At 42.8% G+C, this 144,179-nt stretch overlaps 2 protein-coding genes across 3 annotated transcripts; one reads left to right on the top strand and one right to left on the bottom strand.

The window, feature by feature from the left end:
* The first annotated feature begins 32,373 nt into the window (after nt 1–32,373).
* Nucleotides 32,374–76,252, top strand: TM6SF1 (transmembrane 6 superfamily member 1). The gene is made up of 10 exons (XM_075273411.1): nt 32,374–32,631; nt 45,716–45,819; nt 54,617–54,714; nt 61,406–61,509; nt 62,181–62,263; nt 65,571–65,692; nt 69,229–69,333; nt 72,397–72,489; nt 73,539–73,658; nt 75,750–76,252. Exons 1-10 carry the CDS (start codon nt 32,540–32,542, stop codon nt 75,939–75,941), a joined length of 1,113 nt encoding a protein of 370 aa, XP_075129512.1. The 5' UTR covers nt 32,374–32,539; the 3' UTR covers nt 75,942–76,252.
* A 1,612-nt stretch (nt 76,253–77,864) lies between these two features.
* Nucleotides 77,865–124,233, bottom strand: HDGFL3 (HDGF like 3). Of its 2 annotated transcripts, XM_075273418.1 has the most exons (8): nt 123,971–124,233; nt 109,349–109,425; nt 107,010–107,148; nt 105,551–105,562; nt 100,511–100,669; nt 97,550–97,693; nt 85,008–85,094; nt 77,865–81,162 (listed from the first exon to the last, which is right to left on the bottom strand). In XM_075273418.1, exons 1-7 carry the CDS (start codon nt 124,052–124,054, stop codon nt 85,035–85,037), a joined length of 675 nt encoding a protein of 224 aa, XP_075129519.1. In that variant the 5' UTR covers nt 124,055–124,233; the 3' UTR covers nt 77,865–81,162; nt 85,008–85,034. The 2 variants fall into 2 exon arrangements, with proteins under 2 accessions (XP_075129519.1, XP_075129520.1); XM_075273419.1 differs by lacking the exon at nt 105,551–105,562.
* Nucleotides 124,234–144,179: the final 19,946 nt, after the last annotated feature.

The following is a 144,179-nucleotide window of genomic DNA, read 5'->3' as shown; positions in this document are numbered from 1 at the left end:
CCTCAGCAGAAAAGTGACATTAATATTTAGTAGATCCTCCTTTTGCAAAGATAACAGCCTCTAGTCGCTTCCTGTAGCTTTTAATCAGTCCCTGGATCCTGGATGAAGGTATTTTGGACCATTCCTCTTTACAAAACAATTCAAGTTCAGTTAAGTTTGATGGTCGCCGAGCATGGACAGCCCGCTCTCAAATGATCTGAAAACAAAGATTGTTCAACATAGTTGTTCAGGGGAAGGATACAAAAAGTTGTCTCAGAGATTTAAGCTGTCAGTTTCCACTGTGAGGACCATAGTAAGGAAATGGAAGACCACAGGGACAGTTGTTGTTAAGCCCAGAAGTGGCAGGCCAAGAAAAATATCAGAAAGGCAGAGAAGAAGAATGGTGAGAACAGCCAAGGACAATCCACAGACCACCTCCAAAGAGCTGCAGCATCATCTTGCTGCAGATGGTGTCACTGTGCATCGGTCAACAATACAGTGCACTTTGCATAAGGAAAAGCTGTATGGGAGAGTGATGAGAAAGAAGCCGTTTCTGCAAGCACGCCACAAACAGAGTCGCCTGAGGTATGCAAAAGCACATTTGGACAAGCCAGCTTCATTTTGGAAGAAGGTCCTGTGGACTGATGAAACAAAGATTGAGTTGTTTGGTCATACAAAAAGGCATTATGCATAGCGTCCAAAAAAACAGCATTCCAAGAAAAACACTTGCTACCCACTGTAAAATTTGGTGGAGGTTCCATCATGCTTTGGGGCTGTGTGGCCAATGCCAGCACCGGGAATCTTGTTAAAGTTGAGGGTCGCATGGATTCCACTTAGCATCAGCAGATTCTTGAGAATAATGTTCAAGAATCAGTGACGAAGTTGAAGTTACGCCGGGGATGGATATTTCAGCAAGACAATGATCCAAAACACTGCTCCAAATTGACTCAGGCATTCATGCAGAGGAACAATTACAATGTTCTGGAATGGCCATCCCAGTCCCCAGACCTGAATATCATTGAACATCTGTGGGATGATTTGAAGCGGGTTGTCCATGCTCGGCGACCATCAAACTTAACTGAACTTGAATTGTTTTGTAAAGAGGAATGGTCCAAAATACCTTCATCCAGGATCCAGGAACTGATTAAAAGCTACAGGAAGCGACTAGAGGCTGTTATCTTTGCAAAAGGAGGATCTACTAAATATTAATGTCACTTTTCTGTTGAGGTGCCCATACTTTTGCACCGGTCAAATTTTGGTTTAATGCATATTGCACATTTTCTGTTAGTACAATAAACCTCATTTCAATCCTGAAATATTACTGTGTCCATCAGTTATTAGATATATCAAACTGAAATGGCTGTTGCAAACACCAAAATATTTAGAACTAAAAATGATTAAGATTAGAGATGAGCGAACAGTGTTCTATCGAACTCATGTTCGATCGGATATTAGGCTGTTCGGCATGTTCGAATCGAATCGAACACCGCGTGGTAAAGTGCGCCATTACTCGATTCCCCTCCCACCTTCCCTGGCGCCTTTTTTGCTCCAATAACAGCACAGGGTAGGTGGGACAGGAACTACGACACCGGTGACGTTGAAAAAAGTAGGCAAAACCCATTGGCTGCCGAAAACATGTGACCTCTAATTTAAAAGAACAGCGCCGCCCAGCTTCGCGTCATTCTGAGCTTGCAATTCACCGAGGACGGAGGTTTCCGTCCAGTTAGCTAGGGGTTAGATTCTGGGTAGGCAGGGACAGGCTAGGATAGGAAGGAGAAGACAACCAACAGCTCTTATAAGAGCTAAATTCCAGGGAGAAGCTTGTCAGTGTAACGTGGCACTGACGGGCTCAATCGCCGCAACCCAGCTTTCCCAGGATCCTGAATGGAATACACTGTCAGTGTATTCCCGTATACCCGATATATACCCCCGATACCCGTTCCAACGGTGTGCCCCCCCACCTTCACCCCAGAAATACCCTGCAAGTCCCCTAGCAATAGGATTGGGGCTATATACACCCACTATTTTTGCTACTGCCATATAGTGCCATTGTCTCACTGGGAATTCAAAGAATATATTGGGCTTACATATAACTTCAATTCCAGGGAAAAGCTTGTCAGTGTAACGTGGCACTGACGGGCTCAATCGCCGCAACCCAGCTTTCCCAGGATCCTGAATGGAACACACTGACAGTGTATTCCCGTATACCCCATATATACACCCCAAATCCCCGTTCCAACGGTGTGCCCCCCCACCTTCACCTCAGAAATACCCTGCAAGTCCCCTAGCAATAGAATTGGGGCTATATACACCCACAATTTTTGCTACTGGTATATAGTGCCATTGTCTGACTGGGAATTCAAAGAATATATTGGGGTGACGTGCACCCACAATTTTTGCTACTGCTATACAGTGCCATTGTCTCACTGGGAATTCAAAGAATATATGGGGGTTATGTGCACCCACAATTTTTAATACTGGTATACAGTGCCATTGTCTCACTGGGAATTCAAAGAATATATGGGGGTTACGTGCACCCACAATTTTTAATACTGGTATATAGTGCCATTGTCTGACTGGGAATTCAAAGAATATATGGGGGTTACGTGCACCCACAATTTTTAATACTGCTATACAGTTCCTTTGTCTCACTGGGAATTCAAAGAATATATGGGGGTTATGTGCACCCACAATTTTTAATACTGGTATACAGTGCCATTGTCTGACTGGGAATTCAAAGAATATATGGGGGTTATGTGCACCCACAATTTTTACTACTGGTATACAGTGCCATTGTCTGACTGGGAATTCAAAGAATATATGGGGGTTATGTGCACCCACAATTTTTAATACTGGTATATAGTGCCATTGTCTGACTGGGAATTCAAAGAATATATGGGGGTTACGTGCACCCACAATTTTTACTACTGGTATACAGTGCCATTGTCTGACTGGGAATTCAAAGAATATATGGGGGTTATGTGCACCCACAATTTTTACTACTGGTATACAGTGCCATTGTCTGACTGAGAATTCAAAGAATATATGGGGGTTACGTGCACCCACAATTTTTAATACTGCTATACAGTTCCATTGTCTCACTGGGAATTCAAAGAATATATGGGGGTTATGTGCACCCACAATTTTTAATACTGGTATACAGTGCCATTGTCTGACTGGGAATTCAAAGAATATATGGGGGTTACGTGCACCCACAATTTTTAATACTGCTATACAGTTCCATTGTCTCACTGGGAATTCAAAGAATATATGGGGGTTATGTGCACCCACAATTTTTAATACTGGTATATAGTGCCATTGTCTGACTGGGAATTCAAAGAATATATGGGGGTTACGTGCACCCACAATTTTTGCTACTGCTATACAGTTCCATTGTCTCACTGGGAATTCAAAGAATATATGGGGGTTATGTGCACCCACAATTTTTAATACTGGTATACAGTGCCATTGTCTGACTGGGAATTCAAAGAATATATGGGGGTTACGTGCACCCACAATTTTTAATACTGCTATACAGTTCCTTTGTCTCACTGGGAATTCAAAGAATATATGGGGGTTATGTGCACCCACAATTTTTAATACTGGTATACAGTGCCATTGTCTGACTGGGAATTCAAAGAATATATGGGGGTTACGTGCACCCACAATTTTTAATACTGCTATACAGTTCCTTTGTCTCACTGGGAATTCAAAGAATATATGGGGGTTATGTGCACCCACAATTTTTAATACTGGTATACAGTGCCATTGTCTGACTGGGAATTCAAAGAATATATGGGGGTTATGTGCACCCACAATTTTTAATACTGGTATACAGTGCCATTGTCTGACTGGGAATTCAAAGAATATATGGGGGTTATGTGCACCCACAATTTTTACTACTGGTATACAGTGCCATTGTCTGACTGGGAATTCAAAGAATATATTGGGGTGACGTGCACCCACAATTTTTAATACTGGTATACAGTGCCATTGTCTGACTGGGAATTCAAAGAATATATGGGGGTTACGTGCACCCACAATTTTTAATACTGGTATACAGTTCCTTTGTCTCACTGGGAATTCAAAGAATATATGGGGGTTATGTGCACCCACAATTTTTAATACTGGTATACAGTGCCATTGTCTGACTGGGAATTCAAAGAATATATGGGGGTTACGTGCACCCACAATTTTTAATACTGCTATACAGTTCCTTTGTCTCACTGGGAATTCAAAGAATATATGGGGGTTATGTGCACCCACAATTTTTAATACTGGTATACAGTGCCATTGTCTGACTGGGAATTCAAAGAATATATGGGGGTTACGTGCACCCACAATTTTTAATACTGCTATACAGTTCCTTTGTCTCACTGGGAATTCAAAGAATATATGGGGGTTATGTGCACCCACAATTTTTAATACTGGTATACAGTGCCATTGTCTGACTGGGAATTCAAAGAATATATGGGGGTTATGTGCACCCACAATTTTTAATACTGGTATACAGTGCCATTGTCTGACTGGGAATTCAAAGAATATATGGGGGTTATGTGCACCCACAATTTTTACTACTGGTATACAGTGCCATTGTCTGACTGGGAATTCAAAGAATATATTGGGGTGACGTGCACCCACAATTTTTAATACTGGTATACAGTGCCATTGTCTGACTGGGAATTCAAAGAATATATGGGGGTTACGTGCACCCACAATTTTTAATACTGCTATACAGTTCCTTTGTCTCACTGGGAATTCAAAGAATATATGGGGGTTATGTGCACCCACAATTTTTAATACTGGTATACAGTGCCATTGTCTGACTGGGAATTCAAAGAATATATGGGGGTTACGTGCACCCACAATTTTTAATACTGCTATACAGTTCCTTTGTCTCACTGGGAATTCAAAGAATATATGGGGGTTATGTGCACCCACAATTTTTAATACTGGTATACAGTGCCATTGTCTGACTGGGAATTCAAAGAATATATGGGGGTTATGTGCACCCACAATTTTTAATACTGGTATACAGTGCCATTGTCTGACTGGGAATTCAAAGAATATATGGGGGTTATGTGCACCCACAATTTTTACTACTGGTATACAGTGCCATTGTCTGACTGGGAATTCAAAGAATATATTGGGGTGACGTGCACCCACAATTTTTAATACTGGTATACAGTGCCATTGTCTGACTGGGAATTCAAAGAATATATGGGGGTTACGTGCACCCACAATTTTTAATACTGCTATACAGTTCCTTTGTCTCACTGGGAATTCAAAGAATATATGGGGGTTATGTGCACCCACAATTTTTAATACTGGTATACAGTGCCATTGTCTGACTGGGAATTCAAAGAATATATTGGGGTTATGTGCACCCACAATTTTTAATACTGGTATACAGTGCCATTGTCTGACTGGGAATTCAAAGAATATATGGGGGTTACGTGCACCCACAATTTTTAATACTGCTATACAGTTCCTTTGTCTCACTGGGAATTCAAAGAATATATGGGGGTTATGTGCACCCACAATTTTTAATACTGGTATACAGTGCCATTGTCTGACTGGGAATTCAAAGAATATATGGGGGTTATGTGCACCCACAATTTTTAATACTGGTATACAGTGCCATTGTCTGACTGGGAATTCAAAGAATATATGGGGGTTATGTGCACCCACAATTTTTAATACTGGTATACAGTGCCATTGTCTGACTGGGAATTCAAAGAATATATTGGGGTTATGTGCACCCACAATTTTTACTACTGGTATATAGTGCCATTGTCTGACTGGGAATTCAAAGAATATATGGGGGTTATGTGCACCCACAATTTTTAATACTGGTATACAGTGCCATTGTCTGACTGGGAATTCAAAGAATATATTGGGGTTATGTGCACCCACAATTTTTACTACTGGTATATAGTGCCATTGTCTGACTGGGAATTCAAAGAATATATGGGGGTTATGTGCACCCACAATTTTTAATACTGGTATACAGTGCCATTGTCTGACTGGGAATTCAAAGAATATATTGGGGTTATGTGCACCCACAATTTTTACTACTGGTATATAGTGCCATTGTCTGACTGGGAATTCAAAGAATATATGGGGGTTATGTGCACCCACAATTTTTAATACTGGTATACAGTGCCATTGTCTGACTGGGAATTCAAAGAATATATGGGGGTTACATGCACCCACAATTTTTAATACTGCTATACAGTTCCTTTGTCTCACTGGGAATTCAAAGAATATATGGGGGTTATGTGCACCCACAATTTTTACTACTGGTATACAGTGCCATTGTCTGACTGGGAATTCAAAGAATATATTGGGGTTATGTGCACCCACAATTTTTACTACTGGTATATAGTGCCATTGTCTGACTGGGAATTCAAAGAATATATGGGGGTTATGTGCACCCACAATTTTTACTACTGGTATACAGTGCCATTGTCTGACTGGGAATTCAAAGAATATATGGGGGTTACGTGCACCCACAATTTTTAATACTGCTATACAGTTCCTTTGTCTCACTGGGAATTCAAAGAATATATGGGGGTTATGTGCACCCACAATTTTTAATACTGGTATACAGTGCCATTGTCTGACTGGGAATTCAAAGAATATATGGGGGTTATGTGCACCCACAATTTTTAATACTGGTATACAGTGCCATTGTCTGACTGGGAATTCAAAGAATATATGGGGGTTATGTGCACCCACAATTTTTAATACTGGTATACAGTGCCATTGTCTGACTGGGAATTCAAAGAATATATTGGGGTTATGTGCACCCACAATTTTTACTACTGGTATATAGTGCCATTGTCTGACTGGGAATTCAAAGAATATATGGGGGTTATGTGCACCCACAATTTTTACTACTGGTATACAGTGCCATTGTCTGACTGGGAATTCAAAGAATATATTGGGGTTATGTGCACCCACAATTTTTACTACTGGTATATAGTGCCATTGTCTGACTGGGAATTCAAAGAATATATGGGGGTTATGTGCACCCACAATTTTTAATACTGGTATACAGTGCCATTGTCTGACTGGGAATTCAAAGAATATATTGGGGTTATGTGCACCCACAATTTTTAATACTGGTATACAGTGCCATTGTCTGACTGGGAATTCAAAGAATATATGGGGGTTACGTGCACCCACAATTTTTAATACTGCTATACAGTTCCTTTGTCTCACTGGGAATTCAAAGAATATATGGGGGTTATGTGCACCCACAATTTTTACTACTGGTATACAGTGCCATTGTCTGACTGGGAATTCAAAGAATATATTGGGGTTATGTGCACCCACAATTTTTACTACTGGTATATAGTGCCATTGTCTGACTGGGAATTCAAAGAATATATGGGGGTTATGTGCACCCACAATTTTTACTACTGGTATACAGTGCCATTGTCTGACTGGGAATTCAAAGAATATATGGGGGTTACGTGCACCCACAATTTTTAATACTGCTATACAGTTCCTTTGTCTCACTGGGAATTCAAAGAATATATGGGGGTTATGTGCACCCACAATTTTTAATACTGGTATACAGTGCCATTGTCTGACTGGGAATTCAAAGAATATATGGGGGTTATGTGCACCCACAATTTTTAATACTGGTATACAGTGCCATTGTCTGACTGGGAATTCAAAGAATATATTGGGGTTATGTGCACCCACAATTTTTAATACTGGTATACAGTGCCATTGTCTGACTGGGAATTCAAAGAATATATTGGGGTTATGTGCACCCACAATTTTTAATACTGGTATACAGTGCCATTGTCTGACTGGGAATTCAAAGAATATATTGGGGTTATGTGCACCCACAATTTTTAATACTGGTATACAGTGCCATTGTCTGACTGGGAATTCAAAGAATATATGGGGGTTATGTGCACCCACAATTTTTAATACTGGTATACAGTGCCATTGTCTGACTGGGAATTCAAAGAATATATGGGGGTTACGTGCACCCACAATTTTTAATACTGCTATACAGTTCCTTTGTCTCACTGGGAATTCAAAGAATATATGGGGGTTACGTGCACCCACAATTTTTAATACTGCTATACAGTGCCATTGTCTGACTGGGAATTCAAAGAATATATGGGGGTTATGTGCACCCACAATTTTTACTACTGGTATACAGTGCCATTGTCTGACTGGGAATTCAAAGAATATATGGGGGTTATGTGCACCCACAATTTTTACTACTGGTATACAGTGCCATTGTCTGACTGGGAATTCAAAGAATAGATGGGGGTTACGTGCACCCACAATTTTTAATACTGCTATACAGTTCCTTTGTCTCACTGGGAATTCAAAGAATATATGGGGGTTACGTGCACCCACAATTTTTAATACTGCTATACAGTTCCTTTGTCTCACTGGGAATTCAAAGAATATATGGGGGTTATGTGCACCCACAATTTTTACTACTGGTATACAGTGCCATTGTCTGACTGGGAATTCAAAGAATATATGGGGGTTATGTGCACCCACAATTTTTACTACTGGTATACAGTGCCATTGTCTGACTGGGAATTCAAAGAATATATTGGGGTTATGTGCACCCACAATTTTTACTACTGGTATACAGTGCCATTGTCTGACTGGGAATTCAAAGAATATATGGGGGTTATGTGCACCCACAATTTTTAATACTGGTATACAGTGCCATTGTCTGACTGGGAATTCAAAGAATATATTGGGGTTATGTGCACCCACAATTTTTACTACTGGTATACAGTGCCATTGTCTGACTGGGAATTCAAAGAATATATGGGGGTTATGTGCACCCACAATTTTTAATACTGGTATACAGTGCCATTGTCTGACTGGGAATTCAAAGAATATATGGGGGTTACGTGCACCCACAATTTTTAATACTGCTATACAGTTCCTTTGTCTCACTGGGAATTCAAAGAATATATGGGGGTTACGTGCACCCACAATTTTTAATACTGCTATACAGTGCCATTGTCTGATTGGGAAGTCAAAGAATATATGGGGGTTATGTGCACCCACAATTTTTACTACTGGTATACAGTGCCATTGTCTGACTGGGAATTCAAAGAATATATGGGGGTTATGTGCACCCACAATTTTTACTACTGGTATACAGTGCCATTGTCTGACTGGGAATTCAAAGAATATATGGGGGTTACGTGCACCCACAATTTTTAATACTGCTATACAGTTCCTTTGTCTCACTGGGAATTCAAAGAATATATGGGGGTTACGTGCACCCACAATTTTTAATACTGCTATACAGTTCCTTTGTCTCACTGGGAATTCAAAGAATATATGGGGGTTATGTGCACCCACAATTTTTACTACTGGTATACAGTGCCATTGTCTGACTGGGAATTCAAAGAATATATGGGGGTTACGTGCACCCACAATTTTTAATACTGGTATACAGTGCCATTGTCTGACTGGGAATTCAAAGAATATATTGGGGTTATGTGCACCCACAATTTTTACTACTGGTATACAGTGCCATTGTCTGACTGGGAATTCAAAGAATATATGGGGGTTATGTGCACCCACAATTTTTACTACTGGTATACAGTGGCATTGTCTGACTGGGAATTCAAAGAATATATTGGGGTTATGTGCACCCACAATTTTTACTACTGGTATACAGTGCCATTGTCTGACTGGGAATTCAAAGAATATATGGGGGTTATGTGCACCCACAATTTTTAATACTGGTATACAGTGCCATTGTCTGACTGGGAATTCAAAGAATATATTGGGGTTATGTGCACCCACAATTTTTACTACTGGTATACAGTGCCATTGTCTGACTGGGAATTCAAAGAATATATGGGGGTTATGTGCACCCACAATTTTTAATACTGGTATACAGTGCCATTGTCTGACTGGGAATTCAAAGAATATATGGGGGTTACGTGCACCCACAATTTTTAATACTGCTATACAGTTCCTTTGTCTCACTGGGAATTCAAAGAATATATGGGGGTTACGTGCACCCACAATTTTTAATACTGCTATACAGTGCCATTGTCTGACTGGGAATTCAAAGAATATATGGGGGTTATGTGCACCCACAATTTTTACTACTGGTATACAGTGCCATTGTCTGACTGGGAATTCAAAGAATATATGGGGGTTACGTGCACCCACAATTTTTAATACTGGTATACAGTGCCATTGTCTGACTGGGAATTCAAAGAATATATTGGGGTTATGTGCACCCACAATTTTTACTACTGGTATACAGTGCCATTGTCTGACTGGGAATTCAAAGAATATATGGGGGTTATGTGCACCCACAATTTTTACTACTGGTATACAGTGCCATTGTCTGACTGGGAATTCAAAGAATATATTGGGGTTATGTGCACCCACAATTTTTAATACTGCTATACAGTTCCTTTGTCTCACTGGGAATTCAAAGAATATATGGGGGTTATGTGCACCCACAATTTTTACTACTGGTATACAGTGCCATTGTCTGACTGGGAATTCAAAGAATATATTGGGGTTATGTGCACCCACAATTTTTACTACTGGTATACAGTGCCATTGTCTGACTGGGAATTCAAAGAATATATGGGGGTTACGTGCACCCACAATTTTTAATACTGCTATACAGTTCCTTTGTCTCACTGGGAATTCAAAGAATATATGGGGGTTATGTGCACCCACAATTTTTAATACTGGTATACAGTGCCATTGTCTGACTGGGAATTCAAAGAATATATTGGGGTTATGTGCACCCACAATTTTTACTACTGGTATACAGTGCCATTGTCTGACTGGGAATTCAAAGAATATATGGGGGTTACGTGCACCCACAATTTTTAATACTGCTATACAGTTCCTTTGTCTCACTGGGAATTCAAAGAATATATGGGGGTTATGTGCACCCACAATTTTTAATACTGGTATACAGTGCCATTGTCTGACTGGGAATTCAAAGAATATATTGGGGTTATGTGCACCCACAATTTTTAATACTGCTATACAGTTCCTTTGTCTCACTGGGAATTCAAAGAATATATGGGGGTTATGTGCACCCACAATTTTTAATACTGGTATACAGTGCCATTGTCTGACTGGGAATTCAAAGAATATATGGGGGTTATGTGCACCCACAATTTTTAATACTGGTATACAGTGCCATTGTCTCACTGGGAATTCCACAAATAATTTGGGGATTCATTCACCCTACATCTCAGGCTCTTGCCATATTCACCCAGGTTGTCAGTGCTGCACCAGCTCGTTCCCAGACAGCTCGGCCCGAAAAACACGTTACCTATATAGAGGATTTGGACAATGAAGACAACATGTTCTAAATCTAATGTCTGCACCTTCTCCAGAATTAAAATAAAGGCAGCGTTTAACTTTCAAATAACACTGCACAAAGGAAGAGCTTATCAGCTTGTCTCATGACATGCTACTGAAAAGTTTCATTTGTGTATCTTAATGTAAATATAGTTGTATAAGCTTTTTGGGTTTTAGGCACTGCCAAGTTATTTATTACCACCCGCTCCCTTATAATGATGATGACGCCAAAGTCACTGTGGGTGTTCAGAGCTCACAGCTTTGGGTGACATTTGTCTTGCTCTCTGTCGGTACCAGCTGTCTTTTTGGATACCGTAAAGTTATGTTGACTTTATTAACAGCTATAGAAGCTTTAGCCAGGTTGTGACGGTGTGTAACCCTAACAACACTAAGTGGGATACACATTAATAGTCAGTCTATGTACGCTAAACGTATCACTGAAGTAATTTTTTTTCCCTCTCCCCTAATATAAGAAAGGAACAGACATTAGACCTAGACCGGGGTTCGAGGCTTGAAAAAATCCAGTATTATTTGTTCTTCATGATGTGAAATATGTGTTGAAAAGCAACCCAAGATGAAGTCAGCCATGTGTGCCAGTGTGTTACTTGGCATGCCTTTGCTGGCCCCAACTGTAAGGGTCACTCTCCATTTCCTCCATTTTCCACTCCCCTTCACACCATTTGTGGTGAAGCAATGGGATGCACTGAAGTGCACCCTCTAGCCTCGTGTGGGATAGGGACATCAGATGCCACTCCAACCCCCTCGTCTTCCTCCGCCAGCCAACGGTGCGAAGATGAGAGGAGTGTGCTCTGAATGTTTTCTGCCTAGCAGAGGCTAGTTCTCACTTACGAAAATGGCCCCACTTTGACCTGTATATCAGGCACAATGGTGTAGGTTTCAAAGAAACATGGCACCAACAAGTTGGAAAACGTGGGCCATGCGTGGACCGTGTTTGAGTCTGGCAAGCTCCAGATCTGCTACCAGGTTCCAGCCATTATCACAGGCGCAAAAATGCCAGGCCCCAGGTGTAGCAGGGAAAAAAAAATGCCATCTCAGCCAGGATGGCATCCCTGACCTCGGAGGCACTGTGCTGTCTGTCCCCCAAGCTGATCAGTTTCAGCACGGCCTACTGACATCTCCCCATGCCAGTGTTACAGTGTTTTCCGCTAGTAGCTGGGGTGGAGGTTGCAGCTTCGTAGGGTTTCAGTCTACTCCTGCCATGAATTTTGGCCTGGGAGAGGAGATAGGCCACCCCAGTTTGCACCCGGGGAACAGACTCCACCACATTCACCCTGCCTGTCATTAAAGATAAGCACTGCAGCATCCCTGACCACAGGCGCTTGTCCATGTGTCGGTGGTCAAGTGGACCTTGCAGCAAAGCGCAGAGCTCTGGGCCCGACTGATGTTATGGGACACATGCAGGCGCAAGGCAGAGACAGCACACCAAGAGAAGTAGTAACGGCTAGGCCCAGCATAGGGAGGTGCCCCAGCTGCCATCTGCTGACGGAAGGCCTGGGTCTCCAGAAGCATAAACAAACACCAACATCTCCAGGGCCAGCAGTTTATCGATGAGGCTGTTACAGGCTTGGGCATGGGGGTGGGTTGTATTGTACTTCTGCCTGCAATGAAAAGCTTGGGAAATGTGGAGTGGCTGGGAAGAGGCGCATGATGGTGCAGGCCAAAAGGGCGCATGAGGGTGAACTCCCCAATGTGTCAGAGATAGGTGTGTAGGTGTCCTTGCATCATATACTTGCACCATATTTGGCTTTGGAAGTTAATTTTGTGCCAAAAAGTGGTTAAGACAGCGATCCCTCAGCTACTCCCGTTACACTGTCTATTGAAGTTACCATCTGTGGAAGTGGACCACCATTTCTAAGATCCCAAAGGAAGCAGGCAAGAGATGTGCAGTTCAGAAAAAAAGATGAGAAAATAAGTTTAGGCTGTAGAGCACAGAGGGATCGGAGAGGACAGAGCTGGTGTCGGCCAGGTATTCCCACAACATGCGCCTATACTTGTCCCTCCTGGTGACACTAGGCCCCTGAGTGGCAGTAATTTGTCCAGGGGGGCCATTAACGTGTTCCAGACCTAGGAATAAGTCTTCCAACAGGGTAGAGTTTTGCATGCCTTTGCTTCTACCCACTGTTTTTGCTGCTTAGCTTCCCTCCACATCTACTCTGCTTTCACCCCTAAACATCACCCCAGTTTATGCCTTTGCTTCTACCCAGGTTTTTTGTTGATTTAGCTTCCCTCTACATCTACACTGCTTTAGCCCCTAGACATCACCCCTGTCCATGTGGGGTCGGTGGCCTCGTCATCCACCAACTCCTCTTCCAATTGCGCACTGCCCCCTTACTGCAAACCGCACATGACCACAGCTTGCCTTGATGGCAACTGTGTCTCATGATCCCCACTTAGGTCCAGACAAGTCGGTGGCGGGTCCAAAACCCCAAAATTGGAAGGAAATGGCAGATGCTGCAGTATTTCTAACACCTGTTCCTGGTGCTCGGGCCTGGTCTGTGTTGTACCCTGCACCCTGCTTAACGCATCTGCCATATCCGAAGTTGTGCTGAGCGCATGCTAATGTTTCGTGTCCAGTGCAATGGATGGGATGGGATTTCACATAAGTCTGCCACCCATGGCCACTCATGGTTGAGCAACTGAGGGAGTTGACTTTGACGAACCCGAGGGTTTTGGAGTTGGAACTACATCAAAGGTCTGTGCTGCTCACACACTCTGCTCAACACAGGATATGTTTAGTGCCAGCAGTGTGGAGACGTCGCACAACAGCCGTTGTTCCAGCAGGTACAGGCGTTGTAGGAGTGCATAGAGGCTAGCAGCGGCAACTATACACTTTAAAAACTATCCGCACAAGCGCCACACTTTCACCAGTAGCTCAGGAACATTGGGGTACCTTTTTCAAAAGATTAGCAGCAATGAGTTAAAAACGTGGCCCAGGCATGGAATATGTTGCAGGCTGCCAAGCTACAGAGCCAATCCCAGGTTACGGCCATTATCACACATGACAACATGCCTGGGCCCAGGTGCAGTGGCAAAAACCACATTGCCGTCTCATCGAGGATGGCATGACTCACTTTGTAGGCAGTGTGCTGTCTGGCCCCCAAGCTGATGAGCTTCAGCACGGCCCGCTGACGTCTCCCCACACCAGTGTTGCAGCGTTTCCAGCTCGTAGCTGGGGTCAATTTAACAGCGGAGGAGGGTGGTGTTTCAGCCCTCCTCCCAGGAATGTTGTGTGGGGAGACAAGTCAGGCCACCACATTTTGCGACCCGGTCCACGCCTCAACTACATTCAACCACTGTGCCCAAATTGAAAGGTAGCGTCCCTGTCCGCATGCACTTGTCCATTCGTAACTGGTCACATGGAACTTTAGGGCTAAGCGCTGAATTTAGGGACCGCCTCATGTTTGGGGGAAAGTGCTGGTGTGGACGGCACAGTGCGGTGGCGCAGTAGACACTCTGCCCAAAAAGGGCAGAGTGTCCCCCAGCCGGGATTCCAACATCTCCTGGGCCAGATTTCTTGAGATGAGGCCGTTGAAGCCTTGGGCATGTGGGTGGGTTGCGCTGTACTTTAGCATGAAATGAAAGGCTTGGGAGATGGGGAGTTGCTGGGAAGAGGCGCATGATGGCGCGGGCAAAAGGAGAAATGGCAGGAAAAGGTGAGGATAAGGGTGAACTCCCCAAAGTGTCAGAGGCAGATGTGGAGGTGTCCTGGCTCCTGGTCTGGACTGCAGCGCCAGCCCTGTCAACAGTGGAAGAGGCAGTGGCCGCCAGGCCAAACGACGATTATCCTGCGCTTGCTCTCACCCACTGAGCCTAGGGCTTGCCTTCCAAATGATGGCACCCGCAAGAGGTGGTGAGATTCCTCTCCGCAGATCTCCAAACCATCTTGGACTTGCAAATTGCACTAAATTTGTCATGTAACTGACATGTATATGATGAGTCTATCCATTGTCTGTTCATTTTGGTGAAAGTCAGCCTGTCAGCTGACAGACAGCTGTGCTTGTCAGCTGACAGACAGCTGTGCTTGTCAGTGATGATGTCACCGGCTGCTTGTACCCCCAGTTTTTGCTGCTTAGCTTGCCTCCACATCCACACTGCTTTTGCCCCTACACATCACCCCTATCCATGCCTGTGCCTCTAGCCATAAGTCTGCCACCCATGGAAACTCATGGTGCAGAAAGTGAGGGAGCTGACTCTGAGGAACCCTTGGGTTTTGTAGCTGGTACTCCATCAAAGGTCTCTGCTGCTCACACACCCTGCTGAACATACGGTATCTAGGGTTAGAGCGTGTGGTGACCTCACACAACAGTAGGTGCTTCAGGCAGATGTAGGCCTTGCTGGAGTGTATTGCGGCTAGCTCCAGGTACTGTAGACTTGGGAAAGTGGGTGTCCAAGTGCCGCACTTTCACCCTTAGCTCAGCTAATTTGGGGTATGTTTTTAAAAATCATTGCACCACTACATTGAACATGTGGGCCAGGCATGGAACGTGTTGGAGGCTGGCAAGCTCCAGAGCCCTCCAACAAGCTAAAAAACCTGGCCCCAGGGGCAGCGGGGATAAACAAATTGCCATCTCATCCAGGATGGCATCCCTGACCTCAGAGGCAGTGTGCTGTCCGTCTCCCAAGCTGATGAGCTTCAGCCCAGCCTGCTGACGTCTCCCCACACCAGTGTTGCAGCGTTTTCAGCTCGTAGCTGGGGTAAATCTAACAGCGGAGGAGGAGGAGGGTGGTGTTTCAGCCCTCCTCCCAGGAATGTTTTGTGGGGAAACAAGTCAGGAAAATTCTTGAAACGGGAGAGTTTTGCATCTTTGCCCTTGCTGCCTATGGACATCCCTTTGCCTCTAGCCACCATTTTCCCTGCTTTGCTTGCCTCCACATCCACACTGCTTTTGCCCCTAGACATCACCCCAGTCCATGCCTTAGCTTGTACCCCCAGTTTTTCCTGCTTAGCTTGCCTCCACATCCACACTGCTTTTGCCCCTAGACATCACCCCAGTCCATGCCTTAGCTTGTACCCCCAGTTTTTCCTGCTTAGCTTGCCTCCACATCCACACTGCTTTTGCCCCTAGACATCACCCCAGTCCATGCCTTAGCTTGTATCCCCAGTTTTTCCTGCTTAGCTTGCCTCCACATCCACACTGCTTTTGCCCCTAGACATCACCCCAGTCCATGCCTTAGCTTGTACCCCCAGTTTTTCCTGCTTAGCTTGCCTCCACATCCACACTGCTTTTGCCCCTAGACATCACCCCAGTCCATGCCTTAGCTTGTATCCCCAGTTTTTCCTGCTTAGCTTGCCTCCACATCCACACTGCTTTTGCCCCTAGACATCACCCCAGTCCATGCCTTAGCTTGTACCCCCAGTTTTTCCTGCTTAGCTTGCCTCCACATCCACACTGCTTTTGCCCCTAGACATCATCCCTATCCATGCCTCTTCCCCTAGCCATAACTCTGCCACCCCTGGAAACTCATGGTGCAGAAACTTTGGTTGCTGACTTTGAGGAACCCTTGGGTTTTGTAGATGGAACTCCATCAAAGGTCTGTGCAGCTCACACACCCTGCTCAAGATATGGTATTGTAGGGTTTCAGCGTGTGTGAATGACGGACAACAGCCTGTGTTTGGACAGATGTAGGCCTTGCTAGAGTGTTTTTAGGCTAGCAGCGACTCCTGTGCACTTGCAAAAGTGGGCGCACAAGCGCCGCATTTTCAACAGTAGCTTCGGTACATTTGGGTATGTTTTTAAAAAACTTTGCACCACTAGGTTAGACGTGGGCCAAACATGGAACGTGTTGGAGGCTGGCAAGCTCCAGAGCCGCTACCAGGTTCCAGCCATTATCACAGGCGTAAAAATGCCAGGCCCCAGGTGTAGCAGGGAAAAAAAAATGCCATCTCAGCCAGGATGGCATCCCTGACCTCGGAGGCACTGTGCTGTCTGTCCCCCAAGCTGATGAGCTTCAGCACCGCCTGCTGACGTCTCCCCACACCAGTGTTTTAGCGTTTGCCGCTAGTAGCTGTGGTGGAGGTTGCAGCGTCGTAGGGTTTCAGTCTACTCCTGCCATGAATTTTGGCCTGGGAGAGGAGATAGGCCACCCCAGTTTGCACCCGGGGAACAGACTCCACCACATTCACCCTGCCTGTCATTAAAGATAAGCACTGCAGCATCCCTGACCACAGGCGCTTGTCCAAGTGTCGGTGGTCAAGTGGACCTTGCAGCAAAGCGCGGAACTAAGGGCCCACCTGATGTTGAGTGACACGTGCTGGTGCAAGGCGGGGACGCCACACTGGGAGAAGTTGAGACGGCTAGGGACGGCATAGTGAGGTGCCACAGTTGCCATCAGGTCCGGGAAGGCGGGAGTTTCAACAAGCCGGAACGCCAACCTCTCCTGGGCCAGCAGTTTAGCGATGTTGGCGTTCTAGGCTTGCGTGGGTGGGTGGTTAGCGGTGTATTTCTGCCGGCGCTCCAATGTCTGAGAGATGGTGGGTTGTTGTAAAGAAGCGCCTGATGGTGCCTTTGATGGTGCAGGAGAAGGAGATAAGACAGAAACAGGGGAGGATGAGGGAGAAGTCAACAAAGTGGCGGAGGCAGATGAAGTGATGTCCTGGCTCGTCCTCTGGAGTGCATCGCCAGCACTGTGAGCAGAGGCAGTGGCATGAACGGCGGGCGACGTTTGTCCTGCCGTTGCTGCCTGCCACTGATTCCATTGCTTGGATTCCAAATGACGGTGCATTGAAGTGGTGGACAGGTTGCTCTTCTCAGGGCCCCTACTCGATTTCGAGAGGCAAATTGTGTAGACGACACTATATCTGTCCTCGGCGCATTCCTTGAAAAAACTCTACACCTTCAAGAAACGTGCCCTCGATGGGGGAGTTTTTCTGGGCTGGGTACAAAAGGGAACATCTTCGGACATTCCGGGTCTGGCCTGGCTTCGGCAAAGCAGCTGACCTCTGCCTCTGGACATGTCTCTGCCTCTAGCTACCCTTTTTGGTGCTGCACCTGCCTCAACATCCACACTACTTTCCCAGCTTGACATCTGCCTTGTCCAGGTGGGGTCGGTGTCCTCGTCGTCCACCACCTCCTCTTCCAACTCCTGTCTCGCCTCCTCCTCCTGCACAATGCGCATGTCAACTGGCTGCCCTGACAGCAACTGCGTCTCATCGTCGTCGATGAGGGTGGGTTGCTGGTCATCCGCCACCAAATCGACCGGAGATGGAATGGAGGAGACTCTAGTGTTTGAGCATCTGGACACAGATACTCGTCTGTTAGGTCCGTGGAATCGCGAAATGGAGGGGCAGGTTGCGGTACAGTCAAAGGAAGGGAGAACAGCTCTGGGGAGCAGGGACAGTTGGGGTTATTGTTCTGAGAAGATTGGGAATTTTGGGTGGAAGGAGGACAAGACTGTTGGGTAAGAGGAGGTAGAGGCTGACTGGCTGGTGGACAATGTGCTTTAAGCGTTATCCGACAGCCATTGCAAGACCTGTTCCTGGTTCTCGGGCCTACTAATCTTTGTACCATTCAGCCTAGTTAATGTGGAACTTTTGTGCAAAGCGCAGAACTTAGGGCCCGCCTGATGTTAAGGGACACACGCTGGTACAAGGCTCAACTCACCCTAAGTGCCAAAAACACTGCTGGTGCAAGGCTCTACTCATGCCAAGGGCCTCAATCTCTGCTGGTAGCTCAGCTTAAGGTCATGTAACTTTGTTTGGAAGGGCTCATGTTAAGGGCTAGAAAAGTGAATTTTGGAAGGTCTTACCACATCACACACACACACACACACACACACACACACACACACACACACACTCAAAATGACAGTTAAGGGTGAGGGCTTTTGGAATTCCCATTGCCTATTCCATTTGTGGTTGTCATGGGGAACGTGATTTAAAGGGGTGGTTGTTACTGTTTGTTGAGCTTAAATTGGGGTTTGTGTCCATCCATTTGGGGAGTAAAGAAGGTTTCCAGGTATTTTCCCACTTTGATAGAGGTTTTTTTGAATGTGGAAAGTGTGTAGTTGTTAGGCAGTGATGTTGGGGTAATAGAGGGTCTTTGGTGTGTTAGATGCCCCCAGGCATGCTTCCCCTGCTGTCCCAGTGTCATTCCAGAGGTGTTGGCATCATTTCCTGGGGTGTCATAGTGGACTTGGTGACCCTCCAGACACGGATTTGGGTTTCCCCCTTAACGAGTATCTGTTCCCCATAGACTATAATGGGGTTCGAAACCCGTTCGAACACACGAACATTGAGCGGCTGTTCGAATCGAATTTCGAACCTCGAACATTTTAGTGTTCGCTCATCTCTAATTAAGATTAATAGGGGTGCCCAAACTTTTTCATAGGACTGTATATCATGCTGCAACCTTTGGTGATGGTATAATCTGACCAGTTTGACCCCTGAACAAGAGAAAGTTGTGCACCCCTGACTTACAGCCTGTCCTATGTCTGCCACATTTGTAGTGTTTCTGCTTTCTAGCAGTAGGAGCACACCTTGGATATCTCATCTAATGACAACCTAAGACAGGCCAGTTATTACCGATCACTCATTTGTGACCGATCGTAACGCTTATTGCCCAGTGAGAATGCAGGAAAGGTAAACAATAAAACTATTCATGTATGGTTGACCTAGATCGATCATGCTGGCGTAATAATGATTGTTACTGGCAGGACAATCTGTACCTTAATACAACAAAATTTACATTTACAAAAGTCATTGCTGCATGGCTCCCGCAAGAATTGTTATCTGGGGCCACACGGTGGCTCACTGGTTAGCACTGCAGCCAGTGGACCCCATTATAGTTTATGGGGTCAGCGTGTTTTCCCAGGTAACCGCTCTTTTATGCCTATAGGTTTCCATTTGGGAGTCCCCAAGCGGACTCCTCAAACGGAATACCGATCGCAGATGTGAACCGGGTCTTGGGTAAAAAGTACATAGAAGGATGGAAGAGCACTTCAAATTTGATGAAGTTTTTTCATAATGACTTTATTTCAGTGGACACATCCAATTAGTGACAAATTTGTTATCAAGAATAGCACCACTCAATAATTATGTGTCATATCATAAATAATATGCAACATTTCGCGAGTTCTCCTTTCGGGCATAGCTGAATAAGGCGAAACCAAAGGGCTACAACAGGCAGGACAGGAGTAGTCCATCAAGCTTCTAAAGCCAGAACTGGTCAGACCGGGATAGAAGAGCACTCTTGGTTTTTGCCTTATTCAGATAAGCCTGATGAAGGGAGAATTCCCAAAACGTTGCATGTATCTATTGAAATAGTCAATACAAAAATACTTCAAGTTTGGAGTGCTATTCCATCTTTCTATGTATTAATAAATAATGGTAATGTGAACCTAGAGTTAAAGGAGTTGTCCAGTTTTAGGAAATTGGAGAGTCCATGATCATGTGATATACAGTCCATGGTTATTAAGCCCTTCCCGCCGCTGACATTTTTTGATTTTCTTTATTGACTCCCCACCTCACAAACCCCATAACTTTTTTATTTTTCTGTTCGCAGAGCCATATTAGGGCTTAGTGTTTGTGGGACAAATCGTTCTTCATAATAGTACCATTCATTATTATGTACAATGTACTGGGAAGCTGGAAAAAATTTCAGAATTGGAGTAAAAGTGCAATTGTGTCGACTTTCTTGCGGGCTTCATTTTTAAGGTGTGCACTCTGCAGCCAAAATGACATGTCATCTGTATTCTATGTTTTGTTTTGTTTTTTTCTAGGAATACCAACCTTAACAAAAATCCAAAACTTTGCCCAAAAATGTTTTTTTTCCTTAAAATCACCATATTCTGACACCCATAACTTGTTTAGATTTCCATGTGCAGGGATGCATAGGGCGGGGTTAGGTGTACTTTTCTTTTCTACCATCTTGGGGAATATTTATTGCTTTAATCACTTTTTATTAAAATTTTATCAGAGGCAAAACAGTGAAAAAATAGCAGTTTGGCACTTTTGATTTTTTTATCCCACTAAGGCAGGAAAATATTTTTTGTAGGTTTGTAGACCGGGCATTTTCAGACACAGAGATACCTAACTTTTATGTGTTTCCCGGTATTTGTGTGCTTTTATATGTGTTCTAGGGAATGGGGGATGATTTGAATTTTTTATATTTTTAATTTTCCTTATATTTTTTTACTTGTTTTTTAAAATTCTTTTATTGCACTTACTAGACCTACTAGGGGTTTTGAGCCCCAGGGGGTCTGATCCCTAATGCAATACATTACAATGCTAATGCATTGAATATCGGCATTTGTATGACAGGCTGCATAAAACAACCTGTCATACAAATGAGTGGAAGACAAGCCTGGGAGCCTTTAATAGCCTCCTCGCTGTCATGCCGATGGGACGCCAGCCCCAGATCTCTCTCCGGGTGCCGGCAATCCCCAGCAAAATGGCAGCTCGGTCAGCTTTGCCCAATGTGTCGGAGAGGCTAATACCTGTAATCATCGTGGGAACTGATCATGGGCATTAGCGCCAGGTCTCATCTGTAAATGAGATAGTTGCAGATGGTCAGTAAATGGCCGACATTTACTGAACTGCTGCGGCTCGAAAGTGGCCAAAAATACACCTTAATTTGGGGCATTTTTGGGACACTGTGGCGCATCATAGCCACTACACCTTGCTTGCCAATTTTTTAGACTGTTAGCGGGTTGGAATCTAGGTGGGTCAGGGTAGAGATAACTAGCATGAATTATGTCAAGAATCTACACCAGTCTCTGATCTTCATTGTATAAGGTGTAAATTTGCTAAGGTCAAATTTGCTACAAATCATAGGCTGTCCAGTTAAAATAACAATAATATATATATATGCATAAATATTAGCCCTATTAGGGAAATCTTAGGGGGTTCTCTGCTCAGAATCCTCAACTTATTTGTCTCACTTTCTAGAGTACTTGTCATATCCTACATTAGATAGACTACTGATCTAAGTATAATCCATAGTGGAAAGGCCCTTTATCTTTACCTACAAGTATAGTGTGCACCCTGTATAAAAAAAAAACAGTTAAATAAAATAATGGCTTGGAGCAACCAATAAAAGTAATAATTTTTATATATCAGGCTTCCTATGTGTGTGTGTATGTATGTGTATTACAGGAGAACATGTGGCTTAAGTCTTATTTATAGCCTCGTAAGCAGGCGGCCAGTTCACATAGCTCTTGGCAACAGACAGGAATAATAACTACTACCAAACATGTCCAGAAATAAACCGCACATTTCTCCTCCTTGGCTATGCGGCCATTTTGTCACATGTTCATCACATACATTCTATTACAATGGCAATAACCTTGTTGCAACCATCAACAGTAAACCAATGTGAGAGCACTGGGTGAGATAATGAGCCCTAGTGCATTTAAACACAGCAAAAAGAGGGAGATTGCTTTACCCCATGTGTTTTGTGAAGGTCGGCCAGCCTTGCTGACACAAACAGAAAAAAACAGTACACTGAAGGGTCAAAAGTGATACGCATCCACAGCCCGGCTTCTTTAAAATTTAACTTTTAATTCATGAAAAAATTAAAAAATACAAATAGTGTGCAAAAGTAGGAAAAAACATAGTGAAAAAATGGTTAAAAACCGCAAATTACGCGTTTCGGGATATTCAATCCCTTAATCATAGCATGATCAGTGAAAAAATGCGTATCCCTTTTGACCCTTCAGTGTATTCATTTGGCTTTGTCAAGTCCCAAAGCACATATCGTACCCCCCAAAGACTTTTTTCATAAGATGGTGAGTTGCAGCTAAAAATATTATTCTATTGCCAGAAAAAACAGTAATCTACATAGCCAGTACAAAGCAGTGAAGCAAAGTAGTTGTAGTTACTACAAGGGGCAAAATTTGAAGCTCATGGGCCCCAATGCAAAATCAGTAAATGGGCAACTATCTACACTTTACCATTTAAAATAGTCATATATTTTATGTGACAGAGGGACCTTTGGCTGACTCGATCCCATACTTGTGAGATAATTTGTTAAAATCTATGGGTTCACACTTATATATTGCTACATTAAAGGGGCTCTATCACTGGGAAAAGTCATTTTTAACTAATCACATCCTTGCATAGGCTTTAGAAAGGTTATTCCACACTTACCTTTAGTATGCAGATTACTTCAGTGGTTTCTGAATAAGTCCGTTTTTATTCATATACTAATGAGCTTCCAGCCAGCACAGGAAGTTCCCAGCAGCACTCGTCTCTCCTTTTATCTCCTATGTGTGTGCAAACAGGAAGCTGAGTCATCATCATCAGCAGCAGCAGCAACCAGTGCTGTATGCACCCATAGGAAACAATAGGAGAGGAGTGCACAATGTATCGTGCACCAGTCTAATTACCATATGAATAAAAATGGACTTATTCAGACACCACTCAGGCAATCTACATACTAAATGTAGGTGTGGAATACCCTTTCTAAAGCCTATGCAAGGATGTGATTAGTTAAAAATGACTTTTCCTAGTGATAGAGCCCGTTTAAATGATAAATGAAAATAGTAAAAAAAAAAAAAATCATAATACATAATATACACATATACAGTATATCACAAATACGTAACCTAAACGCCCTACAGAAACAGGGTCTCATAACAACTCAATTAACTTATTGGGTTGTTCCCATTTATGGCATATGTACACGCTCCATGTAAGCATGGCTACTTGCATATTTATTTCCATGGGAAAAAAGCTGGTGGCTGCTTTAAATAGACAAACAGGGCTGAGGAGACCCCTCTTCTTCCCATAGGTGACCAAAAGAAGAGACTTCTGTCAGCTGCGACTGATTTATCACCACGGATTAATCTATTCTGGACCAGTCAAATTTTATGGTGACCTTTACATTTACAGGTATTGAGATAAAGACAAAGAGGAAACAACCACAAATGTCGCTCCGCAAACAGGTTTGACCTTAACCCTGTCTGTTGCCTTAGCTGGAAAATACAGTATTAAAACTTATGTGGAACCAGAGTGTCCAAAACAAGAATCAGATGCCACTGCCATACCATAAAGATCCATGGATTAGCACCATTACACAGCAATGCATGACACATAATGTCTGCAAAGCCTCAGTGCTAACGTACATAACATAACTGGAATCGTGAGATACAGTAAGATGAGTTTAACTGAAGGATTTGATGACTGACCCAGATAAGTGGAAGGGCCACAAATACCTCAGCTGGGATAGTGGCATTTCACAGGTGACAGGTCATATGCTGTAGTGTCACAGCATTGTGCGCTCTATTTTGTATATATAACAATGATGACTAAGCTGGAGTGAATGTCACACGAGTCACAAACCTTTATTTTAGTTTCAGTTTATGAGCTATAAGGCAGGTTCACACAGGGCAGTAGTGCTGCACTATTTAATCTACTAATGTCGCTACATTAAATCTCAATACTGTGCATTGTGGCATGTCGGTTTTCCCAAATACTTTCTTTATAAAATAACAATTCTGAAACATTATTCTGAGAACAATGGGGGGAATTTATTAGGACCGATGTTCTGTATGCTAGTCTTAAATTCTCCTGCTGTCACTAAATGCAATGGAATTATTTATAGGCTTTATAGATCAAAGAGTAGATCATAAAGAAAGAGTGAGTGTATAGGAAAGATTTAATTTTCTTGATGTTTAGACTGTTTTTGTTGGAATAAAAAGACACGTGAAAGCCCCCTAACCGGATAGTAACACTAATGTTAGAAGATCTAGGTATATAATAGGAAGGACAGGCATCAGTTCTTGGTATCGTATGGGTCATCCTCTGCACTCTCTTTAGTTTGGTTATGTCCTTCTTGAATGCTGGAGTCCAAAATTGTATGCAGTAGTCTGTGTGTGTGTTTGTACTAGTGATTTGTATAGAGGCATAACTATGGTCTTGTTGTATGTTCAGTGTCTATGCCTCTTTTCATGCTTCCCATTTTATTTGGCTTGGCACCAGTCACTAAAGGCAAGCTTGCTGTCCACCAAAAGTCTTTTTCAGTGGTAGTCTTACACAGTAATTTACTATTAAGTACATCATACATTTTATTTCTTTGGCCAATCTGCATAACCTTACATTTATCTATATTAAACTTCATTTGCCAAGTCTCTGCCAGTGCTTCCAACTTCCCTACACCCCCCTAGGCCTCCTCTTGTGTTGAGGCCTGTGCCCCAAACCTTTCATAGTTTGGGGCACAGGCAGTTCCATATACTGCTGGAAAGCCGACAGTGTGCTGAATTCAGCGCACTTTTCCCAATCCGTGCCCTGGGTAAAGAGCTTTCGGTCCCGGTACCGAAGCTCTTTACAGTCAGAAGGGTGTTCCTGACAGTCAGTCAGGTACGTCCTTCTTCACAGCAGCGCCTATTGCGCTGTACAGTGTGAGCGGGGAGGAATGCCCCCTCCCTCTGCTCACAGTGCTCGTCCATAGACGAGTATTATCAGGAGGGGAGGGGGCATTCCTCCCTGCTCACACTGTACAGCGCGATAGGCGCTGCTGTGAAGAAGGGCGTACCTGACTGACTGTCAGGAACGCCCTTCTGACTGTAAAGAGCTACAGTACCGGGACCGATAGCTCTTCACCCGGGGCACAGATCAGGAAAGCCGACAGTGCGCTGAATTCATGCGCACTGTTGGCTTTTCAGCAGTATATACTGCCTGTGCCCCGAACCATGAAAGGTCCTCTTTATTGACAAAAACCTACCGGTATTACCTTTGTTAGACTTGCAGGTTTCTTTTTTCCCAATTTATATCATGGAAGTTCCCCATAATAATTACCTCATTATTTTTAGCTGACTCCTCTATTTGGTCCATTAGTAACCGTCCCCCTTCCCTCTATATACTTGTTGACTTATAATAGACTCCTATTAGTATTTTATTTCTCCCTCTCCTTATTTCCTCCCATAGGGACTCTACGTGTTTGTTTTCCTCACAGATGTATTCCTGTTGTGCAGGCTTAAGGCAGGATTTTATACACTGCTCAAAAAAATAAAGAGAACACTCAAATAACACGTCCTAGATCTGAATGAATGAAATATGTTCATTGAATACTTTGTTCTGTACAAAGTTGAATGTGATGAAAACAAAATCACACAAAAATCATCCATGGAAATCAAATTTATTAACCAATGGAGGCCTGGATTTGGAATCCCCCACACAATTAAAATGGAAAAAACACACTACAGGCTGATCCAACTTTGATGTAATGTCCTTAAAACATGTCAATATGAGGCTCAGTAGTGTGTGTGACCTCCACGTAGCTGTATGACCTCCCTACAATGCCTGGGCATGCTCCTGATGAGGTTGTGGATGGTCTTCTGAGGGATCTCCTCCTAGACCTGGACTAAAGCATCTGCCAGCTCCTGGACAGTCTGTGGTGCAACGTGACACACTGAAGGCGCTATCAGGAGTCAGGCCAGTACACCAGGAGACATGGAGGGGGCCATAGGAGGGCAACAACCTAGCAGCAGGACCGCTACCTCCACCTTTGTGCAAGGAGGAACAGGAGGAGCACTGCGAGAGCCCTGCAAAATGACCTCCAGCAGGCCACAATTGTGCATGTGTCTGCACAAACAGTTACAAACCGACTCCATGAGGATGGTATGAGATCCCGACATCCACAGATCGGGGTTGTGCTCACAGCCCAACACCGTGCAGGACGCTTGGTATTTGCCACAGAACGCCAGAATTGCAACTTCGCAACTGCCGCCCTGTGCTCTTCACAGATGAAAGCAGGTTCACACTGAGCACATGTGACAGATGTGACAGAGTCTGGAGATGCTGAGGAGAGCGATCTGCTGCCTGAAACATTCTTCAGCATGACCGGTTTGGCAGAGCGTTCTTAATGGTGGCATTTCTTTAGAGAGCTGCACAGCCCTCCATATGCTCACCAGAGGTAGCCTGACTGCAATTAGGTACAAAGATGAGATCCTCAGACCCCTTGTGAGACCATATGATGGTGCGGTTGGCCCTGGGTTCCTCCTAATGCAGGACAATGCCAGACCTCATGTGGCTGGAGTATGTCAGCAGTTCCTGCAAGATGAAGACATTGAAGCTATGGACTGGCCCGCCTGTTCCCCAGACCTGAATCCGATTGAACACATCTGGGATATCTTGTCTCACTTCATCCACCAATGTCACATTGCACTTCAGACTGTCCAGGAGTTGGCAGATGCTTTAGTCCAGGTCTGGGAGGAGATCCCTCAGGAGACCATCCACAACCTCATCAGGAGCATGCCTAGGCATTGTAGGGAGGTCATACAGGCATGTGGAGGCCACACACACTACTGAGCCTCATTTTGACATGTTTTAAGGACATTACATCAAAGTTGGATCAGCCTGTAGTGTGTTTTTCCACTTTAATTTTGGGGGTGACTCCAAATCCAGGCCTTAATAAATTTGATTTCCATTGATAATTTTTTGTATGATTTTGTTGTCATCACATTCAACTTTGTACAGAACAAAGTATTCAATGAGAATATTTCATTCATTCAGATCTAGGATGTGTTATTTGAGTGTTCCCTTTTTTTTATGCAGTGTATATATAAGCATACCCCTCCCCTATCTTATTTATCCAATCTTTTCTGAATAGACTGTACCCCCATATATTTACAGCCCAGTCATAGCTGTCATCCAGCCATGTCTAACTTACCCCCACTACGTCATATCTTCCATTACTGCTTCTAAATCCTCCATCTTGTCTGGAGGACAAGACTGCTTGCTTAGTGTACATGGACTTTAGCTGTTTTACTTTATCCCTATTCTACATTTTCTCTGTTAGCACAAACCCTGCTGAATATTGCAGCTGGTAAGGCTGGTGGACCCCTTGCAACGCACCTTTACCTATTCAGACTCTCTTGATGTTAATGCAGGAGCATATACCAGTCCGCTGAAATATATTAAAATCCCAGCAGTTGTGACATGTGCTAAGAAGTATGCCACTTATTCAGTGATGATTCTGATTTAGAACACTGTTGCTGATAATATTCACCTTGGGAGACATTTTGTTTCTATTATTACCCCACAGCTTAGTGGCACAGCTGTCTTGTGCAGTCTGTCACTACACTTTGTGAATGGCCTCACCTCTGCTGACACACAGACAATTGCTGTTAAGGGGGATACTTGCTGGTTCCCCACTGCTAGATGATGCTTCATATCATCACAATTCCTGCATGGAGCATAGCTTTCCAAAGTTAATATGGCACAAAATACAAAGCCAGGAGAGATGCCAACCACAATACTTTCCCAAAGACAGCTGCCTTATCACGCTTTATTTAGTGTCAGCAGTGCGGGCATACAACAAACACCCTGCCAGACTTGTCTTCTCCTCTGTATATTTTTATCACATCATTCTCTTATCTTTTGTCAGCAGGGACCGTTAAGAGAAACAAGATTCCAAATATGCAAGTCACTAGTATGTACTGGAAGTACCTAAAACTAGAATTTTGTTATCAAATAAGTAAGTAATGTCACACGTCAAACAGAAGTGGGAATCGGGACTTATCCAAATATAGCTGGCTAGTGTGTATTTTTGTGTTGGATTAGGGGATGTAAAGGGGTTATCCACGTTCTAAAAATGGTGACCTATTCTTAGGATATTAAATCTGTGCAGGTCCGACAGCCAGGACCCTTGCAGATCAGTTGTCCCAGGATAGCTCAGCTTTTGGTAATGTTTACTTAGGCGTCAATGAGACAGCCCTGCAGGAACTAAAACTGCCACTATATGCACAGCAAGTGAACAGTGCGGCTCACGCCATGCGTCGTCAAAACATCGATTTGTAGGGTTACCAGGTGTTGGACTCTCACAGATCTAATGTTGGTAACTTGTCCTAAGAACAGGCTATCAATATGAAGTATATAAGTGGATAACCTCTTTAAGGGGCAGTAGCTGTCGGCCAAAAGTTTATACTCCCAGCTTGCCATGCACATACTTGGACAAACATTTTCATTCATATATGTCAGGTCAGTTTCGCCCGTTCGCTCATATGTGCATGGGCGTCTTTAGAATATGAGCCTCATTGGAGGCCGGCACTGATCTGACTGACGTAGATCCCTCCATAGATTTAGTGGGTCATACATCATTTAGTGAAATATACAAAGTAATTTGAAGCTACATCTGTGCATGTATGAAACCCACAATCTTGTTTTGAACCAGTTTTTATAATGGGGCAGTGAAAAAGTGACAAAAATTCCAATAATTTTTTTCAGATTTTCAGATATTATAAATATCACATAATAACATCACATAATACGTGCTATTTTAGATTGTGAATACCAAATTACTTAACATAACAAGTCTAACGGGATATCTGATAGTGGTTCAGCTTTCTACCCCTACACAGCTGTACCATGTGTAAAAATAACACCTTTTGCAATATGCTCGTGGCCTATGGCATCCTTGCCCCTCCTATGTTATGACAGTAACATGATGACATGGCATTCAAAGTGATGTCATGTGACATAGAAATATTGGTCAACTCACTGTCACAACATGTGAGTAAGCACACATGAGCAAATGTAAAAAAAAACATTGTGGAAACAAGACAACATTTTGCAGGTACAGAGGATTCCGACAAATGCTTGTATCTTGTGATGTTCTTCTAGTCTGCTACCATTGTGGTTTGCTGCAGCTTTCACACTAAATCTCTTCTCTTCCACTTCATTTTGAAAGGCACAGAGGAAACATTTTAATCACAAATTAACTTTTATTTATTAATAGGGAAGCAGCTTATAGCAGAAAATGTGGACACCAGTAAGCTTCGTGCCAGCGTGTGACCTTTGTCCTATTTTTCCACTGTTGTTTTTGGGCACATAATCCTCTGATTAACAAAATAGTCATGCCTATTTGTAAGGAATACATGTACCCAAAGTTGTGGCACATATAAATAGCGTCATTCCAAACAAGATGAATGGCATCATGTCTGCTGTAAGCTTGTTCCAGCGCTGGAAAAAGGGCAAGTACTTATAAAGACTAGATCTCGTCTCTAGCTTTTACAACTCATTTATATTGCAAAAACTATATGTAGTCCCTAGTTAGGTATATAGGTGTCATACAAGTGTCCTTCCTCACATCTTACCTATGATTTCAGACTCACATAATCCAAACTGGCCATTTCCATCTTTTCTCGAGTTGCAGCAGTTGTCTAGAATTCACTAACCTCAGTTGTAAAGGGAGTCTGTCATTGGTGTCAGTGGTTTTGAGATAAAGACTTGCCTGGATAGCCTTTAAAAAGGCTAATTTACTACTACCTTCTTTTTTTTCAATTCTCCCCGCCGTTCTGTTGTAATCCTGGTTAATATTAAATGAGCCCATTGAGCACCCTGGGCATTCCTCAGGGCCTCCGAGCACCCCCCCCCCCCCCCCATCATACCTTTAGTCACGCTCCTCACGCCTGAGCAGTATGCTTAGTTCTTTAGAGAACTACATCAAAATGACGCTTGGACGTGCGCAGTACCGTTCTGAACAGAGCGGAACTGAACATGCCCGAGAATTCAAATGCAGCAGCGCAATCTGGCCGGAAGAACATTCAGGGAGGATGGAGGCAGAAGGAGCACAAGCAATGGAGGGGCGTGAATAAAGGTATGGTGGAGGGGATGCTCAGAGGCCCTGGGGCATGCCCAGGCTGCTTGGTGGGCTCAGTTACATAAAGTAATTAACCAGGATTACATTGGAACGGCGGGGAGAATCTAAAAAAAGAAGGTAGTAGTAGAATAGCCTTTTTAAAGGCTATCCAGGCATGTCTATCTCAAAACCACTGACACCAATGATAGAATCCCTTTAATTCTCAAAATCGACAGTTTCAAGCATGCCTTAAAATACATCTTTTTCAGCAGGCCCATCCATTCTCTAATCTATCTCTTATCAGTTTCACCTCTATATTCCTCAGAAATGGATCCCCTTTTTCCAACAGTATTTCTTGCACTCACACACTTGTATCTACTTTATAGTTGTACATACACATGTACAGCTTTATGTACAGTGATGTGTTAGGCACATGTGGAATAAATGCTGCAAAGTAAGAATGCTTTAAAAAATTAAACTTAATTTATTTTTGTCAATTAACAAAATTAAATGAATGAACAAAAGGGAAGTCACATCAATATTTAATGTTACTGTCCCTTGCCTTCAAAACAGCATCAACTCTTCTTGCACAGAGTTTCTGAAGGAACCCAACAGGGAGGTTGTTCCAAACATCTTGGAGAACTCAGCACGGATCTTCTGTGGATGTAGGCTTGCTCGAATCCTTCTGACTCTTCAAGAAATCCCAGACAGGCTGGATAATCTTGAGATCAGGGCTCTGTGGGGGCCATATCTTCACTTCTTGGACTCCTCCTCTAAAGGGTGGTTAAACCAAATATTGATGTGATTTAGATTTTGCTTTTGTTCGTTCACTTCATATTCCTAATTGACAAAAATAAACTATTATTTTTCCGCATCTACCTAAAACTTTTGCACAGTACTGTATACTGACCCATTTATTATAAAATCTAGCTGGACCGTTGTACAAACACATTGACGCTTGTAAACTCTTGCATCCACGGCTCTCACTCATTTCATTTCAATTGTTTAGACTGTTGTTCTGAGATGTTTCATTTGGTTTGTACATTTACCCTACGTAAAGTGCGTTATTCATGTTTGCAGTACAGACAGGGTCTCCTAGTATCACAGATGACTACAATGATAGGAGTCTGGATTGAAGCTCAGCGTTCAGTCTGGGAATTATGGCCAACATTCAGTCCATATTTCCTAGAATTGATATGCCCATGTAAATTTGTCTTTAGGGTAATGACACATTTTCAGGTTTTATTGATGCAGTTTTTGTGGCTCTTATAGGGTGAGAACCTAGAAAGGGCAGATGGTACTTCCCTTCCTTCAATCCACTCCTAGCTCCTGACTTCAGAGTCAATGAAGTCAGGTAACTTTTCACTGACTTTGCACAGCCAATGAGTTCAGGCAGTCACTCACTGTAGGAATCTGAAGCAGCCAATGTTCTGAAAACAGCAGTCAGCTGTGTGACTGCACAGAACAAGGGGAGGCTCCAGTGTCTTGTGTGTAACCTTGTGTGAGCTGAGCCGCCAGCACTGGATCAGCAGGAGAATTGGGAACTTTAGCATGCACAGTGTTTGACAAGTCTCACATGGCCAGCACCAGAGTATAAACTGCGCCTTGAATGCAGATGGACAAGGAGATGGTGGTCATATTGTGAAGACAATTGACATTCTATAATAATGAGCGCCCCTGCAGCTACAAGAGTTTTCATATTGTCCCTTACAGCCATTCCTGTCACATACCTCTTCAACTATGTTTCTACAGTCCACAGGTAAGTGACTAGACAATGTCGTGTGCTACATGTCACTGATCTGCTGTATATTTCCAAAAATGTTCTATATGATCATTGCTAAATGAATGTAACACATGTAGAATATAAAGCATACATTTATAACAAGTATCATTTTGTCACCTCTTTCTATGGTAAAATAACATGCAGGATGTGTCACATTAAGAAAAGTGTATGTACATTTGGGAAAGTTTTGGCCTTTAAAAAAAAAAAAGAACAAAAACCCTTCAATAGTCAATGACAGGTCTAAGCTGTCATATATAACATCTACAACGGTATTCTTTTCACAAACTGTCAGATTGGATTCACTTGTGGTGTGACTGGTGTTAGAAATTCACACCATCTAAACCTCAGACATGTGCCGAGGGCTGAAACTATGTCCACACTGTGTTTGTGGGGTATGTTTGCCAAGCCTTAAGACATACAGTATAAATCCAAAGATATCCATAGTCTATAATAAGCCAGACTCTAAGAGCTGCCGTACTTTTTTATTCTATTATTAAGCATAGTGGAGAGACTTTTTTTTTAATACTAAGGCTACTGTCATATGGTGTACCTGATGTGGCTACTGTCATATGGTGTACCTGATGTGGCTACAGTCATAGTCATTCCTTAGGGAAACTGAACCAATGTTTTTACTTCTCAGTAAATGAAAAGACAATTCATTTTAGCTGTATCTCATTACTGACTGCACGGTGAGGATTGTGTCACATGAAGTACCTAATGTGGTTAGGGTGGTGTCACATGATGTATTAATGTGGTTAGGGTGTTGTCACATGATGTACCTGATGTGGTTACAGTGGTGGCACATGATGTACTATTTTGCTTATAGTGGTGTCACATGATGTACTGATGCATTTAGGGTGGCCCCAATGATACACCTCGTATGTGCCTCATGGTGTACCCAATGCTCTTAGGGTGGTGACACACTATGTACCTGGAATTGCAATTAGTGCTGTGGCTACGAGGTACTAATAAGTAAGGCCTGGTTCACATCTGCATTTGGTATTCCATTCAGGGAGTCTGCTTGGGGACCCCCTGAAGAGAATGCAGAATGCATTAAAAAGTGGTGAACAATGAAAGCACATGGACCCCATTGACTATAATGAGGTCCGTGTGTTTTCTGCACGGTGTCTGGACGTATCATGTGGAGGGAACTCCACATGATTTGTGTGGACACCACTGGAAAACACACGGACCCCGTTATAGTCATAGGGGGCCATGTGCTTTCATTGTTCACCAATTTTTAATGCATTCCGTATTCCGTTCGGGGGGTCCCCAAGCAGATGTGAACCAGGCCTAAGTGACACACTCATTAATTCCAGACTATTTCTCATTAATGAATATGCAGTTTTTTTGCTAATGAGGCCAGTAATAAGAAGTAACCTGGAATTAAAGGGATTATCCAGTTCCTGCTATTGATGGTCTATCCAATATTAGATCTATGGGGGTCCAACACCTGCAACCTCCGCAGCTGTACCATGGTGGTGCAACTATCAGTATTGTTTACATGCTGGAAGCTGCCTGCTCACTCTCCCGATTGAACCCTCTGGGCCAGTGTTGCAGTATCTATACCTGTTATGGATTGTATACCAGTCATGGATGTGGATTTTCCAAATCCTCAAATATGAGTTTCCTTGAGTGTCACTATGGAATAGATCTGGAGAATGTGGACCAAATAACACCATTTTTTTTGATACTTCTAAAATAAATAGAGATTCTGTCAGTATAACCAAGCTGAGATAGGCAGCAATAGTCTAATGAATACAGCGCTGTCCAGCTAATGTCTGGTATTGGAGGGAAAATGCATTGTATATGTTGGATTTCAACATGCCTGTTCTGTTGCCCCCTATGGAAAGTAGCAGATGTGCTGGTGACTTTTCGCCCAATCATTATTGTTATAAACATGCATGTATGACTAATTTGAGCATGTTTATAGGCAAATGGGGTGATATAACTGGCAGCTGAAAAGGCACGTTGTGCTGACAGCTATCTCATGTGTATGGTTGACTTTTAGAGTCTGTGAACTTATTTGCCAAGTAAACAGATTGACAGGACCTGTCCTGAAAAGTTGAAGGATTCCAGAGATGACAGCTCAGGGGCACATGAGTTAAATGGCACTAATATTAATCTAGCACATGACTATATATTTGAAATAATCCTATTAATATTATAAATGTGAAAGTTTGTGAGTTTGGATGTTTGTGGGTTTGGATGTTCGGATGTTTGTTAGTCAATCACGCAAAACCCGCTCGACCGATTTGGCTGAAAGTTTCCACAAACATAGTTAATACACCCCATTGCGCAATAGGCTACTTTTCGTCACAATAGCGCACATACGTTTGTGCCAGGACCCCCACAAAACCCAAACTCACACCACCATCTCTGCAATCTCACACACTTTGGACCATAGCAAACCACAAAATTCATATTGCCCTCTACAGCCTCGCCCCTAACCCCACACAATCACATATACATATACTTTACCACTTTGCCCCTCCCCTTAACGATACTCCAGGAGGTTCTCTTTAACGCTCCGGAGCAGCCATGTTTGCCGACCCCCACCGCTCTGACAATCCGCGACACCGCCCACCCATGTCAATACCCCTAGGCGGTCTAATAAATGCAAAAAAAAAGTTTAAAAAAAGTAAAAAAAAATATAAAAACAAATAAAAAGGATTAAAAATTCAAATCCCCCCCCTTTCCCTACAACACATATAAAAGTAGTTAAAAACTGTGACACCCCTACATGTTAGGTATCCCCGCGTCCAAAATTGCCCGCTCTACAAAACTATACAAATATTTTTCCTGTTTGGTAAACGCCGTAGCGGGAAAAATGGTCAAAAGTGCCAAACCGCCGTTTTTTTCACTGTTTTGATTCTGATAAAAATTTGAAAAAAAAGTGATCAAAGCAATAACATTTCACGAAAATGGTAGAACTACAAAGTACACCCGACCCCACAAAAAAAGACGCCCTATACATCCCCGTGCACGCACGTATAAAAAAAGTTACGGCTGTCGGAATATGACGACTTTTCAAAAAAAAAAATTTTAACACAGTTTTGGATTTTTTTAAGGGGCCAAAATGTAAATAAAACCATATAAATTTGGTATCCCCGGGATCGTAACGAAACACAGAATACAGGGGACATGTCATTTTGGTTGCACAGTGAACGCCGTAAAACCAAAGCCTGTAAGAAAGTCGCAGAAATGCATTTTTTCATGAAATCCTCCCCATTCAGAATTTTTTCCCTGCTTCCCAGTACATTATATAGAATAAATAATGGCGGCATCATGAAGAAAAATTTGTCCCAGGAAAAATTAAGACCTCATATGACTCTGGGAGCGGAGAAATAAAAAAGTTATGGGGTTTAGAAGGAGGGGAGTCAAAAACGAAAATCAAAAAATGCCATCGGCGGGAAAGGGTTAACTTCAAATCCCTCTGTCCCAAAGTCACTATGTAAAGTTTCTCACAACACCTTATATATAGCAGCTCTAATACAAAGTAACTTCAACACAAAAGTCTCACGTATTCTCTGAATTACAGCAAAAACAAGATACAAACTTACATTTCATATCCCATACCTTATACACACTACGAAAACCTTACCCGCGCCTGTATATACCCACTGCTACAATCACCGCAGACGAAGTCGCGGGTACCAGCTAGTATAGTATATTTTATCTAATTTTATTTCATTTTAATTAATATGTGATAGAAAAGGTAAAACTGTAAAATGAGTCTGACACTATCTGCTTAATAGTCTGACATTCAGTCTGTACAGTGTATGGTACACCCATATTTCACACATAAAAGGGTTTCTTAGTGATATATACAGTAAGGACACAGTGTATGCATATTTTATACATTGCACAGGTTCAGAGGACAGTGTGTAGATAGAGCTAAAGTGCAGTAGAAATATATTTTTAATATTGTACATTAGCCGCACTCCTAATAGCTAAAGGGACTTACTACAAAATTCACAGACAACCTGAAAAATTGGAAGTCCAGTTTATAAAAACCCATTTCTATATTTGTTATTAGGGAATTCTGCGCTAATAGAGGATGGCCATCTGTTCATCTTAGAAGCAGACACAAAGAGAATCTCATCTTATGCCAATTTTAGTATTTTTTATTCCTCATAAGGGCTAGTTCACACGTGGGCAAAGGGGAGGTTTTTGACAGCGGAATTCGCTTCAAAAACCTCTCCTTTAACATGGTGGTCTATGTAGACCACTAGCTTTTTTTTTCCTCCTAGCGTTTTCCGCCTGAAGAAGCGACATGACCTTTCTTCAGGCGGAAAACGCCTGAAGAATTGCATAGAAGTGAATGGGAGGCGAAAACCGCGCGGTAAAAAACCGCGCGGTTTTTTGCACACAAAACCGCGCGTTTTTTTGCAAAAAACGGCGCGGTTTTCGCCTACAGTTTCTATAGCACATATAGGAAAAAAAAACCCTAGCGAAAACCGCTAGCGAAAACCGCGTCAAAAACCTCGTCAAAAACCGCGTGGAATGCAAAAAACAGCGTCAAAAAAACTCCTCGAGGTTTTTTACCTCGCACAAATAAGCTAGGCGGTTTTCACGTGTGAACTGACCCGAACTTAAAGTCTTCCATTCCCAGAGCTGTATGAGGACTTATTTTTGTGGGACAGGTTCTACTTCATAGTGTTACCATTTAATAATCCATATAATGTACTAGGAATCTTCAACAAAATTCAAAATGGAGGAGATTTACAAAAAAAAATTAATTTGTGGCATATTCTTATGGGTTTGTTACCTGAACTCTTTTATATTTCGTAATATGAGGCTGCAAGTGGCGTCTTTTTTGCAGGGTCAGATGCACTTTTTATTAATAACATTTTAGGTAATGAATATGTTTTGATCACTTTTTATTCACTTTTATGTGAAGGCAAAATGTCACAAATATGTAGATTCAGCCATTTTGGGTTCACCATATGGGAAGAATATTTTTATATATTTGTAGCTTGGACATTTTTGGATATGAGGATGTAATATATGTTTGTGTTTGTTTATATTTATTTGGCATCTAGGGAACGTGGGTTTATTTGAACTTTTGTATTGCCTGTGCCATAGACTGCTCTACAATTGCTTTGTAGTCCATGGTAAAATGCCTAGGTACAGTCCTATGAAAAAGTTTGGGCACCCCTATTAATCTTAATCATTTTTAGTTCTAAATATTTTGGTGTTTGCAACAGCCATTTCAGTTTGATATATCTAATAACTGATGGACACAGTAATATTTCAGGATTGAAATGAGGTTTATTGTACTAACAGAAAATGCGCAATATGCATTAAACCAAAATTTGACCGGTGCAAAAATATGGGCACCTCAACAGAAAAGTGACATTAATATTTAGTAGATCCTCCTTTTGCAAAGATAACAGCCTCTAGTCGCTTCCTGTAGCTTTTAATCAGTTCCTGGATCCTGGATAAAGGTATTTTGGACCATTTCTTTCTACAAAACAATTCAAGTTCAGTTAAGTTAGATGGTCGCCGAACATGGACAGCCCGCTCTCAAATGATCTGAAAACAAAGATTGTTCAACATAGTTGTTCAGGGGAAGGATACAAAACGTTGTCTCAGAGATTTAACCTGTCAGTTTCCACTGTGAGGAACATAGTAAGGAAATGGAAGACCACAGGGACAGTTCTTGTTAAGCCCAGAAGTGGCAGGCCAAGAAAAATATCAGAAAGGCAGAGAAGAAGAATGGTGAGAACAGCCAAGGACAATCCACAGACCACCTCCAAAGAGCTGCAGCATCATCTTGCTGCAGATGGTGTCACTGTGCATCGGTAACAATACAGCGCACTTTGCACAAATAGAAGCTGTATGGGAGAGTGATGAGAAAGAAGCCGTTTCTGCACGTACGCCACAAATAGAGTTGCCTGAGGTATGAAAAAGCACATTTGGACAAGGCAGCTTCATTTTGGAAACAAAAATTGAGTTGTTTGGTTATAAAAAAAAAGGCGTTATGCATGGCGTCCAAAAAGAAACAGCATTCCAAGAAAAACACTTGCTACCCACTGTAAAATTTGGTGGAGGTTCCATCATGCTTTGGGGCTGTGTGGCCAATGCCGGCACCGGGAATCTTGTTAAAGTTGAGGGTCGCATGGATTCCACTCAGTATCAGCAGATTCTTGAGAATAATGTTCAAGAATCAGTGACGAAGTTGAAGTTACGCCGGGGATGGATATTTCAGCAAGACAATGATCCAAAACACCGCTCCAAATCAACTCAGGCATTCATGCAGAGGAACAATTACAATGTTCTGGAATGGCCATCCCAGTCCCCAGACCTGAATATCATTGAACATCTGTGGGATGATTTGAAGCGGGCTGTCCATGCTCGGCGACCATCTAACTTAACTGAACTTGAATTGTTTGTCCAAAATACCTTCATCCAGGATCCAGGAACTGATTAAAAGCTACAGGAAGCGACTAGAGACTGTTATCTTTGCAAAAGGAGGATCTACTAAATATTAATGTCACTTTTCTGTTGAGGTGCCCATACTTTTGCACCGGTCAAATTTTGGTTTAATGCATATTGCACATTTTCTGTTAGTACAATAAACCTCATTTCAATCCTGAAATATTACTGTGTCCATCAGTTATTAGATATATCAAACTGAAATGGCTGCTGCAAACACCAAAATATTTAGAACTAAAAATGATTAAGATTAATAGGGGTGCCCAAACTTTTTCATAGGACTGTATCTATTGAGGCTACAAGCAAGCCTTGATAAATACATTACTTTGACAGGCTGGGGAGCCTTCACACGGTTTACGGCTGTCATAGAGGTAGGACGGCTTCTGAGATCTCGCCATACGTGTCTTGTCCTATAAAGTGGATGTGCAAGGGCAGCGAGGGACAGCACCAGAAGGAGAAAATTGAGTTATTGGGAGATATGTATGAAACAGCGGAGACTACTTGGTTATGGTACCTGATTTGCTTTTGAGAAGGCACCATATTTAAAGACCTGACATCCACCATACTAGTACAGTGAATGTTAGGAAGGGGTTAAAAGCAAAGACAAACAGCTGGAATTTCTATACCTATGTCATGGCAATATGTCATCTACATTGCCAAAATTGTACATGAAAAAGTGTTTTCCACATGACGTAAACTTGAAGGAACAAAGGTTACTTTATTACAAGCACGTGCTGAGATTTGTTTTTCATCTTAAGTATGTGTTAAGACAGGTTTGTGGCTTTATAATTCCATTCATTAAATGTATCTTCCTATATAATAGAATACTTCTTTATATGGACATAAAGAGCCTGCATTTGTATATCTGTATATAAAGAACCTACACAGTATTCATGCACCAATGATTTCATCATTAGCATGCCTGAACCTATACTTATTTGGTATCATTGAATTCCTCTTTCTGCCTACATGTTCTAAAAATCATTGCATTTGGGATAAGTACCACTACTACTAGAGATGAGCGAACAGTGTTCTATCGAACACATGTTCGATCGGATATCAGGGTGTTCGCCATGTTCGAATCGAATCGAACACCACGTGGTAAAGTGCGCCAAAATTCGATTCCCCTCCCACCTTCCCTGGCGCCTTTTTTGCACCAATAACAGCGCAGGGGAGGTGGGACAGGAACTACGACACTGGGGGCATTGAAAAAAATTGGAAAAAGTCATTGGCTGCCGAAATCAGGTGACCTCCATTTTAGACGAATAGTGGATTTCAAATCCGGGTCATATGAGAATGTGAACTTTGTGACTATGAGACAGGGATAGCTGTACAGGCAGGGATAGCTAGGGATAACCTTTATTTAGGGGGGAATGTTATTAAAAATAACTTTTTGGGGCTCTATCGGGTGTGTAATTGTGATTTTTGTGAGATAAACTTTTTCCCATAGGGATGCATTGGCCAGCGCTGATTGGCCGAATTCCGTACTCTGGCCAATCAGTGCTGGCCAATGCATTCTATTAGCTTGATGAAGCAGAGTGTGCACAAGGGTTCAAGCGCACCCTCGGCTCTGATGTAGCAGAGCCGAGGCTGCACAAGGGTTCAAGTTCACCCTCGGCTCTGCTACATCAGAGCCGAGGGTGCGCTTGAACCCTTGTGCACACTCTGCTTCATCAAGCTAATAGAATGCATTGGCCAGCGCTGATTGGCCAATGTATTCTATTAGCCTGATGAAGTAGAGCTGAATGTGTGTGCTAAGCACACACATTCAGCTCTACTTCATCGGGCTAATAGAATGCATTGGCCAGCGCTGATTGGCCAGAGTACGGAACTCGACCAATCAGCGCTGGCTCTGCTGGAGGAGGCGGAGTCTAAGATCGCTCCACACCAGTCTCCATTCAGGTCCGACCTTAGACTCCGCCTCCTCCGGCAGAGCCAGCGCTGATTGGCCGAAGGCTGGCCAATGCATTCCTATGCGAATGCAGAGACTTAGCAGTGCTGAGTCAGTTTTGCTCAACTACACATCTGATGCACACTCGGCACTGCTACATCAGATGTAGCAATCTGATGTAGCAGAGCCGAGGGTGCACTAGAACCCCTGTGCAAACTCAGTTCACGCTAATAGAATGCATTGGCCAGCGCTGATTGGCCAATGCATTCTATTAGCCCGATGAAGTAGAGCTGAATGTGTGTGCTAAGCACACACATTCAGCACTGCTTCATCACGCCAATACAATGCATTAGCCAGTGCTGATTGGCCAGAGTACGGAATTCGGCCAATCAGCGCTGGCTCTGCTGGAGGAGGCGGAGTCTAAGATCGCTCCACACCAGTCTCCATTCAGGTCCGACCTTAGACTCCGCCTCCTCCAGCAGAGCCAGCGCTGATTGGCCGAATTCCGTACTCTGGCCAATCAGCACTGGCTAATGCATTGTATTGGCTTGATGAAGCAGTGCTGAATGTGTGTGCTTAGCACACACATTCAGCTCTACTTCATCGGGCTAATAGAATGCATTGGCCAGCGCTGATTGGCCGAATTCCGTACTCTGGCCAATCAGCACTGGCTAATGCATTGTATTGGCTTGATGAAGCAGTGCTGAATGTGTGTGCTTAGCACACACATTCAGCTCTACTTCATCGGGCTAATAGAATGCATTGGCCAATCAGCGCTGGCCAATGCATTCTATTAGCGTGAACTGAGTTTGCACAGGGGTTCTAGTGCACCCTCGGCTCTGCTACATCAGATTGCTACATCTGATGTAGCAGTGCCGAGTGTGCATCAGATGTGTAGTTGAGCAAAACTGACTCAGCACTGCTAAGTCTGCATTCGCATAGGAATGCATTGGCCAGCCTTCGGCCAATCAGCGCTGGCTCTGCCGGAGGAGGCGGAGTCTAAGGTCGGACCTGAATGGAGACTGGTGTGGAGCGATCTTAGACTCCGCCTCCTCCAGCAGAGCCAGCGCTGATTGGCCGAATTCCGTACTCTGGCCAATCAGCACTGGCTAATGCATTGTATTGGCTTGATGAAGCAGTGCTGAATGTGTGTGCTTAGCACACACATTCAGCTCTACTTCATCGGGCTAATAGAATGCATTGGCCAGCGCTGATTGGCCGAATTCCGTACTCTGGCCAATCAGCACTGGCTAATGCATTGTATTGGCTTGATGAAGCAGTGCTGAATGTGTGTGCTTAGCACACACATTCAGCTCTACTTCATCGGGCTAATAGAATGCATTGGCCAATCAGCGCTGGCCAATGCATTCTATTAGCGTGAACTGAGTTTGCACAGGGGTTCTAGTGCACCCTCGGCTCTGCTACATCAGATTGCTACATCTGATGTAGCAGTGCCGAGTGTGCATCAGATGTGTAGTTGAGCAAAACTGACTCAGCACTGCTAAGTCTGCATTCGCATAGGAATGCATTGGCCAGCCTTCGGCCAATCAGCGCTGGCTCTGCCGGAGGAGGCGGAGTCTAAGGTCGGACCTGAATGGAGACTGGTGTGGAGCGATCTTAGACTCCGCCTCCTCCAGCAGAGCCAGCGCTGATTGGCCGAATTCCGTACTCTGGCCAATCAGCACTGGCTAATGCATTGTATTGGCTTGATGAAGCAGTGCTGAATGTGTGTGCTTAGCACACACATTCAGCTCTACTTCATCGGGCTAATAGAATGCATTGGCCAATCAGCGCTGGCCAATGCATTCTATTAGCGTGAACTGAGTTTGCACAGGGGTTCTAGTGCACCCTCGGCTCTGCTACATCAGATTGCTACATCTGATGTAGCAGTGCCGAGTGTGCATCAGATGTGTAGTTGAGCAAAACTGACTCAGCACTGCTAAGTCTGCATTCGCATAGGAATGCATTGGCCAGCCTTCGGCCAATCAGCGCTGGCTCTGCCGGAGGAGGCGGAGTCTAAGGTCGGACCTGAATGGAGACTGGTGTGGAGCGATCTTAGACTCCGCCTCCTCCAGCAGAGCCAGCGCTGATTGGCCGAGTTCCGTACTCTGGCCAATCAGCACTGGCTAATGCATTGTATTGGCTTGATGAAGCAGTGCTGAATGTGTGTGCTTAGCACACACATTCAGCTCTACTTCATCGGGCTAATAGAATGCATTGGCCAGCGCTGATTGGCCGAATTCCGTACTCTGGCCAATCAGCACTGGCTAATGCATTGTATTGGCTTGATGAAGCAGTGCTGAATGTGTGTGCTTAGCACACACATTCAGCTCTACTTCATCGGGCTAATAGAATGCATTGGCCAATCAGCGCTGGCCAATGCATTCTATTAGCGTGAACTGAGTTTGCACAGGGGTTCTAGTGCACCCTCGGCTCTGCTACATCAGATTGCTACATCTGATGTAGCAGTGCCGAGTGTGCATCAGATGTGTAGTTGAGCAAAACTGACTCAGCACTGCTAAGTCTGCATTCGCATAGGAATGCATTGGCCAGCCTTCGGCCAATCAGCGCTGGCTCTGCCGGAGGAGGCGGAGTCTAAGGTCGGACCTGAATGGAGACTGGTGTGGAGCGATCTTAGACTCCGCCTCCTCCAGCAGAGCCAGCGCTGATTGGCCGAATTCCGTACTCTGGCCAATCAGCACTGGCTAATGCATTGTATTGGCTTGATGAAGCAGTGCTGAATGTGTGTGCTTAGCACACACATTCAGCTCTACTTCATCGGGCTAATAGAATGCATTGGCCAATCAGCGCTGGCCAATGCATTCTATTAGCGTGAACTGAGTTTGCACAGGGGTTCTAGTGCACCCTCGGCTCTGCTACATCAGATTGCTACATCTGATGTAGCAGTGCCGAGTGTGCATCAGATGTGTAGTTGAGCAAAACTGACTCAGCATTGCTAAGTCTGCATTCGCATAGGAATGCATTGGCCAGCCTTCGGCCAATCAGCGCTGGCTCTGCCGGAGGAGGCGGAGTCTAAGGTCGGACCTGAATGGAGACTGGTGTGGAGCTATCTTAGACTCCGCCTCCTCCAGCAGAGCCAGCGCTGATTGGTCGAGTTCCGTACTCTGGCCAATCAGCACTGGCCAATGCATTTCTATGGGGAAAAGTTAGCTTGCGAAAATCGCAAACTGACAGGGATTTCCATGAAATAAAGTGACTTTTATGCCCCCAGACATGCTTCCCCTGCTGTCCCAGTGTCATTCCAGGGTGTTGGTATCATTTCCTGGGGTGTCATAGTGGACTTGGTGACCCTCCAGACACGAATTTGGGTTTCCCCCTTAACGAGTTTATGTTCCCCATAGACTATAATGGGGTTCGAAACCCATTCGAACACTCGAACAGTGAGCGGCTGTTCGAATCGAATTTCGAACCTCGAACATTTTAGTGTTCGCTCATCTCTAACTACTACTACTAAAAGTCATGCAAGCTCAAGACCAGTTTTCCCATAGCCTTGTATATTCTACACTACTTAGAATACTGAAGACTGTATGGTGCAATTATTGTTCTTTAGGGAGTTTGTATGACAAACATCTGGTCACTCGTGTATACGCGTAAGTATTTATGTATAGACAATAAAGAGACAAATAACAGCTGTTTGTACAGTATGCTTCCATATACATATTCTACACCTGGAAGTTTTATTTTGAGTAATATTTTGCACTAACCTAGGTCTAGGAAAGATGCTGCGGCCATAATGCCTTGCAAGTTTTGTTTGGTTATTTCCATTCCAGTCCAGTATTGCTGGGAAAGCAGTAACACGTGTACAATGTATCATATACCTCAAATTCATTTAAGCTGAAATGGTGAGTGAACTTTGCAAAAGTTAATAGTACAAACAAATATAAGAAACTTTGCAATATATCTAACATGAGAATGCAAGAATTTCTCCACTTATCAGACTTTATTCCTCCTCTTGCTTGATAAACTGCTCACTAACTTTGAATTCACTGCTAAGTCTGTCTTGATAGAAAAGACAGATTTCAGGTAAATGAGTGATCATGTTGTATGCTGCTGATCAGAGGCGTAACTTGAAGCTCCTGGCCCAATGCAAAATCTCTAATGGAGCCCCTACCTACCTTGCGTCATTATAGAATACTGTCATATTTCATGGGGAAGAGGCACATTAGGGATACCACAGGTCCAGGGTCCTGTAGCAACCGTTACCTCCACATCCCTATAGTTATACCCCTGCTGTTCTTAGAAGTCTATAGAGAGGAAGGGTCACAGATGCAGATTCTGCTTTTAATGAGTGCTGTATCTCACCACGGCACTGAGTTCACAACTCTACTGGTCGATGCTTTTCTACAATATCCTCCATACTGCTGCTACCACTGATTTTCCTTGTATGGTTGACATCAAGGCAGGGAGCACAATCTTCTCTTCTCCACCAACTAGCTCAGGAAAACTGAGGATTAGAGACAGAGTGTGCATAGTGGAAAATGCCACATACAAGTCATATATAATTGCCAGAAATAATGCTACTCCCATGTATACCCATGGCAGCTTATTCTGCAAAGTATTTAATAAAAATGTGTGTGTATATATATATATATATATATATATATATATATATATATATATATATACTGTATATATATATATATATATATATATATATATATATATATATATATATGTAATTTATTTTTTTTGCTTTCTGTTTTTCAGTTCTTGGCCTGTCGCCGGTGCTAGTGGCATGGTCTTGGTGCTGATAATTATATTTTCTCGTCTGCTGGTAATTCATAAACCACCAAGAGATCCTTTGTTTTATGGTATGTATATATTTGGATATTTTTCATGCGTCCTTTATGCTCAGTATATTTACAATCTAGTAGATCTATATCTTCTAACTGGTATATTAGGTGGTAATATAAAAGGGCAACCTGTATAATGTAAGATAATGAAATCACTAAAGCTTCCAGCAAATGTCAAAGTATCACACTACAAATGATAATACAATGATAATACCCAAGTTGGCACAAGTCCAATGAAGCTGCTAAACAACATCAGAAGAGAGTCCCATTGTATTGTTTGCTATGAAATTCAGTCAGGCAAATTTGCCCAATAAGGCATATGGAGAAATGGACATATATGCACAAAGGATATAGGTATAACAAGTTAATAAAATGATCAGCTAGTGTAGTGAGTATCCCATGTATACATATCAGAGCATACTTACTCCAAATGGTATTCACCTGAATAACAGACAACAGCCCATTCAACTGCAACATTGGCGTAGCTAGCAGAGGGGTAGAGGGGGTGCACTGACTCTGGTGCATCAAAATCCGGACCATTTTACTCCATGTGAACTAGCCTTACAGAGGAACTTTGCACATGTATAATTACTTGAATAGAGCTTAATCTACAACTAGACATTCTACTGTATTTTATCTGGTGGCAAGTCAGGGCAGGCTTTTCTCCAGTTATCAATAGCATTTTTGCATACTTTTAAAATATTTATGTGTAATCCAAAAAAGTATGTCATAACACACATAGGGCAGCTTTATGAAACTGTCTAAAAGAAAAACTGAATAACGACTTGGATTAACTAGAAGTAACCACTTGGTTTATTTTATGTTTATAACTACTACTATGCCTGTATTATACACCGCTCAAAAAAATAAAGGGAACGCTTAAGCAACACAATATAACTCCAAGCAACACTGACTGACAATCAATTTCACCTGCTGATGTGCAAATGGAATAGACAACAGATGGAAATTATTGGCAATTATCAAGACACACTCACCGTATATACTCGAGTATAAGCCGACCCGAATATAAGCCGACCCCCCCTAATTATAGAACAAAAAACTGGGAAATCTTATTGACTCGAGTATAAGCCTAGGGGGGAATGCAGCAGCTACTGGAAAATTTCCAAAATTAAAATAGATAACAATACAATTACATTAACTGAGACATTAGTAGGTTAAATGTTATATATATATATATATATATATATATATATATATATATATTTATTTCTTAGACCCCCTAGGGGTCTTGAAACCTAGGGGATCTGATCACGGGCACCGATGGGATGGGTAGGGTGGCCGGAGTTTTTGGTTGCTGGGGAAGGAAGAGGGGGTGTTTTGGTTGTCTGTCTGCCCCTTCCCTGAGCTTGAGGACTGGACTTTTTTTTTCCCCCACTTGGAATTCAGCCTGGATGAATATAGGTGATCTGCAGTGCTCCTATTAACCCCTTCCTTACGGAATAGGAGTACTGCAGATCCCCTATATTCAGCCTGGCTGTAGTCAGGCTGAATGCCAATTGGGGAGAAGAAAAAAAAACAGTCTCAGGAAAGGGGTAGTTAGCAAACCCCACCCCCCAAACCAACCTACCCCCCCAACACATACTGCACCCCAAAACCCCATCAACTTTTTTTTTTTCATTTTTCAAAAAGGAGAAGCGTGACGGTACTTACCGTTACTTCTCCTATCCGTCCAGTCAGTACAGTAACCCAAGCAACCACAAGCTCCTCCCACGCTTGGATGGGATCCTATCAGCGTGCGAGGGGTGTGGTTGCCTAGGTTGCACTGTCGACCAGTGGCAGTCTGGAGCCGGCGGTGAGCGGAGGAGGAGCCAAGCAGCGGGCCAGGTAAGCCTGCATTCCCCACCCCCCCCCCCTCTCCCCCGTACACAGCTTACCGGTATGTATTCCGTCCGGGGGAGTCTGCATGAGGACCCCCCCGGACGGAACACAATTGCAGCGCTGCTTTAAAGCACACGCATCTCATAGACACTTAAAGTCTATGGGGTCTTTATGTGCTTTAACAGAACTGCGCGTGCAGCTGCCATTTCAGAGCAGCACGCGCAGTGAGTTGAAGCGGGCAGTGCGCTGCAAGCACAACGGGACCAGGTAAGCCTGCAATCCCCCCCCTTCCCCGCACACAGCTTACCGGTATGTATTCCGTCCGGGGGAGTCCGCATGAGGACCCCCCCCCCGGACGGAACACAATTGCAGCGCTGCTTTAAAGCACACAGACCTCATAGACACTTATAGTCATTGCCATTTTAGAGCAGCACGCACACTGAGCTGAAGCGGGCTGTGCGCTGCAAGCACAACAGACCCCATTATAGTCTATGGGGTCCGTGAGCTTTAACTAAACAGCACGTCTGAAGTCACGGAGCCATGTAGACACCACTTGGCGGCCCGGGAGACAGTCTCTCCTTGACTCCATGACTCCTGCTCCCTGACTCCTGCTCCTTGACCCGAGTATAAGCCGAGGTGGACTTTTTCAGCTCAAAAACCGGACTGAAAAACTCGGCTTATACTCGAGTATATACGGTAATAAAGGAGTGGTTCTGAAGGTGGGGACCACAGACCACATCTCAGTACCAGCGCTTTCTGGCTGATGTTTTGGTCACATTCACACTGGTGGTAGCAGGAGATGGTATCTACAACCCACACGAGTGGCTCAGGTAGTGCAGCTCATCCAGGATGGCAAATGAATGCGAGCTGTGGCAAGAAGGTTTGCTGTGTCTGTCAGTGTAGTGTCCAGAGGATGGAGGTGCTACCAGGAGACAGGCCAGTACACCAGGAGACATGGAGGGGGCCGTAGGAGGGCAACAAACCAGCAGCAGGACGGCTACCTCCGCTACCTCAGGAGAAGCACTGCCAGAGCCCTGCAAAATGACCTCCAGCAGTCCACAAATGTGCATGTGTCTGCACAAACGGTTACAAACCGACTCCATGAGGATGGTATGACGGCCCGACATCCACAGATGAGGGTTGTGCTCACAGCCCAACACCGTGCAGGACACTTGGCATTTCCCACCGAACACCAGGATTGGCAACTTCGCCACTGGCACCCTGTGCTCTTCACAGATGAAAGCAGGTTCACACTGAGCACATGTGACAGACGTGACAGAGTCTGGAGATGCCGTAGAGAGCGATCTGCTGCCTGCAACATCCTTCAGCAAGACCGGTTTGGCAGTGGATCAGTAATGGTGTGGGGTGGCATTTCTTTGAAGGGCTGCACAGCCCTCCATGTGCTCGGCAGAGGTAGCCTGACGGCCATTAGGTACCGAGATCCTCAGGCACCTTGTGAGACCATATGCTGGTGCGGTTGGCCCTGGGTTCCTCCTAATGCAGGACAATGTCAGACCTCATGAGGCTGGAGTGTGTCAGCAGTTCCTGCAAGATGAAGGCATTGAAGCTATGGACTGGCCCGCCTGTTCCCCAGACCTGAATTTGATTGAGCACATCTGGGATATCTTGTCTCACTTCATCCACCAACATCACATTGCACCACAGACTGTCCAGGATTTGGCAGATGATTTAATCCAGGTCTGGGAGGAGATCCCTCAGGAGACCATCTGCAACCTCATCAGGAGCATGCCCAGGTGATGTAGGGAGGTCATACAGGCATGTGGAGGCCACACACACTACTGAGCCTCATTTTGACATGTTTTAAGGACATTACATCAAAGTTGGATCAGCCTGTAGTGTGTTTTTTTTCTACTTTAACCGGTTAAGGACCAGGCCCAAAAGTATGTTAAAGACCAGGCCTTTTTTTTCAAAACTGACATGTGTCACTTTAAATGGCAATAACTTTGAGACGGTTTAACTTACACAAGTGGTTTTGAGATTGTTTTTTTCGTAACACATTATACTTCATGTTAGTGGTAAATATTAATCAATATTTGTGTATTTATTTATAAAAAAACTAGGAAATTTGATGGAAATTTGGAAAAAATTGCAATTTTCAAAATGTGAAATTCTCTGCTTTTCAGGCAGATAGTCATACCACCCAAATACATAAATAAATATTATCTCCCATATCTCTGCTTTATATCGGCATCATCTTTTGATTGTCTTTTAATTTATTTTGGACGTTACAAGGCTTACAAGTGTAACAGCGATTTTCTAGATTTGCAAGAAAATTCCCCAAACCAATTTTTTAGGGACCGCTTCAGTTCTGTAAGGAATTATAAAGGCCTGTATAATAGAAACCCCCATAAATCACCCCATTTTCAAAACTACACCCCTCAAATTATTCAAAACAGCATTTGGGATGTTTGTTAACCCTTTAAGTTTTTCATAAGAATAAAAATAATATGGCAGTGAAATTTAGACATTTTATTTTTTTTCATTAATACATTCATTTAGACCTAAAATTAACACATTCACAAAGGGTTAAAGGAGAAAATGCATCTCACATTTTGTTATGCAATTTCTCCCGTGCACAGAAATACCCCACATGTGGGCGTAAACTGATTTTTGGGTACACAGCAGTGCATGGAAGGGAAGGAGCGACACTGGGTGTGTGAACAGCAGATTTTACTGGAATAATTTTCAGGCACCATGCCTCATTTGCAGAGCCCCTAGAGTACCAAAACAATGGAAACCCCCCAAAAGTGACCCCATTTTAGAATCTACACCCCTCACAGAATTCATCAAGGGGTATAGTCAGCATTTTGACCCTACAGTTGTTTCACAGATTTTACTAACATTGGGATGTGTAAATGAAAAATTACTAAAATGTCACTTTATCCCCAAAGTTTTAATTTTCACAAGGGGATAAAGGACTAAAAGCCCCCCACAGTTTGTTACACAATTTCTCCTGAACACGGCAATACCCCATGTGTGGCCATATTCTGCTGTATGGGTACATGGCGGGGCTTGGAATGGAAAGAGCGCTATTTGGCTTTTGGATGGCAGATTTTGCTGGAATAATTTTAGGTGCCATGTCTCATTTGCAGAGCCCCTAGAGTACCAATACAGTGGAAACCCCCTAAAAGTGACCCCATTTTGGAAACTACACCCCCCACAGAACATATTAAAGGGTAGAGTGAGCATTTTGACCCTACAGCTGTTTCACAGATTTTATTAACATTGGGGCATGAAAATGAAAAATTACTTTTTTTCCAATAAACTTTCAATTTAGCCCCAAATTTTTCATTTTCACAAGAGGATAAAGGGGAAAAAGCTCCATAAAGTTTGTTAAACAATTTCTCCTGAACACAGAAATGCCCCATATGTGGCCATAATCTGCTGTATGGGAACATGGTGGGGCTCAGAATGGAAAGAGAGCTATTTGGCTTTTGAAGGACAGATTTTGCTGGAATATTTTTCAAGTCCCATGTCGCATTTGCAGAGCCCCTAAAGTACCAATACAGTGGAAACCCCCTAAAAGTGACCCCATTTTGGAAACTACACCACTCATAGAATTTATCTAGGGGTATACTGAGCATTTTGGCCTCACAGCTGTTTCACAGATTTTATTAACATTGGGATGTAAAAATGAAAAATTACTTTTTTTCACAATGTATCGTCCATTTAGCGCCATATTTTTAATTTTGCAAGTAGTTAAAGAATTAAAAGCCTCCCACAGTTTGTTACAAAATTTCTCCTGAACACGGCAATACCCCATATGTGGCCATAATCTGCTGTATGGGTACATGGTGGGGCTCAGAATGGAAAGAGAGCTATTTGGATTTTGGAGGGCAGATGTGGCTGGAATAGTTTTCAGGTGCCATGTCGCATTTGCTGAGCCCCTAAAGTATCAATACAATGGAAACCCCCCATTGTGACCCCATTTTAGAAGCTACACCTGTCAAGGAATGAATCAAGGGGTATTATCATTTTGTGCCTAAAATGCTTCCAAAAAATGAATGTCCAAAATGAAAATTTTAATTTTGAAAGAAATATGCCATTTCGGTGCCCCATACATTGCACCCACTTTGTGTTGTCAGAGACCTGCACTCCTAAAACTATTAAGGGGCCATCCCGAGGGGCAAAAAATATATATATGTGGGTGTAAACTGCTGCTTGGGCACACAGCAGGGCTCAGAAGGGAAGGAGCACTGCGCTTTTTAGCTTTTGGGGTACAGATTTAGAGGGACTTTCTGGGGGCCATGTTCCTTTTGGAGAGACCTGGAGGTAACTGTAAACCCCATTTTGTAGGGGCAAGTTTAGGGTCTCTGCAAAAGTGTCATGGCATCCAAAAACCAAACCGTCTGCGCTCCAAAAACCCAATAACCCTTCTTCCCTTCTGTGTCCGGCTGTGCCCTAATATCAGTTTATACCCACATATGACATTACGTCCGTTATCCCGGGTACACCAGTGTCATACATGTGTCATACATGTGGCATAAACTGCAGTTTGGGCGCACAGCAGGGCGCAGAAGGGAAGGAGCGCGATGAGGCTTTTGGAGTACAGATTCAGATGTTTGGTATCTGGACGCCATGCCATGTTTGTAGAGCCTGAAAGGTACCAGAAAAGTGGATTCCCCAAAGGAGTGACCCCATTTTGAAAACTGCACCCCTCAAAGAATTTCTCAGGGGGTGTAGTGAGTATTAGTATCCCGGACATGACTGCACAGCGGATGGCGAAGAGGGAATGTGTAAGCGGTGCGGAGAACATTGCAGACACCAAATTCCCTACTATGTCCCAGTAGCTCCTATGATTGGGGGAGTCACTCTGGGGCTCATTTTGGGGGTCACTTCTGGTGTCTTTCCCTTGTAAGCTGTAAATCTGGGGTGTCTCCTGAAGTACACTGACACAGCTTATACATTCCCTTCCTGACGCTGCCAGTTGTATTCTAATAATTTGGCGATTTTGGGTTTTTTTGTCTTCACATTGGTAGATGCTATATTTTCTTTATTCTTTTGGTGACGCGGCCATATAAGGGCTTGTTGTTTGCGGGATGTGATATATTTTGTAATGACACCATTTTTGGGTGCCTACAACATACTGAATACATTTTATTAACTCTTTCTTGCTGGATTTAAAAAAAAATAAAATCCTGGCATTGAGTTGTACCCTTTAAATTTTTCGCCATGCAGCGCACAGTAAAAGTAACATGTTCCCTTTATTCTGCGGGTCGGTACGGTTACGGCGATACCTCATTTTTCCATTTTTTTTTATGCGATACTAATTCTGCAGAACAAAAACACATTTGGGGACATAAATCAGTGATTTTTGCATCGCCATCTTATGAGAGGCGTAACATTTTTATTTTTCGGTTGACAGTGTTGGTTGAGGGCTTATTTTTTGCGGGACAACCTGCGCTTTTTATTGGTACTGTTGTGGGGTGCATATGATTTTTTGATCACTTTTTATAGCATATTTTGTAAGGTGATATGGTGAAAAATCACTACTTCTGGCGGGTTTTTTCCGTTTTTTTTTTCAGATGTACACCGTATACATTAAATATTATTTCAGTTTTATTGTACAGGTTGTTACGGACGCGGCGATACCAAATATGCATTGTTTTTATTAATTTTTAGTACTTTTTTATATAGTTCATTTTGTATAGAGAAAAAGGGATTTTTGGGCTTTATAACTTTATTACTTTTTTCATACACTTTACTTTTTTTTTAACTTTTTTTTTTTTTTAACTTTTTCATGTGTCCCTTTAGGACACTTGAATCAGTTGATGCTTTCATGAAAGCATCAACTGATTTTGTATAGTAGCTTGCAGGACACGAGCAGGACATGAGCCTGCTCGTGTCCTGCAAGCAGCAGAGGAAGTGAGACACATCGCTCACTTCCTCCATCGGTCGGCAGGATCAACCAGGTATGTTGGGGATCCAGTAGTCTGGGGTCACTGGCCAGACCCCAGACTACCTTTTACTGACATCGGCACCCCCCGATCTCGCCGCGGGGGTGCCGATCAGCTTCAATCTGCGGCGGATCCCTTTCGATCGCGCCGTGATGTTTCACGGCACGATCGAAAGGGTTAAAACGTTCAGTCGGAACTGAGTCCGACTGAATGTTGTTGAGGGGGTGGTTAGGTGTTAGTAACACCTAATACCTGCCCTCCCCCCGCCCCACCCCCTGCCTAGTGAGTCTCTGAAGACCGGCCGTAAATTTACAATCGGCTGGTCTTAGAGACCAGGACTGCTGGCCGTAAATTTACGGCCAGCGGTCCTTAACCGGTTAATTTTGGGGGTGACTCTAAATCCAGGCCTCCATTGGTTAATAAATTTGATTTCCATTGATGATTTTTGTGTGATTTTGTTGTCATCACATTCAACTTTGTACAGAACAAAGTATTCAATGAGAATATTTCATTCATTCAGATGTAGGATGTGTTATTTGAGTGTTCCCTTTATTTTTTTTGATCAGTGTATTTTAATGTATACCATCATTCTGATAAGGCCTAAGTGCCCGGGCTTTAAATTTGCACCATTGTAAATATAGAGCATGGGTTTACATCTCCAGTCTACCCCGATGCAGGTGAACGTCCTGGCTGTCAGGGCACCCAGGGGGGCTGCAGCTGAAACTTCTAGTTGCAAAAAATCCTGCATCTTTTTGTGACTACAATTGGCAGTTACAGTTCCCTCAGGGTCACAATATGGCTCCGTTCACATACATCAGTGAATGAATCACAGAGCAACAATGTGATTTTTAATAGTTGCGCCAAAAACTACCCTACAGCTCAAGCCTAAGTAGCAAACTACTTATGCCTGTGTATTATCTACATATAAAATGATAGGTTAGCCTTTGGCATATTAGCCCCACTAATTGGGGGGCATTGAATAGTGATGGGTCCCCGGGTAACTCTTTTAATTGTCAGTTATTTGTTTTTGTCTAAATATTTTATGTTTTTTCTTATAGTATATGCACTGTTCGCGTTCACCAGTGTGGTGGGTCTGATCATTGGACTTGAACAGGATGGAATTATAGACGGATTTATGACACTGTATTTAAAAGAGGTAAACCTACATGAAAATTGCTAAAGCGATGAAAGGGTTGAAAGACTATATTCACTATACGGGAATACAGGCAACCGGGATTTAAAGGGAAAGTGTTTCATGTTAGTATAGTACTAAAAAACGGAGGCACTAAGAGCCCTGGGAAATTTTTTTTTTTTTTTATTAATATACTTTAGTTGGTGGAAAGAAGTATTTTTTTAGTGCCTGGTATTATGCCAACAGTAAGATTACTACTGTTGGCATATGTTATCAACAGTAATGCCTTTACTATGCACAGTAAAGAATATACACTCACCGGCCACTTTATTAGGTACACCTGTCCAACTGCTCGTTAACACTTAATTTCTAATCAGCCAATCACATGGCGGCAACTCAGTGCATTTAGGCATGTAGACATGGTCAAGACAATCTCCTGCAGTTCAAACCGAGCATCAGTATGGGGAAGAAAGGTGATTTGAGTGCCTTTGAACGTGGCATGGTTGTTGGTGCCAGAAGGGCTGGTCTGAGTATTTCAGAAACTGCTGATCTACTGGGATTTTCACGCACAACCATCTCTAGGGTTTACAGAGAATGGTCCGAAAAAGAAAAAACATCCAGTGAGCGGCAGTTCTGTGGGCGGAAATGCGTTGTTGATGCCAGAGGTCAGAGGAGAATGGCCAGACTGGTTCGAGCTGATAGAAAGGCAACAGTGACTCAAATAGCCACCCGTTACAACCAAGGTAGCCAGAAGAGCATCTCCGAACGCACAGTACGTCCAACTTTGAGGCAGATGGGCTACAGCAGCAGAAGACCACACCGGGTGCCACTCCTTTCAGCTAAGAACAGGAAACTGAGGCTACAATTTGCACAAGCTCATTGAAATTGGACAATTGAAGATTGCAAAAACGTTGCCTGGTCTGATGAGTCTCGATTTCTGCTGCGACATTCGGATGGTAGGGTCAGAATTTGGCGTCAACAACATGAAAGCATGGATCCATCCTGCCTTGTATCAACGGTTCAGGCTGGTGGTGGTGGTGTCATGGTGTGGGGAATATTTTCTTGGCACTCTTTGGGCCCCTTGGTACCAATTGAGCATCGTTGCAATGCCAAAGCCTACCTGAGTATTGTTGCTGACCATGTCCATCCCTTTATGACCACAATGTACCCAACATCTGATGGCTACTTTCAGCAGGATAATGCAATGCCATGTCATAAAGCTGGAATCATCTCAGACTGGTTTCTTGAACATGACAATGAGTTCACTGTACTCCAATGGCCTCCACAGTCACCAGATCTCAATCCAATAGAGGAGCATCTTTGGGATGTGGTGGAACGGGAGATTCGCATCATGGATGTGCAGCCGACAAATCTGCGGCAACTGTGTGATGCCATCATGTCAATATGGACCAAAATCTCTGAGGAATGCTTCCAGCACCTTGTTGAATCTATGCCACGAATAATTGAGGCAGTTCTGAAGGCAAAAGGGGGTCCAACCCGTTACTAGTATGGTGTACCTAATAAAGTGACCGGTGAGTGTATGTGCAAGACTTAATGTTATTATAATATATTATGTAATAATATGGTATCTATTTGCACGCTTCATGTTTTGTGCTTGCCAGTTGTATTCTGCTAAAGCTGGTCATACACTTTCAATAGTGACTGCTTGTTCCAATATCAGTTATTACACACTAACTCCCTCCTACACGTGCACACCTGGTATCACTGCCTGTGCTTGTAATGGACGGGAGAAATGGTTTGTTGTATGGAAGTAACGTATCTCTCTTGAGAAATAAACATTGGGTTTGTTGAATTTCAACATGTCTAAAACTTTTTTTTATCTTTTGTCATATGCTGATTGAGGGTTGGCCATGCATTTCATACTTATTTGATGGCTTGCCAGTATCGCAAAACTGGTTAGCCTGACCTAAGTCTAATAAGTATGGCCATCTTAAGGCTATATTCAGAGATAATGTTCTGCATTTTCTAGTTGTGTACTTCTAAGGATGCCATACAGTTTCAATAGCTATCATTCCCAAGTCACTGCTTGTTCCCATCTCATTTATCACAAACTAACTCCTTCCTACATATGCACACTTGGTTACCCTGCCTGTAGTTAGCTGGCTGAACACTTGGTAGTCAGCTATTCCTCCTAATCACCCTATACACACGCACACTTTATTGCCAACAGCTTAATCAAGCCCTTTGCAGACGACTGTATTAATCATCAGTGTGCTTTTCGCAGATAGCACACTGACCTATTCATTTCTATGGGCCTGTACACATGATTGTGAGTTACACAGTCCCATGTGCAGGCCAACAGTCTGGGCCGCAAGATATGGAACAGGTCTTAATCCTGTCCAATTTTGGCTACTCAATGAAGGGGCCACCGAAGCATGGCCAGTGCACAAGCAGCACATGAATGATATCCGAGTGTCACCCATGCTGTTCATTCATGGCAACCAGTTAGCACATGGTCATTTGCAACCGGTTTTACCCCAAGAAAATGGATTGGGCATGTTCAAATTCTTTTTCACCTCAATATCACTATCATGGAAAGTTAGAGAACCCCCATATACTAGAACATTAAATGATTGGATAGCCCTGCTGGAATCCATAGGTTCAGACAACATTCATTTTACCTGTATAACCAGCTAGGCTTTGTTTCCAGATGTGCACGTTTTGCAGAGTGCCATAGACAAATGCCTTAGCCTCCCATTGTATAAAATCATTCAGTATATTCATGTTTTGTGGGATTCCTTTGTCCTGGAAAGCATTTTCAACGGCTTTTCTTTTAATACAGTCAATACTTTTCCTAGTTTAATGATAGTAGCAAGACAATAAGAAGTAATGGATTCAGCTATTTGCCCTGAGATTCTTTCTACATCAGTTATATTGCAGGTCTAATGAATTTAATATATAACAGCTTACATAAGCAATTCTGTAATTCAGTCATATTACTGTATTCACTAATACTCACACACATGTATCCTCATACTCTATTGTAGCCCATAAGAAGCGAGTTGTAGGTGATTCAGTCGCGACCGTTATTCTTTTTCTTCTTTATGTTATAATAGGTAGATTGGGCCATGGCTTCCCTTCCCCGCTCCAGCCAAATTTGCAGTGTCTATTGAGGCACAGTATGTGAATGTGGTGCATCTTTGGTGCAAGAAAGGAAAGTGTACCAAACATGTGCCACATTATCACCCACCTATGCCTGAAAACTGGATGGGTTGATAAATTCCTCCCCCATAAGTATTTGCAGTCACTTGTGATGATCAGTATATACGATTTCTGCTATAGAGCAACCTGTTCTCCCAGCAAAACTCATGTATAGGAGTAACGTTTTGGGCCCCTGCAGTGTGTGTATAAGCCTTGTGAATTAATCTATTCTACATGACCATAGCAACCTGACCATACACAAGTTATTTCCAAAGCTACTATATATCGTATGTGCCTGTTCTATTTAGATTATGCCATTTAATTTTTCTCTCCTTTTAGAAACATTTTAATCCACCTTTCAGCTTATAATGTTAAATTCTTTTTGATCCAAAAAAATAAATCTCTTTGTTTTTATTTTAATGCTAAATACAGAATGGAAAATATGTGATACAGATTATTAGGTTATAATGGTTAGACTTCTAAATTCTTGCTGAATCCTTTAAAGGGAACCAGTCACCACCTTTGATGCCCTCTCTGATAGCGGCAGACATGCTGATCTTAGCATCTGACCTGATATGTGTGCATATTTTGTTGCTTTAGGCCGGGGCCCCATGAGACGTAAACGACGCAACTTGCCCGGAAAAATCACGGCGTTGTACAGTGCAGGCAACGTGGATGGGATTCATGCAAATCACAGCATGTTAACTATATCTATGGAAACTCCGGCGGCTTTCCCGTAGATATAATGTCCGCAGAGGAAAACTCTGTGAGCTTTCTCTTAAAAGCGCTGTGGAAAGAACCGCAATGTGTTCACGCAGCGGTTCTTTCTGCAGTGCTTTAGCGCTGTGATTACAGCCCGTGGGGCCTTAGCCTTAGAGACATTCACATTTTATTACTTGCCTAGGTTTATGAGGAGTTGAGCACCCAGTTTTCATGAGGTGCAGACTAACCACACCCTTTAGTAGCTGATTGACAGCTTTCTCCCTCTATACAGTCAAAGCAGTTGTGACTCAGCAACTGGACGGTAGGCCCACTGTTCATGCATATGAGAACTCAGCATGACGGGTTGGTGACAGATTACATTTGAGCTAAATCAAAGTACTCAATAAGACCATGATGTCATTGTCAGTACATTTTTTGCTGTCTGTCTGCCCAATAAAAGGCATACTGTATGGTACTTGGTACATAGTTATATTTAAAAGCAAAGAACTGCACTTCTTAACTTGATGAACCAATGTATACTGGACTGTGACACAACATTTTAGACCAGACGCATAAGATCAAATTTTTATAGCACTTGTTAGGTCAGGGGTAGGCAATTAATTTTTCATGGGACTGCATAAGAAATTGAAGCTCCACCCACTTCTATATTGACTCCGCCCATTTTCAATCATCTTTTCATGTGCCCCCACAAAGTATAACCCTCCTACAGTCACCTGTACATTATATGCCCTCCACATTATAATGTTCCGTTCCAACTGCCCCACAGTATTAAGTCCCTCTCCTGGTGCCCCAGTTTGAACTGGTGGAAACTAGAGGTGGACATTAAAGGGGTTGGTCACTTTCAGACCAATACTGATAAACTAATGTACAAAAGAAAGATATACAATTTTCCAATATACTTTCTGTATCAATTCCTCGCAGTTTTATAGATCTCAGCTTGCTGTCATTCATTCTGTTACTTCTAGAGGATAAAACTGTGACCATGGTCATGTGATTTACGGTCCATGGTCATGTGATTTACGGTCCATGGTCATGTGATTTATGGTCCATGGTCATGTGATGCGCACACAGGTGCACAGCTGATGTCAGGCAGGTGTCTGATTATTGTGCTGGGACTGTAACGAGCTGTGCACCTGTGTGCTCATCACATGACCATGGACCGTAAATCACATGACCATGGACCGTAAATCACATGACCATGGACCGTAAATCACATGACCATGGACCGTAAATCACATGACCATAGTCAGAGTTTTATCCTCTAGAAGTAACAGAATGAATGACAACAAGCCGAAATCTAGAAAACTGTGGGGAATTGATACAGAAAGTATATTGGAAAATTGTGCATCTTTCTATTGTACATTTGTTTGTCAGTATTGGTCTGAAAGTGGCCAACCCCTTTAAACTGGGGCAGCTGGAAGCAACGATTAAACCGTAGGTGTAGCTGGAGGGTGACATTAAACTGTGGGCAACTAGAGGCAGACGGGTCCCCCTCCAGCTACCTGCACGGTTTAATGCCCCCTCCAGTTGTCCCTAGTTTAATGTCCCCCCAGTTAAGGTGCCCCCTTCATCTACCCCCAGTTTCATGTCCCCTCTCCATTTTTCTACCAGTTTCATATCCCCCTTCATCTGCCCCATTTCATGTCCCCCCCTCCATATCTGCCCCCAGTATAACATTCCCCCTCCATATCTGCCCCAGTATAACATTCCCCCTCCATATCTGCCCCCAGTATAACATTCCCCCTCCATCTCTGCCCCCAGTATAACATTCCCCCTCCATCTCTGCCCCCAGTATAACATTCCCCTTCCATCTCTGCTCCAGTATAACATCCCCCCTCCATCTCTGCCCCCAGTATAACATTCCCCCTCCATATCTGTCCCCAGTATAACATTCCCCTTCCTTCCCTCCCCTCTCAGTACCTTAGGACACACACCACACGTCTCCATCTTCTTGCACTGTCCTGCCAGCACTACTGTAAGACAGGCCTCCCTAGTCAAGCTACGCGGGCTGGACTGAATCAGTCAGGGGGCCATATATGGCCCACGGGCCGTACATTGCCCAGGTCTGTGTTAGATAATAATAGCTATTATCCAAAGGACTTCTATGGTAACTACTCTACGAATTTTCATATATAGGTAACAATGCATTCACCAGTAGGTGCCATTTAGTATTATGATGTAGCTTGTTCAGGTAGCAGATTTTTTTTTAGGTCACCTGTAAATTAATATGTTCAATGATAATATTTGTTCACTGCTTTTATTATGTGGAGGAGATGGGTGCACTTTAGTATGCACAAACAGTTCCTTGAGTAAATGTCAGGATACAGGTTTAGCTGGATTAAATAAAGAAATCTTGTATAGGTTAATCCAGTCTGGTGGATATTGTTACGTTCCACAGTAGTTTAGGAAATAAATCAATATAACATGGTTGATGTGATTTTCATAGACAATTTGCTACTGAGCTGGAAACTGTGAAATAATCATTAAGACGGCCATGCCATTCAGTAGTTGTCAGCCAAGCAAGCTTTTCCTTCCAACCTCAGGATATACGTACATGCTCAGTTCAGCTGTGCCAGGCCAAAGACAGACTTTTCTCTGAGCAAATCAGACATATTGGATATTTTTTGTGAAATATCTTTGGCTTTTAGCCAAAATACAACTGGACGGCCACATGAAAGCCATCTGAAACCAAAGTGCATGGCCTTAGTCTAATGTGCATGGCCACCTTTATGTGTGCATCATGTTATGTGAGTCTGTATCTACACATTTTGTCAGAAAATCTGCATAAAATATAGATATTCAATTCACATTGAATGCTTTTTTTCCACAGACTGAGCCTTACCTGAACACCGCACATGGCCACATGATTTGTTACTGGGATGGCACTGCTCACTATTTGATGTATCTGTTGATGGTGGCGGCGATCGCATGGGAGTAAGTGGAAGGAATCATTTCTCTTCTAAAATTATTATGATGTTCAGTTCTCTATAAGTAAATATTTAAGCATCTATCCCGTTAATTGAGGACCTATCCTTAGGACATCAATAGAAGGTCAGTGGGGGTCTGGAAGCCAGGACCGCCAATGATCAGATGTTTTAAGGGGCACGGTGCTTGCATGAGGGCCGTGACCTCTTCAGTGCTTACATCACACGCCATTTATTTCATAGTAGCTGTGCAATGTAATTATAACCATGTCCCATAGAAAAAGAAACTGAAGCTGTGCTGTCAATGCTTTTCCTTTAGACACTTTTGAAGTCATCTTGCAACCCTTAGGCTAAGGCCCTACATTGCGGAAATGCAGCTTCTTTAGTTGCAGATTTTGCTGCAGTTTTTTCAGCCAAAGACAGGGGTGGCTACAATACAAATGGGAATTCTATAGGAAGTTCTTATACTTCTACCTTTTTCTCAATTCACTCCTGGCTTTAGCTCAAAACACTACAGCAAAATTTGCAACCAAAGAAGCTGCGTTTCTGCAATGTGGGGCCTTAACCTTAAAAATCTGATAAGTCCGAATTTCACAGTAATGGCAGATTTAAAAAAATTCCGCCATTTAGACATTTCAAAGGAAAAGTGTTTTTGTCTTACAACTTTCTTGTGTTTGACAGTCAGAACTACAGGACCATTGGCCTTTACTGGGTGGGATCCATGATAATGAGTATGATTGTGTTTATTCCTGGAAGTATTGTTGGTGAGTATTACCACATGGACACTGTAAGTTCCTTATAATTTTTCACCCATGTTATAACACTATGACCTCCTCTCATAAGACAGCCTTAAAGGGGTTGTCCAGTTCTTTTTATCTTTAATTGATGACACATCCTCAGGATAGGCCATCAATAACAAATTAATTGTGGGACAACACCTAGAACCCACTCAGATCAGCTCATTGAAGGGGCCATAATGGCCGTGCAATGTAATGACAGCTTTGTCCCTCCAAAATGTTGATTAGCCAGTGTCCTGTGTGTTGGACCACTGAAGAACTGGAAAGGCCCTTTAAGCTTGCCATGTGGTAGAGCTGCTCAGTGCAGAGAGAAAAAATCCAGTGACAGACCCTTCTGACAGCAATTTATCTCCTGCATGAAGCAAGAATTTGGCATGTTGAAATCCTACATACCCAATACTCTCTTTTCCTTGAGATCTGCAGTTATGAAAAAGTTGGCACCCCACCGTACACATTAGATAAGTCAGTGCCACCTAGATCTGCAGGTCCAGATTTCTCTAATATGTATGGCCGATTTTTACACAGCTCAGCTTTCTCCAGTCCAAACAACTTTTTGATATCTTTTTTTTTTACTGGTAATTTAGGGGGCGTTCACACTACCATCTTTGTCCGACAGGTAGTGTCCGCTCCTAGTGTCCGTTCAAAATCTCGCACGGACATTAGGAGCGGACACTAGCTGTGTCCGTGACACTTGTTATTCATTTAAATGGCGATCGGGTGCGTTCTTTTGCACTTTGTGCCTGTCTTTAACTGTCTGTTTGTAAAGATGTCTGACTTTTCAAGCGGACAGAAAAAACCTACGTCGGATTTTTGTGTCCGCTTGAAAAGTCGGACATCTTTACAAACGGACACTTAAGGACAGGCACGGAGTGCAAAAGAATGCACCCAATCGCCATTTAAATGAGTGAAAAGTGTCACAGACATAGTTACTGTCTGCTGCTAATGTCCGTGCGAGATTTTGAACGGACACTAGCAGCGGACACTACCTGTCGGACAATGACGGTAGTGTGAACACCCCCTTAGTTGAGCTCTCACCTCTCATCTATCACCTATCTATCTATCTATCTATCTATCTATCTATCTATCTATCTATCTATCTATCTATCTATCTATCCAACTATGTGTAGTACAGTTAAAAAAAAGTATCCAGAAGTAAGACAGCCAAATATATTCCAAAAGGACACTCTTTTGGTATATATCTTGTCCGTAGAGGACAATGGAATTAGCCCACTGATTCTCTGAATGCTTTCCAGACATATGTAATCAGCAATTCTGTAGTGAATGGAGACTAAAGTCTATTTATATTATAGAAAAAAGTTGTGGAATTTTCTAATATATTTTGTCTATTCATTTCTAATGGCTTTTAAAGGGATCATATCATTTGATAACCTTTTTTTCTGACTAACACGTAGGAATAGCATTAAGAAAGGCTATTCTTCTCCTACCTTTAGATGTGTTCTCCGAGCCACTATTCAGTAGAAATACCAGTTTTCTTCGGTATGCAACTGAGTTCTCTCACAGCACTGGGGGCTGTCCCTAGCACTCAAACAGCACTGGGGGCGTTCCCAAATGCTGCGAGAGAAATCTGTAGTGCCACCTCCATCTTCCTCTGAAACGCCCTCTCCCTGTGTCTTCTTCCATCCTGGAAGAAGATAGAGGCGACGCTGCATTGGGGACGCCCCCAGTGCTATTTGAGCGCTAGGGACCGCCCCCAGTGCTGCGAGAGAACTCATTTGCATACTGAAGAAAACCCGGATTTCTACTGAATGGCGGCACAGAGAAGACAAGGTAGGAGAAAACTAGCCTTTCTTCAAGGGGCTCTATCAGCAAAATCATGCTGATAGAGCCCCACATATGCGTGAATAGCCTTTAAAAAGGCTATTCAGGCACCATAAATGTTATATTAAACTACCCCCCCGTTTTAAAATAATACCCTAAAAAGAATGTTATCTACTTACGGATCGTGCACGCTGGGCGGGCATTCAGGGTGTGTCTTCATCTTCATCTCTGCCTCTTCTTCCTCCGACGTCCTCCGGTACCGTCCTCCAGCGCTCGCGAGCGGACACTGATATAAAAAAATGGACTGGGCGCCTGCGCAGTAGCCGTAGTAGAAGCCGCATGCTACTGCGCAGGCGCCCAGGCCATTTTTTTTATATCCGTGTCCGCTCGCGAGTGCCGGAGGACATCGGAGGAAGAAGAAGCGGGGATGAAGAAGACACACCCTGAATGCCCGCCCAGCGTGCACGATGCGTAAGTAGATAACATTCTTTTTCAGGGTATTATTTTAAAACGGGAAGGGGGGGGGGGAGTAGTTTAATATAACATTTACAGTGCCTGAATAGCCTTTTTAAAAGCTATTCACGCATATGTGGGGCTCTAGCAGCATGACTTTGCTGATAGAGCCCCATTAAGGCTATTCCTCCGTGTTAGTCAGAAATAAAGGTATCCAATGATAGGATCTCTTTAAGATCACTACTTGCTGAGGCTGAAAATCTGTCCTGCTCATGCAATGCTTGCACACATCAACACACAAACACAGGAACAATTTGTCATTAAAATTGAGAATTGGAACCCGTAACATTGTGGTACCAAACATAACTAATATTTTTTGGCAGCATTTGTAATGGAATTTATTTCTTTCTGCTTTAGCCTGGGGGGCTTTAAAGTATAACAAACCTTTTGAACAATTTTTGATTTTCTGCCAGAATTTGTGTCACTGCACTTTGTTTCTCCTTTCTGTGAAATCCTTGGCTTCTTTATTAATTCATTATGCGTTCTCCATTGAGAACAGTATACTGCATCTCACTGGAGTTGGGAACAGTTGTGGGGGGGGGGGCGGTCTTGGGGCAGGTTGATGGATGGAAGCTGAGGTTTGGGTGGGTCACTTCATACAGCTATATCACCAGCGTTATAAAACATAGAATAGTACTTACCACAAGAGAATGATGTCATATGAAAGATGACATATCAGGACTTCTCAGCTTTCATATGAAGCCAAGATTGCAGTTATTCCTGTATTATTTGCAGAGATATCACCATGAAAACACAGTTGGGATTGTGAGCAGCTGCAGCTTTATATAAATATGCCAATCCCAACTCTGTTCCTAGGGTGATTCCTGGATAATTTCTTGGTAATTTTACAACTAGAACTGCAATTTCAGTGTCATATAAAAGCACTGTTCTAGGATTTATTATGCCCAAGACATAACTGTTAGAAGTTGCTAGTTGCTTGTTTACAGAAATCTTAAAAAGCATATGTATATTTTTTTCCAAGGTAAATATGGAACAAGAATTTGTCCTGCATTTTTCTTGAGCTTGCTGTATATGTGCCTTTCGCTGTGGGCTGGGTATAGAATCTACAAACAACCATCTGTTATCAATATTCCTCCAACAAAGGTAACATATTTGTGAATATAGTGATAAGAAGAACTGTTGCTGAAACAATTATTGATTACGATTACAGTGAGCCCAGGCAGATTATAACCTGTAGAGTGGCCCTAAATTATTCTCTTTTCTGCCTTTTCTTTATTTATCGTGTAAATTCACAGGATAGACTAATATACTAATATACAATAGACTAATATACATATTATTTCCCCTGCTCCAATACCCTGGCTGCTGGAGAAAAAAAAAAGGAAAAGGGCTCTTAGTTAATTTTATTTATCTTCATAATAAATTTAGCGTGATCTTATGTGACAGACAGATGATGTTGGGAAGAAAAAGGATTAGGCATATTGAATTTTGATGCCCCATTATTTGTTTGAATGCCCTACTTGGAGCACATTCTGAGCCAATGGATATATTTGGGACAGTCAGAAGGAATATCTGTTGAATTAGTATTCTGGTGACAGCTAATGAAAGTAGAGATGAGCAAGTAGTGAAATATTCGAGATTCGTTTCGAGTAGAGCCTCAATATTCGACCACTTGATCGAATATCGAATCCCATATAGTCTATGGGAAAAAATGCTCGTTTCAGGGGAAACCACTATTCGACTAAAGGAGAGTCACCAAGTCCACGAGTAGCAGGAGGAGAGTGTTTAGGAGGAGCACTGTGCAGTTAAAGCACACGGACCTCATAGACTATAACGAGTCCGTGTGCTTGCAGCACACTGCCCACACGAATGATTTGTGCGGGCAGTGCGCAGCAAGCACACGGACCCCATTATAATGTATGGGGTCCGTGCGCTTTAACTGCACAGTGCTTGCAGTTGCGCTGATATTCCGTTCGGGGGGTACTCCTGCGTACTCCTTCTAGATAGGAGGCAAGCGCTAATGTGAACCGGCCCTAAAAGCAAAGTGGAAAAAGTAGGACACGGCATGGGGAGAATGATAGACCCGCAGGATAGTATTGCAGCATCCCTCCTGCAGAACCAGCGTTGATTGGCTGAATGCTATATACTGTATAGTATTCGGCCAATCAACGCTGGTTCTGCTTGCTAGTAGAGAGAACTGGCAGCTCGCAGTTATACAGGAGCTGATTTTTTTCTCATAGGAATGCATTGACCAGCGTTGATTGGCCAAATGCTATACAGTGTACAGCATTCGGCCAATCAACGCTGGTTCTGCCGGAGGCTAGTCTGTGACTAGGCGGAGTCTAAGATCGGACCACAGCAGTCTTCATTGTGGTCCGATCTTAGACTCCGCCTCGTCACAGACGAGCCTCCGGCAGAACGAGTGTTGATTGGCCGAATGCTATACACTGTTAGCTATGAAATGTTAGCACTTTATAAATACAGATTATTAATATTAATGCACATTATAATTGGCTAGGCCCCATGTTTAAGCGGACATCTAATGTATGGTTTGGAGTTCAGAATGTCAGATGATTTGTTTTCCTGGGAAATATGTTTATAGGGGTGCTGGTAAGTATAGCTGCTGGATGTGTTCAGTTTACTGCTATATTGGGTATAAGTGTAGTTCACATAACCCTTGACTCCTTGCCGGTGTCCGTATGCGGCCTCTCCGCGGGCAAACCATTCTTTTTTTTTTCACGGACACAAAGTCGGGGAAGGGGCGAGTCAGTTCCTGCAAGGCTTTGAGATATAGCTCACTACTATGGGTATGTTGTTCACTTATTGATTTTGTGTTTGCACTGATGCCATATGTATATTTTGACCCCTGTGGCCCATCCTTGGGATTACACCGGCCGCATTAGATTGCTTGGCAACAAGTATTTCGTATATGTGTATCTTGCATACTAATTCTGTTAGCTTACTTCTTATATTTTGTCATTTGCATCATTTTTCAAGGAGTGTTTGTCACTTTTTGCCCCTTGAATACTTACCTCTTATTCCCTATGCATGATTGGTGTCATTCATTAGCTTACTTAATTAGAGCACATTAATATACCGGTTCTAGTGAAGCAGCTTTATTTGGTCATTATATTATAGGACACCTTGTGATATTGACTTCATATCACAATATTATCTTTTTATATACTTGTATATTTAGGCTATTGTAATTCATTTTGGTACCTTTGATATGTTTTACTAATCATTTTCTAGCTACCCACTGTGATATATACATGGCATATTATACCTGGTTAACTATATAACTTGCCTCACAGTGATGTATTTTTTACCTGGATGCTATATTGTATGACACCTCCTAACATTGTTAGTGGATTTTTTACATTTTCCTTTTGTATAGTTAAACACTTAAGCTTGTGTAATCCATATTGTTGGTACATTGTGAGGTACTTGATTAATTATTATATCATATTACATTATATACTTACCTCGATATATACATGGTACATCATACTCTGTTGATTGTACAATCTACTTACCTTCGCGACATGTTCCATTACTGGGTATCGCTCTGCCTTCAGTTCAGACCCCTTTTGTATGATGGTATTTGTCCTTTATCGTGATATGTATTTATATTTATTTAATTTATTAAATGTAGATTGTGAGCCCCACATAGAGCTCACAGTGTACATTTTTCCCTATCAGTATGTCTTTGGAATATGGGATGGAAATCCATGCAAACACGGGGAGAACATACAAACTCCTTGCAGATGTTTTTTTGCCCTTGGCGGGATTTGAACACCAGGACCCAGCGCTGCAAGGCTACAGTGCTAACCACTGAGCCACCATGTGGCCCGTTATTTATATTAATAAAATTTTGTACCTTTTAGTCACTTTGTGTCATGCTGAGTACTCCTTTCTAATTTTTTGGTTCTGTTTGCTTAGTCTTCTAAGTGTGGATTTAGGAGTGCAGCATTGTACTGGACCATTACTGAGGGAACTCATTATGCTTGTGTTACGTTCTTTCCCCTTGATGCCATGTTTGTTTTGTATACAAAGTCGGACATGCAGGACTTTTTTTTATTTTTTCTTAAATGTAGATTGTGATTATAGGGCTCACAATGTACATTTTACCCTATCAGTATGTCTTTAGAGTGTAGGAGGAAATCCATGCAAACACAGGAAGAACATACAAACTCCTTGCAGATGTTGTCCTTGGCAGGATTCAAACCCAGGGCTTTAGTGCTGCAAGGCTGCAGTGCTAACCACTGAGCCACCGTGTTGCCCTGGACATACAGGACTTTGTGGTCGGATGAAAAAAAAAACGTTTCCCTGCGAAGAGGCCGCAGGCAGACACCTGTGGTCACCTTTAAAATCCCATTAGAATGAATGTGTTTTAAAGCTGACTGCTAGGAAGCCGTCACCTCTCCAGTTTCTAGGGGCTGAAGATGGAAACCTGGTGGAATCGCACAGAGCGGACATAGGGCACAAGTGTGAAAGCCCTCTTATACCTGAAATCTTTGCCAATTTCTGATTGGTAAAGAGTTCATTATTCATTAATAATATTATTGTTATTCATTAATATATTAGATTTGAATATTGACATATGAAATATTATTTTGGATCAGATTATATTACTAGCAAGCCATTTTGCTAATTTTAGTCTTTATTATTTTTTGCAGGCAATCCAAAATATTCAGCAAAAAAGTATATTAAATCGTCCATCTGACCTACTGCTGTCCATATATCTTATTGCTGCAACAGTCTTCTGTATATTCAGAGGAATGGTGAGTTAGATATTTTGCCAACTTGCAGGGAGTCCGATACTTTGTCCAACAAAGATAAATGAGGTCTCCACTTTGTATGTTTCCGTCTTCTGCCCGAGAAACTGGACAAGGAGATGGAAACCGACAGTCAGTTTTCAAACCCATTCCCTTGACTGGGTTTGCAAAGTGTCCACCCATGAGCGTCTTCTGCCTCTCTGCGGTGAAAACTGTTTTTTTAACCGGACACAAAGTCGGACATGCAGGACTTTGTGTCCGGTTAAAAAAAACAAAAACGGTTTCACTGCAGAGACCAGAAAATACTCACGGGCGGACACTGACTGCCGGGTTTCCGTCTCCTGTCCAGTTTCTCGGGCAGAAGACGGAAACCTACAAAGCAGAGACCGGGCGCAGGTGTGAAGCCGCCCTAAGGTGGATTCCAATGTGATATAGTTTTACACCACAGACTAATCTGCAAGTATGAATTCACTCTTAGGCCGGGGCCCCACGGACCGGAAACGCCGCGATTTGCCCGGAGAGGCTGCGGGAAAAATCGCGGCGTTGTACAGTGCAGGCAAAGTGGATGAGATTCATGCGAATCCCTTCCCCACTTTGCAGAAAAGATCGCAGCGCGGACATGCTGCGATTTGCAAAGCCTTTGCGACTTTGCAAATCGCAGCATGTCAATTATGTCTATGGAAACGCCGTAGATATAATGTTAAGAGAAAGTCAGCAGAGGAAAACTCTGTGAACTTTCTCTTACAAGCGCTGCAGAAAGAACCGCAATGCGTTCACGCAGCGGATCTTCCCACAGCGCTTTAGTGCCGTGGATACGGCCCGTGGGGCCTTAGCCTAAAAGTGTTCATCCACTTTATAATATTGAAGACCTATCCTTAAAGGGGTCGTTCTCAGGATTAGAAGTGATTTTGATTTTGCTAGACCAATTTGAATAGGGGCAAATATTTATGTATATATTGGGACATTAATGTTTGATGCTGACTAGAAACATTAGATTTTTGTTGGTTGAAATTACAAATTGAGTTGTTTCGGCCAATTATCGGACATATTTATGCAGGGTAGGGTCATTTGTAGCATCTAGAGTTTTGTGCAAACTATTATTGACTAGTTATTTACTGAAACTATCAGTGTTTAGCATGGTCAGCAACTTGCACAGCAATTGGACAGTATAGTTGTAAATGTTGATGGCAGGATTGTGTGATTTAAAGCGTATGGCTAGCCTAAGACTTAAACTAGAACATGAAGTCAGACATCAGAATCTGCTCCAGGCTTTATGTCTGTCAACTCGATCAATCATGCTTAAAGGGGTTGTACCACTGAGAACATTTCAGTGTTACCATAACTCCGAGCCTCACACCCACTGCCTTAGGGTTATGTTATAATCAGACCTTTCCTTCACCCTCCCATTTCCAATCACTAGCTTACTCATGTCACCTGCACCTCAAAAACATCTCCAGAATACGCCCTTTCCTTAACATGAAAATGCATATGGTTACCCTGATTCATTCTATACTTGAATACTGTAACTACTTACACTGAGTTCACACCAGCGTCTGGTTGCCGTTCTCAGGTTTTTGTCGAAACCTGTCAGACTGGGTCTGGCTGTGAGCGCCGGTAAGTGTTTTGTGCTCTCCGCGGCGAAAACGTTTTTTTTTTAAACCGGACACAAAGTCCTGCATGTCCGACTTTGTGTCCGGTTAAAAAAAAAACAGTTTCGCTGCGGAGAACACAAAACGCTCATCGGTGCTCACAGCCGGACACTTTTCAAACCCATTTATTTGAATGGGTCTGAAAAGTGCCTGCAGGTTTCCATCTCCTCCCCTGTTTCGGGCAGGAAACAGAAACCTGAAAACGGAGACCCCGGGCGCAGATGTGAACGAGCCCTTACTAATAGGTCTTCCCCTCACTAAGCTCTGAATGTGGCAGCCAGGCTCATCTATCAGTCTAAATACCAAACTGATGCCTCCGACCTGTGTCAGTCACTGCTTTATCTGACTATTCACTATAAAATATAATACACATGATCACACTCATCCACAAAGCTGTCCATGGCGCTGCACCTCCCTACATTTCCTTCCTCATCTCATGCTCTACACCCCCACGTCTCCTCCCTGTGACTATAGCATCAGTGCAATTGCAGTCTCTGCAACCCCACAGCAGTGAATGGAGCGGCGGTCACATAAGCGCACTGGTAGGAGGAGGCAGTCCCCCTTTCTCCTGATGGTTGGGGACCTAGCAGCCAGACCTTCAGCAATCTGATACATATTCCCTATCTTGTGGCACGACCCCTTTGAGTACAGTTATTTAGGCTAAGTCTAGAACTGGCATATAATTTCTTCTGAAAATCTGCATCAGAATCTGTATTGCATTTGTTTTTATTACAAATTTGTCACAGCTTTCATCTCAGAAGGTAAAATCCAAGGTTAATGAGGATCTTCCACCACCTCCACTTCTTTGCACCATAACTTATCTTAAGAGGTGCTTCTCCACTAATTCTAACACAGTTGGAATATTTTCTCTAGATCTCACCGTTCATGAGCAGTAAGTGCTGTTAAGTTTCAGCACCCAATATACTCAGGCTCTCTACTGTCAACCGTATGGTGTCGGGAAGGAGGAGGCAAGGGAGTGTAACCCTAAGTGCTGACACTCTAATGCTTTTGATTGGACAGTGTGAGAGCTCAGAATCACACCCCCTCACCTGAAACCACCCACTTGACAATACATAGCCTAGCTAACGTATCGGGCATCAAAACTAACTGCACAGATTGATTGAGAACGATGAGAGAAACAATTCCAACTGTGCCAGAATTAGTAGACCAATGCCTATTAAAAGATGAAGATAGTTGGATTTGGTGAAGGTCAGATGTTGTGCCATATATGCACCAGGTGGGACCTAGTGGTCAAGTGACTGTCACTGATGTCATTGTGTAGTAACATGCAACAGATTATTCCTTGACTATGACCAAATAGTATGAATGCTGTGAAAATGTATAATGTGCATTAATATAATAAGCAACGAGGAGACAACTGAAAATGTTTAATATGTGCGCATTTCTCCCTGGTCCACAGATTGCTTTAGACTGTCCTTCTGATCTCTGTCGGTTATATGCACAACTTCAAGAGCCATATATTAAAGACCCTGCTGCCTATCCAAAACTCCAGGTAATTTTGCATGTATAACTATATGTAGACAGGAAATCATGTAAAATATGTTTCCCTTTGTAAATAAAGTAAAAGAATAAATAAAAAATACTAGTGTGACTGCTCTTACGCTGTGCTCTATCATTCGGGTCTGCTCAATTCATCTCCCAATATTGCACTGCTTGCATCGAGGCAGGTGGCCAGCACTTTGAGCAATTCTTGTAATAAGTAAGGGGGCGTTCACACTACCGTCGGTGTCCGACAGCTAGTGTCCGATGCTAACGCCCGCATAAGATTTTGTACGGACATTAGAAGCGGATACTAGCTTTCGGACACCAACGATAGTGTGAACGCCCCCTAACAGTGATTAAACTGCTTTCTCATTAAAGCTCTTTCTCTTCTTCGTTTTTCCTTTCACATGGTGCAGCGAGGGATAGGAAACCGACATCTTGGTCTAGCTGCAGCGCCACAACAGTGCATTTCTGGTCACATGTTCATTAACGCTTCATATACCGGCTAAAGTCCACCCTTTCATTTTATGTACTTACTTTCCAAACACCCTGCATATAAAATTATAAGACATAATAATGGTATTACAGTATGTCTGTTCCGCAACATAAATAATATGCCGCAGAGGATCATCCACTAACTTCCTTTGTTCAGTCAAATGGCTGCTTCGAGCTCCCCGTATGATATACTTACCCCTTCCTGATCCAGTGCTGCCTTAATCTCCATGAAGATGAGGGACGCAAAACAAGCAGGATTTTTCTCTCTGCATTTTTCGGGCGGACCCCAGTATAGTCTATGGGGTCCAGTGGGTAACCGCTTTATAAATGCATCAATTTCTGCTCTTCAGGTACCCAAGCAGACCCAAAGAACAGAAACCCAGGCACAGGTGTGAACCTAGCCTTAGACGTTCTGCACCTTATTTAGTTTGTTCTCAGATATTTTTGGACATAAAATCAACTTTATCAAATCCCCTTGTTTTGAGTTATCCACAGTATCATATGAATTATTAGTAGTAGTGGAGTTAGGCTTTAACAGAAAATCTCTCTGTGGTTAATTTGCAGATGCTGATATATATGTTCTATTCTGTTCCTAACAACCTGATCACTCTGTACGGTCTCCTGGTTCCTGGATGCACATGGATGCTAGATCTTACCCTTATTTCTGCAGGTGGATTGGCTCAGGTAGTATGAATATTACCTTCAAGAAACACATACATAATATAATATCCAGATAATGATACTCATTAGAGATGAGCGAGTACTGTTCGGATCAGCCGATCCGAAAAGCACGCTCCATAGAAATGAATGGATGCACCTGGTACTTCCGCTTTGACGGCGGCCGGCCGCTTAACCCCCCGCGTGCCGGCTACGTCCATTCATTTCTATGTGAGCGTGCTGTTCGGATCAGCTGATCCGAACAGTACTCGCTCATCTCTAATACTCATGACATAAAACATTTTATGGATTACATATTGTACATACACTGCTAAATTTCCATAAAGTTACATGCACATAAATGTTGAAAAAAATGGCCAGTAAAGGATAGCATTGTTCATTTTTGTCACAATGATGGAGCTGTGAAATCCGATGTGTAAAATCTGCAACCAAAAAAATGCAGATTTTCCGCTACATGAGGCCTCAGCCACTTAAGGGCATCTGTTCAGTCAAAAATGGCTCCCAAACCAATTTTGTTGACTTGCAGGTGCCTTAAATAAGAACAAAACAGTGATAATCATCATTTTATGAATATGAAAATCACTCTCAAGTGCATTGGGGGCGGGCCTGATTAGTCTACAGATCTCCAGAAGTGCTCTAAAATTGTTGTCTAATATTGCCTATTTTAGCAGTTAAACGGCTTGTCTAGGAAAAACTGTTTTTTTTTTCCCCCATGAAAATGGAGAAGGTGAAAACCCCCTTCAAAAAAAAAAGAAAAAGAAAACCATACTCAACTGTCCCAGATCGCCGTCCAGTCCTGCAGTGCCCCATGGATTGTTCCAGTGGAAGTCCTTGCTCACATGACTGCTGAGGCAAATCAGGAAAGGACCCAGAAGGTCACTCACATACCTGTGATGTCCCAGGTCCTTTCCATTGGACACATATTGGCCTCAGCAGTCACATGCGGTGGGGACTTTTGCCAGAACAAACCCCGGAACCAGAACTGCCTAAAGAGGCATGTTCTGCATCTGCTTGTGTTACAGCTGTCAGTAGGCAAGACTGGCAATTGAGCCCTCCCTCAATGCACTTGTGGGCGTATTTACATAACCATAAAAAGACGATGGTGTATTTAATGGCTTGTGGTCAAAGAGGTATGTTAGATCTGACAATGTAAGTCAAAAGAACATGATATTTTAAGTATACATAACTGGGGAGAGTGTATATACAAAGTTATAATAAAGTGGCCATGAGTCACGACGATCTTCCTGACGAAGCCAGTATGGCGAAACGCGTGTTGGGGCGTGTTTGCATATGGTATGGTCTCTTTTATACTTTTGGATATGTTTTGTTATATCACATTGGGAAGTTGTATTTTACATCTTTAACTTTGTATGGCCACCTGTAGTCACTTACTACACATTACAATGGCTGTGTCCATTTTTATATATTATGGATTGTGACTCATGGCCACTTTATTGTAACTTTGTATATACACTCTCCCCAATTATATATACTTACAATATCATGTTCTTTTGGCTTACATTCTTCCATATGTACTATATTATAGGAAGTATTGGTTCCTTCATTCATGTTTTCACTATTTGTTATTAAGTTTTGTGTCTTTTTTTTATCATGAATTTTTCAATAAATATTTTCTATTTTTATTAATATGGTGGTTCTGTCTTTTGACACTGTACCATTTAATACCAGAAACAGCCCATAGACATGGGTGGTTCTGATACTGGAAGAAAACAGTCATGTTTCACTAATTCTGTATGGCCTCTTTAAATCCCATTCCCTTTGCTGACTCTATCCCAGTCTACACAGAGCTGCTTAAAACAAGAAGGATCACATTATAATGTCTGCTCGAGTGGTCAGTGAAAAACTACAAAATTTAATCTATTTTATATCATTAGAAACACAAAATAAAAAAACCCAAAAACACATCTCTAATATAACCAGATTTAAAATTGATTATTAATACTTTGCCTTTAACAGCCGTGGCCTCGGCATCTCTCAAACCAAGCTATTTCCATTGTTCCCAGTGATAGGGATGTTGACATGTTGTACAACCTGACGGTCTGCCTGTATTGACTCCACTTTCTTTCCATTCTGCAGGCACAGTTTTCTCACATTGGTTCGTCCCTTCATGCAAGGACTCCCTACATCTACCGAGTTCCTGATGAGGCAAGAATTTTGGTTTTAATTGCAAATGTACTTTTTGGGATTTTTCCACAGATATTAGCTCATCGCTGTGTAAACCAGCCAGAATTTTTTATGAAGATGAAACCTGGGGCCAAAACTAACTGAAGAGTAAATGGATATTGATGTCATGGACATTTACAGACTGAAAAAAGTGATATTTTTGACAGTTCACTACTATCTATAATTGTTTTCCACTTTCAGAAGTTCCTCCAGAAGTTTTGTTAAGCCACTACCCAATCCAATGTTAGTGGTTCAATTGACGCTATTCTAACCAGACCTTAAAGCCAGATGAAGAGGCCATGGGGTCCTGTGCATAAAATGTCTCAAACCTTATGACAATATTGCACATTTGAGTCTTGTAAGAGTTATTTATACATTTCTGATGTTTTAGTGTACATAGTGAGTGGCTTCTATGAAAAAAAAAAGCTTTTTGTCAGAAATGTTGAAAAAGCATGAAAATAATACCAATATCAATGGTGTTCTGTGAAAGTTAAATATGGATGGCCAGGAGCATAATGGTCGCGGATGCAGATGGTAGGAGACGGCTGGGGCCCTGCAGAATTGTCACAGCGATGTAATTATTATACTGTGGGTTCTCTTTAAATCCCACTAAAAATTACAAATAGTTATACTCACCTCTCCTGAGCATCCGGCAGTCACTTGGCGTCCTCTTCAGGCCCCTGGCTGACGTACCTGCCCTGGGGTCACAGGCCTCAGCTTTCACATGGGGTGCCATGATGTAATGATGCTTTGGCCCAGCATCCTAATGTTGGTTTGCCCCATGTGATAGCTGATACCCAATCACAGGTCTCAGTGGTGACCCTTGTGTGCATGACGTCAGCCAGAAGAGGATGCTGAGGGACTAAAGGACACCAAAAAGAGGCAAAGTGAATATAACTAATTGTTAATCTTACTCACCTCGTCTGGGACTCCACTTATTATACTCTGGCGTCTGAAAAGACCACAAAGTATAATAGTGTTTCAAGAGTGATGAACTCCAAAACTTTTGGAAAATCGTGTCTAGGATAGGTAATCAATAAAAAGGAACTGGAATACCTCTTTAGGCCAGGGTCCACTACATAAAACCCAGAGTTTTACATTACCTGCAAAGTGGATGGGATTCTGGCTGGCGTTTTTGCAAATCACAGCATGTCAATTATACCTATGGAAATGCTGGCGTTTTCCGTATAGGTATAATAGAAGTCAATCAGCACACTTGAAGGGGTATGCCCATCTCAGCTATTCTGCGTGATATGCGATAAATGCAGTTCCCATAATTAGGACCCAAACCATTTTTGTCAATGGAGGTCTCTGACGCTCATCTAGTAGTTGCTATGACAGTAAAGAAGGTCGTGCATGCGTGACTTTCTCCATTAAGTACTCAAGGAGTTCACAAAATAGCCGCCCCCCCTCAAAAAATGCCTCCAAACTTTACATTCATTTCAATGGGAGTAAATAGTATCATGACCTATTTTTAGATGGAATCTTCCTTGAAAGTCCACCTCCCTAGTCCATTCAAATGAATGGAGGTGGAAAAAATGCAGTTTAAAAAAAAAATAAAAAAAATCTATCTTTTCTTTCTGCCTCCTATTCATTTCAACGGGCTTTGAAAGGTGGAATCTGCCTTAAGAATGTTCTTGATGCCAAAATCTGCATGACTCCCATTGAATTGAATGAGATGAGCTGATTCTGCTTCAAAAATCTGTGTGCAAAAAAGTCTGTGAATTTACTCTAAAATCTTAAATTGTATTTTCCAGAATGCTTTAAATACATGACCCAGGAATAATATATACTATACATGTACTCATATACATTACTGTAAAATGCCAGCAATAAATCATGTCTATTCATATCACACCAGTAACTGCTTCCATTGTCATACAACATGAGACCTACAACAAGAAATTAACTTTTTTTTTTGCGTCTTTATTATTGAACCATAATGGACCTTCTCCTGCCATTAACACTTCCATCAATATAATATGCTTCATACACAATTATTATCTGTAATTATAACCAACGCCAATGTTTACATAAGTTTTCCTTTTAATAACTGTGTTACATATATAGTAAATTAACTTGTGTGACCTGTTTCCTTCTTTACAATCTTTAACCATACATCAGGAGTGTTCATTTTGTAAAAACAGCAATACAACGTTATACGAGATGTGTTTCAACTACAAACACTGGAAATGCCAAAGATGCGTTAGAGAAGAACAAATGTAAAGAAAATGTTTTCACAAAAAATTGCAATAAAATAAATAAAATCTATTATCACAATAGCAACATTATTGTTCACAAGAAAATACATTCTGGAATGGCTAATCATTAGTATTGTAAATACAATTGTTAGCTTGGCAGAAAAGAATTCTGTCTTCTACTGCAACGCCTAGATTGCCAGGTAAGTATATAATGTCATGACATGTACTTTACATCAAGAAAGGCTGTTCCTTCCACTATGCATTACGACAGCATCTTCCAAACTCCTTAGCTTATGTCAGGACTGTGGTAGATGAAAAGCAGTAATAGAAAGGACAGCGATTTCAATTAATGACATCACATGAAGCAAACTGAGTGTCCGCCAAAGAGCCCGACTTGAACCATGTGTGATCCATTCTAATACACAAAAGGTTTCATTACTTGTTAAATCTAAAGAAAAGGATGACAAGCTTTTCTTACCCTATTCCTTATCTTTACTCAAAAATTTGCTCACATAATCATAAACTTGACATAGAGAATGAACTGAGCTACTGTCTTGTTGTCAGTCGCCCCCATCTATTTGGGAGATCGCTGCACATTAGGATATCTGCTTGCATTTTGCATCATACATCTGTCAGTCTTGTAAAACATTTGCACATAATGTATGAAGAAAATTCCCACTCATATACACGCCTCAACATTGAAATTGCAACACCAAGATGGAAAGGCCTTGGAATTAAGGAGATCTCAGGATCGATAGGCATGTTAATGATGTGAAATGATAAAATTAGAAACAAAATATTCGAAACATCTCTATTTATTCAGTATTGAGTATGGGTAACCAGCTCAGAAATACACGCATTTACACACCTTTGCACGTTATCAATAAAGTTATTAATGGTTTTCTGAGAAATACTGAATTCACTGGACCACACCAGTCAGCAAGATTGGCTGCTGGCAGCTACCATTGCAATTGTTGACCCATAACATCCCTAGTCTGCAGACGCTGTAGGTCATGGAGTACATTTAGGCCACACAGGCTGCTCACAGAAATACCAGCAACATGAAGCCTGGCATTGTACTACTGAAAAATGGCTCCTGGGAGACATTGGAGAAATGGCTGTATCACTATTTCTACACTAATCAATGTAATGCCAAGACTAAATGATTACAGCTACCTTATGTTATGCCACCCCTCTCCATAACCTTGGGATTAGGACTGGTGTGATGTTCTCTTTTGAAGGCCTCTTCACGGTGTTACCCACATGGTCTCCAGACCCATCTCCAGCTTCCACTGCAACGTGAGACAAAAGCAGGACCCATCTCTGAAGAGGATAAACCTCCATTATCATCTTACTATGCACCATGATAGCCTTTGAGAGCAGTGGCATGAGGTCATTCTTCCAATACGACAATTTTCCCATGCAGAGGTTCACCTCTATCTCTGTGCTCCTCTTACTGTTATTCAATGTCTCCCAACCACTGGGACAAGTGATGTAGAATAGCTCTGACATCTTGGCCTAGGCCCAGAGCTATAAACCAAGGTCTCTCAGTTGAAAAATGTTGTCTTTTTTTAGTTCAGATCTGATTTTTGAGGTTTCATGTGACTTTGCTTTCAATCTCTCTTTTATTCCCCTCCCACATGCCATAGATTAGGGTAAGGTGCTTGGAAATTTGTAGATCTTAATGACACCTCAGTTTGCATAACATTACAGCTTGTCCTTTTTGGCACTGCAATTTCAATATTGAGAAGTGTATTTAGCTGGTCAGCATTGTAATGATTGAGGATATCACAGAACAAAGGTATTTTCTGATGTTTGCATTATACCCCATCATGGGAATGAAGGAAAACTTCTCCAAATGTTTTGCAGAAGGTCTTCCTTCATTCGCCTGAATCAGTTCTACTGTAAGTAGGTAGTTTTTCTGCACATGTCCACATGCACCTCTTATTACTGTAGTATGTGAAACATTTTACATATTCTGGCAATCTCTAACTGGGTGAATAGTGAGGTGTTCCATAGAGTTATTTTAGTACTACCAGAGTAAAGTGTAATTTTGTTACAAAGGACAGGCATGGTAATCCGATAACAAGTTGTTTTTCACATTTGCTTTGGTTTACCACACAACCTCAGAATGCTTCTGGATGTCATTAACACAATTACATACAAAAGTAAGTGACAACAAGCTAGTTAAATACTACTGAATATTAGAATTGAGAAAACATTCGGCTTCGTTAAATTCCCTTTATCAGCTTTTGCGTTTTCCTCTCAAATGTGAAAGCTTTTTCTATCGTTACTGTGAATACTCCTGTCAACAACATATCTTAATAAGCTGCCATAAAATTTGTACTAAGAACGTACAAAGAGGTTTTACTTGGGACTTTAATAGCATCTAACATTTATAGTGGTAAACAAGAAAGATACATTGATCTACCCATTATGCCTTGGCAAAGTATCTACATGCCTTGCCTATAAATAATGACAGCTAAAAATGGAATGGCAAAATCATTAAATGGGTTTTCCCGCTAACAACATGTAACTCCTATCCACAGGATAAAGTATAAGTATCCAATTCTTGGGGATGCCCAAGTCTGCTGTGTGAATAAAGCAATAGTGCATATGCATGACAACTGCTCCATTTACTTTTATAATATTGATGAAGATAGTCGAAAAGTGAGTGAAGCGGGGGTCACATACATGTGCTACTGCCCCAGAGACTAGGTGGTACCAGGGGGTGCTAGGAGATAAATGGTGGTGGGAAAACCCATTTAACTACAAATATCAAATGGGAATCTGGATATTTATCCATGTGGTTTTGCTGTTGTATTATAATACATGTAAGTCAAATCATTTGTTTTAAAATACATGTGTTAAAATCTGTGAAAACTTAATGTCAGCTAGTTTAAAGGGCAACATCATGCAACAGAATAATGGAAAATGAAAAGCTGCCCCCTGGAGGAGAAACACTTCTGATGCCAGCAAACACAACAAACAGGAACGTGATATTATGCATACAAACTGACAATTTCTTGGTGGCAACAAGTAAATGTGTCGAGCCATATCAAATCCAAGAATACTAAACTGCTGAATATGGACCTCTTCTCACGGTATGCTGCACTTAGTTAAGTCTGAAAAAAAACAACCAACATGTTAATTTCAAGCCATATACAATAGACAAAAAGGTAGTAAGACCACTATTTGCCAACACATTTCTTGTATCCAAACTGGATTTGTACAGTATACGCACTGAAGCATTTATAGTTTATTATGTTGAACAAGAATGCAAAATAATGCAGAAAATGCTCGATAGGAAAACCACTGAATGGTTCAGAGATATATTACTTGCAACATATAAAAGGTATGCACAGAGCACCTTAAAAATTCAGATACAATTGAAGCAAATTGGTTTCACGTAGTCCTCAACTATTCTGTAGCGTCACAGCCACATCAGGATAAAGAGAAAGTCTATAAAAGAGGCACTTTGCTGTTTACAAGCAAGTACTCATACCATAAATAGTCTGGCCGATACTGAGTCTAATCTGACAATGCTGGCAAACGTGCAAAGTGCCCATTAGAAGCAGGAGTCAAGTATCAGTGATACCATCCTTAGCGTGGAGCCAATATTTAGTAATACTATGACTTTTATCATATCCCTGGTGCACAATAATATCTTCAGGTGCCCAGAGTTGGGATGCTACGTTCAGGTCCAGTGATATAAGGCTGCCATGTCAATGGTTGGGGATTGCCACATAAAGGCAGTAAATTGCAGTAACGTACACTCACCGGCCACTTTATTAGGTACACCTGTCCAACTGCTCGTTAACACTTACACTCACCGGCCACTTTGTTAGGTACACCTGTCCAACTGCTCGTTAACACTTAATTTCTAATCAGCCAATCACATGGCGGCAACTCAGTGCATTTAGGCATGTAGACATGGTCAAGACAATCTCCTGCAGTTCAAACCGAGCATCAGTATGGGGAAGAAAGGTGATTTGAGTGCCTTTGAACGTGGCATGGTTGTTGGTGCCAGAGGGGCTGGTCTGAGTATTTCAGAAACTGCTGATCTACTGGGATTTTCACGCACAACCATCTCTAGGGTTTACAGAGAATGGTCCGAAAAAGAAAAAACATCCAGTGAGCGGCAGTTCTGTGGGCGGAAATGCGTTGTTGATGCCAGAGGTCAGAGGAGATTGGCCAGACTGGTTCGAGCTGATAGAAAGGCAACAGTGACTCAAATAGCCAGCCGTTACAACCAAGGTAGCCAGAAGAGCATCTCTGAACGCACAGTACGTCGAACTTTGAGGCAGATGGGCTACAGCAGCAGAAGACCACACCGGGTGCCACTCCTTTCAGCTAAGAACAGGAAACTGAGGCTACAATTTGCACAAGCTCATCGAAATTGGACAATTGAAGATTGGAAAAACGTTGCCTGGTCTGATGAGTCTCGATTTCTGCTGCGACATTCGGATGGTAGGGTCAGAATTTGGCGTCAACAACATGAAAGCATGGATCCATCCTGCCTTGTATCAACTGTTCAGGCTGGTGGTGGTGGTGTCATGGTGTGGGGAATATTTTCTTGGCACTCTTTGGGCCCCTTGGTACCAATTGAGCATCGTTGCAACGCCAAAGCCTACCTGAGTATTGTTGCTGACCAGGTCCATCCCTTTATGACCACAATGTACCCAACATCTGATGGCTACTTTCAGCAGGATAATGCGCCATGTCATAAAGCTGGAATCATCTCAGACTGGTTTCTTGAACATGACAATGAGTTCACTGTACTCCAATGGCCTCCACAGTCACCAGATCTCAATCCAATAGAGCATCTTTGGGATGTGGTGGAACGGGAGATTCGCATCATGGATGTGCAGCCGACAAATCTGCGGCAACTGTGTGATGCCATCATGTCAATATGGACCAAAATCTCTGAGGAATGCTTCCAGCACCTTGTTGAATCTATGCCACGAAGAATTGAGGCAGTTCTGAAGGCAAAAGGGGGTCCAACCCGTTACTAGCATGGTGTACCTAATAAAGTGGCCGGTGAGTGTATTTTCTAATCAGCCAATCACATGGCGGCAACTCAGTGCATTTAGGCATGTAGACATGGTCAAGACAATCTCCTGCAGTTCAAACTGAGCATCAGTATGGGGAAGAAAGGTGATTTGAGTGCCTTTGAACGTGGCATGGTTGTTGGTGCCAGAAGGGCTGGTCTGAGTATTTCAGAAACTGCTGATCTACTGGGATTTTCACGCACAACCATCTCTAGGGTTTACAGAGAATGGTCCGAAAAAGAAAAAAGATCCAGTGAGCGGCAGTTCTGTGGGCGGAAATGCGTTGTTGATGCCAGAGGTCAGAGGAGAATGGCCAGACTGGTTCGAGCTGATAGGCAACAGTGACTCAAATAGCCACCCGTTACAACCAAGGTAGCCAGAAGAGCATCTCTGAACGCACAGTACGTCGAACTTTGAGGCAGATGGGCTACAGCAGCAGAAGACCACACCGGGTGCCACTCCTTTCAGCTAAGAACAGGAAACTGAGGCTACAATTTGCACAAGCTCATTGAAATTGGACAATTGAAGATTGGAAAAACGTTGCCTGGTCTGATGAGTCTCGATTTCTGCTGCGACATTCGGATGGTAGGGTCAGAATTTGGCGTCAACAACATGAAAGCATGGATCCATCCTGCCTTGTATCAACGGTTCAGGCTGGTGGTGGTGGTGTCATGGTGTGGGGAATATTTTCTTGGCACTCTTTGGGCCCCTTGGTACCAATTGAGCATCGTTGCAACGCCAAAGCCTACCTGAGTATTGTTGCTGACCACGTCCATCCCTTTATGACCACAATGTACCCAACATCTGATGGCTACTTTCAGCAGGATAATGCGCCATATCATTAAGCTGGAATCATCTCAGACTGGTTTCTTGAACATGACAATGAGTTCACTGTACTCCAATGGCCTCCACAGTCACCAGATCTCAATCCAATAGAGCATCTTTGGGATGTGGTGGAACGGGAGATTCGCATCATGGATGTGCAACTGACAAATCTGCGGCAACTGTGTGATGCCATCATGTCAATATGGACCAAAATCTCTGAGGAATGCTTCCAGCACCTTGTTGAATCTATGCCACAAAGAATTGAGGCAGTTCTGAAGGCAAAAGGGGGTCCAACCCGTTACTAGCATGGTGTACCTAATAAAGTGGCTGGTGAGTGTATGTATGCCAGCAGAAGTGTAGCTAACTTATTACTGTCTGCTGGTATGAATGTACAAATTCCAGATTGTACAAGGTCAGGCAACAAAAAAAATAGGTTCAGCAAATCTATAAAACATTGTAAACTGCTTAAACATCTTAATACAAATACTTAATGCACAGGCTATGGGAATGTTTTATACACAAATGGATATGGTATTCATCTAAGGAGGTGTTCACACTTGCGCCTGCTGTCCGTCTGTCGTGAATCTTCCTTAATATCAGAAAAAAAGATTGGGAACGGTTTGCAAATGGTCCGTTTAAAATCCCATTCACTTCAATGGGTGTTTAAAGCAATCCTCAGGTGTCCGTTTGCAGCCTCTCTGCCGTGAATCCACTTTTTCGGACAGACACAAAGTCCTGCATGTCCGACTTTGTGTTCGTCCAAAAAAAAGTGGATTCACGGCTGAGCGGCTGTATACAGACATCTGAGGATTGCTTTAAAAACCCATTGAAGAGAATGGGTTTTTAAACGGACCATTTGTGAATCGTTCCCAATCTGATTTTCTGCAGTTTCGGTGGATTCACGACAGACGGACACCAGGCGCAGGTGTGAATGAGGCATTATAAACAAACCATATCCTATTAACTTCAGTAATAGACAGTCATTTGTGACACAAATAATATAAGGACAGATGTAAATTCTAAATATTTTCATTTTTTATAGATACATAATGTATCTCAGTTCATATCATACGGGTTATTGAGTGTATGCTCACCAAATCTTGCCTGTGTGCCACTAAGATTTATAATTTCTCTTTAGCATCTGTGCATTTCTTACGGCCCCCAACTCTTGCATATACATTCTGCAAGAAAATCATAGAACACCTTGTATAAAACCTTCTGTACAAGCAGACAACGTTATGGTGTACTTTTCATGCTGGGTAGAATATGAGGCTGAAGAGCAAGTCCTGCCTCACCATCATACACTTCCAAATACGACATTACAGGTATACGGAATAAAAATCTACGTGGCTACATTCACGCAGCAAGGGTCCATTGTGATTTCTACTTATGAGTTATTTTTTTCAGATTTCATGGAAACAGTATAAGCAGATGGAACTGGTCTCATAACAAAAGTTTTATATATCTGCATTTAGGATCCATTCTTAAAAGGGACAGAGAAAAAATATTGATCCCATTGAACACAAGAACTTGCACAAGAATTGTTATGCGCAAACTCCCTCTACTAAGTTAGCAGCATCTGAATGAGGCATTACAAATACAAGGGACACCGGGGAACAGACTGTGCAGAGACAGAAATATATCAAACAACAAGTATCTGTTTGATAAATTTTGCACAACCTATGGTGCAATGTAAAAAGGCGCACACAAAACTTGGTGTATATTTTTCCTCAAATTATAAATTACACTCAAAATGTTTTGGCCTTTCAGAAAACAGGGCAAGACCAAAATGCTGCTTCTGTCTGCCCTAAAGTATATTAACCGGTTAAGGACCAGGCCCAAAAGTATGTTAAAGACCAGGCCTTTTTTTTTCAAAACTGACATGTGTCACTTTAAATGGCAATAACTTTGAGACGGTTTAACTTACACAAATGATTTTGAGATTGTTTTTTTCGTAACACATTATACTTCATGTTAGTGGTAAATATTAATCAATATTTTTGTATTTATTTATAAAAAAACTAGGAAATTTGATGGAAATTTGGAAAAAATTGCAATTTTCAAAATGTGAAATTCTCTGCTTTTCAGGCAGATAGTCATACCACCCAAATACATGAATAAATATTATCTCCCATATCTCTGCTTTATATCGGCATCATCTTTTGATTGTCTTTTAATTTATTTTGGACGTCACAAGGCTTACAAGTGTAACAGCGATTTTCTAGATTTGCAAGAAAATTCTCCAAACCAATTTTTTAGGGACCGCTTCAGTTCTGTAAGGAATTATAAAGGCCTATATAATAGAAACCCCCATAAATCACCCCATTTTCAAAACTACACCCCTCAAATTATTCAAAACAGCAATTGGGATGTTTGTTAACCCTTTAAGTTTTTCATAAGAATAAACATAATATGGAAGTGAAATTTAGACATTTCATTTTTTTTCATTAATACATTCATTTAGACCTAAAATTAACACATTCACAAAGGGTTAAAGGAGAAAATGCATCTCACATTTTGTTATGCAATTTCTCCCGTACACAGAAATACCCCACATGTGGGCGTAAACTGATTTTTGGGTACACAGCAGTGCATGGAAGGGAAGGAGCGACACTGGGTGTGTGAACAGCAGATTTTGCTGGAATAATTTTCAGGCACCATGCCTCATTTGCAGAGCCCCTAGAGTACCAAAACAATGGAAATCCCCCAAAAGTGACCCCATTTTAGAATCTACACCCCTCACAGAATTCATCAAGGGGTATAGTCAGCATTTTGACCCTACAGTTGTTCCACAGATTTTACTAACATTGGGATGTGTAAATGAAAAATTACTAAAATGTCACTTTATCCCCAAAGTTTTAATTTTCACAAGGGGATAAAGGAGTAAAAGCCCCCCAAAGTTTGTTAAACAATTTCTCCTGAACACGGCAATACCCCATATGTGGCCATAGTATGCTGTATGGGTACATTGCGGGGTTCAGAATGGAAGGAGCGCTATTTTGCTTTTGGATGGCAGATTTTGCTGGAATTATTTTTAGGTGCCATGTCGCATTAGCAGAGCCCCTAGAGTACCAATACAGTGGAAACCCCCCCAAAGTGACCCCATTTTGGAAACTACACCCCCCACAGAACATATGAAAGGGTATAGTGAGCATTTTGACCCTACAGCTGTTTCACAGATTTTATTAACATTGGGGCATGAAAATGAAAAATTACTTTTTTTCCAATAAACTGTCAATTTAGCCCCAAATTTTTCATTTTCACAAGAGGATAAAGGGGAAAAAGCTCCATAAAGTTCGTTAAACAATTTCTCCTGAACACGGAAATGCCCCATATGTGGTAATAATCTGCTGTATGGGAACATGGCGGGGCTCAGAATGGAAAGAGCGCTATTTGGCTTTTGAAGGACAGATTTTGCTGGAATATTTTTCAAGTCCCATGTCGCATTTGCAGAGCCCCTAAAATATCAATATAGTGGAAACCCCCTAAAAGTGACCCCATTTTGGAAACTACACCCCTCATAGAATTTATCTAGGGGTTTGGTGAGCATTTTGGCCTCACAGCTGTTTCACAGATTTTATTAACATTGGGACGTAAAAATGAAAAATTTCTTTTTTTTCACAATGTATCGTCCATTTAGCGCCATATTTTTAATTTTGCAAGTAGTTAAAGAATTAAAAGCCCCCCACAGTTTGTTACAAATTTTCTCCTGAACACGGCAATACCCCATATGTGGCCATAATCTGCTGTATGGGTACATGGTGAGGCTCAGAATGGAAAGAGAGGTATTTGGATTTTGGAGGGCAGATGTGGCTGGAATAGTTTTGAGGGGCCATGTCACATTTGCTGAGCCCCTAAAGTACCAATACAATGGAAACCCCTCAAAAGTGACCCCATTTTATAAACTACACCTGTCATGGAATGAATCAAGGGGTATTATCATTTTGTGCCTAAAATGCTTCCAAAAAATGAATGTCCAAAATGAAAATTGAAATTTTGAAAGAAATATGCCATTTCGGTGCCCAATACGTTGCACCCACTTTGTGTTGTCAGAGACCTACACTCCTAAAACTATTAAGGGGCCATCCCGAGGGGCAAAAAAATATATATGTGGGTGTAAACTGCTGCTTGGGCACACAGCAGGGCTCAGAAGGGAAGGAGCACTGCGCTTTTTAGCTTTTGGGGTACAGATTTAGAGGGACTTTCTGGGGGCCATGTTCCTTTTGGAGAGACCTGGAGGTAACTGTAAACCCCATTTTGTAGGGGCAAGTTTAGGGTCTCTGCAAAAGTGTCATGGCATCCAAAAACCAAACCATCTGTGCTCCAAAAACCCAATAACCCTTCTGTGTCCGTCTGTGCCCTAATATCAGTTTATAACCACTTATGACATTACGTACGTTATCCCGGGTACACCAGTGTCATACATGTGCCCTAATATCAGTTTATACCCACATATGACATTACGTCCGTTATCCCGGGTACACCAGTGTCATACATGTGTCATAAACTGTAGTTTGGGCACACAGCAGGGCGCAGAAGGGAAGGAGCGCTATTTTGGTTTCTGGAGCACAGTTTGGTTTTTGGACGTCACTTTTGCAAAGCCCCTGAATTGTCAATAAAGTGGAATCCGCAGACATGTCACCCTATTTTGGACACTAGCCCACTGATGGGATTTATCAAATGGAGTAGCGAGAATTTTTAACCCTTGAGTGTTGCATTTATTTAGTTTCCAGAAATGAAATCGCAACTGATAATGAGAAGTTAAAAATGAAAAATTTCCAGAGATTCGCCATTTCAGTACCCGATATGTTGTGCCCAACTTATGTCAGCAGAGACACTCCAAAAACTGGTAAGCGGGTGGTATCCCGGGCACAACAGCTTTCAGAGCGTTCATCTCTGATACAAGTCGGACACAACATATTACGCACTGAAATGACGGGTTCCTGGAAAAATGGTCATTTTCACCTCTCACAATCAGCTTCGTATTCATTTATGGATAATAAGTTATAGCAAAACTTGGGGGTTAAAAATGCTGTCTGTACCCCTGGATAAATCCTTCAGGGGTGTAGTTTCCAAAATAAGGTCACATATCAGGGGATTCCATTTTACTGGCGTTTCAGCTGTGCAAAAGTGTCATGGCATCCAAAAACCAAACCGTCTGCGCTCCAAAAACCCAATAACCCTTCTTCCCTTCTGTGTCTGGCTGTGCCCTAATATCAGTTTATTCCCACATATGACATTATGTCCGTTATCCGGGGTACACCAGTGTCATACATGTGGCATACATGTGGCATAAACTGCAGTTTGGGCGCACAGCAGGGCGCAGAAGGGAAGGAGCGCGATGAGGCTTTTGGAGTACAGATTCAGATGTTTGGTATCTGGATGCCATGTCATGTTTGTAGAGCCTGTAAGGTACCAGAAAAGTGGATTCCCCAAAGGAGTGACCCCATTTTGAAAACTGCACCCCTCAAAGAATTTCTCAGGGGGTGTAGTGAGTATTAGTATCCGGACGTGACTGCACGGCGGATGGCGAAGAGGGAATATATAGGCGGTGCGGAAAACATTGCAGACACCAAATTCCCTACTATGTCCCAGTAGCTCCTATGATTGGGGGAGTCACTCTGGGGGTCACTTTGGGGGTCACTTCTGGTGTCTGTTCCCTCATAAGCTGTAAATCTGGGGTGTCCACTGATATTCGCTCACACTGCTTATATATTCCCTTCCTGACGCACCCAGTTGTATTCTAATAATTTGGCGATTTTGGGGTTTTTTGTCTTCACATTGGTAGATGCTATATTTTCTTTATTCTTTTGGTGACGTGGCCATATAAGGGCTTGTTGTTTGCGGGATGAGATGTATTTTGTAATGACACCATTTTTGGGTGCCTACAACATACTGAATACATTTTATTAACTCTTTCTTGCTGGATTTAAAAAAAAAAAATCAATCCTGGCATTGAGTTGTACCCTTTAAATTTTGCGCCATGCAGCGTACAGTATAAGTAACATGTAGCCTTTATTCTGTGGGTCAGTACGGTTACGGCGATACCTCATTTATAGTATTTTTTTATGCGATACTAATTCTGTAGAATAAAAACACATTTGGGGACATAAATCAGTGATTTTTGCATCGCCATCTTCTGAGAGGCGTAACATTTTTATTTTTCGGTTGACAGTGTTGGTTGAGGGCTTATTTTTTGCGGGACAACCTGCGCTTTTTATTGGTACTGTTGTGGGGTGCATATGATTTTTTGATCACTTTTTATAGCATATTTTGTAAGGTGATATGGTGAAAAATCATTACTTCCGGCGGGTTTTTTCCTTTTTTTTTTTCTTCAGATGTACACCGTATACATTAAATATTATTTCAGTTTTATTGTACAGGTTGTTACGGACGCGGCGATACCAAATATGCATTGTTTTTATTAATTTTTAGTACTTTTTTTATATAATTCATTTTGTATAGAGAAAAAGGGATTTTTGGGCTTTATAACTTTATTACTTTTTTCATACACTTTATTTTTTTTAACTTTTTTTTTTTTTTTAACTTTTTCATGTGTCCATTTAGGACACTTGAATCAGTTGATGCTTTGATGAAAGCACCAACTGATTCTGTATAGTAGCTTGCAAGACACGAGCAGGACATGAGCCTGCTCGTGTCCTGCAAGCTGCAGAGGAAGTGAGACACATCGCTCACTTCCTCCATCGGTCGGCAGGATCAACCAGGTATGTGGGGGCTCCGGTAGTCTGGGGTCACTGGCCAGACCCCAGACTACCTTCTACTGACATCGGCACCCCCCGATCTCGCCGCGGGGGGTGCCGATCACCTTCAATCTGCGGCGGATCCCTTTCGATCGCGCCGTGATGTTTCACGGCAGGATCGAAAGGGTTAAAACGTTCAGTCGGAACTGAGTCCGACTGAACGTTGTTGAGGGGGTGGTTAGGTGTCAGTAACACCTAACCCCTGCCCTCCCCCCGCCCCACCCCCTGCCTAGTGAGTCTCTGAAGACCGGCCGTAAATTTACTATCGGCTGGTCTTAGAGACCAGGACTGCTGGCCGTAAATTTACGGCCAGCGGTCCTTAACCGGTTAAATATAGTAGTGAAAGGTGAAGAGTTGTATACAATTGTAGCAGCATCATTACAACATATCAGTCCTCTGGCTACTTAGCTGTAACATACTCCACAATAAATTCTGTGGTCAGCATGTCAGGAAAATAAAAGTAGTAACAGTAAATGAAGGCTCTATGAAAATGACTTCATATACACTCAGTGGCCAAAAGTCATGGGAAGGCGTGTGCTAGTGCCGTTTGTGTCGCATATGACGCTCAAACAGTGTGACGTGATGCGGACTATGGCGCAAGTGTCGCCAGGATATCTGAGCAGTCTGATGCAGACAGGTGTCACGTGAACATGGCAGCAGGTTGCGAGTTAAGTGACTTTGAACGTGGGAGGATAATCGGTGCAAGACGCATGAGGCATAGCATTTTTGAGATTACCAGGAAATTTGGGTTTCCGAGGTCAACAGTATCTCGGGTGGACCTGCAGAGACAATGTCAGCAGCTGCATAAACCGGCGCACCGGTCGACCATGAGTGTTTGATGAACAGACATCACGTCACCTCCGCAGAGTCGTACAGGGCTCTCGACAGTCCTGGTGAATGTGGTACACCAGGAACCCATTTCCACCAGGACTGTACGCCGAGAACTGCACCGCATAGGCTTCAACAGTCAATGTCCGACCTGTGTCCCTTTGCTGACGCCGCAACACAGAGCTCGAAGACTGGCATGGGCCTGCGACCATTGTCATCGGACCATGGAACATGGTCTAATGAATCACGGTTCCAGTTGTATAGAGCCGATGGGCGTCTGAGAGCGTGGCATATGCCCCATGAAGCCATGGATCCTGCATGCCAACAGAGACGTGTCCGGGGAGCAGGTGGATCCGTTATGGTCTGGGCCATGTTCACATGGTCGCAATTGGGCCCCTGTATCCGGGTGCAGGGATCAATGACTGGTGCTCGATATGTGCAATTTATGGCAGACCATCTGCAGCCCTTTTTGGTGTTTGAGTTCCCTGATGGGAATGCTGTGTACCAACAGGACAATGCAACATGGCATCGCTTGTTGGTGGCACGGGACTGGCTTAATGAACACACCAGTGACCTCACAACCCTCGATTGGCCTGCCCGCTTGCCTGATCTCAACCCCATAGATCATTTATGGGATGCTGTGGATACCAGTGTCCGCTCCATGGACCCAGTGCCAACTACACAGGACCAATTGTGGGCTGCAGTGCATACTGCGTGGATCAATATCTCTCCAGAACTCTTACAACACCTCGTGGAGTCCATGCCTCGTCATCTTGCTGCAGTTATCAGGGCTCGCAAAGGGTTGACCCAATATTAACGGTGCATCCGGTACCGTCCCATGAATTTTAGCCACTGAGTGTAATAGAACCAAACGTGTATAAAGGAAGATTGTTGTAAATGCAGAGCTGATATTACAAGGACCCTACAAAGCCAATTATATTGTAAACTCTAGATGAGGCAAATACCCTCTATCATGTTTACCCTGTCACTTGTTATTAATGAGAATGTCACATTAATGATGTGAGAAACTCTAAATCTTTTTCCTTAGTTAGTAGTATACACACAGTATAAGTGTTACCGGGTGCAGCACAGAATGCCTGATAAATGGCTTCATCTTAGTTTACTGTAAATACCAGTCAGCATCTACCAACCATTGGTTTCATACATGTGGCTGCAACATTACACATGTAACACTTGGGGATATCTAAAAAGATAAGAGCTACTGCTACGCAGACCTTTAGAGCAGACCTGGCATGAAACAGGGTATACAATACAATTATACAGTGCTCACATGACATTTACCCCACAAATAACCACATATTATTATTAGGAAAATATTATTGTGTTTAATAATTGTGCATAGAATCATATTCCAATGTCTAGAAATACTGAAAGTGAATCTGACAGCTTAATATGTTGGCCTATGTGGGAGCAGCAGATGGCTACAACTCTGTAGTACTAGTAGCTAAAAAGGACACACAAAAATATACTGTGTGGCTACTAGCAGAGCTGAAAGAATACACAAGTCTCACAGTCTTAGTCTGGTTGCAGACTGCTCACCCTTTCTTCTCCCAGCTGTTAGGATGGTAACTGACAGGCTGCTGCGTGTAAGTGTTTACAAGGGGTGAGGGCCAGTGGATGAGCGCTCTGCTCATGTTTACAACAGGACCTATTACTTTACACCTCTGGTATTAAAGGGATTCTACCATTAAAACACTTTTTTTCTAGTTGACACATAGGAATAGCCTAAAGAAAGGCTATTCTTCTCCTACCTTTAGATGTCTTTTCTGCGCCACCGTTCCGTAGAAATCCCGGGTTTTCGCCGGTATGCAAATGAGTTCTCTCGTAGCACTGGCAGCGGGCCCCAATGCTGCGAGAGAACTCTCCAGCAATGCCTCTATCTTCATCTGGAACGTCCTCCTCACGCGTCTTCTTCCGGCGCAGGCGGTCAAACTTGTAGGCCTCGGGCAGAGCCGACTACGCATGCCTGCGGCCACAAGAAAAATGGCCGCTTACACAGTAAGCGCATGCGCAGTTGGCTCTGCCCAAGGCCTACAAGTTTGACCGCCTGTGCCGGAGGAAGACGCGTGAAAAGGACATTCCAGATGAAGATGGAGGTGGCGCTGGAGATTTCTCTCGCAGCATTGGGGACACCCCCAGTGCTGTTTGAGCGCTGGGGCCCGCCGCCAGCGCTGCGAGAGAACTCATTTGCATACCGGCGAAAACCGGGATTTCTACGGAACCGCGGCACGGAGAAGACATCTAAAGGTAAGAGAAGAATAGACTTTCTTAAAGGGGTTGTCCCATCACAAGGATCCTATCTATACTGCTTGTTACTGTGGATGTAAGACTTTTCCTAAATACATTGCTTTAGCAAAACTGCTTTGTTTGTCCACTATCTTACTTTATTCAATTCTTTGTGGCCACAGCCTTGACTTAGCTGCTCATGAGTCAAGTGATGTATCTGCTGCTCTCAGGGGGGAGGGAGGAGGGGCTAAGTGCGAGCCTGTGTACCTAGCTATTCCTGTGTCTACACCATGTGACCTAGCTTCCTGTTAGCAGATAGGGGAGAGCAGCTGCTTTCATTGCTTCTGTTCTCCCAGTTATCAGGCTAGCTAATTCAATTGTGTTCATTATGGCAGAGACAGGCAGTCTCTGTATGTAACACAGAATGGAGTTGCTGCTGCCTGTACTTCATAGTCCAATATGGGTGGGCGGAGCTACACACGAATTTGGGGGCGGAGCTAAACGGCAGGTTGCCTGTGAAACCCTGCCCACCAAATGATGCAAGAAACCAGGAAGAAAGAAGATTTTACAGCAGTAAAGACTGATGAGTATGTGAGGTGGGAATACCCCTTTAAGGCTATTCCTACATGTCAACTAGAAAAAAAAGTGTTTTAATGGTAGAATCCCTTTAAATGTATTAAAGCTTCTCATTATATTACTATTGTGTTATTTTAAACTTCCATATATTGGCTGTATCCTTCCTGTTGATGGAAGGAGCCAAGGTTCAACAAATAATTTGCACCCCATAGGGAGCCATGTAGAGAATCAATGACGTATAGCTGCTGTGTGTTATTGTTACCTTTTCCAACTGAAAGGTTTTTTTTCTCTGGGATGTTATTTGAAAGTCTTTGTTAAAGCCGAACGTCCAACCTAGCTACATAATTGTTACTACAACTACCAGTGCGCTGGGGTACCACTGTCAGACCATCATAGGTTGTCTATTACATCGAGATATTATATTGCTAGTTGTCCCAAGACACCCTCAACCATTGGGACTTGTTTCCTTCTCTTGCACTTCCTCAAACTGAATTTATATTTTTGTATTTCCATTCGAGCAGAAATCTGTTCTGTACTCACTTTGTAAATGAAGGTTATTTCTCCAGTCCATACCAGATACTGAAAGCTGCTCTTTCACTGAATTCATGTTCTCTGTCTATACTTTCGAACTTTTCTTACAGCTTTTATGTTAATAGTACTCTTTTTAAGTTTATTTGTATCACTTATTTTACTTATTTTTGGGAAAAATACATCTTAGCAACTGGAATAAGTAATGTATCAGCAAGATGATTGTGATATAAATAACAAAGAAGTCCTAGCTAAGGCAGAAGTTTGTATCCCTCATCATCTCTATAAATGGGAATAGAGATCCCTTCTGGTTTCTCCACAAATAATACGATTAAAATAGTCAAGACTGGAAGGCTTACCCTTGCCTGGAATTACCTATTTCATATAAATGGCATCGTACACTGCATGTAGACTACAGAGGGGCAGTACCTGTTTCTCTATTCATTGGTATGGTGGCACTAAAATTGGTACAGGCAAAGCTTCCCTCTATCTTTTATTCCTGTGAAATGTCAACGCCAGTTTTAGAGCAATGGTTTTATGGAAATATGAAACCAGTTCATTCCCTTATGTTCTTGTACATTATGTTAGAATCTGTACTCAGAGGATTAGGAAGGCAACTACATCTTGTGATAATCCAGTATAATACAAAAATATTTCAAGTGACAAAACAGCAACACTGAATTGATCACAATGACAGACAATATGTGGTGTAAAGTTACATCAGCAATTCCCAATGGGATGCCTTGGATACCTGCCAGGGGACTGCGACACTGGTTAGGAAGATGACCACATACCTTCATGCAATATTATCTGCACCCTTACTTTAGTTTTTTTTGTCCTTTGGTAAAAATTATTTGGTAGGGTTGCCCTGAGGATTTCTATTTTCCATAGGTACCCTGTGTCTGGAAAGGTTAGGAAGTAAGGAGTTAGATAAAAGTGTCCTCAGATGTATCAATTTTATCATCCAGTGTGAGCTATTAAAATCTGACACATTTAGATTGCCTGGTCTACATTTACAAAACAGTCTAAATATTTCACAGGATTGTTAAATCTACCCCACTGTACTCATGGACAAAATAACTTAACCTAAAACTCCTTACAGTTTGGATCTAATATTTCTTAGGTTTCAATTTCCTTTGATAGATGTTTTTATGTAGTGTTGTTGGCCTTTTTCCAATGACCGAAGGTTTTTGTCTTCTGGTACTTATGATAATCTATTGTCAAGTAAGTCAATTATTCATTAAATTAGGATGCTGACCAGATATATTAGGTATAAAACAAACAAGTCATAAAATGCCGGCTGTGGGAGGAAATAGATTTGTCCTTTTGAACAGAATATAAAGGCAAATAGATGCCTCTGCTCAAGTACTAAAGCAGGCCACTTTATCCAATCCAACACTTTCTTATCTATGTGGGTAGGCTATATCCAGCACTCTGTTCTAGGAGTGTAGCTATAGAGGAAACTACAAGATATGCCCTGACTTTAAATCAGAATTCAATGGATGACCTACGGTAGTTAGGAGAAGGGCAGGTTAATAATAATAATAATAATAATAATAATGATAATAATAATAATAATAATATAGTAATAGGCTGTATATCATACAGGCTATATATTAAATGGTTAGTCCCATCTCCACGATCATATTTAACATTGTAACTTAAGCTGACTGAGGTGTTTTACCGAATACATTGCGTTATCTATCTTGCTTAATTTGTCGGATACAGCAAAATATGAGGTCTCAGTGTTTACAGCCTGTTGCCTAGGTTTCACACCATTGCTACGGACTGTGTTTTACAGTAGCTGCAAAGAGTGAAATTCTAACTAATCCCATCCACACATTGCAAAAAAAAAAATCCTCTGCGGAAAAGAAGTTTTTTCGAAAATGACCGTGTTATTGAAAAAACTTCATGTGTTTCTGCTGTGGTCTTTGCTGCATTTTTTTTAGCTGTGTTTCGCTACCTGGGGCCTAAGTCTAAAGCCTAGAACAGTGTACGATGAATGTCTGTTATTTGTGTATGTAAATCCAGATGGGATCAAATTGGCTTAAACTGTCTATCACACAGACTAAGCCTATCCTGAGATTGGAAAACCCCTTTATGCTAAGGCCCAACACACTGAATCGCTGCAAAAAAAATGCTGCAGAAAAGACCTCAGCGGAAACGCATGAAGTTTCCTCTGTGGATTTTTTCTACAATATGTGGATAGGATTAGCTAAAATGTCATCCACTTTGCCGTGGTGTTTCTGTACTTATTTGCTTCATAAATTCAATAAAGATAGATGGTCCAAGTAAATCATCTTTCTTCTAAAATTATGAGATACATGCAGATTTGCTGCAGATGTTGCTGTAGATCTTACTGAGCTTTTTGAAAGGGATGAAATCCACAGAGAAAATCTGCAGCATAAACTACAAGTTTAAATCCACATCACAAATCAAACATGATTGTATTTCCACATTGTGTGGATGATGTTTGATGAAACCTCATTCACTCTGCGGGAGGATTTTCCACTCTCAATTTTATGATGGAAAATCATCATCATATCTTCCCCATGTGGACATAACCTAATAGCAGAAAATGATATTGACACCTAAAACATACAGATAGCCACTTCTCTGTGCTAGCACTGTGACATTTGTCTGCTACAATACGCTATCATATCCTACTGCTATAGTATATAAATAAGAAATTATACCCCTGCACTGCTTTTCTGCACCTCCGATGCATTTCTTGTGTCATTATCTGCATCACCAGCCTCTGAACCACTCTTATTTTCTTCATCTTTGCTGTCTTTTTCTCCTTCATCTCCTGAAGATTTCCGAGAAAGCTTGGATGGTTTCTGAAGTGGTCATAAAGGTGAAACAGAAAGACAAAGTGTTAATAAACAGGTATTTCAGCATATCTAAGGTATATAGCACATAATGTTCGGCTTTGTTCACATCTGCATTGAAGCCTCTGTGTGGAGTCTCATTCAAAAACTCCACAATTAGCAGAGACCACAATGTAAAAGTTGGGGTCAGTTCACGTGGAGTTTTTTGCAGGCGGTTTGGAATGCACTTCAAAATCCGCATGAAAATCCACCTCCTATTCATTTCAATGGGAGTTACAAGCAGTTTTTTACGCCAGTATTTTTTTTCAGCTAGCAGGGAAAAAAAGCAACATGACTTCCCTTCAGGCGGAGTTTGTTTGGAAAAATCCACTGAAACGCGACATGTTTATTTGGCATAGTTTTTGACACAGTTTTTGCAAAAACTGTTAGTGGTTTTTTAAAGAGAAGCTTCCAGGTCTATATAGTGTGCTGGAGCAAAAAAATCATCATGAAAACCACGTCAAAACCATGGCAAAAACCACATAATGCCAAAAACTGCGTCAAAATACTGTTTCCTAATTCCTGAAGCAGATTTTTTCCACCTGCAAAAAAACTTAGTGTGAAAAGACCCTTAACATAGCCAAATTCTTCAATTCAATTAAAAAGTCATCTTATTTTATATGAAATTTAAAGGAAAAATTTAAAGGAAGTCTTATCAGCAGTAAATTGATTATAATCATAATCAGAGCAACTTGTAGAGGAGATTCCATAATTTCCAAATATGCCTCTGTTATTCAGCTTTGGAGCCCCATTTTCATACCATTATGAAGTAGTGTTATGTTAAAAAGAAACAACAAACAAAAACAATCATGCCATTTGACGAAAATGAAAAAGAAGGAGTGTTTTTCAATGCTGAAGAAAGTGATAAGCTAGCCTATATCCGGTTGAAAGGTTCCTTTATAAAACACCATTGAAGAATGGTCCTTCTTTTTCCTTTACATTTCGCCTGGTGTGGCGATAATCCAGCTGCTGTCCGTATATCCATTAATCACAGGAATTGTGACCTGTTTCACAACCCACTAAGGTGAGCGGCCACTCATGTAGATGCTTTTCATATGATTTTATATCTGTATTTATACCTAAATAATATAACATGAGTTGTTGCTTGGTGTTGTGCATTTTCTCATTTACACTAGTGCATTTTCTCATTTACACTTAAATCGAACGGGTAGTGTTCATCTGTAACAGACCCAAATACGCTAGGTTCACACCTGCGTTCTTCTTTCCGTTCTGTGCTTTCCGTCTTCTGCATGCCAGAAGACGGAAAGCACAGACCGGGTCCGGCCGTGAGCGGCGGTGAGCGTTTTATGCTCTCCGCCGCGAAACCGGATTTTTTTATCCGGACACAGAGTACTGCATGTCCGACTCTGTGTCCGGATTAAAAAACCCGGTTTCGCGGCGGAGAGCATAAAACGCTCACCGCCGCTCACGGCCGGACATCTCTCTCACCCATTCAAATGAATGGGTGAGAGAGACTCCTGCAGGTTTCCGTATCCTGCCTCTGTTTTAGGCAGGAAACGGAAACCTGCACAACGGAGTTCACAACGCAGATGTGAACGAGCCCATACTCCTCACCCTACAAGCACCATTGTTGCAGTACTTTTCTCTCTGCATAATTCGTGCAGACACCACACGGAAAACACACGGACCCCATTATACTCTATGGGGTCAGTGTGATTTCTTTGCTAACTGCTTTTTAATGCGTTCGGTATTCCGTTCAGGGGTTCCCTGAATGGAATACCGAACGCAGATGTGAATCAGGCCTTAGTTGTAGTTCTTAATGGTGTCAGTCAGATGCTACATACAGTCAGTGAGACTGTTCATGTTTATCTGTATAACATGTAATGATGCATAAGTATATATACTGTGCACAAACAGCTACAGAGTTTGCATTAAATATTTTTCCGTATATTTACTACTGAACTGGTTTACTGCAAACAAAATACTCCTGAACTAAAATTATTTTGTGCGATCTTTGCTACTAGTGTTTGTACAATGTTGCCACTGGCCATGACCTCCTGGAATTTTTGCAGGTAAACTCTCCCATTCATTTAAATCGGAGTCAGTAGAAGATTTTTTTTCCTTTATCCAACATTTTTCCACCTCCAATTCATTTCAATAGGTTTTGCAAGGTGGAATCCGCCTGAAGATAGATCATGATGCTTTTTTAATTTACTCTCTAGCTGAAAACATCTGCACGATTCTCAATTAAATGAGTGGGAGATGTTTTTGAGGCTAAGGCTCCACGGTACTACCCTCAGCTACAAGGCGCTGTGGGAAAAACCGCGACGGAAACGCACCACGGTTCTTCCCGCAGCGCTTTAAACAGAAACTGCCGGTGTTTCTGTAGATATAATTGACATGCTGCAAAAGTGGGCATAAGATTCGCATGAATCACATTCACTTTGCAGTTACTGTAAAACGTCGTGATTTTTCCTGTGGCGTTTCAGACTTGTGGGGCTCAGCCTTAAGGCAGATTTTGAGGTGGATTTCACTTCAAAAATCCACATGCAAAAAACTCATTGTAAACTTACCCTTTCAGTTAAGACCAGCATATTACCTTTTCATCCCATTCATTGTGTGGCTATAATCTCTATGCAATGCACTGACTGTATTCCCAAATTTCTTATCCACACTGTTCTGCTCTGCGCATCCATTGACAAACATACTGTATACTGGTCCATTCCGTTAATTGTACTTTCTCTATTTATTGTCAGAGCCTGATAACTTTGAATAAAAATTAGATGAAAGGAACCATCATCATTTCAAGTCGTTACGCTATACCACCTTTGAAGTGTATGACTTCTTTCTCTTGGAGCCTGCTTTCTCATTCTTCCTTTTGCCTTTACCATCTTCTTCCACCTGGTCCCCCTCTTCTTCGCTGCTGCCATCTGCAGCATTTCCTCCTTCTCCTTCAGTTTCTGAAGAGCTCTGCTGTTGAATTGCCTAGAATATGAAAAAAAAACAAAAACAAAAAAAAACACTTTAAAGATTATGAGGCAGATTCTGTAGATCTCCTTACACCATGCATACCAAATTTCACCTTAGATGACTTTGACCCATTAGGAAAAAAGGTAAATGAGCGCATTGCTCCATGCAGGTACGTGGAAGTATTCATGTGGGCTCAGAAGCAGAGCCTGTGCAATCATCACAGAAGCCCAGCTCTAAGTCACAGCCACGCTCACAATGTAACAATTGGTATGGTGTTCACACAGATTCAGGCTGTTTAACCTCGAAGGCACTTAGGTGAATATCTCTCCATCAGACCCCCTTCCTGTAACCAAACGGTGCCTAAAAATACCCCCTGCCAGAGGCATGTCCTAATAGAATGCCTGTTACAGATCTCACAATATACTGCAATAAATATGTGTTGTACTGTTATCTGTTGTGCTTACTAGTAGATTTTTTCTTAATGCATAACATGTTTAGATTTTTATAATGTGTTTATATCTATATTTCATATACTCCATATTTGATATTTAGATATGCATTGGTAAAGTTTGCTCTGTGAGAGTATTTGTTTATATTACTATATTATCTTGATTATGGGGATAACGTCTATACTTAGGGAGAGACCACCTTCTCAGGTGTGTGGAGACTTATACAGCCATAGTTGCTCCACTGCAAGGGAACATGGGAAAAATATGCAAATCTGTCTCCCAAGATGTAAACAGGGAGACAGTGCCTCTGTTATGCTGCCCTCTATAGCAAGCACCCTGAACATCATGCCCGACTTAACATAGCATAACAAAGGCACTGTCTCCCTCTCTGTCTTGGGAGACAGATTTGCATATTTTTCCTATATTATCTTGGTTTATGTTTTAAATAAGATTCAACTGAAAGAGAATTTTAAGAACTGATAGGGTTAATCTTGTAAGTGAGGTTGATTCATTTAGGTGTGTTTTATAAAAGTCGACATTAGGATAGTTTGGTATGCCATGATGAAGGAACACATTTTTGTTCCGAAACGCGTAGCCTTGCTATGTTGATGACCAAACCCCTTGTAGTTACCATGTAACTATTTTACTGGACGGAAATAAAAGTTACATTTTATTGAACATCGCCTGGTTGACACTGGATTTTACCGCTCTGTGATATTCATGCTGGTTCAAGTCTGCCTTGCATCCATTCCTCCCAGGACGATAATATAGATGAAAAGGGTGAGCTGGAAAATTTTCTATGTTTATTTCTATTTTTCATTTTTGTCACCGGAAAATGTAAAAAAAAAAAAAAAAAGTTGTCCAGTTTCAGAAAGTGAATGTTGTCGAATTGTTTGCATAATGGAAAGGTATCTTATTTTCCAATATACTAGTGTTTATCAATTTCTCGCAGTTTCTAGATCTCTTCATGATGTCATTCATTGTTTTCTTTCAGTGGATAAAAGTAAGTCCATGTGATATACAGTCCTTGGTCATGTGATGAACACACAAGTGCATGGCTTGTTATAGGACAGAGTTCTGATCTCTGTGTTGACACTGTAACGTTTTAGTCCATCACATGACCATAGTGATTTTTATCTGCTGGAAGAAAACAATATATCAAAGCAAAAAGCGATCTAGAAAACCATATGCAGCTGATACAGAAAGTTGCATAAAAAAATATAACTTTTCATTAAGTTAACAATAACATTTGTTTAGTAAAACTGAATAGCTCCTTAACCCTTTCCCGCCGATGGCATTTTTTGATTTTCGTTTTTGACTCCCCTCCTTCTAAACCCCATAACTTTTTTATTTCTCCGCTCCCAGAGCCATATGAGGTCTTAATTTTTGCGGGACAAATTTTTTTTCATGATGCCACCATTAATTATTCTATATAATGTACTGGGAAGCAGGAAAAAAATTCAGAATGGGGTGGATTTGAAGAAAAAATGCATTTCTGCGACTTTCTTACGGGCTTTGGTTTTACGGCGTTCACTGTGCAGCCAAAATGACATGTCCACTATATTCTGTGTTTTGGTACGGTTCCAGGGATACCAAATTTATATGGTTTTATTTACATTTTGACCCCTTAAAAAAAAAATCCAAAACTGTGTTAAAAAATTTTTTTTCTAAAAGTCGCCATATTCCGACGGCCGTAACTTTTTTATACGTAAGTGTATAGGGATGCATAGGGCGTCTTTTTTTGCGGGGCCGGGTGTACTTTTTAGTTCTACCATTTTCGGGAAATGTTATTGCTTTGATCACTTTTTATTCAAATTTTTATCAGAATCAAAACAGTGAAAAAACGGCGGTTTGGCACTTTTGACTATTTTTCCCGCTACGGCGTTTACCGAACAGGAAAAATATTTTTATAGATTTGTAGAGCGGGCAATTTCGGACGTGGGGATACCTAACATGTATATGTTTCACAGTTTTTAACTACTTTTATATGTGTTCTAGGGAAAGGGGGGTGATTTGAACTTTTAATACTTTATATATATATATATATATATATATATATATATATATATATATATATATATATTTTTTTTTTTTTGCATTTATTAGACCCCCTAGGGGTGTTGAACCCCAGGGGGTCTGATCACTAATGCAATGCATTACAATGCTAATGCATTGCAAAAAATCGTCCTCTCTTTTGCAGGCTGCATAGACCAGCCTGCAAAAGAGACAATTTGCAGACAAGCCAGGGAGCCTTGTACAGGCTCCCGACTGTCATGGCAACATGACGTCGGCCCTGGAGCATGCTCCAGGAGCCGGCGATCCCGGGCAAAATGGCGGCGCCCATGCGCCGCCGGGAAAATGGCGCCTCCGGCGCCTTTGACCGCGGCGCCGGAGGGGTTAACGCCGGACCGATCGGAGGCATTAGAGCCAGTTGTCTACTGCTTAAAGCAGTAGACACCCGGCGGCTATGGTGGCCGCCCGGCTCCCGGGCGGTCGCCATAGTTACTGACCCGACATGCGCCGTACTATTACGGCGCATGTCGGGAAGGGGTTAAATAAAAATTAAGATGCCATTAAAAATTACAATTCATCACACAAAAAACAAGCCCTCATACAGCTACACTGACAGAGCACTAATCTATGGGACGTACTCTGTTTTTTATTTTCTTATAATACCAGATTCCCCATCAGAAATTATGCAACGTAATACCTTTTTAGCAGTTGACATCAAAGTTATATCAAGGTATCAAGGTTTGACCTGGGACAAAAAAGTCTCTCTTGCATAACTGGAGGTTCTCAGTGTGTTGCTGACTTTCCACGAACTACAGCTTGATGTCACCCTTGAAGTCCTCTTCATCTCCTACACAGGTCTGCCTGTTCTCTCTGCATTGATTGAAATCTTTCCTTCAAGAGATATGAACCCTGTGTTCCCATGCTTTTGACATCTCTTGGTCCTTGTTTTTCCCAGAAGCTTGTTTACTGGGTTAACAGATAAAATATAGCCACCGTCTATGGGGCTGTTGGAACCGTACTCTCTGGCAGCGCCTACCACCTCATAGACGTGAATGGTGTGCTGGTCTAGCAAGTGCACTAGTACTTCCTTCACAAGGAAGCTTTGGGAGGACTTTCCGTCCTCCTGATCACTGGGGACCCTAGGAGTGTGTGATATTTGCTGAGAATTAAAATCTGAATTTTTTTTAAGCTGACTATAGTGAAGACATTGTTAAACTGGTTTCATCAGTCATGCTTCCGCGGCCCCTTTCATTCAATTGGACCTGTTCCATATTTTGCAGCCCGGACTGTCAGCCAGCACACGTGACCATGTCATTCACCCACAGAAATGACAGCGTCAGTGTGCTATCCAGAAAAACCCGGATAGCACACTGACCAGTCATACGGTCGTCTGCAATGGGGCTTAATCCAAGGTTGCTGCAGAGATTTCAAATTAATCAGATTAATTACACAGCCCTGCATGCAAATAATATATATGTTAACTTTTAGCATATTTGGTTACAGCTCCCCCTTCATATTGCCAAACTCCACCACACTATATAATACCATTTCCCACATGTAAAATTGTTCCTTCCCTTCCCACAGGTGTGATTATATTGTGCGGTATATTGAATGTTAACAGTATATTCTACATGCTTTCAAATATCACCTGCTGTTTTCTCCTAGTATCATTCTCCTACACCTATGACTATTTACCCTCTACTGTCACAAATTTCATTCTGTACACTGTCCTACTACAATACTACCCTTAGACACTTCCTGACCATATATTTCTTATAAAGTATAGTTCATAAAATATTACAGAATAATATTCATTTGCCTTATTTTGATAGAGTAATGAGCTGAAGAGAAGAGGTAACTGATAAGGGCCTGCACTGCCATTGACTTTGTCTAGGGAAGCCCAAGTGAAAGAAGAATAAGGCCACTTTCACATGGCCATAACATGACTGCATTTCAGTGTCTGCATTATGGCTTGGACTAACTTTACTGTAGGGCTAAGTGGTCTTCTAATGTCAGTTCTTTTGAACTGCTTAAGGTCCAAGTGTGGGAGCTAAACTACTTCAAGGGGCATTTGCAAACGTTCCAAAGCAGTAACTGTAGACTTCAATCTTAGCAGCTGCTAACAGACACCTTTCTGAATGTGCTCATCCCTGCACCTACTTACCCTGCATTCACATGACTAAGTTTCAGCTGTGAAGCTCGGTCCGTGTGTTGGCCAGATTTGCCTGCCTGAACAGTATGCCAGGAGAGGGACACCTATGAATACAGTTGTCTATGCTGTTAGGAGTCCCTGCCTCCTAGCGACATACTGTCCGGTACTATAATCGGTTAATCTTACTGCAAAACTTTCTGGAACTTTCTAAAACTTCCTCCACAGTAAAATTCCTTGTCTCCAATGTACTGTCTTGAATTTCCTGTAGTTCATGTTGCTCACCTTCAGATGCATCTGTGAAAACAGAAATAAGTATTATTCATAGACTGTACATCTTTTCAGTTTTTATAATTTACTAGATTACTGTTATTCTATTGCAAGTAAAGCTACAAATCATTTCGTAATAAAGTTCTGATGTTCAGTGGGGAGTCTCATTGTTTATCTGCAATTTTACTTAGAATGTATTGCAATGCATAATATTACTGGACATGCCATTTATATACAGAATGTCAATGATAACATTTATAAACATCACTTCATGTAGAAAACAAACTCTGCTAATCTGTGTATGGTTATTTATTACAGAAATGCATGTATAAAACTCTGTTCACATCTGCAATAGTGATTTCTGTTGTACTGCTTCATCATAGGAGCAAAGCAACAAAAATGATGGATTCTAAACATTAAAAGAGACTATCAAAAAAAATCAGTCTTATGAATAGCCCCATTCACATACAGTGATTTTAAAGAGGACCTTTCATGGTTTGGGGCACAGGCAGTTCTATATACTGCTGGAAAGCCGACAGTGCGCTGAATTCAGCACACTGTCGGCTTTCCTGATCTGTGCCCCGAGTAAAGAGCTTTCAGTCCCGGTACTGTAGCTCTTTACAGTCAGAAGGGCATTCCTGACAGTCTGTCAGGAACATCCTTCTCCACAGCAACACCTATCGCGCTGTGCTGTGTGAGCGGGGAGGAACGCCGCCTCCCCTCCTGATAATACTCGTCTATGAACGAGCACTGTGAACAGAGGGAGGGGGCGTTCCTCCCCGCTCACACTGTACAGTGCAATAGGTGCTGATGTGGAGAAGGACATTCCTGACAGACTGTAAGGAACGCCATTCTGACTGTAAAGAGCTACAGTACCGGGACCGAAACCTCTTTACTCGGGGCACAGATCAGGAAAGCCGACAGTGTGCTGAATTCAGCGCACTGTCGGCTTTCCAGCAGAATATAGAACTGCCTGTGCCCAATCTGATGAAAGGTCCTCTTTAATGCAGCTATGTGATGCCATTAAAACTAACGTGGACAATTTTCACTGTAGTGTGAATGTAGACTTAGGCTAAGCCCACACATCGGTCCACTGCAGGATATCCACCATATACATCTCACAGAGGACCCGCCCATAGCAAAGGCCAGCTGCAAAATGGCAGGTTTTTGCCATGACATGACTTTCAGCTGCAATTCAGCTGGGTAGCTGTCTCTGGCTTTCATCAAGGGCAAATATGTAGAAATAATGGACATTCTGTGTGTTTAAAACCAACATCACACAACACTTTGTACTGCATGTTTATTTCTGAATTATGTACATAGGAATTACTTAAATCCCATCCATTTCACTGCTACTGTACTTTACAGCATGTGAGCCGCCATAGATGTTCACAGCAGGTAACTGCTGCGAGTACCAAACATGTGTCCACAGTCTTACACTGGATCATCTTTTCAGAACGTCCTCTGTGTGTACCTGGTATCCAGTAAATTTGACTCCAGGGTTGTTTTCTATTTCCCACAATCCTTCATTGAATCCTTTCCGTTTGTTTGACTTTCCAAACTTGTCTTTAAACTCCTTGTAAGGGAACAGATCTTTGGGTCCCAAAAATGCACTAAAATTAGAAAAAGATTAAAGGTGTTATAAAGAAAGTGGCTCTACAGTGAATAATAGTTATAATATTCTACAGTATCAGTGGTGATTTCACTTCCTGCACAGTTTGAAGGTCCTCAGGTGAGCGCTGCGGCTTCTTCATTGTTGACATCTATCCATTTACCTGCACACTGTCTACTTAGTATTGGCAGGTAACAGGTCAAAGCTACAACACCTTGCACACAACAACTTGCATTTCTTTACAGGCTCGAAGAATAGGTTGGGGCAAAGACTCCGCGCAGTGAATCGCTGCCAAAAAATGCTTCTGAAAAGACTGCAGTGGAAATGCATCATGTTTTTTTCCACAGTGTTTTTCACAGAAAGTTTGCAGAGTTTTCCTCTGCAGACTTTCTGCCTCTATTATACCTATACATAAAATGCCAGCGTTCCTGTAGGTATTATTGACATGCTCTGATTTACAAAAACCTGACGCTGTTTGAAGTCACAGAATTTGGCGTATCACATTGAAACCAATAGGGAAAAAAGCAACCTATTCATTTCAATGGGGAGCGCACATATGCCGGCTCCCATAGAAATGAATGGGATCTGCTTTGTACGCGCTCATTCGTGTACGTGTTTTAACGTTCAGAATCAGTCAGCGTATACTCAGTGTGAATGCACCCAAAGAACGCAAATCGTTTTTTCCCTATAGGGAAACCGCGGAAATATCTGTAAGTATAACTGACAAGCTTTGATTTCCAAAGCCGTGACTCATATATGGTTAGTGCTCCCGTGCCTCCCACAACTGCCTGGTTCAGCAGCGCCCTGGTGTATATTTTTTTTTTCCCTTTTTTCATCTACCCCGGCCTCCCTACAGAAATGTTCCACCTACACTTCAGATCTCTGAGATAAAGCCTGACCTCTTACTCCGCTCTTCTCTCATCCGCTCCTCACACAACCGCCTCCAAGGTTTCTCCCATGCATCTCCCATACTCTGCAACTCCCTACCAAGACACATAAGACTGACCCCACAATCACAGGCTTCAAGAAGGCCCTGAAGACTCACCTATTCAGGAAGGCCTACAACCTCCAATAACACTACTGTCACCACACCACCATCTGAACTGTCTCCCCCTCTCCATCTGTCTCTACCCCCTTCCCCCATAGATTGTAAGCCCTCGCGGGCAGGGCCCTCTACCCCACTGTGCCAGTCGGTCATTGTTAGTATTATATCTACCTGTATATTCTATGTATTGTATGTAACCCCCAAATGTAAAGCACCATGGAATGAATGATGCTATATAAATAAACAATAATAATAATAATAATAAAAAAAGCGCAGCTGTGCACACTGAGGAGTGGCTGTGAATGGAACTGTAGCTCAGTCCCATTCACTTGAGTTGTTGCCTACTTCACAAGCAGCAAAGATCCTTCAACACACTTAACAGCTGGAGGGTCAGAGGTTCAACTCCACCAGATATGTTATTGATCACATATCCTAATGATAACAATAATAAAGTCCCAGAAAACCCTTGTGCCAGTAAAGTTGAACAAAGGCTTTACCATCACATAACAAAATGTAAGTAATTTATTACTAAAGTTCACCACTGTCATAAAACAATTCAACTGTAACTTGTAAGACAAAATATTCAACCACTCATGTCAGCGAATGTGCCAAATATATGTTTTTGAAGTGGAGCACTGTGGTAAAACTCTTCCTAGGCTCTCACACAATGTAGTCTTTAGACTGTAATAGTTCTCAATAACAGATCATAATTATTGTGTACAACTGCAGCATCTATGGTTTAGGGCGGGTTCACACCTGCACCCGGTCTCCGCTTTCAGGTTTCTGTCTTCTGCCCCGAGAATCTGGACAGGAGACAGAAACCGGCAGTCAGTTTTCAAACCCATTCATTTGAATGGGTTTGCAAAGTGTCTGCCCATGAGCGTCATCTGCCTCTCTGCAGCAAAACAGTTTTTTTTAGTCGGACATGCAGGACTTTATGTAAAGTTGAAAAAAAAACGGGTTTCGCCGCGGAGACCAGAAGATGCTCACGGGCGGACACTGACTGCCGGGTTTCCGTCTCCTGTCAGAAGAAGAAGGAAACCCACAAAGCGGAGACTGGATGCAGATGTGAACCCGCCCTTACGTACATGAACTGTGTTTATTGATAAGCACATGCTATTATTATAGAATTATACAGGATTAAGCAAAAACATACGTTTCATGGGTGCCAAAGAAGAAGATTGGGAATTTGTTTGCAGGTGGTTTCACGGCTCCTTCTGGCAGTTCATCAATCTGTAAATATTAAAAACTGTTTTATTTATGGAGGTTTTATCTTTTACATATTCCTTTATTAAGTTAGGGAGCGTTCACACTACCGTCGGTGTCCGACATGTAGTGTCCGCTCCTAGTGTCCGCTCCAAATCTGTCACGGACACTAGGAGCGGACACTAGCTGTGTCCGTGACACCTGTCATTTATTTCAATGGGCATCGGGTGCGTTCATTTGCACTCCGTGCCTGTCCTTTCCTGTCCGCAAGTGAAGATGTCCGACTTCTCAAGCGGACAGAGGAACCCTGCATGCAGGGTTTTTCTGTCCACTTCAGAAGTCGGACATCTTCACTTGCGGACAGGAAAGGACGGGCACGGAGTGCAAAAGAACGCACCCGATGCCCATTGAAATAAATAACAAAGTCATAAAACAAATAAGGAATTCACAATCACATTACTTCAAATACTGTAGTATAAATCCAAACAGCAAGTGTGAGTCAGTCAGAATAAAACTAAAAACAGACTAAATTCTCAAGGTTAGGCTGAGTTCACACGGAGTAAAGTGGAGCGTGATCTGGCACGTATACGGCGTGTCAGAGTTTGCGCGCTCAAAAAGATCCCATTGATTTCAATGGGAGTTACGAGCGTATACACCACGTAATTTTGCGCCCGTGGGATCTTTTTTTGCGCGCAAACTCTGACACGCCGTATACGTGCCAGATCACGCTCCACTTTACTCCGTGTGAACTCAGCCTTAGGCTGCCTTCACAAGATGTAAACGCGAGCTGATTTTGTCAAAGTACATGTGTAAAAAATACACATGTAAAAATCAGTCTCCCACTGACTTCAATGCCATTGTTTACCCGTGTACATGGGGTGGGAGTTGTTCTCCCGCATGGAGGTCACCACAAACAGTATCCTTCTGTCACCCACCACCTGTACTGGGTCCAGGGGGCTCCCCAGGACAGAGCTGGCCCTTCTGATCAGCCTGTCAAGTCTATTTCTGTCCCTGGTTGTTATACTGCTCCCCCAGCAAGCCACACCAAAAAAGATCACAGAAGCAACCACAGAGTTGAAAAAGGCCCTAAGAATTGTCCCCTGGACTCTGAAGGCCCTCAGCCTCCTGAGCAGGTAGAGTCTGCTGTGGCCCTTTCTGTGCAGCGCCTCCAGGTGATCAACCCAGTCTAGTTTATTATTGAGGAGCACACCCAGATACTTATAGGTCCTGACTATCTCAATACATGTCCCTTGGATCTCCATCGGGGTCGGAGCACTTCTCTGTTTGCTAAAGTCCACCATCTTCTTGGTCTTCCCAGCATTAATCCTGAGGTGGTTTCTGTCTGTCTGTCTGTCCTCTAATGCAAACCAAACGACTGTACCAATCTTCACCAAATTTGGTACAGAGATACTTCAGGTATCCGGGAAGGTTTAAGACGAAACTCTAACTCGCTCGGACGTACCGTTGCTGAGATACAGCATTGCAAACACAATGCCCCCCCCCCTTAGCCAATACAAACCTGCAAGTCTTTCACTCATATTTCAACTGCAATACACACGGTCGCTCCACATGCACAATATAACACTGATATCCAAACTGAGATACACGCATCATAGGATTAGATACACACATCAGCACACAGTATCACACGTCATAGATTAGATACAGGCGTCTGCACACAGTCCCACACACCAGAGGATTAAATACGAGCTTCTGCACACAGTTCCACACACTGAAGGATGAGATACGTGCGTCTGCACATGGTTCCACATGCCGAAGGATTAGATACACGCGTCTGCACACAGTATCACATGCCAGAGGATTGGATACACGCACCACACAACAAAGCATAAGATAAGCACGTCTGCACACAGTACCACACGGGGGAGGATTAGATACGCTCATCTACACACAGTTCCACACTCCATAGGATTAGATACGCGCGTCTACACACAGTTCCACACTCCATAGGATTAGATACGCGCGTCTTCACACAGTTGTACACGCCATAAGATTAGCTACGTGCCTCTTCACACAATACCACACAGGGGAGGATTAGAAACGTGTTTCTGTACAAATACCACACGGGGGAGGATTAGATACACACCTCTTGACACAATACCACACAGGGGAGGATTAGATAAGCACGTCTGCACACAATACCACATGCCGTAGGATTAGACACGCACATCTACACATAGTTCCACACTCTGTAGGATTAAATACGTGCTTCTGCATACAGTTGTGCACGCCATAGGATTAGATACACACGTCTGCACACAGTGCCACATGCCGTAGGATTAAATACGTGCATCTACACACAGTTCCACACGCCGTAGGATTAGATACGCGCCTCTTCACACAATACCACAGGGGAGGAATAGATACGTGCGTCTGCACACAGTACCACACTTTGGAGGAATAGATACATGCCTCTGCACACAGTACCACACGCCAGAGAATTAGATACGCGTCTCAGAACACAGTACTACACGCCAGAGGATTAGATACACGCATCTGCACACAGTACCACACGCCAGAGGATTAGATACGCGCATCTGCACACAGTTCTACACGCCAGAGGATTAGATACATGCGTCTTCACACAATACCACACAGGGGAGGATTAGATACACGCCACTGCACACAATACCACACAGGGGAGGATTAGATATGTGCCTCTGCACACAGTACCACATTCCAGAGGATTAGATATGCGCCTCTCCACACAATACCACATTCCGGAGGATTAGATACGCGCGACTGCACACAATACCACATAGGTGAGGATTAGATACCTGCGTCTGCACACAGTACCACATGCGGCAGGATTAGGTACATGCCTCTGCACACAATACCACACGCCAGAGAATTACATACGCATCTCAGCACACAGTACCACATGTCAGAGAATTAGATACGCGCGTCTGCACACAGTACTACATGCCGTAAGATTAGATACGCATGTCTGCACACAGTTTCACTTACCGGAGGATTAGATACGCGTCTCTTCACACAATACCACACGGGGAGGATTAGATACGCGCATCTGCACACAGTACCACACGCCGGAGGATTAGATATGTATATCTGCACACAGTACCACACCAACAAGGATTAGATACTTGCGTCTACACACAGTAATACACAGGGAAGGATTAGATACAGCTTTACTCCAGGTATCCATAACAACTGATCACAGGTTTTTCACTGATATCCAAAATGAGATACACACAAACAACATACAAAATACACCAGTGCAAAACTGGACAATTCTTATGGGGCCACTACACAAACATAAAATGTAATATACCTGTGCGAAGCCGGGTCCTCCTGTTAGTATATATATATATATAACATAAAGCCTGTGTGGGCTACCCCTTTAAGGTTTCCTTGTGACGTGATTCACTGAGGCTTTGATTGTGCCATACAGGGTGTAAACAAGTGACATCAGAGCTCCCTGTGTACAGCAGTGCTGCATATGTTATCTGTGTGCCGTGGCAGTGCTCCAAGTAAAGGGAAAAGTGGTGCAAATAGATCCTGACTGATGTAGGCAGTTAATCATAAGCCTTAGGATGAATTCACACCCTACAGATTTTTTATTATTATTATTTAGTATTAATCTGGCATTAATTCCAAGTCTCTGTATATATAGCAAATGTTCCAAAGGGGCTGGCCCAAGTTTTAATGTTATCCCTTGTCCACAGGATCAATGATCACAATAATGGGGGTCCCATTCCCTAATTTGCTTAGATTGGAAGCCATCCGTGCCGGTTCTTTCGCTATCTATGGGACTGCCAAATATAGTCCCGTACAATGCTTGGCAGTGATGGATGGGCAAATAGGTCCGAATAGTCGGACCCCACCAATTAATATATTCTAATGTTATTCTTTGGTTAGGGAATAAGTTTAAAACTTCAGAAACCCCCTTTATAGGGGTTATGCAGAGAGAATTAAAGCTCACCAAAACATTCCCTGCAATGGATAAGATGTATTACGAATATACACATGTGGATAAAATTGTTGGTACCCCTCATTTAATGAAAGAAAGGCCACTTCAGAATAGTCCAATATTTTCCTCTTAGCCATTCTTTGGTGTTTTTTAGCTGTGTGTTTTTGGTCAGTATCCTGTTGCAAGACCCATGACCTGCAACTGAGACCAAGCTTTCTGATAGTGGGCAGAACATTTCTCTCTAGAATCCCTTGAAAGTCTTGAGATTTCATTGTACCCTGCACAGATTCAAGACACCCTGTGCCAGATGCAGCAAAGCAGGCCCAGAACATAACAGAGCCTCCTCCATGTTTCACAGTAGGGACATTGTTCTTTTCAAGATATGCTTCATTTTTCTGTCTTTGAACATAGAGCTGATGTGCCTTGCCAAAAAGTTAGATTTTTGTCTCATCTGTCCATGGGACATTCTCCCAGAAGCTTTGTGGCTTGTCAACATGTAGTTTGACCATTTCTAGTTTGTCAGATTCAAGTTATTTCTGTGACCATTGTGGGGTTTTCTTTCATCAAACGAGGGGTACCAACAATTTTGTCCACATGTGTATAACCAGGTTCCCCAAAGCCATGATTTTTACCCTGGCACAGTGAAACAGGAAGGGGTGAGAAGTCAGAAGTTTTGTTCCACTATCTCTCCTGTTGATGCTTCAGCCTCTCAATAAGTCAGACACAGGGTCGTGCGATAGAATGGAAGTCTACGCCAGCCAGGAACTTGCAATGAATTCCTGTATAAGGCCCCACATAGCAAGCTGCGTGTCTTTTCTGCCACAGTCTTTTCCTGAAGCTTTTTTCAAAGAAAGTCTGCAGAGGAAAACTATTATATCTATACAGAAAATGCCAGCGTTTTGCAGGTAGAATTGACATGGTGCAATTTACAAAAACACAACCTTTTTTGAAATTGCAGCATTTCTGATGAGGATTTTTTTCTGCAGTGTGTGGATGAGACTTGCCAGCATCTCATTCACTTTGCAGGTACTGTGATACGTAGCTTATTTGCAACATGGTTCCCCAGAAAACTGGTGTAAGACCCCTTCCTACGGAGTAACGCACTGCTCATTTAGACACGTAAACAGGTGTCAGAGCGAGGCGCTTCAAAACAGATCCCATTGACTTCAATGGGTGCCAGCATATGTGCGTATCACATTTAAAGCAATAGGTAAAAAAGCCTCCCATTGATTTCAATGGGTAGCGCGCGTATGCTGGCACCCATAGAAATCAATGGGATCTGTTTTAACGCCACTCATTCTGAACGAGTTTACATTCAGAATGAGAGGAGCGTAAACTCCGTGTGAAGGCTCCCTTAGAAAAAAAGAAAACCTCCCCAATGTATTTATCTTTGTTATCTTTGTAGGTAAAGAGAGGGGATTTTTTTTTTACTAATACTAATGTACTGCTGTATATTTGAAAATCCACTGAATTTTCTTTCTGTAGTCAATGCGAGAGCCTTTAATAATAGTATCCTGGCTGCCATGGTAGTGGATCACTATGCCTGTCTTTTGATCCGAGAATGGTGACCCAAGCACCGCCACTCTTCACATACCTTGGTTGCATTTGACCAAGGCATATGAGGAGTTAATGTTGAAGACAGATGACTCTGATCACTGCCATTGCCATCAGGTTTCGACTGTTTGAAAACCCAGTGGCTATTGCATATGCTCAGCAGACGCAATGCTTAAAATCCTGACATCTGTTGTAGGTGTACTGTGAATGTCGGAAGAAGTTAAGCCAGATTTTCATTACAGACAATTCTCCCATACACCATTTATTAAATAAAGATTGTGTTGTTGACCATTCACTGATATTTTCTCTCCTCTGTGCCACGTCCAAATGTCCTTTTGTTCTGAAAGCATGTAAGGTAGAGCAGACCTCCCACACTTGATGTAAGCCTAGCTCAATTGCAATTCCTCACTCCAACCATTGCACTTTTTTGCTTTAGGTGACTTTCACAAGGCTGTTCTTTGGTCTCTATTTTGCATCAGTATTTGATAACCAAAACCACAGAAGTACAAATGTTTCCAGTTTACCTTTTCTGTGTTTGTTCCATTTCTACTTTTGGCTTGCAAATACAAATGCAAATTCCGATAAACTTACTAGTGTTGACTCCTACATCCATATTACAGCTGCAAACTAGCTTGACAGTGAGTCTGATCAACCAAACTAATAGTGTCAGATGTCCTTATGATGAAGTTATATGATAGTGATCACACTCAGAGTTGGGGCAGGATTTCCATAAAATTGTCTATACTGGTATCATGACGATGAATGTGCTGTGACTACATCCCATGAGAAACCGGCCTTAGTCATCAAGCAGTTAGAACTTATCAAGGGAGGGTTATTAATGTACTTATGACAATTTTCTGCCCTATTATAAGATATTGAAGAATATAACCTTTAGACAAAAAGTCATATTTAGGAAGCTCCTGTACCACTATCCATGACATGTACATCCTTATTGCAAAAAAGTAAGTGGGCACTTCACTGTTAACACCCAATGCAAAACGTTTTGTAAATGTTTCCACCATCCCAATCATTGGACAGTGAGTGAGTGCTGGAGTCTCTTATTTTGGTCATTTCCTCAATACCCTCCTCATTAGGAGGGGAAGCTTTTCTTACGAACTAAAAAAAAAGTACAAACTGTACTGTGTGCAGAATGTGAAACAGAACTCATTACACGGATTCGCAGGAGATTGGCCATTTTTCCCAGTGGCCAGATGTACAATGCAACTAAGCAAAATTATGTGTGTGTATATATATATATATATATATATATATATATATATATATATATCATATTATGTTTTATATATAGTCCGACTTTGGTCTCTGTCCATAATAGGTGGCTACATGGCAGAGAGGCTGGCAACGGACACCTGCGGATTGTTTTAAAAACCCATTAAAGTGAATGGATTTTTAAACAAACTGTTTCCAATCTGTTTTTCTGCTCTTAAAGCAGATTCACGACGGATGGATACCAAGCGCAAGTATGAACGCCCCCTAGTGGTGCAGTTATGCAGTTGACTTACATATTTGTCTCTATTGTAAAAATAAAGGGATACTTTCATTTTAGACACGTACGGCATCTTAACAGGATTTGCCATGAGTGTCTAATAGATGCAGGTGCCATGTTTAGGATCTGCAAATATCTCCACAACAGGGATCTCCCAACCTCCATGCCGTTTGGCAAGGTGGCTACTACAGCCAGGTGGAGAATTAAGGGTGAGGCCTCATGTTGTGGAAACGCAGCTTTTTTTGTTGCAGATTTTGTTGCGATTTTTATGAACCAAAGTCAGGAGTGGATTGAGTAGAGGAAAAAGTATAAGAGCATGGGTAACACAGTGGCTCAATAGTTAGCACTACAGCCTTGCAGAGTTGGAGTCCTGAGTTCGAATCCTGCCAGAAACAACATCTGCAAGGAGTTTGTATGTTCTCCCCCTGTTTGTGTGGATTTCCTCCCATTCTACAAAGACATAATGATAGGCCAAGAAGTATAAGAGCTTCCTATATTTTGCTCATTCCTTTTGAAGCCATTCTTGGGTTTGGCTCAAAAAATCGGAACAAAGACTGCAACAAAAAAAGCTGTGTTTCCACAATGTGGGGCCTTAGCCTAAGGCTGAGGCCCCATAGTGCAGAATTTCAGCTTTTTTTGTTGCAAATTTTGTTGCAGTTTTTTGAGCCAAAGCCAGTAGTGGATTGAGTAGAAGCGAGAAGTATAAGAACTTCCTATATATTTCCCATTCCTTTTGTTGCCATTCTTGGCTTTGGCTCAAAAAAACGCAACAAAATCTGCAACAAAAAAAGCTGCATGTCTGCAACGTGGGGCCGCAGCCTAAGGCCGGGACCCCACGGGCTGGAAATGCCGCGATTTGGCCGTAAAAATCGCAGCGTTCTACAGTACTTGCAAAGTGGATGGGATTCATGCGAATCCCATGCCCATTTTGTGGAAAAAATCGCAGCGTGGACACGCTGCGATATCCCAAAGCCGTTGCGGTTTTGAAAATCGCAGCATGTCAATTATATCTACGAAAATGCTGGCGGCTTTCCCATAGATATAATTGTAACAGAAAGTCCACGGAGGAAAACTCTGTGAACTTTATGTTCAAAGCACTGCAGGAAGAACCGCGATGCGTTCACGCTGTAGTTGATCCCGCAGTGCTTTAGAGCAGCGGTTCCGGCCCATGGGCCCTTAGGCTCCGTTCTCACGGAGTAACAGATCCCATTGATTTCAATAGATGCCGACTTACGCGCATAACACATTGAAATCAATGGGATCTGTTTTGAAGAGCCACGCTCTGACATGTGCATACGTTGTCTAAATGAGCGGCGTGTTACTCCGTGAGAACGGAGCCTAAGGGCCCATGGGCCGGAACCACTGCGGGAACAACCGTGGCATGAACACATTGCGGTTCTTCCCGCAGTGCTTTGAACAAAAATTTCACAGTTTTCCTCCACGGATTTTCTCTTAACATTATATCTATGGGAAAGCCGCCGGCGTTTCCGTGGATATAATTGACATGCTGCGATTTGCAAAGCTGTGTCCGCGCTGCGATCTTTTCCGCAAAGTGGGGATGAGATTCGTATGAATCCCATCCACTTTGCCTGCACTGTACAATGCCGCGATTTGTTCTGCAGCGTCTCCGCTGCGGCAAATCATGGACAGTCAGGTATGTGGATCTCTCCATTAACTTCTATGTGGATCAGTCAAGCAACTGGCATGTACCCAGCTGTTTCTATGACTTCCCAGCACAAGCATGGTCACCACTGGAGTTATTCTCCATTTGGATGCGGCAGTTGCCTTACTAGGTGGAATGGGGTTCAGAGACCATCTATTCTGAAAACAGATGCAGGAGAAAGGAATATGTCATAAATGTCTAAGAAGTGAAAACTCCTTTAGGCTAAGACCACACGAGACGTCCCGCATCAAAAAAGCGCTGCAGGAAAAATTGCGGTGGCAACGCATTACGGTTCTTCCCGCAGCACTTTAAACAGAAAGTTCACAGAGTTTTCCTCTGAGGACTTTCTGTTACAATAAGGGCCCGTGTACATGATGTAACGCAGCGTTGATTCTGACATGTAAACTTGTGTCAGAATCAGCCCTTCAAAACAGAATCCCATTGACTTCAATGGGTTCCGTCTTATGCGCGTGTCAATGTGTTACGCTTGTTAAACAGAACCCATTGAAGTCAGTGGGATTCTGTTCTGAAGCGCTGATTCTGACACGAGTTTACGTGTCAGAATCAACGCTGCATTACATCGTGTGCACAGGCCCTTATACTTACGGAGAAACCACCAGCGTTTCAGTAGGTACAATTGGCATACTGCTGTCGGGGGAAATCATAATACCCCAGAGATATGCTGTCTGTAAAGGAAAATTAATTAACAGGCCAAGATCGGCCTCCGCCATCTTGGCCTGGAGAACCACAAGACACATGGTGGTCGTGTATCAAAATGGATTCTGCTTTAATGGTGGCTAGAACAAAGTATATATCACATGGCATAGACAGAACAGGATTGGCTAGTATAATTAGCATACATCCATTGGTGGAGAAGTTTGTAACAATAGCCCTGATGCATATCTATTGGATAAGAAACTGGAGAGAGGTCACACCCCCCTGAGGGATGGCTTTACTCTAAAATGGAGTCAGTGAGCACATGGTATGGTGACCGCATGGTCACACAAAATGGCAGCCATCAGCACATGTCTCAAATACACATCCTAGATGTCTATCTCATGGTATTCTAAAGACAATAGACATCTTTGTTGGAGACAATTAGCTTAATTACCCTTCTCTTGTCCCTTTATCTTAAAAAGGGTCTTTGGTCTTTGATCCTTTCCTAACAATGCCCCTGATTCCAGACGATCTGTCCCCATCCCTTGTAAGATAGCATCACCCAATACACAGAGCATAGTATTTACATAACCAGTCTGGCAAGTCTCCAAATTGCATCTCTCTGGGAGAGAGAGATGGACAGATAGAATAATTGCTGCCTCTACCTCTATACATAATTTTTCATAAGATATTATTAGCCCCCCACACTGTAATTTCCAAAACCATACCACAACAAAAACTCAAGGAACCAAAGAGTTAATAAAAAATAGCAAAAATATTCATTGAAAGTCAAAATACTAATAAAAACAAACATATAACACAATGGAGAACAACATAGGAGGGTCCGCCTAGGTGACCGGCGGACAATACCGTAACTCTCCCACTAATAGTTAACTGGAGATAACCCCTGGGCATGTACGGTATATAGTGCAATAGCATTATCGTGAATATGAGTAAAAATATATGTACACTGTCCCAATAAAGTACATAATTTGGTAGTCCCTATTTAATAAATATGATGGTAAATACTATCTAATAAATAAGTAACATATATAAGGGATCAGATAAATAGAAATATGAGAGCAACTCTAGTACATACCAATCGACATGCTGACAGTGTCAGTATACCACACAGGGGATAAAAACCAGAGTGCCACCATTGAGAAAACCAAATGCATTTGGTTTGCATTCAGGGTCTTGTTTCGACAGAAATCCTAGCTGCACATGATCGATAAGGTCAATCAGTGACCTAAGGAAAGGACAGGGGACGTCACAGGTGTCGTATCTAAGTGACGTTCTCAGTTCCTTTCCTTGGGCTGCTGAGTCCACTGATTTACCCCAGAGGTCATGTTAGGCAAAAATTTCTGCTGGAAGAAACAGCAGGCCTCCGGTCTGATAAAATGATTGATGTAAGGACATAATCGCACATGGACAGAATCCATAGCAATTCCTGTAGCTATGCATGTGAATGGATTATTTTAATTTTTTTTTTTTTAGTGTGAAATAATGACTATACACCAGGGGCATATACAAAAGACTGGTTTCATAATCTACACTGCTTGCAGTGCTTTTCCCTCTGCATCTTTCATGTGGAGAGGGGAACGGAATCCCCGTAGGGAGTGGCAATCGCAGATGTGAACCGAGCGTAAGGTGACAAAATGTGAAAAAGTTTAAGGGGTATAAACACTTTTGCAGGACACTGTAATTTGGCACCAAATCGTGCCCTGAATGTGTCTCCCATTGTATTCAATGGTTGGCAAGGATGAAAGCAGTAAGGTGGAAGTTCACCTCAAATTCATGTTCACTTTCTAAATTGCAAATGAGCTCTTACCGCTGTAATGTGTAGTACTTGGGGGCACTGTAATGTATGGGACTTGTGGACATTGTAATGTGTGGGACCTAGGGGCCCAATATTGTGTGGGACCTGGGGGGACTATACTGTGTGGAAACTGGTGGGTACCATTTAGGGGGCATTCACACGAAGTAACGCGGCGCTGATTCTGGCAGGATAACTTGCGTAAGAATCAGCGTTGCAAAACAGAATCTCATTGACTTCAATGGGTTCCGTTTAATGCGCGTAACACATTGAAATCAATGGGAGGCTTTTTAACCCATTGATTTCAATGTGTTACGCGCGTTAAACGGAACCCATTGAAGTCAATAGGATTCTGTTTTGCAGTGCTGATTCTTACATGAGTTATCGCGCTAGAATCAGCACAGCGTTACTCCGTGTGAATGCGCCTTTAGTGTAGGATCTGGGGGACTCTAAACTGAGTGGGACATGGGAAGCTTAAACTATAAAATTATACACTGTGTAGGACTTGTGCAACCTTAGGACATCATACTATGCAGGGGCACTTAGAGGAAACTAAAATGTGTGGGGGGGAGGACTGCCATCATGTTATGTGCCCCCCTACAATACTGCACCCCCACATGTGTATTGTGCACCTCCTAGTGTCTGATCCACTGGATGATTCACAATTACAATTTTATAATATGACAAACATGTCATGAAACGACTTCCCTGGAAAACATACTAAAATATGTAATATCTCAGATGCCCTGAGGAATAAGAGCACACAAAATAAAAACCCTCATTTTGTTTTCTGTCCTCAAATTTCTAAAATCAGACGATCACCATATAAAAATCAAAACATCTATGGTTCAGACGTACTTCTATTACCAAAACTAGATCAGGAACATCTGTGGATTAAAACTGAAAACATATGAAAGCTGTGGAGCCTTTTCTTGCCAATAATAACATGAAAGAATCTAGACATGCCATTTCTGTTAAATGGGTCTGGAGTAAAATCAGCTTCCCTAGAAGACACAGCTCTGTTGAGGGCGGGTAAACATGGAGATCATTTTTCTGTCACACAAGTGTAGATGAAGCCGTATTAGTGAATGGAGAAAACAGCAGAGGCAATGGAGGTGTGGTGATCCTAGTAACTGCATGTGTGGAGACGGAGTCTGCCGTGTCTCCATTATCACACACTGCCTTCCCCGAGAGCTGCCCACCCCTTCTCCACTCTAAATCTTGAGCTTTAATAAACCTCCTCCCTGCTGGACCCCAAAGCCTTGTCTTCTCAGGTCGCTGTTTTCTACAACCTTGGGAAGACAGCCATGAAGTGGGTGTGCTAGGAAAATGTGCAATGAGCGTTACTAATGTTTTATATCCTACAACCTACTACAGGAATTGACTAGATAGAACCAAGGTTTATATAACAAGAGGTGAATATTGTAAAAAAAAAAAAAAAAAAAAAAATCTTAAAGTAACATAAACCAGAAACCTCATGTCCGACTATATATTAGTATACAGAATAATAAAAAGATACTGTGGTACAGAATATCTATTTCCATATAGTAAACTGGGCACATGGTGCCAGTAGTGTGGCACAGAGACATACCATTTCTGAATCTACAAAACTGGGCTCTGAAGGGCAGGATTAAATGCTAATTTTTCATAGTAAAAAAGGTAAAATCTGCAGATCCTCACTATTCCATAGGGATAAGCTGTATGTGGCTACCCACAATGGTTTCTTCACTGAAACCCCGTCAGAAGTTGACATCTTATTGAAGCTTCTCCACTCTCCTGGCTCAAAAAAAAAAGCCACCAAAATTGTAAAATCTAATATACTTGTGGCGGGGAGATAAAATCACTGATCCCTGGCATAATGTCCAATATGTCTCATGCTAGCTCAGCCCCCTGGACTGCTTTTAGTAAGACAAAGAGGTGAGTAGTATACAGAGTTATCTACAATCTCACCTGGATTTCCAGATTCTCCTCTAATGTAATAGAAATTAAAACGGGAAATACAGCGCGGAAATACAAACATTCTTTTATGATCAGTTGATCTCAGCAGCCACTATATGTAGAAAAGAGCTGGAACCCGATAGTTCCGTTTTTGGCATGTAATGGCCATGGTGTCTGTACTACCAATACACAGACAATAGAGCTATCTGCCCATAGTCCTGTCCGCAATATAGCGGCTGCTGAGAAATGAGAATCGTCAAAGGTCCTGGTGTTGGGACCCCGCTGATATGATATTCATGACAGGTCATCAATATAATTGGCCAATTTAAAAGAGGACATCTTCTAATAATGGCCACATGCACAAAGGTTCTAAACGGCCTAAGGTATTCACTGAATAAATAAGAACAAGACCCCTTACATGGTAATGTATGCCAAGAAGACCCACAATATGAGTAGGGATCATCCAAACTACCCTGTGATTATACATCGTATTACCTGGTGCTGGGGTCTGACCGGTGGAGCCCCCACTAATGAAAGGATAAAAAATGTATTCATTCAGAGTACCAGAACATTGTGCTATACTTGTGAACAAAAAATGCCTTAATAATTCTGCACTGGCTTGCTGACTTTTTTTTTTTTTTTTAACCAGAAACTTAGAACGCTCTAAAATAACAAACTAAATGATACTTACCTCGCCGCTGACTGATTTCCCATGTGTCTCTGTATTTTGGACTCTGGCAAAGGTGTTTCAATACGGACATGTGACCATTGGCTACAATGACCTAAGGTGGTCACATGTCTGTCACTACAGATCAGGGTGCAGAGAAGAGACGGCTCAGGAGCGAGAGGTATTAGTAAGGTGAGTATTATTCAGATTGTGATAACAGTCTAGGCTTAGCCACTAATCTAGTGACTAGACAACCCCTTTAAGATGGGGAGCTCTGCAGCCACTGTTGATCACTGTGATGGTGCTGTACATGGAGGTGCACTGTTGTGGGGGCGTGGCCTGCACATGTGGGCGGGGCTTACAAACTCTATATAAAGTATTTCCCTATGGCTATGACAACATGGCTCTTCTAGGTCCTAATATTAGTGAGGAGGATGACGGTGTACTGACATGTCTACCACAGGCATAGTACAACATTCACTATATATACATACAGTAAATATTCCTCACACCACTGCCTGGCCTAAACACCTCAGGAAAACACATAAACATGTCTGAGTGCTATGTGATATGACATGGAGACTGTAAGGATGCTGAATGAGGCTGCCATACTCAGGCCTGGCACATCCTGGGTATCAGTCACCTGCCAGTCAGCTGCTGCCCCTCCCCCGCTATATACTGTATATATGCGGCTATATGATGAGTGCGTAGTGCACAGCGGCCTGGGTTTTCCCGCCCTTTTGTGGGTGTACAGACATACGTAGGGAGGGCTCTCCGCTTCAGCCCCTTAATACCCCCCTCCTACCGCGGGCACTCACCCGGGCCGGCCAGTGCGGGTAGCCCTTCATTTTGGCAAAGACCAATTCTCCAGCCTTGTAGTCCCGGGGCCTGGGCCGAGCCATCCTGTCCGCCTCCAGCCCTCGCAGCGACACACAAGCCTTCCGCCCCCTCCGTCCTGCGGCAGTCGCTGAAAATGGGGGAGTGTGCGAAGTAAAGCACAAGCACGGGGGGCAAGAGAGGCCCCACAGCCACCTCCCCTCACAAAGCCCCTCAGCAGGCCCTTCCTCCGAGCGGAGCCGAGCCCCCAGTCCAGCAGCAGCAGAGCCCCCTTGTCTCCGGTCACACACTGGCTGCCGCCAGCTCTCTCAGGCGATGCGAGAAACAACGGGGCGCCTGTGGCTGCTGATGGCGAGCGGGCAGAGAGCTGATACAAAGGAGAGTCCTTGTAGGCAGAGGCTTCAGTCAGCGCCGCCGTCTCTGCTCGTGTTTCTCTAGGTTCACAGATGTCTTGAAGGAATAAATGGGAGCTGGGCTGCGCAGTACCAGACGCTTCTCTGTAGCATCTCTAGGTGGCCAGTCACTAAAAGTGCGGCTCCAAATGTACAGACACATCACTGCCATGTACTCAGAGACAGTCTGCCGACCAAGTAGTAAGGTCAAGTCCATGGCTGAGCGATAAACCATACAACGCCATTCTATAATACAATACTAGCCATTGAAAGATCACTACAGTTGTATAGTGTGGGCAGCGATTGTACAACCAACGACAAGTAGGAGATTTGGTATGTAAAAGTTAGCAACTAAAAGCCTTCACATCACAGTTTTGCCTCACTTTTAACATCTATGCCTGAGGTATAGTCTAATGGAGGATATATAGAAAACAATGGAACCGCACACTACAAAACAAAGAGTATGGGTGCTAGCAGACAAAGAGTCCTGCGACTCACGTACAGTATAGATAAATGCTGCTGCACACCGTATAGACGTGAAAAATTTATTGGTACATATATGCCATGTATTAGTTTGTAAAGCATAAAGCAAGCACTAGATCATGGTAGTAAACATAACGTTTCGGTCATTTTAGACCTTCCTCAGATAAGATCTAGCAGTAAGCAGAGTGCTCTGCTTACTCTGCGCACTCTGCTTACTGCTAGATCTTATCTGAGGAAGGTCTAAAATGACCGAAACGTTATGTTTACTACCATGATCTAGTGCTTGCTTTATGCTTTACAAACTAATACATGGCATATATGTACCAATAAATTTTTCACTTTTCACGTCTATACTGTGTGCAGCAGCATTTATCTAGGCTAATGGAGGAAGCCCCACAGTGACATCCATCATCATAGGATTCTATTGTAGGAATTGAATCATTTAACCCCCTTCCTGTGGCAACCATTTTACGATTTTCGTTTGTGACTCCCCGCCTTCCAAATGGCATAACTTTATTATTTTTCTGTTAACAGAGCTATATGAGGGCTTAATGTTTGCAGGACCAATTGTACTTTGTATCATTGAATATTCTATATAATGTACTAGGAAGGTGAAAAAAAAAATTCAAAATGGGGGGGGGGGGGGAATTGGACGAAAACGGTGATTGTGCGACTTTCTTACAGGCTTCGTCTTTAAAGTGTTCACCCTGAAGCCAAAGTGACATGTCACCTGTATCATGTGGGTCGGGATGATTTTAGAGATACCAAATTAATAGGTGTTTTGTTTTTTTCAACGTTTTAACCCCTTAAAAAAATCCAAAACTTTGCAAAGAAAAATTTCTTAGCCACCATATTCTGACACCCGTAGCTTCTTTATATTTCGGTGTATGGGTGATGTCTGAGGCCTTTTTTGTACCAGCCTACCATACCAGCCTGATGAAAGGACCATTCTAGTAGTTCCCGAAGGCTTGCAATATGTCATCAATTTTTTAAAGTTAGCCATTAATAAAGGTATCAACTAATGAAGACTTCTCCAAAAAGCCTTTTTTTGAAGTTTCCAGATGTACTTTTTTGTTATACCATTTTGGGGAATATCTGATGTTTTGATCTCTTTGTCGAAAATACAACAGTTCACCTCTTTTGATTTTTTTTCCCCAGCTACAGTGTTTGCCATGCTTGGACGTGGGGATGTATAAATAGTTTATGTTTCTTTTTGTTTATCTTTATTTTAAATCTAGGGAAAGGGGGGTGATTTGAATTTTTATGTTTTTATTGTATTTTTTTTGAAAACTTTATATTTTTTTGATTAGCCTCCCAAGGGTCTTGAACCTGCATTAATCTGTATTGCAATCTTGGGGATTTTCACTGCATTACTATTTAGGCTGATCGTAGACGAGCCTCAATAATAAGATTCATATGGCAGACCTGAGAATCTTCTGGTTCCCGGCTGTTACAGTGACAGGTTGGCTCTAGAGATGAGCGAATAGTACTATATGCCCTAATAAAAATGCACAGCCAATTCCTTCAGGCCCTATTTATACAACAGTGATGTTATTTATGTATCTAATGGCAGGTAAAAACAGAAGTATGTGTCTGTTTTTAATGGTTGGTTTGCATCTGTTGTTTTAGATTGCTGTTTGCTATACATATGCCATATACAATATGTGACATACGTTTTATAACCGTCTGTTTACAAAAAAATGGATGAATTTCATTAATTTTTTTTTTTTTACCATAACCCACTGATCCATTTTTAATGGATGTAAAACAGACGTCAATCCATTTACATCCATTAAAAAAGGATTTATTGATTTCTATTGGGTCCGTTTGGCTGCCAAAATGGACAAATATAGAGTATGTCAGCTTTTTAAACAGCCATGAAAAATGGTCTGTCAGAAAAACGGGACTAGGCACATTGAAATCAATGTGTTCTCAGTGTCATGTGAATAAAGCCCTAAAAGACATAGAATATTTTCTAAGCTAAACGCACCATAATTCTGGCTCAATTTGCATCAAAAGACTGGCATACATGAGCACTGACTGAGTTAACACTGCCATTTTTAATTCATTGTTCCAATCCATCATAGGATCAGAACAACAGACTGAAATGTTGACAGAATGCTGCATCAGACGGAGGATCTTCTGTTTACATTATCACCATTTACTCTAATGTGAAAAGGATTGACCCACAAAGTGTTATCTGTAGGCCTTTTCTCCCACTCCACATTCAATTTTAGTACAGCCTTGTCTTCTGTTCTAACATCCACATCTTGCCCAGCTTCAAGCTGCCATTTGGATCCACTGTAAAACAAGTCTGCAGACTGTTAAAACCAGGCTTAAGTTTTAGGACTGATGGAATGTTGAAACTATAGTGACGTGATGACACAAACGTGATGTTACACGTTGATCGCTGAAAGCACTAGAAGCAAATTTTTATCATTTGTCATGACACTATCACATATCTTCTTATTTTCCTCATTCAAATATTTTATTTAGGTAATTTTCCAAAATATAAGAGAATACAAAAAAATAAACAGAATTGGTGAACCTGCTCGAAGTCAAGAATCAAGACAAATATACAATGGTACAGTAAGAAAAAAAAAAGACCACTGTAATAGCAATTATCAAGTAGAAAAGACAGGGGGCTGATAGGGGAAGGAGGAGGAACGCTTTGAGACACAGTGTGAGAAAGGGATAGTGTTGTCCAAATGGGACTTCAAGTCTATGTGGTGGGGCGGGGGGGGGGGGGATCAGGGTTTCTTCATCCTTTTGGATGATGGTCTTAATAGGTTGTAGGAGGTGACGTGTCAAGGACTTTTTGTATAACAAGAGGGACAATATCAAATATGAATGGCAGAACTGCTTCTGAAGTATTAGGGATGGAATCTCCTGTTACTTCAAGTATCACCCTTGGTTCCCACCATCCAGAATCGTGTTAGAGAAGGGCACCCCCATCATATGTATGCCACGGTACATTGGCCGGACCCACAGCGCCAGAAAGTATCCAGGATCAAAGGAAACCATCAATGTAAATGTACCGGGACTTTGTAAAACATAGTTCAAATGAACTAGACTCTGGTAGCAATGACCCCCTCATGGGAGAGATGTGAACCATTCATCTGCAGTAAAGGTTTTCCGTAGCTTCTCTTAAAAAGCTGTACAAAATCGAGGTGCAACTCTGAGTGGCCAGGGTTTGTACCACCCAGAAAGACAAGAGGTGTCAGAATCCTGGTGTATTTTGCTAATCTACCACCAGTGGCCGCTGTTTCACTCTAAACTATTGAGTTGCACTTCCACTCCTCACCACTGAAGGCTGCTGTATTTATCCTAGGAATTGCCTTTAACAAAGATGACTGATCTGTGCCAATGTGAAACCATCTTGTTTCCTATTTGGGCCTATTTATACCCATGAAGCAGTTCAGCCTTTGCTTGAGTATTGTGACTTGTTCCACTCTCCCTCAGAACTGTCTTTCTCAGACTGTTCTACTCTTCACTAAATTATCACCATGTGATCCATACTTCAAGCTGCACCCCGGACTACAACTTTACTATTTCTAACTGCACCTGGCTTACTCCGTCTGGCCACCAGATTCCAGCCGTGTCTATCAGAATCATAACAGGATACTCGAGCCAGAACTATGGAATCCGCTGGGGAAGTAAGCTTGGAGGTTCATGTAAATAATGTGAACTATTTACTTACTAACATCTTTACTGAAATGCATAATTTGAAAATGAAGTATTTGAAAACCAAACATCTCATAATGTGCAAATATTCGGACAGGCAACTCAGGATTTACAAAATATGGTGGCTCAACGTGCGGAGTAAATACAGGAGCTTCAAAACCGGGGGTGGTTCCCGCTCCTGCATCCACCTTGCCTCTTGCACCCTTCAGGTTTGGTGGGGACCGTAATAAATACTGTGGATTTATTAATCATCAAGTTATATTTTGGGACACGCCCCTCTCACTTCCTCACTGATAGATCTAAGGTGCTCTATATTATCATGCTTTTGACACATAAGCCTGGGCTAATTCTTTTATTGAGACCAATGATGCACGTCTTGATGATTTGACAGCTTTCCATGCAGCTATTAGCCAGGTATTTGATGATCCTAATCGATGTGCAACAGCTGAAGCAACATTATTGACTCTACGTCAGTGAAAATGTTCAGTTGCCGAATATGCCAAAGAATTCAGAAGGTGGGTCATTGACACTGAATGGAATAATGCTGCAAAATTAACATTTTGAATGGACTATCTAATACACTTAAAGGTGAAGGCGTGTGCCGATCCTCCCACAAATTTTGATGATTTTGTATATCATTGTGTTCATATTGATGCTTGATTGTCTCAGCGGAGGCAAGAAAAGTGGAATTCTATCTGACCTCGCAATAATCAGGTCTTACCTATTCCACCTTCCACTTCCAGAGACTCTGAAACTAGAAAATATTCGAAAGTTGATGCAGATTGACAGTATACAAAAATGTGAAAGTGCCGATAGATGAGAACGCAGACGGTGATAAAACCAATGCTTTTATTGTGGTAAACCTGATCACTCTCATTAATTGTTGTTGACAGAAGTCAGTAGCGGTTACAACAGATCCTGACCTATCTGAGAATAAATCAGTTCATTCTGAACCAGTGCCACTAGTGAATCAGCCATCCGCTCAATCTCCTCAATAGTACCTAACATTAAGAAGGAAAGAAAGGACTCTCATTGCTTCATTTCCAACAAGTTTCATACTGGGTCCCAGGGGATATCTACCTCTGCCATGGTGGACTCTGGAGCAAATGGAAACTTTATGGACATTGCTTTTGCTAATAATTACGGAGTGAAAATCCAGGGGACACTTTCACCAATTCTGATGGAAACTGTTGACGGGTCTCCATTATACTCAGGCCCAATTAATCAAGAGATTGAACCCTTGGAGATAATTATGTAACCTAATCACCAAAAGGTTTCATCTATCTTATTAATTTTATCACCGTATTTTCCAATCATCTTGGCACTACTATGGCTGCAAGCTCAGAACCCTCAAATCAACTGGGAAACCAAAGTAATGTACTTCCTACCAGAGCTTCACTCAGAACAAACTTTAACTAATTAACTTCATGTATATGGTACCGAGGACATTGAAATACCACCTAAACTGCCATCTATGTATAAAGAATTTGCTGATGTTTGTGATACAAAGAATGCTAACAAGTTGGCCCCACATCAACCTTATGACTCTGTCCTGTTGAACTGTTGTCGGGGGCAGCTATACTTTTTTGAAGCATATATCCATTGTCAGAGTCTAAACTGAAAGCTCTTAAAGAATGCATACCGTATATACTCGAGTATAAGGCGACTTACATATAAGCCGAGGTCCCTAATTTTACAGCAGAAAGCTGGGGAAACTTATTGACTCGAGTATAAGCCTAGGGGGGAAATCCACCATTGCAGATAAAAAGTCTGGTCATGTGCATTACAGCTTAGTAACTCCATGTGCCTCATAGTAATAGCAGTTAACCCCATCACGTCCCTCACATTAACCCCTGTGTGCCTCACATAAGAGTTACTGATATGTGTGACATATGGAGGTAATAATTAGGTATCTTTATAATTAAGGTCCTTTATTAGTACCTCCATGTGTCTCACATATTAGTAACCTTTATATGGGGCACACGGGTTAATATGAGGGACATGATGGGGTTAACTGCTATTAATGTGAGGCACATGGAGTTACTGAAACCAAATTAACAACCCCAAATGCCTGACATTACTAAGAATGGTAACTAAAGAAAGGTACCTGTGTGTGGCAAATTTAGCCCCACCTACTTTTATGTTGACTCCGCCCATTCTCATTCATTTTTTATGTGCCCCCACACAGTATAATCCTGCTACAGTCATCCGTAAGTTATATGTCCCCCCTCCATCTCTCCTCCCGTTTCATATACCTTCATCTGCCCCCAGTTTCATGTCCCCCCCTCCATCTCTGCCCAGTTTCATGTCCCCCCATCTCTGTCCCCAGTTTAATGTCCCACCATCTCTGCCCCCAGTTTCATTCCCCCCATCTCAGTCCACAGTTTCATGCCGTTCTCCCCCCTTCCTCTGCCCCAGTTTCATGCCGTTCTTCCCCCCTTCATCTGCCCCAGTTTTATGCCATTCTCCCCCCTACATCTGCCCCCTGTTTCATGCCGTTCTCCCCCCCCCTTCATCTGCCCCCAGTTTCATGGACCACCTTCATTGTGTTCTACCTCAATGTTTAACACAAAAAAACACTTATACTCACCCAACGCTCCCCCGCCGCTCTCTCTGCAGTCTCACTCACAGAGTTGTAGGCATGATGTGACGTCATCACATCGCGCTTACACATCCACTAGCCGGAGCGCAGCGGTAAGGCAGGAGCTGAGTTGTGACAGTTTTTGCTTTACTCGCTTATGTATTCAACTCATCTGTGGCCAGAGAACGCAGATGAGTTGAAACCGGGACATACCTCCCACTGACCGGGACAGGACACAGAATCCGTGAATGTCCCACAGAATTCGGGACGCTTGGGAGGTATGGGATAGTCTGTGGTGCAACGTGATGTTGGTGGATGGAGAGAGACATGATGTCTCAGAGGTGCTCAATCGGATTCAGGTCTGGGGAACGGGCGGGCCAGTCCATAGCATCAATGCCTTCATTTTGCAGGAACTGCTGACACACTCCAGCCACATGAGGTCTAGCATTGTCCTGCATTAGGAGGAACCCAGGGTCAAACGCACCAGCATATGATCTCACAAGGGGTCTGAGGATCTCATCTTGGTACCTAATGGCAGTAAGGCTACCTCTGGTGAGCACATGGAGGGCTGTGCGGCCCTCCAAAGAAATGCCACCCCACACTATTACTGACCCACTGCTAAACTGGTCATGCTGAAGGATATTGCAGGCAGGAGATCGTTCTCCACGGCGTCTCCAGACTCTGTCACATGTGCTCAGTGTGAACCTGCTTTCATCTGTGAAGAGCACAGGGCGCCTGTGGTGAAGGTGCCAATCCTGGTGTTCTGTGGCAAATGCCCAGTGTCCTTTACGGTGTTGGGCTGTGAGCACAAACCCCATCTGTGGACGTTGGGCCCTCATACCACCCTCATGGAGTCAGTTTCTAGCCGTTTGTGCAGACACATGCACATTTGTTGCCTGCAGGGCTCTGGCAGTGCTCCTCCTGTTCCTCCTTGCACAAAGGCAGAGGTAGCGGTCCTGCTGCTGGGTTGTTGCTCTCCTACGGCCCCCTCCACATCTCCTGGTGTACTGGCCTGTCTCCTGGTAGCGCCTCTGGACACTACGCTGACAGAGACAGCAAACCTTCTTGCCACAGCTCGCATTGATGTGCAATCCTAGATGAGCTGCACTACCTCAGCCATTTGTGTGGGTTGTAGAGTCCGTCTCCTGCTACTACCAGTGTGAACGTGACCAAAAACATCAGCCAGAAAGCATTGGTACTGAGCTATGGTCTGTGATTCCCACCTGCAGACCGATCCTTTATTGAGTGTCTCCATAATTTTCAGTAATTTCCATCTGTTGTCTATTTCATTTGCACAACAGCAGGTGAAAGTGATTGTCAGTCAGTGCTGCTTGGAGGTACATTGTGTTGCTTAAGTGTTCCCTGTAGTTTTTTGAGCAGTGTATACGTACAGTATATGGTGTGTATGTATAGTGTGGATATATATATATATATATATATTCCCTGCTCCTCTGTTTGTTCTTCGATCAGTTGTCACCGTATCCCGCAGGTCACATGATCAGGTTGCTCCGCCCCCTTCCTGCCTCTTTATGCACCGAGTATCTGCCCCATGTCCTGATGTGTCCAGTGATGTCATCGGTGTCCTCATAGTTCCCCAGGTCACAGTATCAGCAGCTTGCCCTCTGCTAATAACTTGAGAGGGCAATAAGAGGGAGCTATTACTGCATAGGGGCAATAAGAGGGGACTATTACTGTGTAGGGGCAATAAGAGGGGACTGTTATTGCAGAGGGGCAATAAGGGGGGAATATTACTGCGTGGGGGCAATAAGGGGACTATTACTGCGTGGGGGCGATAAGAGGGGACTATTACTGCGTGGGGCAATAAGAGGGGACTATTACTGCGTAGGGGCAATAAGAGGGGACTATTACTGCGTAGGGGCAATAAGAGGGAGCTATTATATTGCCATGTACCCTTATAGACTCCGCCCCCTGTGCTACACTGTACAGATATGGTGGTCACTTACAGCATGGCCGGCACTATTAACCCCTTTATTACATTACTATTACAATGGCGCACTATGTAACTATCGTAAATTGCCATAACGCTCGTGGTCTGCACCATTCGCTGCCGCTACCTCTGTACGTCCCAGCACGTGAACGCCATAACCGCGATATGATTGAGACGATGGAGAAAACCTTAAATAATGTATAAAAGAAAACGCACAAGATTGTAAAAAGGAAAATCGTGTAGATGTTTATTACGGTTGTATTTTATGTTCTCACAGTTTAAGCGCTCATGACCACATCCGCCTCCGTCTCCTGGTGATACATCGGGTTCGGCACATTGGACAGTTTGGGGTGCTGTGGAGCCAAGTTGTAATGCAGGGGCGGTGATAGGTGTGTGAACATGGCAGTACGGTAACGGTCTATCAGGTCTAATAGTCCTCCAGGCATATGGCACAGGACTGGTGATTCTCTGCGCCGGTGAAGGTTTGTGTGGGCAGAAGATCGGTATGTCTCACTGTCCGGACTAGCGGCTGTCTTGGGGCTGGTGTAGCTGGCACTGGGTCGGGAACCGGATGGCTGGGCCCAGGCAGTGCAGAAGGACTTGGCAGGGTCTCCAGACGTTCTGGGGAGCAGCCCAATGGTGACCTGCTCCTATCTGGTGACTGCGGCCTGCGGTGGGGTTGACCATGATCTCGTTGTCTCTGGTGGAGGACGTCATGGTCGGCTGAATCGGTGGCCTGGGTTCTTCTAGTAGATCTCCTTCCAGAAGAGTCTAGAAATAAAACAGAGAGGATTAGTGAGATGTCACCTCCATAGATAGAGCGCTCCCCACCCCACTGAAGACTAATCTCTCACCTGACGGGCTCATCCACGAGCAATCACGAGTCTAAAGAGTTCTCGCTTGCTCATTATAAGGGTAGGGGGAACGGGAGAAAAACAAAAAAAGAAGAGAGGTTTCAAAATGGCCCTAAGGGCACAGGAAAGATGGAGGTCAAAGCCCCCACCCGAGAAACACCAAAAACACTAAATCAAGTATTAGCGAAAGATTCCACTCAAAGTAGCAATGGAACCAGCACAAGTGTCAGCAGAAGCATCCATTTGTAATGGGAACCAGAAGTGGCAGCGAGTGGAGCACGGCGCGGGATTATATAGGGAACGGGCACTGTGAGGTCATAATTACATGTCATCACCCCGAGCTGGCGAAACCATGTCACAATAGGTACGGGGCCCATGTCATAATTGGTGCCGACTACTACAGAGGCCCCGCCCTTTATTATGACATTACAGTAATGACATTACTATATATATATATATATATATATATATATATATATACTGTATTATATATTCCCCTCATTCATATATCATATACAGTGAGGTGTTAAAGTCTTCACCCCCCTGTACACTGATCCCCCTAAATACAATCCAGTGCACACAATTGTCTCCAAAAGTCACTGAATGAGTTAATAATGTAGTCTGGCTGTGTGTAATGTAGTCTCAGTATATATATATATATATATATATATATATATATATATATATATATATATGTACACACACACACACACATATACCTGTTCTGTGAAGGCCTCACTAACACGGAGAGTGCTGCGCAGAGAAGCCGCCAAGAGGCCCATGGTCAGTGTGGAGGAGCTGCAGAAAAGGTACAGGAGAATCTGTCCACAGGACAACTAGGGGGTCACTGTGCACCCCACAAATCTGACAATCTATGTGGAAGAAGGAAACCATTGTTGTAAGAAAGACATAAGAAATGACGTCTGCAGCTTATAGCCACAAGACATATAGGGGACACCGCAAACATGGGCAATAAGAGGGAGCTATTATATATTGCGATGTACCCTTATAGACTCCGCCCCCTGTACTACACCGTACAGATATACAGATATGGTGGTCACTTACAGTACAGCTGGCGCTATTAACCCCTTTATTACATTACTATTACAATGGCGCACTATGTAACTATCATAAATTGCCATAGCGCCCCTGGTCTGCACCATTCACTGCCGTTACCTCTGTACGTCCCAGCACGTGATCGCCATAACCGCGATATGATTGAGACGATGGAGAAAACCTTAAATATCGTATAAAAGGAAACGTACAAGATTGTAAAAAGGAATATCGTGTAGATGTTTATTACAGTTGTATTTATTGTTCGCGCAGTTTAAGCGCTCACGACCACATCCGCCTCCTGATGATGCATCCGGTTCAGCACATTGGACAGTTCGGGGTTCTGCGGAGCCAGGTTGTAATGCAGGGGCGGTGATAGGTGTGTGAACACAGCAGTACGGTGACAGTCTCTCCGGCCTAATAGTCCTCCAGGCATATGGCACAGGACTGGTGATCTCTGCGCCGGTAAAGGTTTGTGTAGGCAGAAGATTTGGGACGTCTCACTTTTTGGACTAGCAGATGTCTTGGGGCTGGTGTAGCTGGCGCTGGGTTGGGAACCGGATGGCTGGGCCCAGGCAGTGTAGAAAGACTTGGCAGGGTCTCCGGACGTTCTGGGGAGCGGCCCAATGATGACCTGCTCCTATCTGGTGACTGCGGTCTGCGGCGGGTTTGACCATGATTTCGTTGTCTCTGGTGGAGGACGTCATGGTCAGCTGAATTGTTGGCCCGGGTTCTTCTAGTAGATTTCCTTCCAGAAGAGTCTAGAAATAAAACAGAGAGGATTAATGATGATTAATGAGAGGATTATGTTACCTCCATAGATAGAGCGCCCCCCACCCCACAGAAGACTAATCTCTCACCTGATGGGCTCATCCACGAGCTCTAAAGAGTTTCGCTTGCTCATTATAAGGGTAGGGGGAACGGGAGAAAAACGAAAAAAAAAAAGAAGGGAGAGGGTTCAAAATGGCCCTAAGGGCACAGGAAAGATGAAAAACACCAAAAACACTAAATTAAGTATTAGCGAAAGCTTCCACTTGAAGTAGCAATGGAACCAGCACAAGTTTCAGCAGAAGCGTTCACTTGTAATGGGAACCAGAAGTGGCAACGAGTGGAGCGCGGTACGGGATTATATAAAGAGCAGGGACTGTGAGATCATAATTATATGACATCACCACGAGCTGACGAGACCATGTCACAATAGGTACGAGGCCCATGTCATAATTGGTTCCCCGCCTCCGACTACTAGAGGCACCGCCCTTTATTATGACATCACAGTAATGACATCACTGTGTACACTATATATATAAATATATATATACTGTATTATATATTCCCTTCATTCATGTATCATATACAGTGAGGTGTTAAAGTCTTCACCCCCCTGTACACTGATCCCCCTAAATACAATCCATTGCACACAATTGTCTCCAAAAGTCACTGAATGAGTTAATAGTTTAGTCCGGCTGTGTGTAATGTAGTCTCAGTGTATATTGTCAGGGTCTGGGGTTGCTAGGTGGGGTGGCATAGACATAAAAGTCCAGATTCTTTAGTCCAAAACAAAGGTAGAGTTTATTTTCACTCAAAAAAAGTAGTGCAGCAACAAAAGGAAACAATACAAAAATAAATACCTGCCCGGCTAGGCTCTAACTAAACATAGAACAGGTTACCTCACCTAGAATAACAGAAATCAAAAGCCACTAGAATCATTCAGGACACAGCTCCAAAAATATGACCTCTCTGTTGGCTCTCCAGCCAAGCTCTGCCCAAAGTCTGCTGCTGGAGCTGGCTTCTTAAGCTCCCTTGATGAGCAGACTCTCTGCAGCTGAGTTGCTGCTGGAACATCCCCAAAGTGTGGACCTGAGGGGGTGGAATGACAAGTCCCACTATCAACCTACCTGCCATTCCTAAAAATCCAGCCCAATACTGAGCATTTACCAAAATTCTCAGCAGACGAAAGTTGTCTGCTGAGAACAAACATTCCTTATGGAGTTTTCTCACCTCACCCACCTTAGTAGTCTGGTTGAGATGTACACCCCTTCCATTACCTGACCAGCCATTGGCTTACAGTATATATACCTGTTCTGTGAAGGCCTCACTAACACGGAGAGCGCTGGTCAGAGAAGCCGCCAAGAGGCCCATGGTCAGTATGGAGGAGCTGCAGAAAAGGTACAGGAGAATCTGTCCACAGGACAACTAGAGGTCACTGTGCACCCCACAAATCTGACAATCTATATGGAAGAAGGAAACCATTGTTGTAAGACAGACATAAGAAATGGCGTCTGCAGCTTATAGCCACAAGACATATAGGGGACACCGCAAACATGGGCAATAAGAGGGAGCTATTATATATTGCGATGTACCCTTATAGACTCCACCCCCTGTACTACAACGTACAGATATGGCGGTCACTTACAGTACGGCCGGCTCTATTAACCCCTTTATTACATTACTATTACAATGCGCACAATGTAACTATCGTAAATTGCCATAGCGCCCGTGGCCTGCACCATTCGCTGCCGCTACCTCTGTACGTCCCAGCACGTGATCGCCATAACCGCGATATGATGATGACGGTGGAGAAAACCTTAAATAACGTATAAAAGGAAACGCACAAGATTGTAAAAAGGAATATCGTGTAGATGTTTATTACAGTTGTATTTATTGTTCGCGCAGTTTAAGCGCTCACGACCACATCCGCCTCCTGATGATGCATCCGGTTCAGCACATTGGACAGTTCGGGGTTCTGCGGAGCCAGGTTGTAATGCAGGGGCGGTGATAGGTGTGTGAACACAGCAGTACGGTGACAGTCTCTCCGGCCTAATAGTCCTCCAGGCATATGGCACAGGACTGGTGATCTCTGCGCCGGTAAAGGTTTGTGTAGGCAGAAGATTTGGGACGTCTCACTTTTTGGACTAGCAGATGTCTTGGGGCTGGTGTAGCTGGCGCTGGGTTGGGGCGCTCACGACCAGACCCGCCTCCGTCTCCTGGTGATGCATCGGGTTTGGCACATTGGACAGTTCGGGGTTCTGCGGAGCCAGGTTGTAATGCAGGGGCGGTGATAGGTGTGTGAACACGGCAGTACGGTTATGGTCTCTCCGGTCTAATAGTCCTCCAGGCATATGGCACAGGACTGGTGATTCTCTGCACCGGTGAAGGTTTGTGTGGGCAGAAGATCGGTACGTCTCACTGTCCGGACTAGCGGCTGTCTTGGGGCTGGTGTAGCTGGCACTGGGTCGGGAACCGGATGGCTGGGCCCAGGCAGTGCAGAAGGACTTGGCAGGGTCTCTGGACATTCTGGGGAGCGGGCCAATGGTGACCTGCTCCTATCTGGTGACTGCGGCAGGGTTGACCATGATCTGGTTGTCTCTAGTGGAGGACGTCATGGTCAGCTGAATCGGTGGCTTGGGTTCTTCTAGTAGATCTCCTTCCAGAAGAGTCTAGAAATAAAACAGAGAGGATTAGTGAGTTGTCACCTCCATAGATAGAGCGCCCCCCACCCCACTGAAGACTAATCTCTCACCTGACAGGCTCATCCACGAGCGTTGATCAGTCACGAGTCTAAAGAGTTCTCGCTCACTCCTTATAAGGGTAGGTGGAACGGGAGAAAAACAAAAAAAGAAGGGAGAGGGTTCAAAATGGCCCTAAGGGCACAGGAAAGATGGAGGCCAAAGCCCCCACCCGAGAAACACCAAAAACACTAAATCAAGTATTAGCGAAAGATTCCACTCAAAGTAGCAATGGAACCAGCACAAGTGTCAGCAGAAGCATCCATTTGTAATGGGAACCAGAAGTTGCAGCGAGTGGAGCGCGGCGCGGGATTATATAGGAATCGTGCACTGTGAGGTCATAATTACATGTCATCACCCCGAGCTGGCGAAACCATGTCACAATAGTTACGGGTGCCCGTGTCATAATTGGTGCCCCCCCCCCCCCCCTCCGACTACTACAGAGGCCCCTCCCTTTATTATGACGTTATATATATATATATATATATATATATATATATATATATACTGTATTATATATTCCCCTCATTCATGTATCATATACAGTGAAGATTTAAAGTCTTCACCCCCCTGTACACTGATCCCCCTAAATACAATCCAGTGCATACAATTGTCTCCATAAGTCACTGAATGAGTTAATAGTTTAGTCCGGCTGTGTTTAATGTAGTCTCAGTGTGTGTGTATGTATATATTATATATATATATATATATATATATATATATATATATATATATATATATATACACACACCTGTTCTGTGAAAGCCTCACTAACACGGAGAGCGCTGGTCAGAGAAGCCGCCAAGAGGCCCATGCTCAGTGTGGAGGAGCTGCAGAAAAGGTACAGGAGAATCTGTGCACAGGACAACTAGAGGTCACTGTGCACCCCACAAATCTGTCAATCTATGTGGAAGAAGGAAACCATTGTTGTAAGAAAGACATAAGAAATGGCGTCTGCAGCTTATGGCCACAAGACATATAGGGGACAAATATGTGGGAGAAGGTGAGAGGAGACCAAAATGTAGGCCTAAATGTAATGTAACCTTCCCAACCCACTGAACACCCCATCACCCCCCCCACACACACACACACACACACTGTGGGACATAGTGGGGGCAGGATCATGGGGGGCAGCAGGGACAGGGAAGCTGCTCAGAGGTGATGGAAAGATAGAGCGAAATACAGGAAAGTCCTGGAAGAAAACCTGAGACTGAAGGATGCAAAAGACTTGAGACTGGGAAGGAGATTCCAGCAATGACCCGAAACCTCCGGCCCGAGCCCCCGTGAATGGTTTAGATCACAGAATATTCCGGAGTTACAGGCCAGACCCAATTCCCATTGAGATTACTGATCACAGGCGCTCCATCCAATCTGACTGCAAAGAAGGGTCCGAAATCTCATCTCTAGAGGTGCAAAGACCGCGCCCAAAAGACTCGTAGATGGGATTGTAGCCAAAGTATTGGGACAGGGGAGTGAAGACTTTTACACCTTACTGTATATGACACATGAATGAGGGAATATATAATATAGTATGAGGAGTATACAGGGGGGGTGAAGATTTTACACCTCACTGTATACGATACATGAATGAGGACAATATATAATACAGTATGAGGAGTGTGCGAGTGATGAACCTTCATATTGGCTCAATAGTCTGGTCTGGCACAATATACAGTGTAGTATACACATCAGGAGAGACTGTATAGTAAGCGTCATCATCAGTGTCCACAGCCAGATGGTACCAGGGTACATATAACATTTCTATATTAGACTGAGTACTAATATACAGAGCTCATCTCCTAGACCAGGGTACATATAACATTTCTATATGGGACTGAGTACTAATATACGGAGCTCATCTCCTAGACCAGGGTACATATAAAATTTCTATATTAGACTGAGTACTAATATACAGAGCTCATCTCCTAGACCAGGGTACATATAACATTTCTATATGGGACTGAATACTAATATACAGAGCTCATCTCCTAGACCAGGGTACATATAAAATTTCTATATTAGACTGAGTACTAATATACAGAGCTCATCTCCTAGACCAGGGTACATATAACATTTCTATATGGGACTGAGTACTAATATACGGAGCTCATCTCCTAGACCAGGGTACATATAACATTTCTATATTAGACTGAGTACTAATATACAGAGCTCATCTCCTAGACCAGGGTACATATAACATTTCTATATTAGACTGAGTACTAATATACAGAGCTCATCTCCTAGACCAGGGTACATATAATATTTCTATATTAGACTGAGTACTAATATACGGAGCTCATCTCCTAGACCAGGGTACATATAATATTTCTATATGGGACTGAGTACTAATATACGGAGCTCATCTCCTAGACCAGGGTACATATAACATTTCTATATGGGACTGAGTACTAATATACAGAGCTCATCTCCTAGACCAGGGTACATATAACATTTCTATATGGGACTGAGTACTAATATACAGAGCTCATCTCCTAGACCAGGGTACATATAACATTTCTATATGGGACTGAATACTAATATACAGAGCTCATCTCCTAGATCAGGGTACATATAACATTTCTATATGGGACTGAGTACTAATGTACGGAACTCATCTCCTAGATCAGGGTACATATAACATTTCTATATGGGACTGAATACTAATATACAGAGCTCATCTCCTAGATCAGGGTACATATAACATTTCTATATGGGACTGAGTACTAATGTACGGAACTCATCTCCTAGATCAGGGTACATATTACATTTCTATATGGGACTGAGTACTAATATACGAAGCTTTGCTTTGGGTATGTCTCCATATGACACTATGTGACCAGTGAAGAGTCCGCACATCTCACGATGTAACAGACCGCAATATGACAATATCAGATGATGATGATGGAGGTCTAGAAGGTGGCTGTATATAAGACTTACCAGATGGGAGGCATTCCTTGATAATACGCAGAGGTACGAGACCCTATTTTGTAGCTGACAACCAGGATAGGTTCTCCCCAATAACTGGCGCAGTTGCCTAGAAAGTTGTTGCATTAGGAAAGGGTTGTTTTCGAGGACTTCTTGGATGCGCTTATTTAGGAAACTGACAACTACAAATAATTCTTGTCTTGTAAAAGTTCTTGCACCTTTGCTGGGTGTCATGGCTCTGTTATAGAAAAATGTTATGAAAAAGGATTCAGTAATAATAATGTCCGATCCTGCGGTAAAGTACTATGTGAGTTATACATGTCAGGAAATACTCCCTATACATACTGTATATACACAGCTATATACATAAGCTCTGGATATATGGCCCATATAATGCTGTAAGGTACTAAGTGAGGTATAAACGTCAAGAAATACTCCATATATACCCACAATACACAGCTATATACATAGGCTCAATGGAGTAACTAGGAATGGCGGGGCCCAGTGGCGAACTTTTGACATGGTCCCCGCCCCCTTCCTGACCGACACTAAAGACCTCGACCGACCAATTAACCCCTCCCCCCCCCCCGCATTCCTGCACACTCTATTATGTCCCATAGTGGCCCCTACACACAGTATTATGTCCCATAGCGGCCCCTGCACACAGTATTATGTCCCATAGCGGCCCCTGTACACTGTATTATGCCCCATAGTGGCCCCTGCACACAGTATTATGTCCCATAGTGGCCCCTGAACACAGTATTATTCCTTATAGTGGCGCCTGAACACAGTATTATGCCTTATAGTGGCCCCTGCACATACTCTTATGCCCCATTATGGCCCCTGCACACAGTATTATATCCGACAGAGTATAATAATTGGAGACCGAGGGGGAATACAAACATAAAAAACACTGTCACTTACCTATCCCGGCTCCGGTGCAGTCCTCGGTGGTGTCGGCCATCTTCAATGACGTCAGGGACGTCACACAACTAGGCCCAATGCCTGTATGGAGTACGGAGAGGTAAGTAACAGTATTTTTTATGTTCCCTTACCTCTTCCCGGCCTCCGATCATTATACTCAGGGGTCTGAAAAGACCCCCTAGTATAATAATAATGTTTGTGGGTCCGCGGCGTCACTTACCGAGCTTGGCCCCTGCCAGGGTTGGTAAGTAAATTGGGCCGGTTACCTGGACTCCACAGTCACCAGACCTGAACCCAATCGAGATGGTTTGAGGTGAGCTGGACTGCAGAGTGAAGGCAAATGGACCAACAAGTGTTAAGCATCTCTGGGAACTCCACACACACAAGAACTTCTGTCACGCTTTTTTTGGTGGTCTAATTAACAAGAGGACATGAAGAAATGTTTCTTCTTGTAACATCTGTGCCATGAATAAAACTCCTCGTACTTCACCAGTGGAGCCACTTTCATTTCCATCCAGTCCTTGGGGGTCTATAGCTATGGACTTTATTGTAGAATTGCCTGCCTCAAAAGGAAAAATGTCATCTTAGTTGTGGTTGATCAACTAACAAAAGCAGCTCACTTTATTCCACGTTCTGGCAGGGGCGGATCCAGGGCCGGGCGAGCCGGGCAACCGCCCGGGGCCCCGCACCTAGCGGGGCCCCGCGGCAGTGCCCGCACCTAACAAAATGCAGGTTGGGTCGGTCGGCAGGGCAATTGCCGAGGGCCCCAGCACTGCAGCAGCGGCTAACAGAGTAGAGCAGCCAGCGCAGGGAGCTGCAGCTATGGACAGGGGAAGCTCCACTCAGCGCTGTCAGGAAGCTTCTCCTCACCCCCCCTTCTCTGGCTTCCCTCTGTCAACCAATGAGAGGGTGAGAAGAGCCCAGGAGGCGGAGCTTATCGCTGTACAGAAGATCCCTGCCATCCTGCACACGTGAGAGGGAGAAGAAGAACATGCAGGTACAGGCTGGAGGGGGGAGGGGGTTACACTTAGTATTCCTATTAATGTCAGGCATTTGGAGTTATTCATTTAGTTTTAGTAACTCCTTGTGCCTCATATTAATAGCAGTTAACCCCATCATGTCCCTCATATTAACCCCCTGTGTACTTCACCATAAGGGTTACTGATGTGTGAGATATATGGGGTACTAATCATGAAGATACTTCATTATTACCTCCATGTCTCTCGCATATCAGTAACTCTTATGTGAGGAACACAGGGGGTTAATGTGAAGGACATGATGGGGTTAACTGCTATTAATATGAGGCACAAGGAGTTACTAAGCTGTAATCACATGACTGTACTTTTTAGGGCTCGTTCACATCTGCGCCTGGTCTCCATTCTGCAGGTTTCCGTTTCCTGCATAAAACAGAGGCAGGAGACGGAAACCTGCAGGACTCTTTCATTTGAATGGGTGAGAAAGATGTCCGGCCGTGAGCGGCGGTGAGCGTTTTATGCTCTCCGCCGCAAAACGTTTTTTTTTAATCCGGACACAGAGTCAGATATGCAGTACTCTGTGTCCGGATTAAAAAAACGGTTTCGCGGCGGAGAGCATAAAACGCTCACGGCCGGACCCGGTCTGTGGTTTCTGTCTTCTTGCATGCAGAAGACGGAAACCACAGAACGGAGACCCGAACGCAGATATGAACGTAGCGTCATCCTCAATTGTGGATAAAAGTTTGTACTATTATATTTCAATGGGCCCAGTACACATGGCCATTGTTTTTGCGGCTGTGTGTTAGGGCCACATTGAAGAGCTGCAAATTATGGAGCAGGTCCTATATGTGTCCTAGACCAGTCAT

Source organism: Leptodactylus fuscus, chromosome 5 (genome assembly GCF_031893055.1).
Source record: "Leptodactylus fuscus isolate aLepFus1 chromosome 5, aLepFus1.hap2, whole genome shotgun sequence".
In the NCBI taxonomy this organism is placed as follows: Eukaryota; Metazoa; Chordata; class Amphibia; order Anura; family Leptodactylidae; genus Leptodactylus; species Leptodactylus fuscus.
The sequence above is the reverse complement of the archived record's forward strand: the minus strand, read 5'-3'. Positions and strand labels throughout refer to the sequence as shown.

What these genes read in the sequence shown, in the direction of transcription:
- HDGFL3 (XM_075273418.1), bottom strand. Translation starts at nt 124,054, where the DNA reads ATGGCTCGGCCCAGGCCCCGGGACTACAAGGCTGGAGAATTGGTCTTT. An exon ending in TTCTTTGGCACCCATGAAAC is followed by an intron (nt 107,149 to 109,348) that starts GTATGTTTTTGC and finishes TTCTAATTTTAG; the next exon opens with TGCATTTTTGGGACCCAAAG. An exon ending in TGCAGAAAAGCAGTGCAGGG is followed by an intron (nt 85,095 to 97,549) that starts GTATAATTTCTT and finishes ATTTTCTTGCAG; the next exon opens with AATGTATATGCAAGAGTTGG.
- TM6SF1 (XM_075273411.1), top strand. Translation starts at nt 32,540, where the DNA reads ATGAGCGCCCCTGCAGCTACAAGAGTTTTCATATTGTCCCTTACAGCC. An exon ending in TCAATATTCCTCCAACAAAG is followed by an intron (nt 65,693 to 69,228) that starts GTAACATATTTG and finishes TATTTTTTGCAG; the next exon opens with GCAATCCAAAATATTCAGCA. An exon ending in CTGCCTATCCAAAACTCCAG is followed by an intron (nt 72,490 to 73,538) that starts GTAATTTTGCAT and finishes GTTAATTTGCAG; the next exon opens with ATGCTGATATATATGTTCTA.